At 36.4% G+C, this 144,179-nt stretch overlaps 4 protein-coding genes across 5 annotated transcripts; 2 read left to right on the forward strand and 2 right to left on the reverse strand.

Annotated features, from left to right (window-relative positions):
* Positions 1–13,492: 13,492 nt before the first annotated feature.
* Positions 13,493–85,978, reverse strand: LOC109072162 (zinc finger SWIM domain-containing protein 6-like). The gene is made up of 14 exons (XM_042765586.1): positions 85,443–85,978; positions 43,903–44,259; positions 42,369–42,517; positions 41,210–41,360; positions 34,153–34,332; positions 32,588–32,764; positions 32,176–32,322; positions 30,931–31,080; positions 26,903–27,169; positions 23,035–23,170; positions 19,262–19,419; positions 17,457–17,620; positions 17,280–17,361; positions 13,493–16,353 (listed from the first exon to the last, which is right to left on the reverse strand). Exons 1-14 carry the CDS (start codon positions 85,867–85,869, stop codon positions 15,491–15,493), a joined length of 3,408 nt encoding a protein of 1,135 aa, XP_042621520.1. The 5' UTR covers positions 85,870–85,978; the 3' UTR covers positions 13,493–15,490.
* Positions 85,979–109,008: 23,030 nt separating this feature from the next.
* On the reverse strand, positions 109,009–124,481 carry LOC109086667 (aryl hydrocarbon receptor-like). 2 transcript variants are annotated; one of them, XM_042765588.1, is made up of 11 exons: positions 124,392–124,481; positions 119,311–119,418; positions 117,411–117,604; positions 114,588–114,691; positions 114,383–114,472; positions 114,194–114,299; positions 113,049–113,152; positions 111,680–111,882; positions 111,499–111,608; positions 111,273–111,414; positions 109,009–110,545 (listed from the first exon to the last, which is right to left on the reverse strand). In XM_042765588.1, exons 2-11 carry the CDS (start codon positions 119,367–119,369, stop codon positions 109,360–109,362), a joined length of 2,298 nt encoding a protein of 765 aa, XP_042621522.1. In that variant the 5' UTR covers positions 119,370–119,418; positions 124,392–124,481; the 3' UTR covers positions 109,009–109,359. The 2 variants fall into 2 exon arrangements, with proteins under 2 accessions (XP_042621522.1, XP_018956522.2); XM_019100977.2 differs by lacking the exon at positions 124,392–124,481 and having other exon boundaries at positions 119,311–119,728.
* A 35-nt stretch (positions 124,482–124,516) lies between these two features.
* On the forward strand, positions 124,517–128,079 carry LOC109086663 (elongation of very long chain fatty acids protein 7-like). The gene is made up of 8 exons (XM_042765589.1): positions 124,517–124,657; positions 125,123–125,212; positions 125,292–125,482; positions 125,576–125,656; positions 125,752–125,808; positions 125,896–126,001; positions 126,877–127,013; positions 127,121–128,079. Exons 2-8 carry the CDS (start codon positions 125,149–125,151, stop codon positions 127,331–127,333), a joined length of 849 nt encoding a protein of 282 aa, XP_042621523.1. The 5' UTR covers positions 124,517–124,657; positions 125,123–125,148; the 3' UTR covers positions 127,334–128,079.
* Positions 128,080–133,454: 5,375 nt separating this feature from the next.
* Positions 133,455–134,623, forward strand: LOC109086641 (DEP domain-containing protein 1B-like). Its single transcript, XM_042765760.1, has 2 exons — positions 133,455–133,786; positions 134,074–134,623. The coding sequence occupies exons 1-2, from the start codon at positions 133,607–133,609 to the stop codon at positions 134,275–134,277; spliced, it is 384 nt and encodes a 127-aa protein (XP_042621694.1). The 5' UTR covers positions 133,455–133,606; the 3' UTR covers positions 134,278–134,623.
* The last annotated feature ends 9,556 nt before the right edge of the window (positions 134,624–144,179 follow it).

The following is a 144,179-nucleotide window of genomic DNA, read 5'->3' on the forward strand; positions in this document are numbered from 1 at the left end:
CACACACATATACACACATACAAAAACATATATATATATATATATATATATATATATATATATATACACATTTATTATAGGTAGCATTTATTTTATTTAATGTAATGAAAATGAAAGGCAATACAAATATTAATATTGTGTAATATTATTGACATTTAAAATATCTGTTTTTTAATTGAACTAAATAAAAAATTACATTTATTCCTTTGATGCAAAGCTGAATGTTTCAGAATCATTTCTCCAGTCTTATATATAATATATATATATAATATATATAAATATATATATATATATATATCTATATATATATATATAAATGTCTTTTGATAAATGTCTTTATTATAAATGTCACTTTTGATAAATTTAATGGGTCCTAGCTGAATAAAAGTATTGGTTTTTAATAACAACAACAACAAAAAAGATTCTAGCTGACCTCAAACAGTAGTGTACTGTATATAGAAAGATGTTGCATCTAAACCACGAAACAACAAGAACAGGCCCTCATTTCAACATGCTCCAGTTTGTGCATAAAGGAGGTTAAATTGAGATGTTAAAAGTGTGCCGGTGTGTGTATGTGTTTGTGCATGCATCTGTGTTTTGCTTGTGTATATGTGTCAGTGTGTTTTTCACCTGGGAACCCGCTCTGCATGTTTACTACAACACTCACACACACACACACACCTGCTTGACTGCCTGTCATCGAACAGGTGGAGCGGAACATAAGGTGTTCATTGTCTCGGTGGCTCACACCTCACTTCAGAAGCCCAAACAGGGAAACAAACTGCAAAATAATCAGCAGAGACGAAACACTCAAGCTGAAAACACAAAGACAAGTGGTGGCTTTTAGTTTGCCGGAGCTGCCCGTGCTGCCTGCGCTAATGCTGTCATTACACAGTTGATATAGTGTGTGCGTGTGTGTGTGTCTGTGTGATTTGGAGGATGGTTGAGAACAATAGAAGCAAAATGGCCCCCTGCCAATGAGACACAAAGTGTTTTGATGTGCGTTCAGCTCTTCGTGGTCACAGAAAGTGCTTGTCTGTCAGGTTAATGTGTGCGTTTCTGCGCTTGTGTTGCTCTGACGTCATAGGAGGATTCTGATTGGCTGAAAGGGTCTAATCGCATCTTTGCTTTATTTTTAACCAATCACCTGAGCCGTAAATATCATGTGACTCACTGGATTCGAACTAGATTAGCAGTCAGAGAAAATCATATTTCTTGCACATTTATCAACACAAAAATAAGGGTAAAATCATAAATGGTAAATAATTCTACTATAATAGAAAGCATTTGGGGTATTTTTATGTTGCTTGCAATATAACTTATTTCTTTAAAATATGTTGCTACTTTTACATAGCGGTTAAATGGCAAAATGTGCTTTATTTGAAGCTTTATACACACCCCCCCCCCCCCCCCCCCCCCCCCCCCCCCCCCCCCCCCCCCCCCCCCCCCCCCCCCCCCCCCCCCCCCCCCCCCCCCCCCCCCCCCTCCCCCCCCCCCCCCCCCCCCCCCCCCCCCCCCCCCCCCCCCCCCCCCCCCCCCCCCCCCCCCCCCCCCCCCCCCCCCCCCCCCCCCCCCCCCCCCCACCCCCAAAATAAAAAAATAAAAAAAAAAAAAAAAAAAAAGGGTGTAGAAAATTTATGTAAATTTTAAAACTGTTAAAGATGGTTTTTATTAATTAAAATAAAGCTGAAATAAAAAATAAAAAAATCAGAAATGAAAATCAGCAACTAACTGAAAACAATTTAAGCTGCAGTACTAATATATATTATACAATTTAAATTTTTTATTACATTTTATTTTTATTACTTTTTAAGGGTATTTATAAATATACATTATATAATGCAAAATTATAAAACAAATTGTCACTAGTGGCACTAGAGATCACACACACACACACACACACACACACACACACACACACACACATATATATATATTCTCAAATATATATTATATAATATATATACACACACTTATATAAAAGCACTAAATATCTGAATTTAAGCCTTACATTATTTACCATGATGTCATTCTGAGAAGCAATTAAAAGGAAACATTACAGAACAGAGCAGAAATTAATATTAGAATATCAGTCATATCCATAATTACCTGCTCTGTCAAGGTATTTTGGTATTTCACTGATCACTGACATTAATTATATCTCCTTTAAATACAATAAAAAGTAATGGGGGCCCTCTGGTAAAATGCTCCTGAATTCACAATGCCTAAATGAAGTTATCAGTTTTATTAATGGTCTCTATTCTTCTTCATCTATTATGAATCTTACAAGAGATCTATTTTACTGAGTGGTCAGGTTGCCGGAGAACGGTCCGACGCTATCGAGGGCAATTTCGAAATTAAATTGAGAGCTGATCTTTTTTCGTGTGAAAATGAGTGCGGAGGAACGATACTTTAATCAGGAACGTCGTGAGGAACCGGCCCTTGTTAGGTAGCGTAATAGATGGGCCCCATTCATCACCTGAATGCGTCTATGTAAAGAATGAAGCCAGGTCTGGAGACTGACAGCATTAATTACTATTCAATTATAAAAGCCTGGCCTATAAATAAAAATAAAAGGGGGTATTCATGAGGCATTTATAGAAATCCACTTGGGATGTGAAGGAAGGGCATTTTTGTGAGATAAATAAATCAGAGAGTGTGCGGCTAGTCTCTCTGGAGTTACACAATGTGGCTTTATAGAGGAGAAAATAGAGGAGATTTTACACAAGAGAGAGAGAGAAATTAGGGCCTAATTTTAATATGAACTTCAGTAAAGACTCCTGTCAGTAAAAGTTAAAAATCAAGACAGACTGATTTTATGCTCCAAACACTACCACCCATGTTGCCTTTTAAGATGTTTAAGAAGTTTGCATTGCATTTATTATTCTTGGAAAGTCAATTTAAGAAGGCATATCAATGAGCTCAGGGCTAATTTTCAGCCAAGATGGTGAATTGTAAATACACTTCTGTTTCATTTGATAATGAAATACTAAAAATAGTTCCAACTAATCAAAAATGAGTTGTATAATTCATATATTTTTATATGTATCCATCAACTACTGACTGATCACAGGGTTGTTATATTAACTAAAACCATAAAAAGCATTTTTGTGATTTGAAATATGTTAACTGAAATCAAATCAAATACAAAAATCTTAAACTTATTTTATTTCAGCTAGTTGCCAAGGCAACATTTTATATGTTCACAGTTTGAATTAATGTACTAAAATAACTAAAACTAAAAATTAAATAAATTAATAAAAATATATGGACATATAAAAAAACTAATAAAAATGACAAAAACACAAAACAAAAATACAAAAATATTAACTTAAATTAAAATGGAAAATAAATAGACTAAAACTAATTCAAAATATTAATAAAAACTATAATAGCATCTCAGTGATACTAAAATATGTTTAAGCATTATACAGTGTTTTAAATTGATGTTTTTAATTTCCAATAATATAATATAATATAATATAATATAATATAATATAATATAATATAATATAATATAATATAATATAATATAATGATAATTTAAAGTGTTGTAACAACATCTCCCAAATAAGTGAACAAAACATGAACTTTCTGTTTAATTTTTGAGCAAGGGCTTTGAAATAAGATGGAAACAATAATTTGTGACCAGTATGGAAATTCTTGCACATTTTCCTAACAAAGTGTTCACATGAATGTCAACCAACTGTTCTGTGAAGAACATCATCTCTACATCAAATGAAGATGGCACTTTACACTCTCAAATCTTTTTATAAAAGCGCTTTAATGAGTTTCCTTAAACAGATAATGGCTTGAATTAGTTTAAAGTATATACCTTATTTTTTAATACCTAAATATATACTTTATTATATATTTTTATATACATACAGTATATATACACATATTAGCAGTTGTTTTCTAAATATTGTGAAATATTTTTTTTATCAGTTTCCACAAAAATATGAAGCAGCACAACTGTTTTCAACTTTGGTAATGTGCTCAAATGTTTGTTGAGCAGCAAATCAGGATATTAGAATGATTTCTGAAGGATCATGTGACACTGAAGACTGGAGTAATGATGCTGAAAATTCAGCTTTGATCACAGGAATAAATTACATTTTACAATATACTAAAATAGAAAACAGTTATTTAAAATTATACTAATATTTCACAATATTACAGTTTTTATTGTATTTTTTTTTTTTAGATTTATTTTTGGTGTTTCTATGCCTTTATTTAGATAAGACAGTGGGAGGACAAGAAGCGAAGTTGGAGAAAGAGAGGGGGATGTGATTGGGAAAGGTCCACGAGCGGGGACTTGAACTTGTGAAGCCTGAAGTGCACAGTGCTACATGTATTTTTAAACAAAGGCTTTAAAAAAAAAAAAAAAACATTAAAAAACAAAAACAAAGCTGCATTTTAGTATTATGTCTGGCATTATGTCTTGCACAGGAAAACACTCACGTGTTTGGAGAAAATGTAAATATCTAGTGAATATAATGCATGTTTGCAAAAAGGATATTTATCCAAGTCAGTTAATTCTCCAGCATTATTATCCCCCTTACTCACCATTGACATTTATGAAAACTTTATCTACAGCAATTGTTCCTATGTGTGACATTTTCATTTGCTTTTAAAGTCGAGATGTTAGGACGTCACTCTCCTGTCCAGAGACGAAAAATACAACGCGACAGTGGCTTCAAATCTTGAGAGCGCAGCTACTTTAGATGAAAGAGTGTGATGGGCCTTTCATCTCCAGAGAAAAGGTCACAAATACCCTGGTGCAATGTATCACATGCTGATAGAGGTTTTAGATATAAGAAGAACTTGCAAAGACCTTGTTTAAATCTCCAGGTTAACGGTGCATTTGTGGCCAGATTGTCTTTGAAGCCAGGAGATGGGGACGAGGGCCCGATGGCTTCAAACGGCAATCGTTTCGGCCCCAAAGTTTCCTCAATGCCCAGGGGAGAACGGGAAGGCTAGTTCTGTATCGAAAGAGAGAGAGAGAGAGATAGAGACTTAAATTTGCCAACCATAGAGAAATCCCCCTCATGGGGAACTTGAGGAGGCTGACATTTTTAGATCATAGGGTCAATTGTTAAATTAATGAACTTAAAGGGCACTTTGGAATTTTTTTTAAACAGATCTGAGGCCTCATTTATCACAAACTACCCATACTTATACTACATCAAATCATCTTAAGATTTAAGACAGTTTATCACTGATAACCATGCCCATAATTTTTTACTCAGTGATTCTAGGTGAAAATCTGCATAATTCATTTGAACATGGTCTAATGTGTTAAACGAGACTGAGTAAATGTGAAATAGATTACACCAGTGCTATTTTAGTATCATCAATATTCTATTATAGTTTGGGGTAATTTTGAAATATATCTTATTTTTAATATTTCCTGTTTTCATTTTAATATTAGTAACATTTTAGTACTTTTGTTTGTTTTTGGTCATTTTTTAATATTATGTTTTAGATTTTAGTTTTTAAGTTAAGCAACTACATAGAAACATTTTATATTTTCTGTTTTCATGTATTTTTTTTTACATACAGTTTTTAATTTTTTTCATTTCAGTTAATGAGATTTGAGATGATTTTTAAGTTGCATGTGTGTGTGGTTTTAATTTTAGTTAACAATAATAACCCTTGATTTTACCACAATAAAAATGTCCAGCATTATTCTCCCCTTCCTCAGCAGTGACATTTATGAAAACTTTATAAACAGCAATTGTTCCTTTTAATACTAATAATCCCTTTGATCATTTTGTTAATCATTAAAGACATTTTAAGCTGTAAGCTTATCATTATCATTATCTTTATTTTCATTTTTTATTTAGTTGCATTTTATGCACCAGTTTTAAGGGAAAATGAGTGAGTAAATATGAAAGTGAATATACCACAATGAAAATGGTATAAAGAAACTACTGAGAAATTATTAGAATTTCTGTCAGTCCAAAATTATACAAAATGAACAACTATTGCCTCAAACAAAACTTTGAGTATCTTTCAAAGATTTGATGCTATTAACATGGAAAACTTGGTTTTACCTGTGTCCTAGAAGTTATGTAAAATCAGCCAATCAGATTAGGACTGGCATTTTTTTGTTGAACATGCAGACTAACCTCCACATTACTAACCATTTACTCACCTGTCTATCCCTTCACGTGTGCATGTAGGTGAACATACAACAAATCCAGCATGACTGGAGTGAACGAATGTGACCTTAAAGGGATACTCCACCCCAAAATGAAACTTTTGTCATTAATCACTTACCCCCATGTCATTCCAAACCCGTAAAAGCTTAGTTCTTCTTCGGAACACATTTTAAGATATTTTGGATGAAAACCAAGAGGCCTGTGACTGTCCCATAGTAAATAACAGTGTCAAGGTCCATAAAAGGTATGAAAGTCATCGTCAGAATACTCCATCTGCCATCAGACGTGCAATCTGGGTTCGATGAAGCGACGGTAACAATTTTTGTAAGCGAAGAAAACAAAAACAAATGACTTTATTCAACAATTCCTTTGTCAACAGTCTCCTCTGTGTCTCTCCATATCACCGTATGCTGTGAATGCTCTTCTGTATCATCTGCGCCACAAGGATGCACTGTTTCTACGTGTATTTAGCTTTGATTTGAAAGAAAACAGCACATCCTTGTGGTGCGGCTGATACAGAAGAGCATACGGTGATATGGAGAGACACAGAGGAGACTGTTGACAAAGGAATTTTTGAATAAAGACGTTATTTGGAACGACATGGGGGTAAGTGATTAATGACAAAATTTTCATTTTGGGGTGGAGTATCCCTTTAAGCCTGATGCATGAATTCACGGCACATTCCCAGCGTTCCCGGAGGAGGCACAGGGATTACAGACTCCTATCTCTCAAGGACACACTTGCTCAGGTGAACTGTGTGGTATCACTGTCTGTGCTGTCCTACGGTTCCCATAAGCCCCTGTGTGCCTAATTTAATCCCGTACAGCCCCCACACACCTTTCGCGACCCACGAAAATCCCGCGGTTTATGTTAGTGTGCTGTGACGGGACTTAAGAAGACCATACCCCATGAAATCCTGCTGCAACACACTCACATACAGATATACACACATTCAGCTGGAATTATTAATATGTGTGTTAATATGATTTGCTTGAAATGCTTTGGGGTGTTTATATGATATAGCGTAATATCAGGGGTTTCTATTAAAGAGACAAATCCACACAATACAGATAAATGTGTCTCTATGTAAATAAACAAACCTTAAAACACATTTTCTATCAATATCTGTATTCAAATCAATATGTATTTAACCTAGCAGCCTCATACAGTAGTAATATGATGCCTCTATGGAAGACGGATGGGACCAAAACTTCTTGAATGGAACATGAGAAATGTGGTAGTGTCAACATGAACTGTTCGTCCACATTAACACAGCAATTTTGAACACGTTTCTATTGTATGTGTAGACACGTACTTTCTAGACATGTTAAGGTGTCAGTTTATTTAGTATTTGACTTGAAAGAACATAGAACTAAACAACAAAAAAGGACATGACAAATCATGACATCACACACAACCTAAATGTATGATCCTTCCTGAACAAATGTAATGTCTGATGTTTGCACACGTGCATACCAGTACCACTAAAACATGCTTCATGAATAAACATAACGTCTGATGTGTTGTATGCATATATACCAACGTACCATTGTGTTACATATGCAAATATAGTCTTAAATACAGCTATTTCATTGGATGATGTGCATGTTGTCGCATTAACATGGACAAACAGTGCACGTTGAGATGGTCAAATTTCTGTTTAAAGACTTTTGGCCCCGTCAGCCTTCCATACACGTCTGGTGTGTTCAGCCTACAGAATTTCTGCATGTGAATGCCAACATGCTTTTACTGTAACAGTGTGGTTAAACACAACATTATCCTCCTCAATAGATTTCACACAAACACCAACGCATATTTTCTGTCTGTCAGAGGTTAAGGTTTCATCATATTAGGCTCTGTGTGTTCTGTAGGCCCACTTATGATTGATAACCGGGGCTAGACGTTGTCTGGTCCATGTTGTCTAGTTCGAGCTTTATTTAATCCAATGATTAGTTTAAAAGCCCTCAGATTGTGTAAGAAACAGATTAGAGAGAACTGACACTGATTTGCACAGGAGAGCATAAAAGGTTAAGGCATGCATAATTGAAAAGTGAGATCTGAAAATCTTGAGAATGTGAAAGTTCAAAAGGTGGCCTTCAAAGCCCTCATATGGAAATATTTTTTTCCAAAAGAGCAAACAGTGGCGACTGGGTAAAATGTGAAGCGTATTGTTTGGTCAGTGCGTTCTGTTGCTCCCACATTATGACCAGTGGCCTTTACCAGCTCATTTCTGCCGTTAAAGTAAAGTTTGGGCTCTCTCACTCATATCATACACTTTTTAAAATCATTGTACTTTTTCCCTGAGGTGCGCTTATAATGTTAATTGGTTGTTGTGCTAAAAAAGGTTCATAGTTTAGTTTCCCATTTTCCACCCTTTCCCGATATTAAATGGCATTCACAATCCATTTTTCTTCCAGAATCTGACATTTCCAAACAAAACAGAATTTACAAAAAACAGGATGGAACTTGATTTATTCCATCAGGAACTGATTGGATGGTGAATAGACATATATGGATAAAAAAACTCTCAAAACTTTAATACTGATTTCAAGGGGTAATTAAATAAAATAGTATAAAATAAAAAAAGAAACAAAATAAATAATTCTCCAGCGAACATCAATGGTCTGAAGGATCAACTATGCTATTTCACCTCTTCCTTCCTACTGGATATCTTCTTAAACCTCACTCAAGGAACATTTCCAAAAAAAAAAAAATGTTTCCTTCCATCTCCCTTCCATATTCTTGTCAAAGCACAACAGCCAGCTGGTGAAGCTCCAACAATATAAAACATTAAGTCTTTGCCTTATTTTGGAATACAACAGTTCTTAGACCAAACCTAATTCAAACCTAATTTAGAACCTACTGAATTCTGTGTATTTTAAAATATAAATATGTTGCTAATTTACAGAAGCAGTTCTATAAAAGGGTTCAGCATTTCATATGCTCTGGTCAGTCTCAGACACTTAACCTTATTTATTAGAACTTGATTATTTACACAAATGATGCAAGAAAAGGATGGAAATAAACAGCTAAATGTAACCATAAAGTTACTTTTGTGTAGTTTGATAGTACATGATAGAGTGAAGAGTGACATAAACCAAGTAACACCACAAAATATCACAGTAAATAGCCCTAATCCACTGCTTATACTCACTAGTACTGCTGTTTTCCCTTCAAAATCGTGTCACTTCCTGGGCAGTGATGTCACTGAGGGAGTGTCTGTTAAAGGGATTTGTTAAAGACTAACAGGATGCCAGGAAATCAGCTCAAAGTTTTATGTAAAACAACTAAATGAATAAACTACTGGAATGTTGTTTTTGTTTAAATAAAAACTGAAATCAAAGTGATTTACAATTTACTGATATGTTTACTTAATTGTGATACTGAAATAAAAAAAAGTGAGTGTAATATTTTATCCAGTATATTAAGACATTTAATGGGGGACGTGATATATTATGTGACCCTGGAATACTTTCTGAGGAGTTTTCTGTGGATGTGTGTCTGTGAGAGCAGGAGGTTGTGGTGTTCCTGGCTGCAGTCGTTCATTGTTTCAACGATTCTGCTTCCTGTTGAGGCTGTGAGTGGTTCTGTCCGGCCCGGCTGGCTCTGCAGTAATTGTGGGGTGTTTGGGTCTGGTTGTCTTGTGATAAAGGATCAAAGTTGACCACTGCCCAGCACTAAACTCCTGTGTTAGCAACACATGTCAACAGACGACATTTACAACCAGCGTTTCCTCCCCAGAAGGAAGTGTACAGCACTCTGCTGCCGTTACAATAGATACCGTATCTCTTTATCCGGCTGTTCAGCGCACTGGTCGATGAGTTGAAGAAAAGGAAATTTCATCAATGGCTCATAAGCAATGAAAGGTATAAAAGGAACCCATTTAATGCTTTATAGATGCATTCATTTTAAAATGCATGTTAAAATATCAGTGGGTATATGCTCAGAATGGATTTCTATGTCTGTGATTGGACGAACACCGCACACAGCCTGTTTACATAATGGTTCTATCCTTGTTTATAATGTACTATCAGGTTTTTGCTGAATAGACTTTTTGGACTATACAGCTAGGCATGAAATGGTTCAAAAGATGCAACGATTTTTCCGTGACAGTTTAAAAGCATGTGAATAAGAGGGACGGGATTGGTTGTTGGTTGCTAAGCATCTTGCTGGAATATTATTACACAGCATCGATACTAAAGACTATAGCATAACCAAGACGTGTCACTCGTATAGTTTTGAATAGGGAAAAATACAACTCTCGATACAATCCATTTATCTAAGGAAGCCCCGCCTCAAAATTATAGATGTGAAACGTTCCTCTCCCAGCTAGCACACATATGTCTGCAAGATGTCTATTAACAATCGCTTCATCTGGAAAGCATCTGCTGTTTACAAACATCTGATAGACATCTTAAAGACATTTTCTAAATATCTATTTGACATCTAATAGGAAACGTCCTACAGATATATTGCAGATGAGTAAACATATGTCGTGCAGATGTAAATATAGAAATCAAATAGACATCTCTGTGATGTAGGTGTGCTATCAGGGCTACCAGTGGATAAAAGCGGGGTTTAGAATGACTAAGTTTAGCACAGTGTGAAAAGTCACTGTTTTGCATATTATTTTAAACCATAAAGTATATGCAGTAAGTTAATATTCTACTCTTAACATAAGCAAACATTGATGTCAGTGCTAGTTTTTCAGTGCACGGGTCTTCTGAAGGGCCTCATCCTGTGTCTGCAGTCAGTGGTGTGATGTGCCAGGCCTGAAGTCACAGAAAAGCTTGAATTTGTCAATGTCTTCACTCGAGCACTTGGATATCTTCCCCCGAACCCCTCGGCCTCCTGTTCCACACCGCTTTGGCAGGAACAGATCTCCTCACAGGCCTGAAAATGCTTCTTGGGAATTATGGCTGAGGCTATTACAGTTTGTTCTTCCAAATGTACTGAGGGGCTGATGGTCTGGGCAAAGTGCTCCATCTTGCATTGACTGTGCATCTGTGCTCTCAGTAACAAAATGAGAGTGAAAAGCGTTGGTCAGCACGGGTCTTCGTCCCATCTGTCCGTTCTGCTGATGAAAAGAGGTGGGAAAACTGCAAAACTCTGTGGTTTTTGCAGCCTGAAGCAAACATGGTAAAGAATTTTTTATTCAAGTAGGGAGGTCATTTCTGTATCAGTAAAAAAGACACTTTCTGATTCAGTGCGTTGAATATAATATGGAATATTGGGAGAAAATGAAGTGATACCCTACTCTAAATGTGAAACTAAAACCGCCAGGTGGCAGCAAATCACTTTCTTAATGAGTGAGTCATTGATTCATTCATTAGACTGATTTGTTCAAAATGGCTGATTCATTCAGCAATGAAGCACAAGTCACTGCGTCTCATTGTTCATACTATCCATCCTAAATAGTATGTGCTATTAAAATAAGTGTGTCCCAAAGCATAGTATGTTGAAAAATGTATGCCAAAAGTCCCCGGATGGTCTACTATCTACTACTGGTAGATTTATGAAGTGTGGATCAATGCACACTCTAATGGCTAATATTACCCACAATCCATTGGGCAAAATCCTATGACCTTTATGTCGGTCATTTTTGACCTCAAAGGTACGGAGTGTTACTTTTTATTTTTCAACCCTTTAACATATCCGATCCCTGTCCATGATTTTTTTTTTTTTTTTTGTGTGTGTGTGTGCGTGTGTGTTGACATAGCTAATGCGACAAGGTCACCAAGTGTCATCTCATTCCAGTGAAGCAAAACAATTATAAAATAATTGCGGTCAAAAGTGACTGAAGAGGCCAAGTGTGTTAAGGGCATTTACTCAGGTTTCTGCATATCGTAAATTTAGCAAAATGTGACAAATGTAATTTACACCGTGTGAAGCTGCCCACCTTATCAGTGTGAGAATGAGTTTTTCCTGCAGTATTTAACGTCGTTCAGTCCTTCTTGTTCTTGACATCTCAATGGTTTTATGCTCTTGGCTGGTAATTCCTGGAAGTTCTCCATTAAAAGCAATTGAGAGTGTGAGAGGATCTGTTTTTGTGTAACTGTGGTCTACCTTATCGTTCTGTTTCAAGTGTGAAGGAGCAACTCAAGTGTCATAATCTTCCACTGCAGCCTGTTTGTCCACATCCTGTTTAGTTTAGACAAGGACACATTTGTAGAACTGGCATCTGGAAATAAGCAAACTGTAAATCCTAAAGCTAATCTAACCCAAAAGCACAGAAGCTCAAGACAAAGGAGGGATTGCTGGAAAAACTATAACGATAGTTTAAAGCAGCGGTTCTCAATTCCAGTCCTTGCGCCCCCCAGCTCTGCTCCCATCTTTCTTTGTTAACACACCTGATTCAGATAATCCGGCCGTTAGAAGTGAGCTCCGTGCATGAACTGTGTTCCCATCAACATGCTCCCTACTCCCTGAGCAGGGGAAATCTGTTCAAGTTTACTTCACTTCGGAACATTCATTCACGGATTTGAGCTGCACAACGTCTTCACACACGGACAAGTGTGACATCATATACCTCTGTAAATAAATAACATTACAATTTAAATTGACATTTCGCTGACATTTTGACACTTCAATGCACTTTGAATGGAACATATACGTTCGCTTCTAACTGGAATCATGGCGGAATATCCTGTGATGTCCACTTCGCAGGGCACTTATGGTCGAATAGAACAAACGTCTGAAGCCATAAGAGAAACATACAAAATGTGCAGAGCAGGGGGGGCGTACTGAGCCATACCATGCAGTGGAAAAGCGTCATATGTAAATTTTGGTGCTCGGTTAATAAACTGAACTGCACGCATCCCGCAGAAGAACATTCTAACTGGAGCTACTTCTCCAAGTTTATTTCTATGGCGATTCACGCAGGTATGTGTTACTCCGCAGTGGCGATCCAAAAATAATCATTTATGATAAATGTACCGCAGTGATTTGGGATAAGACAAAAATGCAGTTTGGGAGATGAATTTATGATGTACTCGCTCATTATCAAATTTTTAACATAAAAAGTTACATAGTGTTGCTTTAAAACTGAGAGCATTTTCTTATTTATACTAACCATTTGTTCCAAATTTTGGGAGTTGCTACCATTTTAAGCAGATTCCCAATGTGAAAGACCTTCCAAAATGCAGTCAGCACAATTATTCCTTATTCTTAATCCCTGAATGCATTACAAGTTTGGTGAAGAAATACATGCAAAATGGTGTATGAGTAAAAAATGTATCAGAAATTATACTGTAAATTGTAAAATGTATTTATAAAAAATCGGTCATGTAAAAAGTGTCATGCACACAAATGACTCAATGATTTGCTTCCTCTCAAAAAACTAATTTTAATTAAAACAAAAATGTTGAATCATTAACAAGTTTATAAAACAGTGATTTAGTTACATAAATAAATTGATATCGGTGTATCAAATCTTAAATTCAACTTCATGAGAATGTTGACACGGGTGAAGAAAGTACAATCGTTTACCTTTCATAATAAATAAAATGGAGAAAAATGATATTTCTGTTTCTAAATGAACAAAAAAAGAAAAAGAGCTACAGACATACCTCTAAGGAAGGGGACACTCAACAATGTTTTTGCACCAAAAAAACAAAGGAAAACTGCTTTTTAAAGCACAGAATACAGAACCATTCAGCTAAAATTAAAGACAGTAAAGTTGTAACCAAAGTCGGTTGGCTTTCATTTTTAACGAACAAGTTTGGTAGTTAGAACTCCAGTTTGGTTATTTTAAAGCATTAAGACAAGGCAAGAAAGAAGGCTGTTTTCGTTTCGTTGAGGAATCCTATAGGAACGACAAAAAGAAAAACAAAAAAACAAGAAACGTAAAAAAGCAAAGCATTTAAAAAACATTTGAACAGTCAGACCTACACAGCAACTTTCTGTCTTGCACGAAGTTAAGATCTCAGCAGATAGGCATGTAAATGTTATTGTGCATAAAAATGGAGCTTCGTCGTGACTTGATTATTGTGGAAAGAAACAAGAGCGTCAGGCCAATCGCTCGGCATATTTGCGTTAACATCGATACTGTTGGATCTACATTTCTAGGCGTTTTTTGAGGCACATGGGCCTGCGTTTCTTGCATTCCCAATTCTTAATGCTAAGGCTTGCTGCTCTGGTTCACTGGGTGTCCGTCCAAACCACTGGTGCCCTGTGCGGTCGGGTCTACGCCAATGCATCCCGGACCGCTCGGATCGTGCATCAGAGGTGGCTCTGCATAGATACCCAGCACACAGGTTCACTGCCCGAATCCAGCCCCGACAGCACGGCTGTGTTCGGAATAACACGCTAGCGTACTGTTACTGCGGCTGCAGTGTGTAGTATGGACACTGTGCAATGCGCTTTAAATCGGATTAAATGTAAAAAACACCCAGTCTCATTTCCAAGATGAACTGAATTAAACATGCAACGTCATGAAATCACGTGAAAGGTTAATTGTGGAATAATGCCTACGGTTTTGCACACGCTAGCCTTCCATTCCGAACACAGCCCGAGGCTCGCGTTTAGTCCCTCTGATATGTTTTGTTTCAAACCAAGGTACTGCAGCTTCAAGTATTTTGCATTACATAGAATATTCTTTTTATAAATTAGTTAACGTATACATTTTTTCAATATTCAGACATATACTATCATATATACAGTACAATAAAATGCTCTCATTCTTTCATGACCATTTTTTTCTTCTTTTTTTCCTTTTTTTTTTCAAAGAGAATCCCTGAGATGTATGTCGACAGTCGCTAAGTTTCCACAAGCGCAAGCACAATGGGGTTGAAGACTGTGTGTGTGTGTGTGCGTGAGACATGCTTTTGGACGAAACAGCACTGCAAAGCCACGCAATTAGCCTGGTGAACTGAAAAGGAAACTCAAAAAATGGAGACGTGTTTTTGTTTTTCTGGTTTCTAACACTTCTTTAGTACACTGGTAACGTGTGACTGGTTCAGGAAGGAGTAAAGCTGAAGCCGTACGAGGTACTTGTCACTTAGGATGGAGGTGTTGTTTGGTTTAAAGCCATATTTCTTCTTCACTTTGAGGCTGTGAATGTTTAACAGAGAGATCTGGAGTGCTGTGAGGACTTTCGCCACTGGACAACATATACTCAGTGTAAACCGAAACATCGTGACATACTCTCACACGCTTTCACACAAATAAAGGGGAAACACACAAACTTCCACAACATGACAACGTTCCACTTTTTTTTTCTCCATTTTTTTTTACGCAAACGTAAGTCTATACACATAATACCGGTGTGGTTTGTATTGTTTTTGTCGTTTCTTTTTTGACTTAAAAAAATGTACAAAGGCGGACTAGCCGAAGCGCTCGCGCACGAGCATCATGAGTTTCTTTTTGCCTTTGTATATCTGTTTTAGGTTGTCTATGAACTGTGTGAACTGAATGTGTCCGTCGTGCGCCATGAGGAAAGTCTCTCTGGCTTTGCTGAGGAACTCGATGAACTCGCTGTAGTGCCGCGGGCTGATGTGCGTGAGCCGTGAGTGCGTCGTGTTGATGTAGGCCCCGATCGTAGCGTCCAAGAGCTGTCTTAGTGGGGCTTTGTCCAATGACATCAACTTCCCAGAGTTTCTGCGGCTGTGCAGCGCCACCATGCCGGGCGTGGTCAGCGTGCAACGCCGCAATATGTCCGACAGCACGGTGGCACACTTGACGCTCTTCACCACCAGCGGGATGATGGCGGCCAGCTCGTTCTTTCCCAGCGAGTGGCTGAGCGCACAAGCCCAAAGCACGTCGTTGATGGCGGGATGCGTGTCCTGGTTGTAGCTCAAGTTCAAATGCACCATCGCGAGCGTGGCCAGTTTGTACGCGCGCATCGGGTAGCCGCGGTGCTCCATGTAGCGCGCGATGGTGAACAGCTGTGTGTAGCTCATGCCCGTGGTGGCTGCGTCCAGCACGATCTGGTAGGCCGTCTCGAAGGCGATGTGGTCCTTCTCACAGAGCGTGAGGGCCGACAGTGCACAGTTCTGAGGGTCCTTCATGGCGCACTGCAGAGCTAACGTCCGCGCACTGCTCGCCAGGTTCTCCTGCTGATGGCAGTCCAGGTGCAGACGGACGATGGTGCTGTTGGACATGACCGTGGTGGCCACGATGCTTGTGGCTTCGGTGGGTGTGAAGAGGGTGAACCAGCTCTGCATGATGCTGTCCAGTGCGTAGACCCCTGCAGACACGAGGAAGCAGAATGTCACTCAGCTTCCATAAAACAAACTCTCCCTGTTTACTTTTATACATGTTTGTACTGTGCTCAATTTGTCAGAGCACATAAATTTAATCAAAAAGTCATCAATTATATTTATACACAAAATGTTATATTAAGTAATTTGACATTTCTAAATTATATTATTGATTAATTTAAATAATGACAATTTAAATATATAATTTATTTATGAATTTAATTGATAGAATATAAATAATAGTAAAATAAATGTAATTATTTATATTTTTATAAATTATATTATTTTACAATATTTTATATTTTTAATATATGTATATATTTTACATTTAAATACATTTTATAATGTTTCTAATTAATATTAAATTAACAAAATTAATATTAATGCATCCATGATTTTAATTTTAATTTTTGCAATGGCTGTGGAACAATTATTATTTAATTGTTTAATTTAAGTAATTACATTATATTATTTTACTATTAATAAACCGAATAACTATTGAACGGTATTTTTAAATCAAAAGGCAATTGCTGCAATTTTGTAAAAGAAATAAATCACTCATGGCCAGGTATTATGATTATTTTACTCCATTTTTACTACCATACCGTGGTAAAATCAATAAGTTGCAGCCTTGACTAGCTGCTTTTTTATAAATATCCAAGACCTGATAATAGTGATAGCTGAATGCTCAAACTTACAAACTTACTATTAATAAACTGTATCATTTATTGTACAGTAATTTTTAATTAAAATTTCAATTACTGCAATTTTATTCATGGCTGTTTATTAGGTTATTCTACCAAGTTTTGCTACCACACCATGGTTAAATCATTGTAACAGCCTTGATTGCCTAATTGCTTTTTTGTAACTAGCCAAAATCTGGTAACAGTGAAAGCTGAAGGCTCAAACTTACCAACTTCTGTGGCACATGTGACTAGCCATCGTACCATCTCTCGCCGCCGCCAGTTCAGCGTTGAAAGCGTCATACGCATTACCTGTGATTTATTCGAAAAGAAAACGTAAGGAAATGGGCAAGAACAGGTAAAGTGGAGATCACAGTGTGCTGATGGATGAAGAGGTGGATGGATACCTGAAGACCCAGCTCCAGGGAGACCTTCAGCAGAGTGATGTCCGGCAGACTGTCCATGAGCGTCGCTATCTTAAAGGCATCCTGCGCCAGTTTGAAGATATGAGAGGAGGAGTGAATGTTCTTCTGTATGGACTCTAATACTGTCTCTAACTTTCGAGCATCACCTGCAAACAACACCAAATAATAACGCATGTTAAGACGTAAGAATGTTCTGTATGAATGTTTTCCACAGTAAAGCCATCAAAACTATGAAATATAACACACAGAAGTATGCAAATTATGCACTGACCAAAAAAAAAAAAAAAAACACAAAGACACAGACATATATGAAATACATAAATTATGTATATATTATATATGCATTACATATGTATGTGTTTTTGTATATAAGGATGCACATATAAGGTTTATGTATATAACGATTTCAGTTGGTTATCACAATTTAAGTCGGCTGAGATGTTAAACGAATCACAGTTGGGGGTGGGAGCATTTATATGAATGTATCTCTGAGGGGAACTGACTGTCTTTAGAATAGTTTAGATGGTATTTTCATTTTGCCTCTGTATAAGAGATTTTTGTGTTCATTAGTGCAGTGCTGCTTTGTTTACAGCAGTAACCAAGGAAACGCTGTTCCATAAGCGCCACCTGCTGTCAGAGAGTGAATCTGCGTTCTCATTCAGCCCGTCTGCTGTTTTTGTTTTGTGCAGAATCAGTTGTTTTATGTAGTACAGTTTCACAAAGCTAAGGTCAGACCATTCTGTTTTTGCTTCAAATTTTGAAATTATGCAATCTAATTCAGATTAAAAAAACTGCTCGTGCTGCATTTATTTAGCATCTTTGTTTGGATCGTGATTAAAATGCAGTGCTTGCCTCTAATTTTAAATGGAAAGAGCACAGGCAAAGCCTGTTTATATGAAGAGATTTATTTTATTTGCATTATTTATTTTATTATAGGGTTTGTTTTAAAATTTCAATCTAGTTTTGTTATTTGACATATTTCAGTTTCACAAAGAAATGTGCAGCATTTTGTCAAAGCAATATAAAAGGACTCCTTTTCATTTATAATTTGTCTTAAATCTCATTCTGTTATATATGTAAAATATACTATATTATATATATATATATATATATATATATATATATATATATATATATATATATATATATATATATTGTTATAACTAATAATATTTATGCATTCATGATTAAACATTGCTGTCAATATATGAATAATTTAATGTATATTAATTACGTTCATGAAATTAATATGATTGACGGATCACACAAGTGATGGACATTTTGACATGACTGGCCATTTTTGTAAACACTGCAAACAGTCATCAGTGACCTTGGAGAAACATCAAGCACTCAGAAACCCTTTCCCCCCGTCTACAGCACTGCATCACACAGACACACACACAGCTGCATAATGAGCCGTGAGTCAGCACTAGCGCCAGACGCTCAACGTGATGCAAAACGCTGAGAAAACCTTCAAACGCTCAGTTCTGGGGCAGAATTTCTATTTATCGCCAGCATGTTGATTTCCTCTGATTTCAGCCTCTCTGCACTGCGGTGCGATTTCATCTTAAAAATAGTGCTGCGAATTTGCAACTTCTCCAAGCGTGTTGTTTCTCCAAACTGAGAGGACGAATGCAGGGCTGATTTTACAGTTGGGGCTCGTGGTTTTGCAGTCTGCAAGCGGAAATGTGGTACACAGGCCTGCCATTAAGCAAACAGCACTGTTGTCACAGTAATAGCAGCCTGCACATGAGTGATGGGTGCTCTGGTGAATGCGACGCTCTAACCTTTGGCTGCAGTGAGCATGGTGGAGGCCAGCTCGCACTGCTGGGACTCAATGTGGCTGAGGGTGAACCATCGCGGGTAACGATTGGGGACGACTGATACTATATGGTGAGGCCGGGACATGTCACCCGAAGGAGCTGAGGATTCCAACACTGGTAACCTGCAGACAAAAAAGGACATACAGATCAACACCAGTATTATTTTCCAAACCACATCCTGTGGAGGAGTACAGTCAATCATCAATAAAACACAACAGTGGTATAAGTAAATATTGCATCTTTAGCCTAAAACTGTATTTTTCAGGCTTTTCCAACTAATGTGCATGAAAGGCGGGACTTCCATTGTGACAACCATGATTTCTCCCATTTATTAACTATGAGTGGTCTGCTGTAATCACAGACCGTACAAGAAAATAAATAAATAAATCTCAGGTATAGATTCATAAAAATATTTGTGAATCAGTTTAAGCTAATCCTTACATGTGGAATAAAGATGTGGAAAAAAATAAAAGAAATAATATAGAATTATAGAATGGAATATATATATATATATATATATATATATATTCAATGTATTCTGCAAGAATAAATCAATCATTTCTCTCACGCGCACACACACACAGAATTTGATAATATAAAGTATTATATTCAGTAGGCTAAATTCTATAATAAATTCTCTCTCTCTCTCTCTCTATATATATACACAATATTAATAGATATATATTAATAATAATAAATACATTTATTTCATTAGTAACATTAATAAAAATTATATTAATGCATTCATTATCTAATCCATATGTCATAGATAGAATTTCTCTTTATCACTATCATATATATCAGGTTATAAAAAAAACAAACAAAAAAAAACTTTAAATTTTATTAAAAGGACTGATTTATAGATGTAAATAATAAATTACGGTACCACAGGACAATACTGAATATTTCACCTGCTCTAGAACCACAGCAGTAGTTTCCTCTGGGAAAGGACAGTGTGTCGTTCTCAAACAGAGGTTTTGCTGTATTGTTTTAGTCAGCTAACATGAGCCTGGAGGCGGCCCGCGGCCTTTACACACACTCCATTACTGACCATCCTGTTTGTCTGGACACTCACTGTGCTTCTGAAATACTACAACGAGGCCAACAGGCCATCCGACTGGATTCAACCATGTTTTAATCATGACATGATCTTCAGAGATCTTCCATACTCTAAATAGGAGTGCATTTTTCTGTTCACTTACAAAATGGACATCCTCATTATGCACAGATGTAGAATATGACCTTGTAAATTGGCTGTTAGTTGCATGTTGGGCATCTTTGATGGCTTTCTGACGATACCCTGGCTTTCCGATCATATGCTACTAAAAGTCATCTATCTGACCATGCATATTTATGTCAGAGCGGAATTTTGTCCTTCGCCTCCAGTGCAGCGGAAATATGTCCAAGCATCATGTCCTGGCATGGAGCTAATTACCAAGCCATCTAACAAAGCGAATTGTATTATGAGGAGATCAGCCCTCGTCTGAGCCAATGCCATGGAGAGCAGTTATTTGGAGACCACGGTCTTTTTATAGAGAGAGTCAATACTGAGCCCGAAGCTCCTGAGCTGGCTAAATTTAGGAGGATTTTTGTTTGATACCATCGACTTTATATGTGTATCCTTGAGCTGCAAATCCCCCGGTAAACACAATCCAATCAAAATATAATACAATACCAGACAGATTTGGTAACAGGATTTTTTTTTGTGTGTATGTAGGTTGGTCAAAAAAGGAAAATTAATAAAACATATGAGAGGAAATCCGTTACAAGATGTCGATATAAATCTGTTGGACCAGCCTGAAGTTGGAAATCTTGCCAGAACCAGCCATAAAGCAACATACGATCAAAGATAACACTGATGTTCAGAGCGAAATCTCATGAGCCCACTGCGCTTAACTGCATTTACACATCAAATATGTTCAGACTGGCTGTGATCGCATTGCGCAGCATTTTCACTTTCAGTGTGGATGGACAAATCATTGCATCACACCTATTTAGGACACAGTTTAAGAATTTCTGTTGCACATCGGCACTCATTTAAGAAACACAAGCACAACAATATTCAGTGTAAATCATTCATAGAATCAATCTTGCATAAATGTACACAGATTTTTTTTTTTTTTTTTTTACATTTGCTCAGATGACTGGCTATTATTACCTCTCACTTGCATTTCTATTTTGCACCAATTTGCCTGAAAGTGACTATTTTGTTTGCTTGAACACATGGGATGGAAGATGTACTCAAGATTACAATTTTGTGCATATATTCAATTTGTAACCTGGATGAAAACATCTATATTTATGTCTATAAGTACAAGCAGAACTGATTTCTGTGTTGATTGATTCGTAAAACTAAACATTGTTGCTTTGAAACGGGTGTCTCCGATTTTGCGCATATATTAAACTTGCAACTTGAATGGAAACATACATATGGAAGTGAATGAGAACATTTATATAAGAACAAGCAGAACTGATTTCAGTGTTAATAATTCATAAAACTAATCGTAAATTGTTGTGTTGAAATCATAAATTGTTGTGTTAATGAAAACACCAATTTACACAAGATTCCAACTTTGCGTATATATTAAATTTGCAAGTTGGATGGGAACATCTCTACTTTGGTGAATGTAACAATTTATATAAGAACAAGCAGAACTGATATCTGTGTTAATTTGTAAAACTAAATACATTGTTGCTTTGAAACGAATATATAAATTAACGTAAGAATCCAATTTTGCACACATATTAAATTTGCGACTTGGAGACATACATACTTATGTGAATGTGACAATTTACATTAGAACAAGCAGAACTGCTTTATGTAAATGTACATATTTTTGTGTAATTTTTTTGGTAAATAAAAAAATTGCATAAAATGTACATATTAGTTGTTCCAAAGCTACAATTTATGCTTAATTTAATGAATTATCACAAGAATTTTTTTTGCTCCTTATTTCGTAAAACCAAACGCATGTTGTTGCTTTGAAATAAACATAAATTTTTGTAAATTTCCAATTTTGAAAAATTCAATTATTGAAATACATATTGAAGTGTTCGAGGAAATTTACATTAGAACAATCAAAACTGATTTTGGTGTTAATAATTTGTAAAACGAAGCATAAATTGTTGCTTTGAAACAAATGTCAATTTACGCAAGAATAGTAGAATGAACGATTTTCATTCTGTTTGTGTTTCATGAATTTCATATTGTGTATATGCTGACAAAGACTTAATTTAAATATTCAAAATATGTATTAAACAGGTTTTGTAAAAGCTCATGAATAACTGCTGCTGATAATGTAAAATTGATGCTAACACACACAGGGTTTGTACACAAACGGCCACAAACGCACACAGGGAGTCGAGGGGGTGTGTGGGGTGAAAGGATTGCTCTGCGTTACCTCTGCAGCCCAAATTAGACTCAACGACACATATTTATTATTCACACTTTTTCAAAAACTCATTTTCAGTGGCCATGAATTATTTAGCAGTTTTCCAAGCAAAAGGCGCCTTTTGATTAAACGGTGCCCTAGATAACCTCACGCCCTACACACACACACACACACACATCTGAGAAGCAGCGAAGACGTAACCGTGCCTTCTCAGAGTGAGTGAAGATGGTAAAAACAAGAGATGCGAGGGGAAACTAAGCCACAGCCGTGGGCGTGTTCATTACTGTAGGTGGACGTAACAGTTTTGGCAGCAGAGTGTCGCCCGTGTGGCCTGTGGAAACTCACCGCATTGCTCTCAGTGCAATTTTGTACGCCAGTTCGGCATCGTGAGGTAGGAGGCATGTGAAGAGATACTTGGCATATGTGTGCATCGGAACGCTCTCTCTATAGATGAGCTCTCCCAAACCACTGTAGGGCCCACCTGCAAGAGAAAAACACAGCCGTTCAAATACACAAAAACATCCAGGAACAATCGCAGTTACCATTTAAATCAGAGATTCCTAAACTTTTTTGTCAGCCAATTTTTATATTTACTTTATGTCCCCCCTGCTATTTTAACCCTATAAAGCCTACTATATTACATATTTAATATGCATATATAAATATTTATATATGTATATATTTATATATACATATTTAAAATGCAAGGCCTCTAAATGATCAACATGATCAAACTTAAAACCATGCCTTCTGTCATCTGATATATACTTTAACAACGGCAACAAATTGCATACTTTTGCTCAGCTTGGGCCTCTTTAATAAAACTGAGGTGTTTTTTTTCTATTTTTTTTTTCTTTTTGTATGAGCCATAAAAGTCTGATTATCAAATATGATAAATTACAGATGCTTTAGATGTTGTGTAAAGGTTCAATAAACCATTGCATTTCAAATTTCAGTATAAATTTTCATCGCATTATGTTTCTATTATTTAATATCAGGATTTGCAGATTTAAGTTAATGACAAATTTAACATTCACATTTTCGTGGTTGTTCAATGTAGGTTAATGGTCACATGACATGAAAGTAAAAATAAAATTCCATTATGATTTAAAATTACAGATAAATGTAATTAAATTTTAGCTTTGCATCGACTCATCAGTTTGCAAAACACCGATTTAAATGAACACAGTTAATAATTTTCATTCATATGCACTTCTCAATTTATTAAAGTGTAAAACTTCTGTGAAATGTTTAAAACGACACGTAACAAAACTTGCAAAACAGCAAGTCTGAAAATGCAAAAGTGTGAGCAATGACTTGAATAAAGCTGTCATACAACTTCAGAAGATACAGCACATGCCCTCCCGAAGGTGTGAGATGTGGTTAGAAATGCACAGATTTGTAGGTACAAACAGGGTGTAAGAGTGTGTTTGTGAGAAAGAAACACCTTCTCCATGACACATCAAAAAAAGTACTGTGGTGCTTCCATAACTTTATCGGTATTTGCATTCTACTTCAAATACCACTATGGTATTGTAAGTGTATTGCCATCGGTTTCTTTCCATCATTACAGTTTGCTCATACTGTAGGTCAAGAGTGAACATGGACAAGCCACAAGTAACATTATCCATTTCCAGGTGAAATGCACAAAAACCAGGCCGTGGTGTTTCCGGGGCGAGTGCTGCATTGTGGGTAATATGCTCACAGATCGGTTTACAGACCCTCCCCCTCCTCATCCTCAAACCAGATGAAAACCACACGCCCACTTTCAAGCATGCAGGCCTTTTCACACTTGCCTACAGTATAAACTGCAATGCTAGAAGCCATATGTGAGAGCTTAGCTTTCCATGTCATTCGATTATTTTCAACTGAGAGGGCAGCGACCACAAGCCACTTTACAAATACACACGGCACTGGACATACAAACAGACACCAGACTAACCAAAATAAACATTCATAAGAGGCATACGTGCTGCCTACATAGGCAGCATCTTAACCAAAATAAAACCTCAAATGTGATGCTCTACATAGAGACTCACAATTAACGCTCCTCATGTGAAGCTCATGAGACTTCACTAGTTAGCATATTGCTAAGCTAACTCTAAGAATAAAAATACATTACACACAAACATTTCATAAAATTATATATATATATATATATATATATATATTTTTTTACTACATAAAAATTAGATTTTAAATATTAATGTATTTATCTCGACTACTTAGCCATCAAGGATTCATGATCTCCACAGAGCTTGTTGCAAAGCATTCTGGGATTGCCTTTTTTGCAGAGCATGATCATGCTGCCTCATAACATCCCTTGTTTTAGTTAAATTATAAACATGGCACTGCATGTATACTTCACAGCAAATGCATTCCCAGAATGCCAAGCTTTGAGGAAAAAAATAAATAAAATGTTATGCCATTTTGCACATTGGACATCTTCCCACATAGGCTAGTATACAGTGTTTGGTCAAACTCTGTTCAATTGAACCTTAGTAAGTATCTGCTTATGTAGCCAGCTGACAGCAAGGCAGCTCACTAGGGCTTGGAACACAGCTACAGTCACGTCTGAAGACACTAACTGAAAACACACACACACACACACAACAGCTGAGCATGCTAACTCTATTACAGCTTATGCTGGAAGGGGGTGACGTGCTCTGGATGTCTCTCAGTGTGAGAACGCTATTGTTTTGATGGATTTTCACATTTGGCCAGAACCCCCCCAAACCCTGTAGCCAATAGAATGCATGCCTTCCTGTTTATTGTGCCCCCGTCATGCTTTTGGCATATGCTGGGTGGAGGAATCCACACAGCGGGGCCAGTTTATCAGTTTCTCTTCATTCTTTCAAAACAACCCAGTGGCGTTCAGAGGTGGCTCTGCAGGCAAAGACCATTTTGTTTTTTTCCCAACACCAGCCGCGAGTGAAACAAACAGCCTCGTCCACCACTGAGCGCCTTTACACATGCTGAACACCGCTCTGAGGGAAATGCAACTTAATGGAGTCTGAAACTTTGTTAAAAGAGGAAAACTAGGTTTTCTGAAGAGAACAAGAATGGTTGTTGCCCCTGCAAAACATGCCACCATGATGTTGAAGTTAACTTCACAACTTTCCCAGCTAATACATTGCTTAAGTTTCTGAATGGTTTCTACGACATTGCTAGGCAGTTCTAGGTGGTTAAGAGTCAGTTGCTAAGGTATTCTTATGGCACGGCACGGCTCGGTTTGAGTTTCCACTGTAGTTTAGTATTGCTTTAGAGTAGGTGGGATTATTCACGCCGCCTCTTCTGCCACGACTCCTAAAAACAACTTTTTCATTCCGCGTCACCCCATCAAGCTCTCGCTGGTTCCGCTCCTCTGCGAGAGGAATGTCTGTACTTCCGCAACAGACAACGAAACTTTTTGGTTGTTAAAAAAAAGTGCACTCGTTCAAAATAGTTGCGTTCGAGCTTTCGCTGGCTGTGCTGATTTAAACCGGTTCTTTTGTGTTTGTGTCACAAGTTCAGTGACGCAGGTAGTGACGATTCTCTCTGGCCAATCCGTGAACTGCAGAGTACCTGGTACTGTATGCAGTGGAAAACCCCCCAAGGTGAACCGTACCGTGCAATGGAAAAACGCCATTACTAGGGCCTCGCAAAGTAAGGAACCATCAAACAAGGCCCTACCTTTACATCTGACCAGCATCCACACAGAACACCCAACCAATGCCCTAGAAATTATTCAGAAACATTAGAAATGGATTAGCAAATACTGGGAATGTTGCTAAGCTAACTTCAACATCATGTATTTTTATTTAACTATGTATTTTTCATGCTTATAAATTAACAACGTCCAGAGCAACACCTTCTGCAACAACAACTGAACCAGCTAATCAAAGTCTTCAAAATTACTAGGAATTTTCAGTCAAGTGTGATGAAGCAGGTTGTAGCTAAACTATGCAAGAAGTCAGCCCTCCGAGAGCAGAAATTGGACACCCTTGGTATATAGTACGTGCTATTCTAGAGCAGATATTTAAAGACATGCTTCAGAAACTATTTGGCTAGATATTAAGCTGACGCATGAGGAAATCAGATGCACCTATTCCAGAATTGTTAGCTATGTCCAAATGCTTCCCCAGGCTCTTGCTTTCAGCCTCAGTTAATGAAAAACAAACAGCATTGGTGTCATTCTCTAGCACTGTAAATGTGCAAAATCGTCAAGACTTACCCTCTAACAGGAAGACAGCTTGCTTGCGGAAGATCTTGACCAGGGTATCGTCCAGGTCAACTTCCTGCAGCTTGGCGATCAGGTGCTCCTCATTGCGGCACACCTTCTCTTGGGCGTACAGTCCATCGGGCATGATTCTCTGCTGACCCAGTCCCATCAGGGCCGTTTCCACCGCCAGGGCAAGATATGACTCACCCTCCTCCAGGAAGCGGCGCGTGGACGGAAACAAGTGCAGCTCACTGTGCTTGCTCGAGCTCATTGTGCTGGCTGCAGGAGGCAAGAAACAGAAAGCGCGTAAGAAACTGGAAGGTGGTGACACCTCCAGAGTTAACCACTGTACTGAGACCTTCCTCCCAGGCACTGGTTCTTAGACAGGTCCTGTTGTATAATGAGGCACCAGAAAGGAACTGTGCTTGGACTCTGCCTGGTCTAATGAAGCAGCTCAGCCTGATAGGGCATAAGGCAAGGGATGCTCAATTAGGCTCCTCAGTGACTGAGGTAATACACTATACCCTGCATTGGATGGTTCATGCATCACATTCATATCTGTGAGAGATGGTATGAAATACTATGTGATATGATGAGGTCCAGGCTGTATTTAGAAACCAGGAGAGAGCAAGACAGACAGGCTGAGGCCCTGTTCTTCACTCTTCACTGATCTCCAGCTACATGGCCTCCAACTCCGACATGCAGCTCTGAGCCGCGCAGACCTTCCTACCAACTCGGCATCAAATCCAGCTTTTTAATTGGCTGCACTGGAGTCGATTGGAAAGGCTTGTTTTTGTGCTGAAGATTAGCTCCTTAACCAATCAAAAGGCTGCATTTAGTGCAGAGGGATCAATATCACAGTCAATTAAAAGGCCGAATATGGTACTAAGGATTGACGCCTCAACCAGTCTTTCGATTGGCTTTGAGAAACTTATCCTTAGCACCATATCAAGCCTTATAATTGGCTGAGAAGTCGATCCTTCGGCACCAAATCCAATCTTCTTACCAGGTGTGAGGAACAGAACCTTTGCATACAATTAAAAAGCTTGATTTGGTGCTGAGGACACAGCCCCTCAGGACCAAATTGAGCCTTTTGATTAGCACCAAATTCAACCTTTTAATTTGCTAAGAGGTCAATCCCTTAGGACCAAATACAGCTTTTAATTGGTAGCACAAGAGTCGATTGAAAAGGCTGGATTTTGTGCTGAGGATTGGCCATTCAGCCAATCAAAATGCTGTTTTTAGTGCCAAGGGAATGACCTCTCAGCCAATTAAAAGGCTGGATATGGTGCTAAGGATTGACTCTTCCATCAGTCTTTTGATTGGCTGTGATTTACTTACAGCAATTCCTTCCATTCCTTAGCACCAAGTCCAGTCTTTTGATTGGCTGTGAGGAACCAATCCTTTGCAACCATTCAAAAGGCTGGATTTGGTGTTAGGGAGTCAGTTCCTCAGATCCAAATCCAAATTTATCCCTCAACTTTTGATTGACTAAGGAATTGAACCTAAGATCCAAATCTACCCATCTGATTGGCTGGGCATCATCGATCCCTCAGCACTAATTCTAGGCTTTTAATTGGCCCTAATGAGCTATCCTGGAGGTTTCTAAAACTGAGTTTCCACCAAGCAAACACAGGACCAAAATTAGATGCAATTTGCATGAAGGCCTTAAGATATGCTAAGATTAAAACAAAAGGCATTTTGCACAAACCCCTCCCTTAAAATCCTAAAAACAGCAAATGGGCCATGTATTAAAAAAAATTAAAAAACACATCAAAATTACCTGGTTTTCTGATTGTTCATGTCATTATTATTTTAAAGGGATAGTTTACCCAAAAATGAAAATTCTGTCATTAATTACTCACTCTCATGTCATTCCAAACCCGCAAGACTCTCCTTCATCTTCAGAACACAAATTAAGTTATTTCTGATGGAATCTGAGAGCTTTCTGACCTTGCATAGACAGCAAGGGAACACGTTCAAGTCTCAGAAACATAGTAAGGACATTGTTAAAATAGTCCATGTGACATCCGTGGTTAAACTGTAATTTTATGAAGCTACGAGTATACTTTTTGTGCTCAAAGAAAACAAAAATTACGAATTTATACAACAATTCTTCTCTTTCCTGTCAGTGTCTGGCACTATTCAAGAGAGTACCACGACGCTTACATGTGCATTCCTCTGGTTGGAAACAAGGTGCAGTGCGTGTGTCGTGATACTCTCGTGAATGGCGGTGGACACTGACAGGGAAGAGAAGAATTGTTGAATAAAGTCGTTATTTTTGTTTTCTCAGATTTTATCAAAAATATCTTAATTTGTGTTCCGAAGATAAATGAAGGTCTTACAGGTTTACGTAAGGTGACGTAGGTGAGTAATTAATGACAGAATTAGCATTTTTGGGTGAACGCTCCCTTTAACAGCAAAGTGAATCCAGGGCTCTATGTCCTCGGTTACACATTAAAACCATTGGTGACTCATTTGGGGCTAATAATGAGAAGCATCATAATGTTTTAATGACGCCTCTTTGGACCCGTGTGGCTGGCTCCGGGAGGATTTAATGTCCTAATCAAAAAGGAGCGCAAAGAGGGAAGCTCGAGGCTTCACACCTTCTTTTATTCTGCACACCCTCCATCAAATCTTTTTCTTTCTCCTTCCCTAATAAACTCAAAGTTCAAAGCCATCTACAGCGAGAGAGATATAAAAGCCAGTGTTTTGGCTTAAGGAGAGCCTTGTCTACTCTTGGACTAACTGAATCTAAAGGTAGCCCTAGACAGCAAGCTGGGAGGTTAAGAGGGCTACATTAGGCAAAGTTCAGGCAAAGTTACAGCCCCTACATAGTCCACAGATATCCGGTATCATGCAAAATCCTATCCTCATCAAAATCCCTTTTGAACCATAAGACTCCTAATCAGGTATAAGTTTGTTAAAGGTGCTGTATGTAGGATTGACACCGAGTGGTTGAACTAGGTATTGCAGTTCAAATTCAAAATATTGGAGAGGGTTTTTTCACCCGGCCCCTCCTCCTCAGATTAATGCACACACAGGTTGCCAGGTTGACAACACTAATACTTTTATTTGCCAGCTTCCATGACTGAAATTAAATATGCGGTGTTTCCCGCCAACTGGCAACCCAGGGTGGCGAAATACAATTGGGTAAACTGGCAGTGGGCGGGTTTCACAAACCAATACAGAGACCGACATTCTGGCTCAGAAAGCACATTTTCAAATGAGAATAACTGACTGTAGCATTGCTTTTTAGATAAACAAATGTTAATTTAGCATATTTCTTAAATATCCGCAAACATATTATGGTATTTCTATGCTTTAGTAGAGTCAAAAACTTGCATAAAGCACGTGTAAGGGGTTCAAGTGTGGATAGAACTTTGCACATACAATAGACTAGTGGCTCAATGGTCTCCATCTTGAGTGGGCTTGCTCTAGACGGGTGAACGCACCTACCCTTTCTGGTGCCAATCAGAATGGGCATCAGCCCAAAAGCAACAATGATGTTTAATTGCAGCACCGTGTTCTCTGATTGTGATACAGTCATCTCTCCAATCAAAGCTCATGAATAAGAGATGGGAACTGAAAACATTAAAATTAAAAGTGCATTAAAAATGCAGCAGGGAAGAATAGACCTTTAGGCTCAGATAAAAGAGACTCATGCTTTACTCTTAATATATACCATATCTTTTTAATCAGAGTCTAAAGTAGTAGCATACGTGAGGTTAATTTGAGAGAGGGTTGATCGGTTCTACTACAGTGGTCTAAAACGCTGAAAGCTCTTGTTGCTTGTCATCGATAACAAAGCAAAAACGATGTAAGGTTTACAGACTGGTTTTTCCTAAGTGGAGCACATGGCACATGAAATATGCTGTATACATGTTTACATTAACAGTTTTAACTATAAATATTACAGAGGATGCTTAAGACGCCTGACACTTTAACAGGGTGTTAATAGGACTTGACAGTTTTAGCTAATTCATAAAAACACTCTGTAAATAACAAGAATTATGCTGTGGCATCTCGTTTCTATGTACCTGAGAAATCTAGGAACCCTCCCTGCGAACTGTCTTCATACCCGCGGCCCGTTTCCATCAGCGTGCTAAAGAGCGTTCCAATAGGGTCCAAAGGGTGGCCCACCCATCCCTCTAGATTAGTGATGGAAGTCACCCCTTTATGAAGCAGATCTAGAAGGAGACAAAGATAAAATTGTTTGTTTTGGATGGTAAAAAAGGGTGAATCATTGTTAATACGAGTCATACTCTGGTTTTCTAGTATTCTTGAGTCATTCGTTTCACATGTACCCCAGAATGCATTGCGAAGAACTTTCATTCAAGATGAATCGAGAGAAATTATAAATATTTAATTAAATAAAAAAACAAATACATAACAGTGATAAAAATAGCACACAACCTACCAAGAGACAAAAGCATATCTAGAGTCTGACTTTGTGAGGCGAACAATGGGAGACTATGATTTCCTATAGCATCTGTCTTTTGTGGAAATCACTGCACTGGTGTTTTACATAAAGCCCAGAACCGGGCCACAGAGCTGCCTCATTTGAATAATATGAATTATGCGTGGGCACTTTCACCACAACAAGATGTCATTTGCATTTAAATGCAATTGACCTGAGCCCTGTTGGGCATGAGTGGACATTCAGCTCTAGTGAAGAGCACTGCTGCATGAAACCGTTACCTGGCCATTAGATACTGAGCATACAAACACAGTACTGAAAAGATAATTGGGTAACAATCCCATCATTTTTTGGCCTTTCTGGCACGGTTAATGATACAGATAACAGAAAAAGGACAGGAAATTATAGATAGAACATGTCAGATTTAAATCATGTATACGGCACATGATCTGCAGCATCAAGGCACCTGTAAATCATTCTATTCAATAAAAATGGGTGATTTCTGGCAACATGAGTGGCTGTTAGCAATGCAATAAGGGTATATCCGATCTAAAAAATGGTTTAAAATCTTTGAAATATTATGCAAATAAAAAAGTATAGACATGGGTGAGTTTCCCAAAAGCATTGTGAGCTAAGTTGATTGCTGAATGTTGGCAAGTTCAAGTTAGTGTGTCTGATTTGTCTCCTCCCACATACAACTATAATAATAGAAGATGCATGGAAAAGCGTGCCACCATTGGTGCTAATATAAAGATCATGCACTACTGCAACTTATAATCAAATGCTTTTCCCTACCAAATGTTAATTTTTAGCAGCAAGAAACCAATTCGACCAGCAATACAGCCCACTTGAGTTTTGAACTCACCTTTCTTGTGGTTTCGGAAGAGCTCCAGCTGTTTCTGCTGCTGCCGGCGCAGGGTGTTGATGATGGCGATGGCCAATCGCAGTGCTTCCCGTGGGTAACCATGAGATCTCAGTGCATCTACCCTGGCGCAAGCCGTAGGGACATGTTCTGTGATAGAAACCCCCCAAAAAATCCTTTAATAAACCTCAGACTGGCACAATAGAAACATATTCACCCGCGCGCAAAAAAGCTAGCGGGACAGAAATTAATAATGCCTTTCATTTTGTTAGAAACTCTTGTTCTTGCTCCCTATAAAGCCGCTATTCATTGCTTTTTTTCTTAAACATTGCTGTGCTTTTTTTCTTAATGCTTTAGTCTGCAGAACACAAAGAGGCGAGTCAAGCAAACGTCTTTTTCCGGTCGAGCCGCTCACCGTGCCACAGGGGCCAGCCGCGAGAGTCAAAGAGCGAATTTTCAGTGTTGTCATGGTAACAGTAGTTGGTGTAGAGGTCGTCGTTGATAATGTGCTGTAAGTGGCTGTCTTGCCAGTGGAGATCGCATGCCTCGATGGCTCGTGTGAAAACCGTCCGGTGGGGCCGGGTGCCCAAATCTGAGGATGAAGAAGAAGAGGAGGAGGAGGAGGAGGAGGAGGAGAGACAGGGAAAACGGAAAGGAAATTGCTCTGTCATTCTCAATGCTAGCTCGGAGAGCGAGGCCCCCGGGGGCCTGTCAGTCAGGGGCAAACAGTAAAACCTTTGGAAATAAGTCCGTAGATTAGTGCAGCGAGCTGAACTGTCATTCACAGGTGCTGCAGATACCAACATGACCGCTGCAAGGTGGCTTTACTTGGGCTGGGTGATATAGCTGTAATAATTATTATATCAATCCTTTTCAATATGCACAAACAAAGTAAACAATGCCACGCAGAGATTCCCATAAACATTTTTGAGTGAACACAAATGAATCATTAAATCAGCCATTAAATCAGAAAAGTGTGGGGTCTTATATGCATAGGTCAGTCTCTTCTGCTCACCAAGGCTGCATTTATTTGATAAAAATACAGTTAAAACAGTAAAACTGAAATATTGCTACAATTTCAAATAACTGCTTCCTATTTGAATGTATTGTAAAATGCAATTTATTCATGTGATGCAAAGCTGAATTTTCAGCATCATTACTCCAGTCTTCAGTGTCACATGATCCTTCAGAAATCATTCTAATATCCTGATGTGCTGCTCAAGAAACATTTCTGATTATTATTAATGTTGGGAAAAGTTGTGCTGCTTCATATATTTTTTTTCAGTATTCTGTGATGAAGAGAAAGGTCAAAATAACAGCATTTATTTGAAGTAGAAACATCATAAATGCCTTCACTGCTGAATAAAGATATTAAATTCTTTGAACAATAAATACAAATATTACTGACCCCAAACAGTCTAATAACATTTAAACAGCACATGAAGCACACTGGATTGATTAATCCATCGATTCATTGTTTTATTGTCAACAGAAACATACAATATATTATAAAAATTTGCTATAGCACCCAGCCTTAGTGCATCCCAGACAAAAAACTCTAATTAAATCTATACAACCTCTGTGCCATCCAGTCTAGAGCCCATTCATGCCCAAAATACCCATGCCTTAGGAAAAGGGGAAGTCATTTCTTTGCAATTACCTGTCTGGAGCATGAATATTTATAACAAAACACATCATAAAATCTCTGCAGACATTGTCGCCTCGGTATAAAAGACCTGACTAATCGAAAAGTTTCAAAAGAGCTATTTCCCCCCACCCCAACCCTCGCTTTCACCCAGAGTTATGATTAGCACAGCAAGGACAAAAGCCAGGGAGGAAGTACTGAACCGCTGTTATTAGGGGCATTCCATTAGTCACACAAAGCCTAATAAAAGGGGAGCACGGAGGCACGGTTGATTAAAACACCCCGTTTCTGCCCCCACCGCCATGACACGCACACACACACACACACATGCTTACCTTGGTTGCCGTGTGCACCCTGAGGCAAGGCATTGGTTAAATTGGGCAGCTCGTTGCCGTGGTTACCATCCTCCAAGGGACACACGTCCACACTGTTCCACTTCTTGAGCTGCCTGAGCCAAGCGGCCTTCTGTTCCGGCTTACAGTGTGGGTTCAGCACGATACACATCCACAAGGCACCTGGGAAAGACAGGGAGCGTCAACACAGAAATATGGAGGGATGCTTGGCAGTTTCTTAAGAAATAGATGATGTAGGCACCAAAGAAGCTTCATTATGTCTGACAGACAAACAGATAAATAGGTCAGCTGACTGCTCCACTGAACGCCGTTACCTTTAACACAGACAACCTCCAAGAGCTCGTCCAACTATGTCTTTTCTGCCCCACTTTAAATTTGATGGTAATCATATAATCCTGAGTCACTAATGACACTAATGACAGCAATTTCTCAGAATCAGCATCATATATTTTTGCTCATGCTTACTGAAGTTGACAAGGAACTGAATGCAATTCTTTGATTGGATGAATAATCACAAGATATGATTTTTGGATTTTTTCACATCCTGTGTATACACTGTTGACATACGTATTGTTGGGATGTAACTTTCTGCTCCATGCACATTGAAAATGAAGAAACAGAATTTGGATATGCAAATTTTGGATTTGCAATTTTACAATGCAATTTAATGATGACTCTATCTATCTATCTATCTATCTATCTATCTATCTATCTATCTATCTATCTATCTATCTATCTATCTATGTGTGTGTATGATTACATGTAATCTGGATTATATAATCGTAATCTGGAAAATGTAACTAGATTACATTGTAAAATACTCGTAATCAGACTACTTTTTTTATTGATTACATATTTACATGCAGATGAATCAACATAATATTTAATGTTTTTTATTAAGTGTTCAATTTTGATTGTTGTAATTTTAAAATAATGATAAATAACAATCATTGAAATGTGTTTTCTTTCTCTTTGTATTTTTATAAATATAAAATATTATAATTTTTTTCTCATCCGTTGACCAGCTTTTCAGTGGATTTTGGAACTGACAGAAAACCACCTCTAATTGGGCAAGCTGGCACTATTATTGGCCGATAATCTTAAAAAAGTCAGTCTATAATAGCACGATATCTGTGCAAATGGCTGCTGCCAATCTTGATATAATGAAAACAGCACTTCTGTTAACTGCAATAATCTGATGATGAATAGTCGATATGTTGGTTGATTAAAAATGATGGCAGCCAGTGGAGTTTCTACTCTATAAATACACCAAATGTTCACAATCCCTGATTTAAAAAAAAATAATAAAAATAAGTTAGATGACATCCATCCAGAAATACAGGCCTCTTTCAAGCCAAAGGAATAAAGAAGTTGAGCATAAAGCTCCGGATCGATACGCATACGTCCCTCACAGGACAAAGCTGCAGAACGTCACCGCAGAGCTGCCGCAACCCATGAGGTTCATCTCGCCTCTAATTCATCCCATTGGCTGCATTAGGCAGTGATGTATGGAGCCTGACGCGAGCGCCGTGCCATACGGATCGTGTATGATGGTTTAATCACTCCCAGAGTGCTCCACAATGACATACTGAGAATACCTGCAAGAGCCAGCTGAGAGAACGAGAGCCAGAGATGGAGGAAGGGCGAAGGAGAAAACAACGAGACGGGGGGAGAAATGAAGCCAGCGGGAGAGACAAATGTATGATGGCAGAAGAGGAATTAGATAGCGGCGAGAGAAAAGAGGGGAAGACAAAGGAGGAGAGAGAGAAGGAAAGCAGGAGGGAGAGATGTGAGGAAATCTGGAGGAGCACGGGAGGCTCGTGGGGGGATGGGACCGAGTCTCGGCTCTTTGTTTGGGCATGAAGGACAACAGACGTGGAAGAGATGAGAAAACATGCACCACAGAACATGCAAACAGGACGCAGCGCCATATCTGAAAAATGCAAATCTCAGAGACGTTAATGCCTCTATGACAGGAGGAAACTGGAGACAGGAGTCAGGGTGCAAATATAATAATTATCAAAGTATAGCATAGCATAGCATAATATAATAGGTGCAAAGTTTTTTGTCTCAAAAAAAAAAAAAAAAAATAATAAAAATAATTTAAAAAAATTATTATTATGATAACAGCCAACAAAAAATAAAATAAAAAAAAAAAAAAAAAAAATATTTTTTTTATTATTAAAATAATGATAATAATAATAATATATAAAAATTATTATTATTATTATTATTATTATAACAACCAATAATATAATATAATATAATATAATATAATATAATATAATATAATATAATATAATATAATATATCTGACCTGAATGCCTCTATGATAGGAGTACATCAGCATTCTTCTGTGGAACACTAAAATAAAATGCTCAGTAAAATAATAAGACGTCACATTCAATGTCCTTACAAACAACAACCACACAACTAGTATAGTTTGATTTCTGAGTGAATGATTCTTATGAGTCTAATCTTTTGAATGATCCAGTTTAAGATGCACATATGGTTTTATATTCTAATAAATGCTACTAAAACAGTGCTAAGATTTGATAAATAAAACCGTGTCTATATCAGACAAAAAAGTTCATTCACCCATTATCCAATCGGTAAACTAGTTAGGGAACATTCTAAGGTGGCATCTTCCACACTTCCAGTGTGGGGAACTTAGGTGGACATGGTTACTTCCGGTATAAACTTGTATTAAGTGGAAATGAAAATTGGCCAATTCCTTATGGTTACCAATCTAGACAGGTGTGAATGCGTCTGCGATGAACAAGTCAGTAAATACCACAAACATCGGCAAACAAGGCATAATAAAACACTTCAAAGTGGTTGTTATGGCTAAACCAACTCATCTAAATAGCCATCGTCCAGTCCAGTATTTCTTGCAAACCGCTGATTGAAAGCAAAAAACGGTTACACAGTTATAATTCATTACGACAATAAGTGAAGTGACACATTAGGGAGGGGAGCACGCTACATGCTAATCAAGACGCCGCTGGCTATTTAGCCCGCCATTGTCTTAAACTTGCTGGCTATATGGCTTTGTGTTTGGACAATGTGAAGGATTAGCGCTCACTAGTGTAATTATGTCAGCTGAGAGAAGTTGTGGCCTAATTTCCAGCCTCCTCCGTCATACGTAACCTAGATGAAAAGGAGTCGCTTTCAGCACACAGGCCCCTGTGCCCAGATTAATTAAAACAATATTGAGCTTTGCTGAATAAATTCATCCACACACGCACACACACACACAATCACATGCACACATACCTCCCCCTTCGCTCTGACCGCGTCTTTCACAGGCCTAATTTTAGCTTTCACTCCAAATCTCATCCCTGCTGTCAGCACGCCTGTCTCGAGCCCAAAGCATCCCATGGTTCCACTCTTTCAGAAACACACATGCATAAACATAGCGAATGCTCAAGCAATACGGGCTTTTCTATGGGGTCAACATCGAGCAGAGCGACCAAAATATAACACATTACACACAACACAACACATAAACTAAATAAACAAACATAAACATAACATATTGGTCCTAAGGTTTTTGTTGGAAAATAATATTTTTAACATATAGAACATATAGTTAAAAGTAAAATAATATATCGGAAACAATCATCATCATTGTCAATACATAATATTTTATAATATATTGGAAATAAGAAAAAGAAGAAATAATCATCTTCAATATATAATGTAATGTAATAAATCCAATCCAATATAATATAATAGGTGCCAAGGTTTTTGCTAATAAATAAAATAGGATTTTCATGAACTAATGATGCTTGGTTCTTGAATGTCGACACACTCTTCTATAATGCTCAATAAAATAATAAGACATCAATGTCGATATCTTCACTGGTTGCACACAACAACAAACGACATCCACACAACTAGTAGAGTCTGACTGGTGAGTGAATGATGTTTATGAGAGCATAAACATAGCAAACGCTCCAGCAGTATGGGGCCAATGGAGAGCAGAGCGACTGCCACTAGCAGCACCAAACCGAATTGTGAAAATAATGAATAAAAGCGGTCTGAGACCTGCCTGATGCAAGCGTGCCTTTGTTCCCCCAACAAAGCGACCGGCTCGCAGCGGAGTGAAGGATGCTGGGAGGGGAGAGCGTATAAATCTGGGCTGTAATCTCCCTCTCGCACTCGCTGGCAGCCGTCTCCTCCGCTCCTCATCCTCAGTCTACCTGACCGCCGGTGTCAGATTAAGTGTCCTGGATTTAATGAAACGGTCTTCACATTATCGCGCCTGTCAGGGAGGAAGAGGAGGGGGCAGCCTTCATAACGAAGGCTTCTCCAATTACGCCGGGGCTTAGAGGGCCTGACAGGCGTAATGATTCATCTGAGAGAGGGAGAGAGAGAGAAGATGTGCCCCTCCGATCTCACTCTCCTCCTCTTTTTAATGAACCAGGGCCCCTCCACGGGTTCTTCAGGGGTGTAAGAACTCTGAAAATGGCGGCAGAGTTGAGGAGCTTGCCTGGAAAAAACACCTCCAGCTATCATCATCAACAATCATCATCCTCCAACAACACCACAAAATAATTTCCAAAAAAACAAAAAAAAACACAAAATTAAAAGGTTAAAGGTAAGGTAAGGTAAAATAAAATAAAATAAAATATCATATTAATTATATATTATTATATAATTATATAAAATTATATATTATAATAATTGTCATATATAATATAATATAATGTAAGCCCAAAGGGTTTTATAAGGTGTTAATAACAACAACAACAACAACAACAACAACAACAAAATCCTAAATATTGGTCAAAAGGTCTTTTGCTGAGAATAATATAATATAATATAATATAATATAATATAATATAATATAATATAATATAATATAATATAATATAATATAATATAATATAATATAATATAATATAATAAGTTCAAAGTGTTTTATAGGGTGTTAATAATAATAATATAAAATGAAAAATATGGGTGCAAAGGTCTTTTGCTGGGAAAAAAATTATAATTCAGTAAAAAAAAATGATCAAACCAAACATAATAGTAATGAACAAACAGACACATTTTCCTCTAATTTTCTTTAGTGTAACTGTTTGCTTCCCGTCCATTATTGTGGTATCAATGGTTTGAAATTGATCCTCAATATTACATAAAGCAACGGAGCAGAGCTTGCTTTGTTCTACTTGTTGGTCATATGCTCTCTTCCTGTCCTTGTGGGCTGTTTTTGGCCAAATTAATCTGTAAACCAGAACAGACCAGACAAGAAATTAATCTGGAAACTGGATTTCCCTAAAAGTCTGTGGGATGCAACATTATAAGCATTTAAGACTCGTGTTGGTGGGGAGCCCCCATCCAGGGGCCACTCATTAAACAGCACACTTCCCTTTGACACACAAAGGGCCTCTCTTCCCCTTCCTGCAGCCTCTCCTCATCCTCCTTCAAACAAAAATGTGACACAGAAGGCCTCACTGCACACAAACGCAGACTAATCTTGTTCAGCCCCGCAAATTCCTTGTAGTCACACCACCAACTCGGACACAAAAGCATCAGCCCTAAAAACTTTCAAACAGGGGACAGAAACATACTCTACACAAGTACTTAAACGCCTGGGGTTGTTAGGATTTTTTAATGCTTCTGAAGTCTCCTCTGCTCACCAAGACTTCATTTATTTGATAAAAAAATACAGTAAAAACAGAAATATTGTGAAATATTATTACATTTTAAAACAACCATTTTCTATTTTAATATATTGTAAAATGAAATGTATCCCTGTGATGCAAAGCTGAATTTTCAGCATCATTACTCCAGTCTTCAAAATGTACAAAAGAACAGCATTTATTTGAAACAGAAATCTTTTCTAACATCAGAAATGTATTTTCTCTCACTTTTGATCAACTGAATGCATCCTTGTTGAATAAAAGTCTTAAAAAAACAAAAATGGTACTGAACAACAGTGTAAATGTTAATGCTTGGCCAATGCATCGCTTGCTCTCTAACAGCAGATAAAGTACAAGTTTACGCTAATGCATGCAGCAACACCAGTGCAAAAACACTGAGAAAAATCTCGCCTGCATCACATTATGAACTGCATCTGGCCACATTTTAACACATAAGATCAGGCTTGAGTATCTAGAAACGTTTGCGTTCACATTCTTGCATAGTTATCTCATCAAATGCTTGAACGTCCGATTTTCAGGTCCATTGGTCTAGTGCTTATCTCCCGCTCTGCTTCTGCGCTTGGCACCCAGGGACCTGAATGCCAGCAATTGTGCCCACTGCCGCCGAGTGCCAAGGCAAAATTGATGAAACATCACAGGATTTAAGAATTGGCAGGCTGACACGATGCGACGAGCCAGTCACAATTAAAATGATTACACGTCCTTCCAATTTTCACTGCTTTCATTCCAATAGTGCTGATAGCAGGAGATTGAGATGGAAAGGCGGAAAAAGCATGATATATTCCTTACATATACTAGGCTAGATGGATTGAATGGCAGTAAAACAATATTTGTTGTTGGCTCCATGAGTTTTGATCCAGTTACAGTAATTGAAGCAACAGAAGCAGGACGCAGCACTTCGGAAACGGCCTAAAGTGCGTCGCCGGTTTCTAGTGCTTGGGTTCGCTTGTGTGCTTACCACAGTATATTTTAGACAGAAACACCCGAGAGGGTTTTAAGTGGGAAAAGAATATGCAATATTGATCAAGAGCAAAAGCTACGAATATGCAATCTGGCAACGGCTGCATCCTCTAAATGGCCGTCCTCAGAGACGCAGGTGGATTTTAAACGAAGATCCGCACGGACGCTGAGTGCAGTGAAGACGGACTCGAAAAACACGGATAACCGACAGAAACAACACAACCGACCAGCCCTGATCGCTGCTAAAACACAACTTACACATGTTCCCATACAGATGCCACTTAAGACCTACATACAATCTAGCAAAATAAGTCTTACATGCAAAAAAAAAAAAACTACAAAAAATAAACATACAGCTGAAATTCGGGTGCTGAATGCAAAATGTTTGCTGTTTATGTTGTTCTCACCTAACTCGTCCCACAGCTGCCTGTACTTGTCTGTCATTGTGGTTCCCTGCTGCCGCCACAATGCCAGCCGCGGGTCAGCCATGAACTGCTCTGTGATTAGCGTTAGCATGCGAGCGCCATTCGAGTCCCGCATCTTCAGCATCTCCCGCACCTGCAGAACACATGCAAACACACACAAGATTTAAGCACATGCACCAAAAATGTCTCCAAACCAGATATGATTAACAGTGATAAATCCTCCACGTTTAATGTTCATCTGCGCTTTTGATGACGGAACATTTTATTAGATGCTTCATTCAGATTTGAATCAGGCAAAACACATTAGGATTCAGTAGTGTTTCGTTAGTTTGGGGTTTTTAATTTTTTTTATATTTGTATAAGTCTCTTATCTTCACCAAGGCTGCATTTATATGATCAAATATTGTTGCAATTTAAAAAAACAGTTTTATTTATGTGAATATATTGTAAAATGTACTTGAAATGTACTTGATCAAAGCTGAATTTTCAGCATCATTACTCCAGTGTTACGTGATCCTTCAGAAATCATTCTAATATGCTGATGTGCTGCTCAAGGAACATTTCTGATTATTATCGATGTTGAAAACAGTTGTGCTGCCCAATATTTTTGTGGAAATCATAATACATTTTCTTTATCAGGATTCTTTTTTCAGAAGAACACCATTCATTTTTATAACAACGGATGTCACTTTTGCTCACTTTAATGCATTTTTTCTGAATAAAATATTTTTTTTTTCAACTGACCCCAAACTTTTAAACAGCAGTGTAGCTCCACCCACAGTGAAATCTCATCGGTCCAAATTTTCACTCAACTTATGCATTAAACACGAAATGCTGGTTTGAATTTGTAGCATCTTGAAGTATTTTATTTTCAAACAGAGTATTTTTTTTTCAAGGTTACATCATGCATGAAGTATTTTGTTCTTCTGTTGAACACAAGAAGATATTTAGAATGCTGTTAACCAAACAATTTGTCAATTTTTTCAGAAGTGAATGGCTACCATCAAATGTTTGGTTACCAACATTCTTCAAAACATCTTCTTTTGAGAAAAGAAGAAAGAAACTCGTAGAGGTTTGGAACAACATGAGGGTGAGTAAATGCTGACAGAAACAAGCCCTTTAAATCGGAGCTTCAGCCCACCTTTGAGAACAGAAGATTGAGCTGTTTGCCCGAGCCATGGTAGCCCCCCTGGGACAGGAAGAGTTTGACCTGCTCCTGGACCTGCTCCTCGTCCAAATGCCAGCAGTTCTCATCGTCCACGCTCGCCCCCGCTGTGGGGTCCGGGGCCCCTGATTTACAAACAAACAACCAAGCGATCAGTGAACATGGTGATGCTTATGTTGATCAAATGGGATTTTCACTCAATAAAGCCCATAAAACGAGGCATTACAGTTTATAATCATGGAGAAATCAAAACCAGAGATCATTTATCAACCAAAATTCTTCAACACAATTATTGCAATTAACACAGAGCCTTAATGCAATGCAGAAGCCCAACTGAGGAAACCCCCGAACCCCAAACAACGGCTGATGATTTAAGCACCGTCAATAACGCTGAGGGTCTATAGTAAAGATTTATTAGACGCCACATCAAACCAACTTCCTGCATTCCAGCCATGACCTCACACAGGCCCAGCCTGATGAAAGCACCCCCCCCCACCCCCCGTTCTGCAATGTGCTGTTTGCTGACGCTTTTTTCCCCCCTATAATTGGCACATCCGCTTTAGATTTCCCCTTCCCGACAAAAGTGAAATATAATATGACCATTGTGCCTAATGCCGAAACGATAAGAGAGATTAGAAGAGTCTTATGGTCCCAGACCATAAAAAAAAAAAAAAAAAAAAAAAAAAAAAAAAATTGAAGCTAAGCTAATTAAAAAAAAAATTTTAAACTCAACATAATTAAAAAAAAAAAAGATTAAAAAAAAAGATAAATTATAAATTGTTCTGTATTTTATTTATTTGTATATTTATTTAACAAAAATAAATATAAAACTACACTTTAAAAAAAAGATTTTTCAAACAAATTCTACTGGAGTGCATTTTACAAGAAAATACAATTTCTGTCCTACTTCAAAATTTCACTCTTAATTCTTACTTGTGTTACTCTCTGTTTCTTTGTAATTATTTGTGAAAATTGTTTTTTCAAAGTAATTTCTACACCATTTCTGGGTATGAAATAAATAAAATATATTATTATGAAAAATATTAAAAGAATAATATATATTTTTTAATTTTTATAAAAATTATAAATTAGGAATAGAATTATTTTAAGAATAAATTTTTTTTTATAAATTCTGAACATGGCCCCTCTGCCGTTATAACAAAACAAACAAAATACAGACAATCTATTTTAAACTCAACATAACAAAAATAAATCAATAAATAAAAAGTATACATTTATTTATTATTGATATTTTATAAAATACAATATATATATAGATAATGATATATAATATATATATATATATAGATATATATATATATATATATATATATATATAAATATATATTAGTTATATTATTATATTATATTATTATAGAAACTACAAAAGACGGTGAGATTAGCCTGGTTCTGGTAAGTTAGCTTTGTTAGACAGTAGGAATGTCAAGCAGTAACGCTCTTGATATTGAGGGTGCTTCAAGCGTAATCCTTGGATGTAGCCGGAGCTCACCGTGCACTTGATTGATCTCTGAGTTCTGGGAGAGAATCTCGTCGGCTAGTTTCTGGGCCGTGGGCAGCACTTCCGTGTGGTGGACGGTGATGAGATACTGCACAAACTTCTGCAACTGGTCCCTGTTCATCTGGAATAGAGTCTCTGAGATGGGGAGGTGAAGTTTGACCTGTTCAGGCCGCCGTACGCGGTACAGGGACAGCGCCACCACATGGGCGCAGTAGAAGATGTCCTTGTTTCCACAGCCGCATGTTACAGAGGTGATCTTGCAGCGGTCGAAGCTAATAGCTACGCTACACACCATCTCGGGTTCTGACGTCGTGGCCGGTTCTGTTACTGTGCCGCTCAAATGGAAACCTGAGAGACAGAGACAGAGAGAGAGAAAGAGTTAATATTTTGGATAAGGTGTATGCTATATTTTTTCAACTGATCGGACAGTCCAAAAAATTCCATAAATATTTTCTGACTATAAGTGCTTTGATGCTGCGCTTAGCAAATTAATGATCAGGCTTTATTTTTCCAAAGTGATCAGTTTTCCTCTAGTGGATTATCAAACAAACCAATAGGAAAAAGTTTTTTTTTTTATAAATTGAAATAAAATTAAAATAAATATTTAAATAAAAATACTTGAAAGGAAAAAACTGAAAGGAAAATCTACAAAACAACAACAACAACAACAAAAATACATAGCAAAAGGAAAAAATAAATTAACAGTTAAAAATAAAACTAAATAAATAAAATAAAACATGCGTATAAAAATAATAATAAAAAACAAAATAAAAACTTATAAAAAGTAATGAAAAGTAATAAAATAAATGAAATATTTGTAAAAATAAAAAAGAACAACTAATAAAATCTAAAATGAATTCCTTAAAAGAAAATTAACTAAATAAAAACTTAATAAATAAATCCCACTGACACAAATGAATTCATGAACATTTTAAAAATAAGAATCTTAAAAAAAAAAGAAAAGAAAAAAAACTCCAACTATCTGGCTGCATGATCAGACACCTAGCAACCCACTGGAACACCTTAGCAACCATCAAACTTCAAATCTCTCTTTAAATTGTTTTCAAAGTACATAATGGCTAATAAATTATTTCAACATTAAATGTTATAAGTTATGATAAAGTGAAATTGGATACAGGCTCACTGTAAAGAGAGAGAGAGGATGAGGAAGTTTCAGTCTGCTGTTGGTGAACAGATGTCTGTATGTGTGCGTGTGTGTGTGTGTGTGTGTTGGGGTGGGCAATGTGGGCAGAGCTGCTCGGTGACTGGCGTGTGCTACTACAAAGGCAGGACTAAATAATACAGATGCTCATTTGAATATTTTTTGAAGTGTCAATCCAAAAGAGGCGGAGAATTGTACATTTACTAGGAAGTAAAGCAGACATTAATGAGTGCGTCTCAGCTGCCCAACGCCCAGTGAGTTTAAATGTGCTCATCTACGACTGACTTCACTTCCTGCTCGGACTGCTTCCAATATTTAAGCACTTAAAGCACTGTGTACTTCATTTGTGTCTTAGTTCTATTGTTTTCACTTGTCCTACTGCTTCCATTTTCATTATAGTTTATTCAAAAATTAATTAATAAAAACAACAACAAAAAATACAATTCAGAAAAAAAAAGAAAAAAAAAAGAAAATAAAAAAAAAAAAAAAAAACAACAATAAAAAAAAAACTACTCTCAACAAATACCACACCTCATAAAATTTACAAAATACAAAATATAAAATAAATAAAAAACAAAAATATAAATAAATAAATATAAAATACATTAAAAAATGTATAAAGAATAAAATAAAGAAATGAAATAAAATAAAGGCACATAATAAATACATTTTAAAAGCTAAATAAACAATGAATATTATATATATATATATATATATATATATATATATATATATATATATATATATATATATATATATATATATATATATATATATAATATAAATATAATATAGATATATATATATATATAAAAAAATGTAAAACAATTCAAATCAATTAATACTTTAAAAAATAAAAATAATTGAAAAACTACCTATTTAAATAATATATAAAAATATTTATAACATAAGTAAAAACAAAATTAAGGAAACTAAAAAAAAATAAACAATTCAAACATTTCAAAAATCAGAATCTGAAAAAAAACATTTCATATAAATAATGCATATTTATTGCATATATTTAAAAATAATTATGTAATACATATATTTAGAAATACTTTATTTTTAAACTTTTTACATAAAGGAGTGTGTTCTATATTAGTGTTGTTGGTATTAAATACTTATCTATCCTACTATATTCTCGCTTCACTAGTACACATATATATCAAAACCACCAACCTGCAAGAAAATAAAATCATAAACTACTTCTATTTAATGGCGTCTGTGCCTCGCGTTCAAATGAGCTCTTGTCTAAAGGGCAAAAAGCCTCCTCACCCTTAAACAGCACATATCCTGTTAGCGGTGGGAACAGCCCACAATTGGTTCAAGAGAAAAAGAATGAATGTTCAAGTTTCACTTCTTTTCCCAAAGCGCTGACCCAGCAGTGTCCACCTATACGCCTTTCCACAGCGCTAAATATACTCAATCACTTGAGAAAAGCTTGTGCTTGTAGGATGTGAAGAAAGAAGACGCCAGAAACCATTTCGAAACAGAGTTCAAGAAAAGCCTTTACAGAAGGCCGAACACAGAGGAACTGGTTTAAGTTTTCGCCAACAACAATAGACAAAGACACCACCTGCACCGTTCATGTTCATGTTTAAACAAAAACAAAAAGATAAAGCTTATACGACGAGTGCCGCATCATCAAACCCTGGTTAGCGTTTAAGACGGTCTGATCCTAAATAAACACGTGACGCATGTCTAGACTTCAAACCACCCTCTGCCTCAAGAAACAGCACTTCTATTCATCTGCACGGGATGCAAACAAAAGCAGCGATGTTGCGTATATCACGCCGCAAATCAACTAATTACGCAGGCGGTCTCAAGGTGGCCACTTACAGCGCTGTTCAATCATCAGACACAAACACTTTAACTCTCAGACGACGGGCTCAGCAGCGAGCTTCATAATCAAAATTATTTTTCTCTAAAACACTCCCCGAGGATGGGGAAGGTAATAATGAAAGCAAGCGCAGATTTGGAAGCCAATATAAACGAATGCAGGAGAGATTCTGCTATTCATCATGACCCAAATGAATCTGGAGCAGCACGTGGGCGACTATGTTGTGAATCGCTGCATTAACAGAAGACGCACCGTTCTGAGTCTCCTTACATCATGAAATAAAAAAATAAAAAAATATATAAAAATAACATTAAAAGAAGAAAAAAAATATTTATAAAAGAATGAATATATTGTAAAAAAAATTATAACATCTATATATATATATATCTATATATATATATATATATATATATATATATGTGTGTGTGTAAGATATAAGAAAATTATATATATTTAAATAATTAAATATTAATAAATTATTATTTATGTCTAAATGGAAAATAAATATAAATAAATTACTAAAATGTATATAAAATATTGTAGAAATTATTGTAAAAAGAAATATAAAAATTAAATATATATAAAAAAAAAAAATTACTTTTTTTTTATATTCAGACAATGATGCCAATTAAGCACAAACAGTTTTTGTTCTTTGAGCAAAGTATATTTTCTCCATTTCATTCTTTTGATTTCAGGGTGAAATATGACCCGCATATTTTCTTGGCAAGTTTCATGAGACTCACCCATAGACAGACCCTGACGATACACACCAGCACACACACAAAAACACATGTATTTACACTCTGAATGGTTTTCTTGGCATAGATGCACTTTTGAAAATGGGAGAACTCTTTAACAAGCTACCGGCGTCAGGAGAGGATGTAATAAAGGGAGAGTCTCCAGAGTCCTTGTATCGCACGAGGAGCCGTGTCTCCAGGACAGTTCATCAGATCTGTTAGCCCGGGTTAAAGGCTGCCGTGAGCTTCCTTTTATTGCGTAAAAAAAAAAATGGTTTACAAAAAATCAAAAAAAATACCATAACATAACATAACAAAACAAAACAATTAAAAAAAAAAAAAATACATATATAAAACACATCAAATTTTAAATCATTTTAATATTTACATATTTCTTTAAATATGTAAACATGAGAAAAAATAAATAAATTTTTTAAATGACCTATTTTTAATGTAAATATTTTAATTACTTTTAAAAAAAGTACACTTTAGAAAAATATTTACATTTAAAAACATTACATGTAATTTTTAATTTTGAAATTTTTATTATAAAAATATATTTTGAGCTACATAAACAAAAATATTGCATTGCATGTAAATGTTTTGAAATTGAAACATTTTTAATATCTACATATCTTTAAAATTACGTAAATGAGAAAAATATTTATATATTTTAAAAACATTTACATATTTTTATTTTTCATATCTAAATTTTTTGCATATTCTTTTAAAAACATATGTAAAAACATTATTTAAATCTATATATGTAAATATGAAAAACATGTTTTTATGCATAAAAGTACAGCATGTCACAGTACACAGCATGTCAAATATTACAAGTGAAGACATTTTGTATTATAATTACACTACGTACATGATGCGACGGCGAAAGCAGCTTCAGTGTACCTCACACATGCTACAATGACATTTATTGGGGTTTTATGACAAATCACTGCACTTCACGTTGTATATCATGCTTTTATAAGCTGGAGCTGCTGGATGCATGTGTGAGTTATGTCAGAGCCTGTCCTGCAGGGGGATTTACTGCCCGGACAGATAATGTTTAAGGCCAACTTAATGGAATAGCTGGGGCAACAAGACAATTAGTATGACTTTAATTAAGACATTTTCTCTGTGGTCAGTTTTATTAAAGCACTTAGGTAAAACCCAGAGGAGTTCGCACACTTCAGACTGGCACAGCAGGACAATCTATAGCTAATACGCAGCTTGGGACGGCAGGAAATTACAACATGCTAGAAATGCTAACGCGATGCTGCTACAAGAAGCCGAAATTAGCTGATTTGAGAGTTTTGAACTTTGTATGACTGCTGATAAGGTCAAGATTTAGATTATGGATGGTGTGGTGGTTATCAATTGAAGGACAGCTGCATATGACATTTTGCATTGTTTTGTTTTTTCTTTTATAACCATAGATAGTTAAAAGGACAGTTAACTCCAAAATGTGAAATTATGACAATGTCAGCATGTAAAGATTGTGAGACATGCCCACGTCCTCAATAACCATGAATGAAACTATGCAAAATAAATCAAAGAAAATACTACCAGGTTTTGGTTTCTTTGTACAACTCTGTTCTTTGTACAACTTTGTACATTCATGCAACCAGCGAGGTTAAGATTCTATCAGACGAGCTGCTGGATCTGCCGCGAGGACCTGACGCTACCGAGTTGAGGAGATTGATAACTCCTCGTTTCCTGGCCGACAGCGAGGCTAGTCACTCTCACACACACACACAAACAAAATTAAATAAAAAAGAATGCCGGCTCTTGCTTTTCTCCCGCCCCTGAAAAGCACAGCAGAAATGTGCGCAGACAGCCTCGCGCTTCCAGAGATCGACAAGTCTGAGTGCTGTGAAATCTCCGCCGCAAATCCTCTCCTGTCCAACACCGGAGCGCTACATCCCATGCCGGCCTTCAAACAGACGTGCATCTAACCTTTCCAGCCCCCAAAACGACCTTTTCAAGTATTTCTGTCTGAAAATGTCCAATTAGCGCTGACCTACACATTTGAAAAGGCAGAGGAATGCAGTACAGCTACTAAACAAGACGACAAACATTTCACGCATGCTTACGTACGTGAACAGAACAATTCATATAGAAAACAACAACATCACAACAAGATACAAAAGGAAGGGCCAAAATCTGTGTCACGCTGCTTCTTTTCACAAGGAAACCCACAATGCATTGCTCAACGTCGCTCGTGCAAACAAACAAGTGCTTTCCATTATGCTGGAAGATATCAGAGCCAGGGAATGTTTGCTTTGGGGACAAAGACAGCGATTCGGAACACGCTGCTTAATGTTGCAAAACGTGTTTTTGGTGTTTATCTTTGTAGGCCTGTATCTGGCCATCGTCTTATTCCTGCCACCCTGGCAAGAACAAACTGAATGTATTGTGATGTGTGTTTTCAGCCCACTGGCTCCACACTCACACCCCTCCAGCTGCTTTATAAAGCGCTTCGGTCATAAAGAGGAAAACCATGAGTGCTGAGGATGGCAAACCATTTTTTGAAAAGGAATAGCTCACCCAGAAATGAAGATTTGCTGAAAATGTGCTCACCCTCAGGCCATCCTAGATGTAGAAGAGTTTGATTCTTATTGGTAAGAGATTTAGAAAAATGTAGCATTACGGAACTTGCTCACTAATGGATGCTCTGCAGTGAATGGGTGCCGTCAGAATGAGAGTCTGAAAAGCTGATAATAACCACAATAATCCACACCACTCCAGTCCATCAGTTAACATCTTGTGAGACCCAAAGCTTTGTGTTTATAAGAAACAAATCCATCAAGACATTTTAATTTCAAAACTTTGCTTTTTCATATTTTACCTAAAATATGAGTCCTCTATTCATAATATTGCTTCCTCCAGTGAAAAAGTAGTCTCGTCTGAATCAAGAGAGAAATATGCAAAGATCAAACACTGTTTACAAACCAAAACAGTCCTAAACATTTTGATGTGAAAAGACAAGAGGGGATGGACTTTTCCACTGGAGGAAGTGTTATTACGCATTATGACCTTTTAGCTAAAAGCAAAGGTTTGAAGTTTGAATGTCTTAATGATGGATTTGTTTCTTACAAACATGCAGCTTTTCACTTCACAAGACATTAACTGATGCACTGGAGTGGTGTGGATTATTGTGATGTTTTTATCAGCTGTTTGGACTCTCATTCTGACGGCACCCATTCACTGCAGAGGATCCAAAGGTGAACAAGTGATGCATTTCTACAAATCTGTTCCCATGAAGAAACAAACTCATCTATAGCTTGGATGGCCTAAGTTTGTACATTTTCTGCACATTTTTATTTTTGGCTGAACTTTTCCTCTAATCTAGAAAGAGGAGGAAAAAAAGGTTTTATTTTGTAAGCCATCAAATCAAAAACATAATTACTGACATATATTGGTCAAAAGGCTAAAAATATAAAGAAAATCCATTTCCATTAAAATTAAATTTCAATTCTAAAATGATATTTCAATGAAATGCAGCTTTGCACTTTCTATAAAGAAAAAATGGCTGCACTTTTTTTCCTCAACCCAGCATGATTAGAAAACACGTGTGTTTCAGTATCTCATGTGCAAGTTATTAAACACTGACATTTCAACCCCTCCGCGCCCTTAAGTTTCCAAAGAAGCCAGTGTGTTTCAAAAGTAGCCAATTTTAGCCCGAGCCCAACACTGCGACGTTGTCCCAGAAACCAAGTTAACCGTACTGAAAGCCTCACTCCATTTCTACACAAACCAGTTTGTTTTTTTCTTCGGACCACCCAAACACACGGGAGCGGATCAAAAGCATTTTTAACACAGCAGTTAACGTCTGCTAAACCGGTTGAGGGAGCGATTACTACCACGTCCCCTCAGAGCTCGCCACTTCAAGAAAAAATGAGATGTTAAAAATATCAATTCAAAGTCAAATAACAGCAGCCGAATATAGTATATAACACTCGCAAAATGAAAGAGGGGAGCTGGAGACCTTGAGCGGGGTCAAGGAGGAGCTGCTTCCCTGCTTACAAATCAAATAATTGATCTCATGAGACGTCTGGAAAACATTAATGACTGCAATCGCAGCCCTATATCTTATATTCGAGAATACTTCAGCAAATTCAATTCCATAGCCAAATGCTTGTCTAATTGAGTTTGGAAAATCCCAGTGAAGTAAAAATAGTGGTGAGTTATCTGGGAATAACCTTTATGAAAACATGCTAGATTGTTACTGACATACATTTGTGATATTTTCTTCATCCTGCAGTGGACTGCATTAAATTGATCAAAAGTGGAAGATTTCTATTTCACATAAAAGCTTAAATGTTTTCTTAAATGCTTTCTATTCATCAAAGCATCCTGGATGTTTTCAACATTGATGATATGAAATGTTTTTGAGCAGCAAATCAGCATATTAGAATGATTTCTGAAGATCATGACACTCAAAACACTAGAAAAAATACTCAAAAAACACATCTTCACAAAACAAAAAAAAAATAATATAAAAAAAAATATAATAAAACAACTTTTTTTTTTTAATTGTTATAATATTTCACATTATTACTGTTTTTGCAGTATTTTTCATCAAATAAATGGAGCCTTGGTGAGCAGAAGAGACTTCTTTCAAAAGCACATGCAAGCTCGTGAATCCATGGACACTGGCACAGCATGGTCAGTCAGATGTAATGAATGAATCCCCCTCTGACCCACAGAGAGATGCATTCTGGGTATTAGACTGGGTATATTGTCTCAGTGAAAGGCTGACTGAAAATAACCAGAAAATGGTCCTGGATCTGCAGGCTGGAATTACATCTGTCCTCCTGAAAACCACTGAAAACAGATACTACAGGGACTCGCCACAGCAACATTCAGCCATTTACCTAATGTTTACATCTAAAGTCCACATCAAATGCTGTTCATAACCTTTTTTTACTCCTATAATGCAATGCAAAATGCTTGTTGCATTTGATTTCATGTTGACTTGCAAAACCGCAGCATATACCTGCTAAACGATGAACAAAAGCACTACTCGGTGTGTTTCCACATTCTGTGCTGATAGTCTGCAGTGTGTAAAAGTCTTAGTGTGTGGTCCGTCAGTAAACAGCGTGCCACAGGTCTTCTCCTCTCGGCTCCAAAGGCCTGGAAAAGCACAGCTGCAGCCCAGCGGTGTTTTCACAACAATCAGCCTTTACCGTGCCGCACGGGGCCCTTGTCCACCAACCGGGTCTCCACCGCTCTGTTTGCTCAGCGGATCGCTTTCCCAAAACACTCCAGAGAGGAGGAGCGGAGAGTCGGTTCCACTCCAGAGGAACACACCCCTCCTACACACACACAAATGCAAAAGAAAAGAAGAAACAGAGGACCACCTGTTTCCTGCGGTGGGCTCTGAGAGGCTATATGCTGCCCGTGTGGTGGGGTGGGGGGGGGGGTCATGCTCTGGACCTAACCTGTGATGATGATGACGATTTAATCATCAATCATCTTATGGAAAAGTGGAAAAAATTCTCAGGAAAGCAGCCAGGGAGAAGACATGATAAGCTAAGCTAAAGTTTGAGTCTGAACACTGGTAGTAACAGCTCCTAAATATAACGCTCCTGGCCTTTACCATGAGTGCTGGTCCACTTCATTACTGCAGGGAACAACAGCGCTGACATTCAGCTCGGCCTTCCGGAGGAGTGGAAAACAACTATTCGGGACACACTTTGTGTTTCAGCAGGGTCAGGTTTCAGGATCGGAGCTCCATCCAATGCTAACCATTAGCGTTAGCCATCAGCCACTTAAAGAAATAGGGTGATAGTTTAAGATATGGTCCAGAACCTGGTGAACCTTGAGCTCTTACCATGCTGCAAAAAACAGCTTTAAGCAGTTAAGTTCTCCCAGCCCAATCAGGCTGATATGATAGCTGGTTATTAAAATAGCTTAAGCTGTAAAATACACTAAAATGTTACATTTTTCACTAAATAGAGTTCATATCGCTAACTAAAACTTGAACTGTATAAAACATTTTTTGTTGCTCAAAATAAAATAAATAGCAACTTAAATAAAATATCTAATTAAAAAAAAAAAAAAAGTATATATATATATATAATATATAGATATATATATATAATATATATATATATATATATATATATATATATATATATATATACACCACACACATATATATATAATATATATATAATATATATATATATATATATATATATATATATATATATATATATTATCAATATATATATATATATAATATATATAATATATATATATATATATAATAAAATTTAGCTAGTTGCCAAGGTAATATTTCTCATTTGCATTTAGTTTAAGGTGAAGGACTAAAATAACTAAAACTAAATAAACACAAATGAATAAATAAAAATGAATACTTTGTAAGAAAAATACAAACACAATGAAATTAAAGTAAAAACAGAATATAAAGTCTAATTCAAAATATTAACATAACACTGTTAGAAACATTTATAAATGTTAACTAAAATAAAACAAGTATTTTTTTTTATTTAGCTAGTTGCCAAGGCAACGATTCTTATTTTCATTTAGTTTAAGGTGAAGTATTAAAATAACAAACTAAATCAACTAAAACAAATAAAGAAAAATAAACACTAGATAGATATATTAAAAAGAAACACACACAGTTGAATCAAAACACAACAAAATGTAAGTAAAAACTGAAAATATATAAATAAAGTCTAATTCAAAATATTAGCAAAACCTATAATAGTATACTAATGATACTAAAATAATTGTTAGACAGATCCATTTATAATTCTATTGTTACTTTTTTCCAAATATATTTAAAGATGTTTGTATTCTATCGTTACTTTTCAGTCCAGAATAAACTATTTATCATTCACCAGTTTGTCACAATGCATTCTGGGTTGTGAACCATATGCAATGCTAATTTTGAACAAAGTTCTAGGGTTCAGCCTAGACTTCACATAGGGAGCCTGTCTAGAATGCCTAAAAATGGCGCCCAGGTGGGCCGTTCACTAGCTTTTGGTTAAACAGACTCCTGCTGCTGGAGCCAGAGACTTTCTAGGAATAAACAGGGTGGAAATGTGGCCGCCTAACCAACGTGCACACAGTCTGACGTGACTGAGGCCTGCTGGGCCGTATGAGTAATGTCAGTGCTGAGTCTGCCAGGCCACGACCATCCGCCTGTCTGGCTCTCCTCAGATTTGGACCCCTCCCTGCACATTAGGGTCCCAGCGGTGAGGGCCAAATGCCATTTAAAAATAGGAAGGAGCCACGTAAGATGGGATGAACAGAGTTTACGCCCCTACACCACATAACATCAGTGATAGCTAGATGTGCATGAAGCTTCAGGAGAGCATTTCTGCTCAACATACCACGCGCAGTTTAATGCAGTTTCTTTCATGATACAGAAGGATAAAGATCTGTAAAGCTAAAAAATTATTTAGTATTCATTTAATAAAGAGGCTGTGCAAAAGAAAAGCGCATCATCTGAGGAAGGCATAGCGGTGATGCACAACTTTTAGTGGCTAATTACTTTTAGATACTTGCTTATATACTATATTCCTTTTATAAATCATACATGAAGGATTTATGTATCTGAATTGCTTATAAAATGTCCTTCTGTTTGGTTTGGATTGCATAGTTTTAACAAACTAATCAATTTAATACGATGCATATTTTTCAGTCATATGTAAATGAAAAATATTTCTGCACTCAAAAAAAAAAAGTCATGGCATAGTTTAACCTTTTGCATCTATTTGATTTTATTTAAATAATCACATTTTCAAAATACTTTTTTCAAATGCTTCGAATGAGCAGACAAATGATTATAGTGAAGGAAATTAATTTATTCAGTTAAAAATTATGAACATGGTTAAAGTTCAATCTGTTATTATTATATGAATTGCATATATTGATGATAAATATAAATCTGGTTATGCATTTTTAAAAAAATCTTGTTTTATTTATGCATGTCTGACATATGATGCATCACATTAAGTTTTTTTAGTTTGTGTGTAATTGTGTAAAACTGTGTAATCAAAATAGATGGAAATTTTATATGCAATTCAAATACATAAATCTTACATTAAGGCCTAAAACGCTATAAAACTGCAACAAGAGCAACATTATAAAAAACTATTGTTAATAAATTCTGCTATTTATTTGAGCAAGAATCAGAATGAACTATTCATCCACCAAGCAATGCAGATCCGTCAGACATTTAGAGGCAGAATAATCTTTTACAAAACATGGCAACACAAGCTTTGTTAGTAAGTTTATACAAAAACATACAAAGCCTATAAGGGCTGTAATGATAGTATGTAACTACAAATTAAAGTCTTAAGTTTCCTAGTCTCAAAACTAATTTTAGGCTTCAAGAACCAAGCAGTTATTAGTAAAAAACAGTAGTGAAGATGTGCACACTTCAGCAAGCTTTTCACTTCCCCTTAGAGACGCCTGCTTGGTTAGTATGCCTGGAATTTACACCCAGACTAACTGACTGGAAAACCTGACTAATAATGTGCAAAAGAGGAAAGCAGACACGCACAGAGGCCCGAGGACGAGAGGGGTTGAGAAATATGTAGTGGATGTGGAGAGACCAGTGGGTGTTGCCAGTAAGCTCCTCCCACCTCCCCAGACAAACCCCGCCCCATTTTGCTGCACAATCAAGTGACACAGAGGCCACACGGGATGTGCTGCACATGCTGTCAGTCATCAGCAGCCACTCACAGACTAAGAACCGCCCACTACTCGTCTGCCAAACACACACACACACTCTTATGCCTCATTCGCAATAATTTAATTATTAAAAAACATTGCAGAGTTTATATCCACCATTCAAAATAAAATAAAATACAATAAATTTAAACAAAACTTACTTGGCTATCTAAACATTTACATTTAATCATTTAGCAGACGCTTTTATCCAAAGCGACTTACAAATGAGAACAATAGAAGCAATCAGATCAACAAGAGAACAACAACGGGTATACAAGTGCTATGACAAGTCTCAGTTAGTCTAGTACAGAACACGTAGCCAGGTTTTTTTTTTTTTTTTTAAGAATATGATAGACAAGAAAATAAGACAGACTAGGTATTTGTACTAGTGGTGTTAGTAAACCTAGATTAGATAGACTAGATTGTTTTTGCCTTTGCGGCCTTTGTTTTCATGTGTGTGTGAGATAGATAGATAGATAGATAGATCTGGGAAAAATGACATCATAATTCAATTGTCAGAATGTGTCACAGCATTTTGCCTTTGCGGCCTTTGTTTTCATAACACTTCAAAATAAAACTGCATTTTAAGAATAAAGAACAGATTCCTGAAACATTTCAAAATGAAGATGTCCTCAAAAGGAGTCAAATCTCTCTAACGTCTAGGGGAAAAATTCATACTGAAAGTACAGCCAGGTAAACCCACACACAAACGTGCCACAGACACTCCCCTGTGTGGCCCAACCCCGAACCGTGCCTGGCCCCGAGCTGAACTGCTCAGCTCCTGCTGACGTCACGGGCACACGAGGGAGGAGAGAGAGAGAGAATTCCTAAACAGTAGACAAACCCACTGGTGGGAAGCTTAGAAAGCCCTCAGCTGTGGCGAAGAAAAAAAAAACAAGGCTTGGCCGCACGCCAGACCTCTGAGCTCAGCATTTTGTAATGCACTTCCTTTTTGCTTAACAGCTTGCATAATAGCATCGGCCGCCTCAGCCGCCAACCTTTAACTCTTTGCATCCTGGTCAGTATTTTGTGCACACGCTGTGTGGAGGGTTAAAGTGAACGTATGATGTGTGCTACACCAAAAACACAAAACAAACAAGCAAATCTCCTTCCCAGAACTCAAATACCCACGTCATGCAGCTCTTGGAAACACAAAGTTCTTGCCCTATGCCTACTGCACTGCCATTTCAGATGTGAAAATATCCTGCTGAAACTCAAAGCATCAGCAGACGGAGAGGAAGTGTACGTAATGGTGTTTGACACGGGTCCAGGCGTTCAGAGTTTAGAAATGTGACATTGGCGAGGGGAAACTTGAGCGCTTCGGCTTTGTGCGGGCGGACACCTTTAAAAAGTCTAATCTAGTTCCCTTTGTGCATGAGCAAGAATTTCAATTCAGCCATAAAACTATGGCATCTCATAAATGTTTATCCGCTTTTCATTGGTGCGGTAATACACCGGCAGCCGCCTGGGTCTATAATACCCTCCAGTCCTGGGAGAGAGACGTGCACACGGCTAAAAAAAGGAGAGCAAATAACATGTTTGAAAAGGTGAAACTTCACTGCATCGCCCACAAATAAGATTTAAATGTCACCCCTGAGGAGGAAGGTCCTCTTGCCTACAAATTGCACCTGGCAGCCTTGTGTCCCTGAACGTGGACGGGTTATGAGAGTCTGCCTGTGTCCTCCAATCCACAGCAGAGGCCTGAGAGACATGCTTCTGGAAATCATACATCTACCAGATCTGCCCAGTCTAAACTAGCAAACTAGACTGTAGCATCAGATTATTTGGCTACTTTTGAGATTTAAATCAGTAAAAAACATTCTGAGGCTAGTTCATGATTTCTGGGTACAGGGTTCCCACAATTTCTGAATTCACATGATTTTTGTGTAATATACATATATATATATATACATATATATATATATATATATATATATATATATATATATATATATATATATATATATATATATATATATATATATATATATATATATACACATATACAAGAATGTACAAAAAGAAAAAAGGACATGTATTTAAAAATTTACATTAAAAAAATTGGCAACAAATGGCACTTTTAAAATTCCCCAATATTTCAAGGATCATAGGAATCCTTTTTGTAAATGATTCATGAAACTATTTTCATAAACAGCTGAATAAGAATGATTTTATATGCCATTAACACAAATTTGTTTTGCTGATGTTTTCAAAAAAAAAAAATTGCAATTATTTTGTACAGTATGTGCTGGTTTATTTTAACAATTTTGTGTATGTATATTTGCTATCTAATTCTTAAATAGCATTATAGTAAATATATATACACACACTATTATATTTACTATATAATTATTGCATATATATATGATCATATATATATATACTATATATATATATATATATATATATATATATATATATATATATATATATATATAATATATATATTAGATTATGTATTAGGTTCACCATATATATATATTTCCACATACACACACACACATATACATACACCAGTGGTCACATACACACTAAACTCAAAAATATTATATAGAGTGATAAAATGTAAAAATTCTGCTTATTTTCACCACCGAAACTCAAAGGTTCACCTATTTCTGCCACTGTTTGTTTGCCTGTTGAAATGGATTGTAAACAGCTTCATCTTTCAATGGCTTTAGCAAACAAAATGGCACCACCACTTCACTGAGCCACCAAGCTAAAACCGGCCATGAGAGGAAGCTGTAAAAGAGCGAAGGCACTATAAGGCGCTTCCTCCCCCATTCAGAGCAGCGGTGGTGGCCGCAGCGCTCAAGAGACGGTTGACATGACTGTCTGGAGGGGGTCATTCTCAACTTGCTGTGACCAGACCTGTCTTTAACTGCAGGCCCGGGACACAATAGCATTCCCAACCTCTTTCAACAGCATCCCACCCCTCCTACAAGACCTCCGGCTTCCCTCCCAGCCCTGCATTGTGTGCGACTGAATGTGCGGGGTTAGGTGTGCAGTGTAAGGTAGCTGTAAGCCCCGCTTACAATAGAGAACCCAATCTCTCCTTTAGACACACCAGCTCGCCCCTGGAGGGGTCGAACCGAGGAGGGGGTGGGGTTTGGATCGGTACGTAATTGTCAAGAAGAGTGAGGGGCTCTCCAACTAAAGATTCGACAACAATAGGCCTCCAATCCCTCTCCACGGCCCTTGGAGAACCACAAAAGGAGCCGCCATGGTCTTCCAGCCCAAAACGCCAAGGACCTCCGAGCAGACGACAACAATGAGAGATGGAGGAGCATGTGACGGGAGCTGGGGGAGCAACCGGAATATATGCAAGCAAGCAGTCCACAAATTAGGTCAATGAGGATTTCCCCCTAAAGTAGGTCAATTGAAACCCTGGTGAATTGGAGCCTGATGAAACAAATCAAGACGAGGTTGGATGGGTGCACCACACATATTCGCCAGCTTGAATCTGGGGAGTTAAGGCCCTGATATACTTCAAACGAATTCGAAGAAATGAAATGATGTGACAATTTCGAACAAAAACAAAGTTTGTTTCAGGAGTTCGAAACAGCTTGCCAAATAAAACTATCAAAAAATTATAATAAAATCTAAAAAATAAACAAAGAAAAAAAAAAAAAAAAAGAAAAAAAAGAAAAAAATGCTCAAAGAAAACTTATGCACTCAATTGAGTTGATAAGCCATGCAAAAAACTACAACAGAAGCACACTTACCGAATAAATTTCTCTTTGCGCAAGAAAAAAAAACAAACGTGACATTGCCTCAACGGATGATGTGACTGAAATTTCTGACTGTGCTAAAGCATTTGGATGCAGATATTAACTTAACATATTAGTTAGCTTGAAAAACAGTGCTACTGCCAGTTCTACTTTGAAATGTGAGGTCTGTGTCCGGAATGCTCTCTCTCATTCCGGAAGGTCTGTTTTTGTTTTGGTCTGTGTGACTCCACCCACTGCCAATTTAACCAATAATATTTCAACGCCCCGGGTTGCCAGTTGGTGGAAAACACACACTATGGAAGCCAGCAAATGAACTGGGTCAGAGATCGCAGATTCTACCAGACCTAAAAAAGCTCCGGCATCCATCTACAAATATGATATCTGGCAGCAGTTTATTAGGAAGTTACAAATTTGTTCTCTTCAACTCACCGAATGGAAACGGTGCTTTATTTGCAAATGTTTTATGCAATATTCCAATTTTGTGCATAAGTTAAATTAGCAACCTTGGATGAAAACATAGCTAGGGTCACTTTCCATAAGAATAACAACTTATTATACTTATACTTAAGAATAACAGCTCTCCGGTTCATTCATGATTTGACTGAACTGAAGAAATGAACCACAGAAGATTTCCACATCAAAGAAGGCGGAGCCTAACTATTACGTAATTGCCATGAACCAATGGTAGCTCAAAAGGTGTTTACCAACTTCTACAAAAGTTTGCTTTGGTAAGCCGTTTCAAACTCCCGAACGAACTTCATTTTGGCCAGATTTAGTAAAAAATGACATCGCACCACTTCCTTCTTCAGTTTCATTTGAAGTCTATGATGGACTTTACCGGCAGCAAACTGATCAAACCACTCAAAACTCTTCTCTGAGGGCGGTCCAGTGACATTTTGGGTCTAATTGCGACCATCATGCCTTCACCGAACCCTGCCAAGACTCATTTGAGGAAACTGGTGGGCTCCTCTTCAAACATTAGCTTTAAAATAAAAGAGCTCCATCTGGCCATGGGAATGATTGTTTTTTTGGCTTTCAGCAACAGAAGACCCATGGTTGAGGCACAGAGGAGGATGCACTCTTTAAGATTGAGTTGACAGAATGACCAATCCAAATGGGGATTTCCACGCTTATTGCAATTCACTAATTGCATTATGGGTGGAGAGACAGGGTGGAGAAAGTGAGGTCAACATACAATAATAAGGTCACAGTTTGAGTCTTCTCTTTCAAAACAAAGCTGACAGGTTATTTAAACAACGGCATACAGAAATTTAGGGAACTACAACATTTGTGTTCAAGTGTGTAAGCTTGTAAAAAAGGCCAGTGGCATCTCTACCAGCTGTACAGCATTACTGACTAATGACTCTGCTTTAACCAGCGTTAATTCCAGCCGTGACATGCATCGCTGAACTATTAAAGGCCTACAGAGAGCCACCAACATAAGAAATAAATGATGTTCAGATTCTTCAGCGATTAGTTAGCTAGCGATCAGGGATCACAGCGGTTATTATGGGATACAGAATCTCATCAGAAAACCAGAAGAATTTGCTGATGTTTACATTCCCGTAAGACTGGTTATAAAGTCTGGGCTTGATTCAACAAGCATGCTGGTGACCACAAATGTGATGTTAACACATGCCAAATTGGAATGACTCTCATTTCGATCACCAAAACATTCATAACCAAAACAACTTTCTTACCAAAACTATAACTGCTGCTGGCTATTTTTATTGTTTTTATTACTGGAAATCAAGTAGCATGACCGAACACAACCGCTTAGCACGTACATGAGAGAGAATTTCAGTTTTAGTACTGAAATTTGACAGTCTTTGCTCTAATCTCTACTTTAGTGCAACCAACACTTAGGCCTAAATGGAGGGAAAGTTCAAGCACTCAGCTCTCTGAATAATAGATTATAATATGTGGTTGTTACCCTACTGGCTTTCATGAGCAAAATGGATGGTAGCAAGTTATTAGTGGTTTTCTCTAAAGCAAGTATCGTGATTACTCTTGCTTATACTTAAGGTAGTAAACTTTTCAATCTAACTCGTCCCTCACGGTTTGAATTATGGACATAATTCCACAACAAATGACATGTTGAATCATGCATCTTGTTGAAGAGAGGTGTGCAATTACTTTTCTACTCATAAAACAAAGAATAAAACAACAAAAAGATCAAATAAAATAAAACAAAAAAATGAAAATTGTAAACAATAAAACAAAAGGAAAACAAAATAAATGAAAATTAAAATGACTGATAAAATGGCAAAAAAAAAGATAAACACCAAAAAAAACATAAGATAAAATAAAAACAAAATAAAACAGTAAAGAAAAGAATGAAAAACAGAAAAGAAACAAAATAAAACAAAAATGTCTAAAAAAATGTCTATTTATCAAATCAAATAAAAACAAAAAAACTATAAACAATAATAATAAAAGAAATCTAGACTTAAACTGGTGGAGGGACTCAAGCCAGAAAACAATCACCTAGTAACTATCCAGAACACCCTAGCAACTGCATAGCAACGTCCTGGCAAGCACCCACAACCTCCTGGCATCCTGGCAGTGAGTTTTGCATTGGCATGCACATTTTCTTCTGTAAATGTAAAAAGCTAGTTCTCTTCAAATACCGCTGGAACCTTTTCCTGACACGAAATGTTCACATCGCTCATCCTAAACAATCCCCCCCAGCTAAAAAACAGGCTGCTCTCAAAACAAAGTTCCACTAATTAGTTGCACACTGAAAGCATTCTGTCCGAGAGTGAATGCCCGGTCAGATATTGGTTTTAGCCTCTATGAAAATTCCCCTTTGTCCTGCGCATTTCCAACAGCAACAGCTAAAAGCAGCGGGCATTCATCAGAGAGGACAGCTGGCTAGTTCACAGTCATGGTGCTTTGACACACAGATCAGGCGCAATCCAAACACACACAGCGCAGTCAGCCTTTTCAGTTCCCTCACCTTTAACTCCCAGAATTCCTGCTCAGAGAGGGGAGCCCCGCCACAATGGGGCCGCGGCGCAAAACGTCCTCCTCCACGGCGACATGCATTAGGTCTGTGTTTTCAATTAAGAAAGGACACCGGTGTGTCACGACTGGAACATGGTGAAAGCGCACACGCTCGGAGTCGGGGACGAAGGGTTGCAGATGGGAGAGATGGGAAGAGAGATGAGAGAAGATCTATGAGCAGATCCAGTCCTGTACGGTAAACCACGCACTGTCCAGCACTGGTTTTGCATCACGATTAAATTTCGAATTTTTAATGGGTCTTGAATTTTAATGATTTCATGCTCTCAGCAGACAATAATTCTAAATAAATACAAAAATTCTAAACTATTTAGTAAATTAAAGATTATTAAAAGTAAATTAAAAATAAAACCCAACAAACTATCATTTTAAATGCAACAATGGAATTTAAGCATCACAACATAAAATATACATTTTAATGTATGAAAAAAATTATATTCTTTAAGATATATCTATTCTTCTAACATTTTAAGATTTAATATAGATTACATTTAATAGTCTATTAATGTGCACAAAAATGAGCATTCACAAAATAATGGAAATGTATTTAAATGTTTAAAATAAATACTATACAGAAAAAAATTCTCATATATTTAAATATAATATCAAAAATACTCCATTACAACAATAAAAAAAAAAAAAAAATAAAAATAAATAATATATAATAAAACATAAAAAAAATAAAAACAAATATAAAAAAAAAAACATAAATTAATTTAAATAAAAACAATACATATAAAATATACCATAATTTAAAATAAATATAAATAATCAAATTCATATTTTAATACATTAATACAAAAGAATAATATATAGAAATAACATATTGAAATTTAAATATGATAAATAATCAAACTGACATAATAACTAATACATACATATATTTAAATATAATAGTGATATAAAACAAATAATTTAATATTTGTTATATAAAAACTAAAAATAAAACAGATAAAAAATCGTCCAAAAATCGACATAAAAAACATCCAAAATTTCCAAATTTCATACCCTGCTGACCGTGAAAACAGGCTCTTCACACTACCATGAATTCAAAAAGTCACTGCAGAAGCACTACCACAGATCACGCAGGGTCAGGCCTATTTTCCTGACGCGCTCATATTTAGACTCTCTCTTGATAAGGGAGGAAAAACAGGGTTAAAACGGTTCCTCCGAGAGCCTGAATCTCCTTCCAGCCCGATAGGAACGGGGGAAGAGGTAGAAACAGGCTAGAAACAGACACAAACAAGCTATCATCAGAACAACAGCCACATTTGCCGCCGCATTAACAAGACCCTCATATACACCACACTCTACCATCACCCACCACCACCGGTCATCTTACAGTTAAAAAGCCACATCTGACTGGCCGCAGCCATACCAAACCCGCACACACTCAGGCATGTCAACAAACAGCGCGTTTGGCTCCAAGTTCTCACCGAGAGCGGGACAAAGCCTCCAAAGAGCCGGGAGAAACGGAACACTCAACTGAATTTCAAAAGGCTTTTTTCCCCCTCTTCGTTTGATTCTCAAGGACACAAGCTTGGAGAGGAACTTGACAAGTAGTGCTTGAGTTTTTGGATCAGTGGAGACTAAGAGAGACAACTGAAAAGCAGAGAGAGAGAGATAGAGAGCATAATAGAGCGAAGGGGGAGGACAGAGGCGCGCGGGATACATTAGAGCCATTTCATTGAATATGAAAGCAAACCTCCAACAGGCTTTAAAGAACACGGTTCTCTCAAGAGCACTACAATCTGTAACCCAAATATGTCTGGTTGCATTCTGCACGCAAGTACACAAATTAATAAGAGCACAGGCAAACGACAGCTTAGTTTGCCACCCAGACTTTACTGTCGTCACAGACGTAACGGCGTTTTAGACAACTAAACACAAACAACAAACATGTAATGAACAATCAGGTGTGGATGGATAATTAAATAAATACACCCTCCGGCTATAAAGACACATCGACGTGCCACGAGGCCACATTGATCAGACTCGGGCATATGGCTTTCAGCTTTGTTCCGCTATAAACCAAAGCCCCAGTGTCTGTCTGTCTGCTACTTAAAATGAAAACATATTAAACAGGGCTGGCCTAGTCAGCCATCTTTTCTTTTTTGTGAGACACTTCCAGAGGCACTTGAGTCTTTAAACCCCTCCTTGCGTTCTATCTCCTTTCCTGACCTCCACTCTTCCCAACTTCCTGATCTGCACTTGAGTCGTTTTGCAAACACGGAAGCTTCCAGCTCCAGGTGTTCATTAACAAAACCAAACAATTAACGGGTTAATCAATGAAGGGTGGAGCATGAGTACGAGTGAACAGCTAAACAAAACAGCGTTCAATACTGAAAGAGAGAAACCACCCTCTGAAATGATTCTTTTGAAGGGAAATGTCAGAAGGACGCCTTCTGCCCTCAGACCTTTGCCAACAGATCAGAGGTGAAAACCTCTGTGCCCATGAACCTCATGAATATACATCAGTCTGCCTCGTGTGGGATGATAGAGGAAGTGAAACATTATAAAAATCTCGGATTACAACAGAAAAAAAGGCCATGCGTACCAGGACAGAAGTTACAACCGTCTTACTGAAATCATCTAGAGCTGCATTTCACAACCTGGTTCCTGGAGGCCCCTCAAACAACACACATTTGACTGGTTTTCCTATTTGGACCCTCTATTAGTGAGCTAATGATCTGAAATACTGTGTTGGAGTAAAGAAGATATCAAAAAACTTGCAGGGACCTACAGCAAAAAGCAGTAATTTCAAGAAATAATAAAAATGATCAAATTAATAAAAAAAAAAGCATCTTATGCGGTCATAAATGTGTCATAAAAGCTAAAAAAAAAAAAAAAAAATACTCAATTTCTATTTCAGTTTGAAAAATAAAATAAATGACAAATCTTATTTTGTAGCCAACATTTTCACTTGACTTAAAAATATAACATTGCTGACAGTTTTTATCAATCATTTAGAATGTTATGGTTACAATATATAGAAATGCACTGAAATATAACTATTTTTTAAATATTTTTAATACAATGAAATTATAAATGGAAACAGCAACTAGGCCTATATCAGATAATAGAAACGGAGGGAAAAGAAAAATACATTTCAAACGCAAACACTGGCTGATAACAATATTAGCTGGAAAGAGCTTGTGTTTACAGTTGTGCCTACAGATAAAAGTTGTTTAAAGGTGAGGTAGAAACAGGCACAGAGAGAACAGGGCAGGGCCCGGCCATTGGTGCCGCGGTATCACGAGCCGCTGATGTACCGCATGCTCTATCAGCACCGCGACCGGTCATCTTACAGTTAAAAAGCCACATCTGACTGGCCGCAGCCATACCAAACCCGCACACACTCAGGCATGTCAACAAACAGCGCGTTTGGCTCCAAGTTCTCACCGAGAGCGGGACAAAGCCTCCAAAGAGCCGGGAGAAACGGACACTCAACTGAATTTCAAAAGGCTTTTTTCCCCCTCTTCGTTTGATTCTCAAGGACACAAGCTTGGAGAGGAACTTGACAAGTAGTGCTTGAGTTTTTGGATCAGTGGAGACTAAGAGAGACAACTGAAAAGCAGAGAGAGAGAGATAGGAGAGATAAATAGAGCGAAGGGGGAGGACAGAGGCGCGCGGGATACATTAGAGCCATTTCATTGAATATGAAAAGCAAAACCTCCAACAGGCTTTAAAGAACACGGTTCTCTCAAGAGCACTACAATCTGTAACCCAAATATGTCTGGTTGCATTCTGCACGCAAGTACACAAATTAATAAGAGCACAGGCAAACGACAGCTTAGTTTGCCACCCAGACTTTACTGTCGTCACAGACGTAACGGCGTTTTAGACAACTAAACACAAACAACAAACATGTGGTAATGATCAGGTGGGGGTGGATGGGTAATTAAATATAGGCTCCGGCTATAAAGACACATCGACGTGCCACGAGGCCACATTGATCAGACTCGGGCATATGGCTTTCAGCTTTGTTCCGCTATAAACCAAAGCCCCAGTGTCTGTCTGTCTGCTACTTAAAATGAAAACATATTAAACAGGGCTGGCCTAGTCAGCCATCTTTTCTTTTTTGTGAGACATTCCAGAGACACTTTTAAACCCCTCCTTGCGTTCTATCTCCTTTCCTGACCTCCACTCTTCCCAACTTCCTGATCTGCACTTGAGTCGTTTTGCAAACACGGAAGCTTCCAGCTCCAGGTGTTCATTAACCAAAACCAAAACAATTAAGGGGTTAATCAATGAAGGGTGGAGCATGACGATCACGAGTGAACAGCTAAACAAAACACAGCGTTCAATATACTGAAAGAGGAGAAACCACACCTCTGAAATGATTCTTTGAAGGGAAAATGTCAGAAGGACGCCTTCTGCCCTCAGACCTTTGCCAACAGATCAGAGGTGGAAACCATCTGTGCCCGATGAACCTCATGAAATATACATCAGTCTGCCTCGCGTGGGGATGATAGAGGAAGTGAAACATTATAAAAATCTCGGATTACAACAGAAAAAAAGGCCATGCGTACCAGGACAGAAGTTACAACCGTCTTACTGAAATCATCTAGAGCTGCATTTCACAACCTGGTTCCTGGAGGCCCCTCAAACAACACACATTTGATGGTTTTCACATTTTGGACCCTTATTAGTGAGCTAATGATCTGAAATACTGTGTTGGAGTAAAGAAGATATCAAAAAACTTGCAGGGACCTACAGCAAAAAGCAGTAATTTCAAGAAATAATAAAAATGATCAAATTAATAAAAAAAAAAGAGCATCTATAGCGTGCGCATGTGTCATAAAATTGTGTCATAAAGCTAAAAAAAAAAAAAAAAAAATAAAAAAAAATCAATTTCTATTTCAGTTTGAAAAATAAAATAAATGACAAATCTTATTTTGTAGCCAACATTTTCACTTGACCTTAAAAAATATAACATTGCTGACAGTTTTTATCAATCATTGTAGAATACATATGGTTACAATATATAGAAATGCACTGAAATATAACTATTTTTTAAATATTTTTAATACAATGAAATTATAAATGGAAACAGCAACTAGGCCTATATCAGATAATAGAAACGGAGGGAAAAGAAAAATACATTTCAAACGCAAACACTGGCTGATAGTGATATTAGCTGGAAAGAGCTTGTGTTTACAGTTGTGCCTACAGATCTCTGTTTGGAATTGAGTTGTTTAAAGTCAATATTACACCAATCAACACTGACATATACATATTTACATTTTGTCTATAGAACGGCCAATGTATTTAAACAACATTTTTAAAAATTGTTTGAGCCAATATGTTAGTGTAAAGTCACACCAATTGATGAAATAAATATGTAGCCTAATTCTATAAATTAAATTTCTAAATCAAATAAATGTATTTTATAAATTAAATTTATAATTTATACATTTTGTTCACATTTTTAAAATCAATGTTTTATTTTTAAAAATATTAAATATTTCATTTATATTATATTAAAATTAAAAAGAGTGAACCACCTCAAAAGGACTTAAAACATTGCATACACACATTGGAATATAGTGGAATTCACAAAAGGCCAATGCTATTTAACAAGCCCGAGAGCAGGCATGTTAATTAAAGCTATCTGTTAGCAATGCACAGTTGGGGTAAAACCTGTCAACAGTCTGTCACTATAAAGTCAACTGCCCCAGAACATTTGAGAGCCGCCGGTGTTGCTCCACCTGCACAAGTGAACACTTGCTGCTCAGAGACTGGGGGCAGGGCACAAACAGAGCAGTACAACCCTTGACCTCTTTAATTCCAACAGGTGCGCAGGCTCCATAAATAGGCAGGAAAAAAACCAATAAAATTTGCACAAGAGTCTGTCACCTTCGCGGTCAAGACAGTCATATTCAACAGGCCGTTTAGCAGCCTCCAGCTACTCAGCTGCACTTCCTGTTAACAGAAACTTTTCAAAGAAGTTTGGTCAAAGCTGACTGGAAAGAGTTATTACGACAGAAAAAGATTCTCAATTGGCACCACATGCGGCATCGGCTCATAGACAAAGGAAGGAGGTTATAAACAATGTCCGGTCCTTCTGGTTCGGTAGAAGAAGAAAGAGCAGCCCGCCACATATGCTCCCACTTGGGCTGATCAAAAAGAGCCAGTTGTCATTTGTTTGTAGAGGTTAATGGCCAAAACCTGAGCTCGGATCCAGCGGGGAGATGGCGCATTCCTGTCTGAGGGGAAAGTGGAAGGTGGACTCATTCCATCTGGAAAAGCCCTCTCACATAGCGGGAACGGGACCAATGTGCAGCTGGAGCCATTGGGTAGAGTGGCATGGCGACAGGCTGTCACGCCAAGCCCTCATTGTGCCCGCTGGAACATGGTTAAGGAGATGGGTTTTGTGGCAAAGGCTCCGCCACTGCTCATTTTAGCCAAACGACTCATTTTTAAAGCTAACGAGCACACATGTTCTCGGCCTGCAACATCAACAGACATGAAATTCGAGACAAAGCCGGGCCTACAACTGCAGCACAAAGAAGGAATTCTGCTGCCAAGCTCCACCCCTCCTCCCCCGGATCGAGCGAGCGAGAGAGAAAGAGAGGGAGACAGAGCGAACAAGCCAGCCAACCAGCCATGTGCGTGTCAGACCTAATTCCCAGTGTGTGATCAGTCCTGAAGGCACATACAGCCACTTCCCAGAACGACGCCGCAGAAACCGGCAGCAAACAAGACGTGCTGCGCCCAGATCGTATCAGTATTGGTAATCTGCAAAGGTGCATTAACACAGACTGTGTTTTAGTGCGAGCACACTGTTAGAACCTGTAAATTGGGACCAATGTGTTATTCAGAGCACAACACAAACAGATCCATTATTCTCTGTGTGTGTCACGGAGACAGCTGAAGCCTGCTGAGATCCCCCAGGGTTTTGTCAGCAGCCCGCTTATGTTTTCTCTCCACAGCTGCAGTTCTGACTGGTGACCGTCATCTATTCGGTACTGAATTATTTCAATGTGAACAGCAGTCAACCCAATGTTGGAATTACAATTTTGTGACTAGTAAAAAATGTTCTGTGTTGAATACGAATACAAGTTTCCAATTTGTAAATAACCAGAAAGGTAGCAGCTTACTGATATGTCATGTTATCATAGCCAGTGTTAAGCTGCAATTACATTTATAGTTGTTTGGCAAAATTTTCCAAAATCCAGTCATTTTAATAGAAATCCATATAATCAAGAAAAAAAAATCGCCGAGAAAAAAAAAAGCCAAAGAAAATTCAAATGTACCTGGTAAAAGACAGCTGCTTGTTTTGAAAGTGACTTCTGTGTGAATTGTACATCGCTACACTACTGAAACTTTTTGCAGGTAAATTTTCACCAAAATTCTGCAGATGTACCTGGTGTAAATATTAAATATTTAGTAAGAGAATACATTAAAGACCCCGTAAAATCTTCCTTGTGTTGACATACTTCCTAATTAAACAGGAAGTAGCATATCAAAGGGCTTGTGACAAGTTATTTTACATCATAAAAAAGTTCTTAATGAATATTTAGTATTGTCTTATTTTCAGCTATAACATCTAAAATTATTGATGAATCTTATTTTCTTTAAAAAAATACATATCCAAAAAAACCTTTAAAACAATAGTCTCTTTAACACAACTAATATCAATAACACTATAAATAAGATTTTAAGACATGTTTTCATAGCTTGTCTCTTTAATACGAGTAATATCAATGTCTTTTTAATACATTTATGTATAAACATGCTAAAAACAAGTGTAAAAATTTGCCAGTGCAACAAGACAAAATACACTCTTTATATCTACAAGTCTTAATATCTTTAAATACATTGTTGCTTTAAATACATGTATTTTGTTTTAAGGTTTATTTTTAATGAAAAACAAGTCAAAAAAGAAAGAATGCTTAAAACTCACAAAGTAGTCATATTTAGTAGTCATAATGTAGCCGACATGTGAATGCAGCATAAAAACAAAACCAATGATCCAATGCTTGAGAGAAAAATAGTCCTTTGCCTTTCATAACCGCTTGCTACAAATCTCCAAAAGTTTGATTATGCAAGTATTTCAGCTGTTTCTTCTCCAAAGATGCAGGGCGCTGTGACACAATGCCCATTTAAAACTTTAACCTTGTCAGAGACAAACACGCCAAAACCTTAGTAATGCAAACGCCACCCATGCCTGCTGGCAGCCAAGTGTGTGTGTGTGTGTGTGTGTGTGTACAATCAGCACAGCTGTGCTCCACTCAAGAACCTTTTAAAAGCGTGTCAAAGTCACAGCAGACTTACTGCAAAGGCCTGCCATGCCAGTGTAGCCGCCCGTCACAAAACCGCAGACCGATTTTCCTTAACGTTAAACACATTACTCGTGTTTCTGAGAGAAAACGCTTACTGGGGAGTTCTTAAAGACTTCTGGCCTGGTGTTAAATGATTCCTTACCCAGAAAAACTCGTTTAGAGGATATGAGCCACTCCAAACCACGTTTGAACAGTTACTGACTCACTAGCTGCTTTTATGGGGGTGCTGTGAACTCTTACGAGGCACAAAAGCAGGCTTGTAGCTGAGTCAAACACAAAGAATGACTTGTTCGCTTATCTTACAGCATGTCTCAAACAATTCATTCACTTAACGTCAACTTAAAGCGCCGATGGCTTCACCTTTCATCCCAAACACAAAGACTAATCGTTCAGGTTAGGCAAGAGGCTACAAACTAAACAAAGGCTCACGGTGTCTTTTACAAGCAATTTTGCACAATTCCATCTTGTAGGAGTAAGTCAGATTACATGCTGGTGAACTGACGTTAAAAATAAATGCATTTCCAAACACTCCCAAGCTTTTGTTTTCTTTCTCCGGGTGTAATTTATAGACTGCTAACCCTTTTGGTTTGGCACGGGCGATTTGTCATGCCGCACACTATTTCTGAATCCTATTCCATTTTGTAGCTTTTCTCGCAGCTCACGGATGGAATTACAATCATTTTTACAGTTCACAACTAGCCTCTTTCCCCCTGTTTTCAAGGCATTGTCAATACCCAGCTAAATTAATGGATGCCACCCAATTCTCACAGTGCTAAATATGTCATTTATGGCATATTCTGCCGTAGGAAGGTGCTCAGCAGAGGAAGTCAGGCCCATCCATTCGTCTTGCTTATCCACCCATAAATCTCGGACGGTTTTGGGCTCTGCCTGCGAAATGACACACTCCTGCCTCCCGCGCTCCAGTAAGTAAAAATGATAAAGGCCTGTCAATAGTTTGCATACTCCGGCTCGGCAAGCAAATCGAGCCGCCGCAGTGCCGCAGCGTTTCCATTTCCCCCGTCTGGCAGCCTCATTTCAAAACCTGATGGGAAAACATTCCACCAACCACACACAGACGAAAACAAAACAATCACCTGCCGTAGAGAATCATCATCGTGTCACGTCTATGACTCTATTTCATCAGAGATTTTGATATTATAACCATAAAAACAGCCTTTAAGTAGATACTGAGCCCTAAACACTAAAAAGTCAACAAAAGCTACAAAAAATATATAAAAACACTAATAAAAACTAATTAAAATTAAAATGAAAAAATTATGGAAACTGCAAAAGTGCATACATAACACTAAAATAACACTGGCAACAGGGGAGGGAATGAAAAAGAATGAGGGATTGTTGACGCAGCTAATAAGGAAAGTAAGGAAAGGTTATAATAACAAGCACATTTTTGTGAATAACTGATGAATCATTCACAAAACTATAAAAGTGCATTAAAGAAGTAAATGGGCCCAAATGTGATTCACGTTCAATCCGCTGCGACTCCCAACATACACTTCTTGCCAGGCGCTCACACCAAATAGCCTACATTCATCTCGTGCGGCACGTCACTGGTCCTGTGCTTTTTGATACATTTCAACCTGTTTGACTTCAGGATCTTCTGGTTCTCGCACCCACTGGCGCTCATTTCTCCACGGGGCGGCTGCAGGGTGAGACCAAGATGGGCGAGGCATTGGATCAACAACAGCGATTCACACGGGGCATGAAGGGCCTGTGCGAGCATGTGAGGCCCCTGAAGGAGCCTGCATTTGTTTTGTTTACCTAAAGAAAGGCCACTTGGACAGGGGAGGTTAAACTCTCGGTGTCCTGTTCTTCATAGCTCATTAGAGCCGACGAGCAGACAGAAGGCAGGGGCGGAGGAGGAGGTGAGTGTGTGTAAGTGTATCCAGCACATGGGTCCCAGAAGGGGGAGCTGCAGCAGGAAATTGTGGATAAGTGGTGACCCGGGTTTGCTTTTGAAACTGATCATCAGGAGCGCAGCTGTTAGCTCTGCTCCGTGGTCAGGTTAACCACGCTTAGACAAAGAGAAGAAAAACAAGAGAAAAGGGAAATAACAGCCCCTCCGTCACAGCCTGCTATATGATCACCAAACGTACTGCGCCAAGCTCCTCCTCTACACGCTCACATATGGGCTCTTCAAAGGGAGAATTCGCCCCCAAATTAAAATCACGTGATTTCTTACTCACTCTCAGACCTGTGTTCTTTTCTTTTTACTAAAGGAGATATTAAGCAGAATGTCAAAGCTGCTCTTTTCCATAAAACAACAGTAGTACTGCCAGGCTCCAAAAATCAGGCATAAAAAAAATCAAGAAAGAATAGTTTTTGTTTTTGACTCTCTCCCAAAGCAGTTATTGTAAATTAAATGATCACAGATAATAGTTTTTCGATGTACTCTGCTTGACTGAAACCTGGCTCAAACCAAATTATTATACTGGTCTAAATGAGTCTACTCCACCAAGCTACTGTTATAAGCATGAGCCCCGTCAGACTGGTCCTGGCAGCAGTGTTGCAACAATATATAGAGATATTCTCAATGTTACTCAGAAAACAGGATACAGGTTTAACTCATTTGAAATACTTCTGATTAATGTTACACTGTCAGATATGCACAAGAGATCTCTCCTATCTCTTGCTCTGGCTACTGTGTATAGACCAACAGGGCCATTTACAGATTTCCTAAAAGAATTTGCAGATTTCCTCTCAGACCTACTGGTAAAAGTTGATAAAGCACTAAATGTCGGGGATTTAAACATTCACGTCGATAATACAAATGATGCATTAGGATTTGTGTTTACTGAACTAATAAACTCTTTCGGAGTCGAGCAAAACGTCACCGGGCCCACTCATTGTTTTAATTATATTCTAGATTTAATTATATTGCATGGAATCAATCTTATGGATATAGATATCGTACCTCAAAGTGATGTTACTGACCATTTCCTTGTATCGTGCATGCTGCGTATTACTGATATTAACTATACGGCTCCGTGTTATCATCCGGGCAGAACTATTGTTCCAGCCACCAAAGACAGATTCACAAATAACCTGCCTGATTTATCTCAACTGTACCCATAAATACACATGAACTAGACAGTACATGGGTACTATCTTCTCTAATACATTAGAAGCTGTTGCCTCCATCAAATACTGTGCCATGGTACAACAGTAATACCCATTCTTTCAAGAAAAAAACTCGTAGTCTTGAGCGCAAATGGAGGAAAACTAACTTGGAAGTATTTAGAATTGCGTGGAAAAACAGTATATCCAGCTATAGACAGGCTCTAAAATCTACCAGGGCTGAGCATATCCACAAACTCATTGAAAATAACCAAAACAATCCAAGGTTTTTAGTTAGCACAGTGGCTAGATTAACAAATAACCAGACGCCCCGCGATCTAAATATTCCCACAGTTTAATAGTAATGACTTTATGAATTTCTTCACTGATAAAATAGATAACATCAGAAATACAATAATAAATGTAGATTCCGCAGCGTCTAATACTTCAGCTTCATTTATCGCACCCAAAGATAAACTGCAGTGCTTTACAACTATAGGACAGGAAGAGCTAAATAAACTTATCACTGCATCTAAACCAACAACATGTTTATTAGATCCTGTACCCACTAAATTACTGAAAGAGTTGTTACCTGTAGCAGAAGAACCGCTTCTCAATATTATTAACTCATCATTATCTTTAGGTCACATCCCAAAACCATTCAAGCTGGCGGTTATTAAGTCTCTTATTAAGAAACCACAACTAGATCCTAGTGAACTGGCAAATTACAGATCCATTTCAAATCTTCCGTTTATGTCTAAAATTTTAGAAAAACTTGTGTCTGCACAATCGTGCTCCTTTTCAGGTCTTCAGTGTCACATGATCCTTCAGAAATCATTCTAATATGCTGATTTGCTGCTCAAGAAACATTTCTGATTATTATCAATGCTGAATATATTTAACATTTCTGTGGAAACAATTATTTCTATTTTTGATGCACAGAAAGTTAAAAAAGAACAACATTTATTTGAAATAGAAATCTTAAGATTATAAATTTCTTTACGGTCACTTAAGGTTTAATATATAATGCATCCTTGAAGACCTTAAAAAAATTAATAAATAAATAAATAACCCTTTCTGACCCCAAACGTCTGCCCAAGCGTCAAGTATAAATATGAGCCCGTGTAAAATAGATGCAGCAGAATTTGAGCCTGTTCTTCACAAAAAGTGATTATATATCATCAGAAAATAAGGAATATAGTGCATGGGTTCTATGACCTATTTTTATTGTGCTTTATTTCATTATTGGACCCCGAGGATGAGTAAATCACCACAAAACTTTTTTGGGGGTGAAATATTCATTACATCATGAAGCAGAACAGGTTTAGGGTCGATCTTTACAATGCTGAACATTTTGGTCCCTCTATGGACTCCATGTCAAAGCCTGCAGCACTTAACCAAACTAGAGGCCTCCAAACAGTCTTTGAGCAACCCAAAACATGCAAAATAGTGGCTTTATCATTCCAAAAGCAGCACAAGCACTCAAAACGCTCTTCATCGCCTTCAAAGACACATAAAGAGCGGCGCACCAATCAAGCAGCGCCAATCTAAAGCTCCTTATGAGCAATAGTTAGCTATTAATGTGAGCTTAAAGGTCTCATTCATCACTGCGCCTTTTCCAGGTCTCAGCTCCGGCCTAGATAATGAAGACCGATCGGGTCCTCGTTGAAAAAGAAGAGGGTTCGGGACAAATTACCCACTAGCCGTCCCTCGTAAATTAACATATGGAGCGCGAGAGGTCGCGAGATCCGACGGCCCGATTCCCTGCGAGACTCACCCTGTTTGTGTGTCAGCACGCTTCAGGGTTTCCATCCAAATTCAGATCCACTGCCAGTGTCTCGCTGTAGCCTGGATTAGGGACAGGAGAGGCAATCTGGCTTTTGAGGTAATTCCTGCATTTGGGTCCAATGCGGGCCCCGATGTTTGAGCCTTTTTATAGGGCCCGGTGCCGTATGGACCTGTGGTGAGCCCTGATGTTAGCTGCAAACGCAGGCCAGGAGAACAGGCCGGGCGTAGAGGCGTGTAATGGAAAACAAACAGAGCAGAGAAAGAGTCCTCGTATCCCTGCCCCCACAAACTCGCCTCCTCGCCCCCCTCTTCCTCACCCTCAGTGAAGGTTAATGGTGCTGGAGGAATACAGATCAGCCCAAGATGGATGAAGAGGTGCTGGAAAACTCTCCCGCAGGTCTGGAGTCTAGAGATTAACTAAATATTAACTAACAAAAAAAACCATACAGCTGCGGCCCTAAAAGCAATTAAAGACGCTCGCTCCTCCATCAAACGCCTCCCTAAGAAACAAACCAGAGAATGAGCTAATGATATTTAGACTTCCCATGCTCCTTGCCCAAGTACATGTTGAAGGTTAGTACAGAAAAGCTCTTAAAGGGGAAGTGCATCTGTGCTGTGTTCAGAATAGTAGGGGTGCACGATAAATATCGGCCGGTGATTAATGCGCATCTCGTCAGTAAAGCCGGTTCTCTAATCAGTGGTAAATTCCATCAGGTGCGTGATTTCACAGAGCAGCTGTAACTACACAGAGCCGTTGTTAACTGACAAGCTGCGCAAATCCACGTTCATTATCAGCGTGGATTTGCGCAGCTTGTCAGTTAACAACGGCTCTATATCGCCCAATATATATCGTGCACCCCTACAGAATAGCATACTACTCTTACGGTTTCTGCAGGATATGCCTTTTGTGTACATCAAGGCTCTATTTATTTGATTAAAAATACAGTAAAAATTATAACAGTCTTAAATATTTGTACTATTTAAAAGAACTGTTTTCTATGTGAATATATTTTAAAAAGTAATTTATTTCTGTGATCAAAGCTGAATTTTCAGCATCATTACTCCATTCTAATATGCTGATTTGAAACATTTCTCATTATTATCAATAATGAAAACAGTTTTTGCGGTTAAATATTTTTGTTAAAACCATGATAAAGCACCATTAAAAAAAATTTGGGTTAAGATTTCAAAAAAAATTTAATTAACACTTTTATTCAGCAAGGACGCATTAAATTGGTCAAAAGTGACAGTAAAGACTACAAAAGACTTCTATTTCAAATAAATGCTGTTTTGAACTTTTTCATCAAAGAATCTTGAAAAAAGAGCTTCTGTACAATAAATGACAATGATTTGATCAGACTGCAAATAGACATTTTTACACAAACATGAAAGAAAAATGCTAAATAATTTTTTTCAATAGAAGAATCAGATGCTGAATTAAGTTGTAACACTTTACAATATGGTTAATGTTAGCTAATGCAACAGCTAACATGAAATAAAATGAGCAGCATTTATTAATCTAGGGTAATGTTAATATTTACAGTTTTTATATCATTTCAAGCTGTGTAAATTAACAGTAACGTATTACAAAACAAACATGAATCAACCATTCAAAAATACCATCAATAATTAAAAAATAATAATAATAATTTAAACAATTACAAAAAAAAAATATTCATTGTTAGTTCATGATATCCAATGCATTAACATATTGAATCATATTGTAAAGTATTGACAACTAAACACACAATATAATGAGGTTGTCACATGTTTATTATTGCATTACTTACTTGCTTACTTAAAGATTCAAAGCCTCTCAAAGACAACTAAAGCTAACCTTTTGAAATTACTGCGCACCGCCTCGGGTTCATGTGCTTGAACGCTCTACTTCAGCTCAGTACAACTGCCACATGAAGAAAAATTGATTCTGTACAAATAACATTGAATTCCATTTGCATTTAAAGTAATGCTGATAAACACCCAATGAATGCACAGAAAATCATGTCAACAGCTTCTTTCAAAACACTAAACGCATCGCTTATTGGCATGCATTTGAATGATCACCCATTATCTTCAGCTGAACGTATTGATTCAGACAATGAAGGGAAACAATGACAGTGTCTTCATTCAGACCTGAATGCAATCCAAAAACCTCCCATGCCATCTACAAACACCTACAGCTTCAGTATGATCACAGATGAGGGGTTAAGTGCTGCACGTCAGCACAGGAAATTCTGGAGAATTCCATAAGGAGCAGAACACATTATAACCCTTAAGATTGGGCAGTCAAACTTAATATGACAACACCATATGCACAGATGGAGCACATATGCATATGCACTGAAACAGAAGATTGAATGCTATGACACTAGGTTAACCCCCCCCCCCCCCCATTTACAATTTTCATATTATTTCAAGCTGTATTTATATTAATGTTTTATAAAACAAACAAGTAACAATGCAAACTACCATAAATAAACAAATTAAAACAATTAAAATTCTTCATTGTTCATGATTGTTCATACCAATGCATTAACAAATGTTAACAAATAAATAAATAAACAACCAATAAATAAATAACGAAAATATTGTTAATTGATGACCGCATATGCATCTTAAACTCAAGAACAATATGTTTAATATTAGTTAAATGTAATATTTACATGAAATTAAGCTTAAAAGCATTTTTTTTAATCCAGGTTTGTTATTTTTTCATTCACAATTTATTACATTTCTAGCTATAAGTTAACATGAATGTTTTATTAACCAAAAATGAATTAACAATACCAAATACCACAAATTTCTAAACTTTAAAAAAATAAAATAAAAACAATGTTAGTAATGCAACCCAATGCATTAAATATTGATTTAAAAAAAAAATGGTAAAATATCGAACTAACTACATAATGCATGAAAACAAAATTTCTTATTATTTACCATATATGCATCTTAAACCGAAGAATGAAGACAGTGACTTTGCAATATGGTTAATGTTAGTTAATGCAATGGCTAACATGAAACAAATTAAACAGCATTTATTAATCTAGGTTAATGTGATTTTTTTCCCTCAATTTTTCCAATTATTTCAAGCTGCAAGAATTAACATTAATATACTATAAACAAATATGAATTAATGCAAAATACCATAACTAAACACTTCAAATTAAAACAATTAAAATGTATTTATTTATAAATAGTTCTTCATTATTGACTGCATATGCATTTTAAACTGAAGAACAAACACAACGGCATGCAGCACGTAAATGATAAGGATGTATGCATGCTAAACTTAACTACTGATTTCAAATAGGACTTGATTTCAAACTGCATTAAAAAAAATAGAGAGAGAAAAAATGCAAACATTTTTGCAATGTTGCAATGCAAATCTTTCTCCAAACCCCATTTCAAAAACAACAGTTTGGACCATGTTTGGCTGTTGGTGAGATCTAAGATAGCCATGTTATTCATTTAAAGAGGGCCCATGCAGGGCCTTGTGACCAAACTCCACCCGTCCAGGGCACTGGATGCTGCTCAAGTATGTAGATGCTGGGAAGCGGAGAACATTCCAGTCAATCATGGTCTGAAATGCATACGCAAGTGGCTACTGAGTAACATCTTACTTTACTCTACAAAATAATACAGGGAGAAACGAGAAGGGTGCCTATTAAATAATGATATTAGGGCAGCTTGTCATTGCTCTGTGATCCTGTCGAGAGGAAGCTCTCCAAAGTCAAACTCCTTGATCCTCTCCAGATACTTGACCGTGATGCAGCTCTCAGACTGAAGTACGCACAGAAATTACCATACCGAGAGAAACACAACAATCCTCCAGAACAGGGTCAAACGCTACAGAAAATGACTGCCGACTGCTTACTGGATGCACTTCATTTATCTCACAAAGGAGTTTGAGACACGTGAGCTGCAAACCCCCTTTACCAGGGAAAATAATCTCTACAACCTCAAGTAGCAATAAAAGCAATGTGATCAAATATACCAAAGTTCAATAAATAGTTAAACCTGCTCACATTAATAATCAAACAATTTGGATATAGATTGTGTAGTCACTGGTCTACATTTGTCTGTATTTCACAACAATCTGAACACAGATTATCACAACAAAACTTAGAGACTGAACTATTCACTTTATAAAACAAAATTAAACAGGAAATTAATGGTTTGGCAGTTTTAGGGCATTTTGACGAAAGTACTGCAAATGAATTCAAATTTATTCTTATAATGACTAATCATAGAAATCCAATCAGAACCTCACTGATAATGATCATAGTTATACTTTCATTTTGAATTATAATTTTAACATTTTGATGCCATTTAAAACAAAACAAAATCATACAAATCAAATCAGAATAATATTGTGTTTTCATTCTGGATGTGAACTTTTACAAGCAAAGGAAAGATCACTCATTTCGCCAGTTTATAATGCAAAACTATACTTCCCATCATTCTCTGTGCACTTAAGCATTGATTACACACCTAATGCATCTTTTTTTGTACTATAAATGCTTTCCATCTTCATTGGGAAGTGAAAAGACAGAAAGAAATATGGAGATGCCCAGCAAGCCCACTTTATTCTGACCAACATCACTTAAAGGCACATCACATCATATGCATTACTACAACATCTGAACTTCCCTACAGAATGGAACTTGTTCAGTGCCAGAATCCTCCATCTTTGCTTTGATGGACACAACAAATCAAGTCTGTCATGCACATAAACATTTGAGTTCAACCGAGCACACAAACTAGGATGACCAGCGTTCATTTGACATCTGCAGGTTTCTAGTTTTGCTGAAATCAGGTGCTTTGGGTGGCAGCAGTAGTTTGGAATGTAACATTCAAGCTAAACTTCATGATAAAGTCAAAATGCGGTTCGTTATGATGTGATATTTCGCAGTGTAGCTCTCCAAATCTCTGGAACAGAATTCCACAAGAATGAATCGCTGTGTTGTGTTTTTTTTTGACTGGTGATAAAGCTCTGGTAGACTTGCTTAAACAACCCTTTTAACTGAAGCACGTGATGTGTGAAGAACACTACAGTCTAATTTTATAGCAGACCCTGCAGCAGAGAGCAGAGCTTATGCCCTCCACCACAAACTACATCAAAGGGCATTGTGGGTGGAGCGCTAACTTTCAATAGATGGTGCAAATCTGTAGGCTTACTGTCAATCTGACTTCTCAAAGCTGCTGTGGAAAATGAAGCATTTACAGACAGACCATACGATCTGATTTAATGCTGATCTAAAATAATATAACAAAACCACACATAACAACATGCAGCATTTCTGACTCATCTGCATTGGTAAAATAACATTAGCTTATGAAATACTGCATTCTATATTTTTAAAATATGATGTGAAACTGAACTTGGTTTAGAAAATACTTTAAATTGTAGTATAAATGTCAAATAATTAAACATTTTTAATCTAATTTTGAGCAAAAAAGGACTTATTTTTTTTGGCAGTCTCATTAGTAATCAAAGACATGTTAAATTATGACTGAAATTACTTCAGGTTCAGCTGAATATCAAGTCAACCACATTGCATTGTGGGATACAGTAGAGTATTTTATGCAAGTTAACTTACTATCATTCTATTTTTGTTTTTGTTCATAATAGTATATGAAACAGAACATATATTTAACAAAATTTTTTAATTGAAATATGCATTTCAAATAGTAAACAGTCTTAGAAATAAACTGTTATTTTGCATTTCAATCTAATTTTGAGAAAATTGACTAAATTTGAACTCATTAAAAAAAAAGTTAGGAAAGAGGTTAAATCACGACTAATATCAAGTTGACCACATTGCATCATGACTATTGTATCCATACAAAAAAAATGTGTACGCATAAATTATATACTGTAGGAACTGAAGTATAGCATACCAAGTACATTACCCATTAATTAATTTACATATTTCAACACTAAACAATTTTTTCTTCACTGTAAAAAAATGATTTTTATAAGTTGTAAATAAAGATTATTCAAGTAGCCTATGTTTAACAAGAAAATACTACTTCAGTCTTTAAATTTCATGTGTAATTCAATGCTACTTGCTGTTTCTTTGTAATTATTTGTGAAATGTACTAGCAGTTTCAGTGAAATTTGTTTCCACAGCAAATAGGTTTTAAAACAAGAAAAATGAAGGGTGAAAATCTAGGTCTCTTCCTTCAAAACATCTCAAATGTGTGTATCAGCACTTCTCCAGACACGTCACACATATTTTAAGCATCATAAAGTAAGGCCCACTGACCTCAAATCTACCAAACTAGAAGCTTGGATGCCTTTAAACACTCAGCAGCGCTCTCTTGCACATGGCATTTCTGACGGCCCCAAAAGCAACAGCCTCATGTAAGATTTAAGTTGTACATCTTAAATTTTGCACTTCTGTGCATGAATGGCAGAAATGTTAAAGCAGGCAGAAGGCTTTTCTTTCCACTGGCTCCAGTAAGCTGGAACACACATTAGAGCATGTGCAGAACTCTTTTTTCATTCTTTACACACACACACACACACACCCTTTCTGGTTTAATAAGGCTGATGGAACTATGCCTCCCCTCTGATGTGAGATCAATAAACAAATCAGTTTATTTTGTCCCGTTATATCATTACACCACTATGACACTGTCTTCTTCATCTGATCAATACACCTCGGGGACTCACATATGGTTCTGCCATTAACATCTACAATGCTAGAATTTCAAAAAACCTCCAGCATTTCCGAGAACACGCCGCAAAACGTCCTGACTTGAGCTATAATAATGGAAAATTACATCACTGGCTCGCTTTGAGATTTAACTGTCAAGTTATTACACCAACTGAAAGTACTGACATATACCATGTAGACCTGTGATCTTTGCAGCAGCGTGCCTCAGTATTGTTATTACACATCAAACGGCATGCATAACATGGTATTTGTGGTTAATTCCGATTGATCTTTAACAGCTGAGCATATTGGCAAACATATCACCAGCAAAAGGCAGATTATAAAGCTAATAGGATCACCGATCGGCAGCCTAATAAAGTCATAACAGATGGAAACACAACACACGGCTGGAAAGAAGGGGGTTGAACTTGAACCCCGTGACCTTTTGTGCTTGACGTGATCAATACGATGCAAGCCACAGCAACAGAAGCATCAACACTGGTAATAAATATAGAACATCTACTGGGTTTGCAATTGCAATCTAGAGCTATAACGCCTGCGTTTCCACAGAAAACCATACAATAGTCCCACAGAGTGCTTCAACCGAACTGGTCAGGAAAACACACACACTTTCCCCCAAGATCAGTGCTGCATGTACCATCTACACATCCTGTAATACAATAAACATTCCCTGCATGCGCTAAAAGAGGAGGGCTGCTCGGATGCCCTTGGTATGTAAATATAGAGTATCATGGCCAACTGTCAGCCGAGGGACGCCACGGCCATATTTATGAGAAATATATCGCTTTATTGCATCCCCTCCCCCTGCGTATGACAGAAAGGAAAACAAATTCCTGTCCTGAATTCAGTCTCGGCTCGTTCGTCACGGTGTGCTCTACCTATCGGGGCTAATCCGGGTCTGCTGGAAGCAACCCCCCGGCCCTGCCTGCGTCGCAAGATTGCATCTTTTATTTATCGCCGCTTGGCTTTATTTTTGCAGAGCATTCCATACTGGGATGCAATCAGCCAAGAAACCCTCCCCGTGCGCGCAGGCTTGTCATTTCCCATCGCCGGAGCTCGGAATGAGGCACACACAAAGGGAAAAAGCAGAATCAAAAGCAGAGAACTCCACGTAGCCTGTTGGAAAAAGGGCAAGAGCCCTTGATCTTCCAAGACAGCCAGTCCGCTCGAGAGGCTCCGGGCAGGGAAGACACACATGGGCCAGTGTGTGCATTTTCCTAAGAGCACAAACCCATTTTGGCTGAAGGGTGAGGGCACAGAGCCCAGCTGAGGCACCTCTTCTCTTGCGGGCTACGGACGTGGAGGAGGGGGGAATGGTCATGCAGAAAATTATGCTCGCTGATTGCATTACAATTCGAATTTAGCAAAGGCACAAATGTGATTAAAATCTTGAACTGTTTCCAAAGGGCAGAGAGCCACGGAATGAATTGCGGGGCCTTTAAAAACAAAGGTAGATAAAGTTGCAATATGACAAAGTGGGTGAATCACTACATGTCAGAGCTGAATATCGCGCTCGCAGCTACTTTGACAATTTCCACCGCGCACGCTGACGTCACGAGGCTCAGCCGGAACGTATGCATATTATTAGGGGACATTTAAAAAGAAATCGAGGCACTGCGTCTTTAAATCGCCATTCCTCCCACCCCTTTCCCAAATCTTTTCCATTTGACAAGCAGTGAAAGAAAATAAAAAGCCGCTTTTGTTTCCCTTCCTTTTGGAGGGTGACAGAAAGCTGAAAAGACACAAACGAACATGAAAATGGGAACAAAGTGTCAATTTCAATAGGGATGCCTGACGGCTATTTCGCACCCACTAAATACAAAACCAACAGTGTTTTCGCTGCTAAAAACAAGAGTCAGAGTATTGTTTGCAATTACAACAAATATTCGCGTATATTCCTGCTATTTTAGTTGACATGACAGCTCTACATCCAGCAGTTGGTCGACTTACTACGCCAATAACCCCCCCTCACGCTTTCACTTCAGAAAAATAAACAGACCAGACAAGCTTCCGAAGGCTTGACATTTCAACCGTTTTACGACAAAACACACGATTAATATGTCGTCACACCGACTAAAGTGGAACTGCAAAACAAGTCCGAGGTGAAAGAACAACGAAAAAGTCAAGTTAATGTGCTTTAAACGCTGAATGGATCGAGCGACATCGAGCTCCACTTCCGCGCTGTTCATCTCGCGCAGATACAAAAGCGCTACAATGTATTCAGAACGTTTCCCAGAACGCTCGGAATGTATCGATAAGCCGGAGCGCTGGGTGTCTGAGTACGAAACTAAACGACATCACCGGCACCCTGTCGGGAGATTTAAACCCGATGTATCCCTCCCTTTGTTCGCCGTAAATTCAATAGTGCCTTTCATTCGACTCGTGTTCCTCTTTTAAACGACATTCGAATGTTTTCGCTCGACTGTGTCTGCGTGAGGGTGACTGGAATCAATCGATTTAAACGTTTTCCAAGCCGCGGGTTCACATCCACACTCACCGACTTGTAATACGTTGTCCACACAGCCGCTCTCCAGCAATGCGATGCCGCGTCGGAACGGTAACCGCGTCTCGTCTACGTTCTCCCCGCTAGACGCGCTCTCCTCTCCGCCCGTGTTGAACGAGGAATACATGCAGATCTCCCGTTCGCTCCTCGGGAAAGACCAGTACACGATCCGCCGCTGTACGGGCTCCGGGATGCGCTCGAAACGCTCCTCCACCCGTTGGAACGGCCACTTCTCCGCTACTTTCCGCGCTGCAATGTCCAGGAGCGACTCGGGGCTCTGGGTTTTGCTGGATCCCCCTTGGCCAGAACCCGAACCGCCGCATACTGTTCCACCGGCTCGCTGCCCCTGTCTACATGTCGTACTATACCCGGGTCGGCAGCAGAGCCGTTTAGCTGGGGGCTGCTGAACGCGCTCCGCCATGATCGCACTGCTTTAACGGCAAGGGCGGAAGTCGCCGTACTATATAAACGGGATAAGGAAAGGGAAAGGTTGCGACGCGCATCGATTGTTCGCCGTGTAAGGACAGCCTGAACTTATTTGGTCAAAAGGGCGGGGCTTCGGAGCCTTTGCGTAGACAAAATAAGAAAGGGGCGTGGCTAGCGTGTCTGCAGCCGTGCTGAAAAGGAATGGAAGGCGGAATTCTCGCACGTCGGCGAATCCTTGCTGGAGTCATAATGAGTGTCATAAGTTCATAAGCACGAGAGCTTGGAAACGCTCATGGTTTTGTAGCCGTCCACAAACTAATCAAGGACATATAGAAATTAGGTATTAATGGTAATTCAAAAAGCAGACATGTAACGTAAATAAGGACAGAGGATGGGTGGAGTCTCGAGCCTGCGTCCCACACATCTGCCAAAATACCCAAACGTATATTATTATCCTCTATACATATACACCTCTATATATAGACCCAGTTATACTAAGTGTAAAAAAAATAGTGCACAGTACGCGTTGTATTATAAACATAACGTTAATTATTAGTAGCTTTTATTTGTCAAATTATATATATATATATATATATATATATATATATATATATATATATATATATATATATATATATATAATATATATATATATATACACACACACACACACACACACACACACATTTATATTTTGTGATTTTATGATTTTTAAAAACATTTTTAATACATATACATATTTAATACATATTAATATTTTTAATTTATTGCAATTATATTATAAATATATAATCTATTTCTCTATCTATTCTTTTATAAATAAATACATAAAATTAATTTTTGACTGTAGAGAGAGAGAGATTGATAAAAAAAACATTTAAAAATATTATTATATACATAAGTATTTTTAATTTTGTTTTGTTTTTCCTAAACATATATTTGGATTTATTTAATTTGAATGATTACAGTTTTTTCTCTAAAGTGTTGTTGTACATCAAAAATAAATTAAATAAAATAGTATGCAAGGTATTATAAAGACTAATATAGACTAATATATATATATATATATATATATATATATATATATATATATAAATATATATATATATATATATATTAAAAACTCTTTTTTCTCCGGAAGTTTGTTGTACACCAATTGGAAATCCTCTAAAATACAGTCACAACACACAAAACTGGATTTTTGCAAAAGATTCTTGTTTTGTTTTATTAATGCCATGCACCCATCCAAAACAATGATCCAAAGCTATAGTTACCTTTTATACCCAGATCGAAATGAAAATAATTGATATTGCTCATCCCTATTATAAATATTTCTTCTCGTGTTCAAACGTAGCTGCAAAATTTACCACAGTAATTTCATTTATCTTTTATGCTGCTATGGTTTAAAGGCTTCTGCTAAACATAAAAACAGTTCAATACATGAGATCTATTAATCTTAAATGTGCAGTGTAAAGGGAAAAGATTTGCCCCCAACTTAAATGGATCAAACACACAGAGAGAGTTATTCTTCAAACATCCTGAAGGTGAATCCATGCAACGTTTATGCCACATTTAAGGAGTCAATCCAGTGTCATTTTGTGTGGATCGTGGCTGTATTTTATATTTCACCCGTTTTAACTCTTTTTCTTTTGCTAGTCACACATTCCTATTAACTCCAGTCCATGAAGAGTAGTCTTTTCTCTTTTTCATTCCAGGTGATTCCTTGTACTACATCTGATCGAGAGACAGATCTGAAGACCACAGTCGGTGTCTGTGATAAAACTACAAAAGGAGAAGTTACCACCTAACGAGAGAGAGCGCTAATTCAATTTCATGCAAGAGTCTCACCGGTGATATTAAAAAGTGTGTCCTCAGGGTAAGTTTAATTGATTGAGAAATGTGATGTAACTAATTGCAACTCATTGCTGGGATGCTGTAATCTCCAGCCGATCAATGCAATGTATTTCAGATTAGTGTCCGCACAATTTAAGCTTCTCTCATCTGTCATCTCAGAGCTTTTAATGGACACGTGCAGCGTGGCAGAGCGTTTAGCAGTCAGTGTTTTTGATAAAAGCATGTGGCTGAGTTTCATATTTCTACAAATGAAGCACATCTCTCTCTTTTTTAATAAAGCAGTTTTATCACTTAGTTTGTATGAAAATGTGTGCACTTCAGACCAAAACTTTTTTGTTTACACTATATTGTTAAAATCTTCATTAAAATGTTCACATCTCATTTGACTTATTTTTATAATAAGAGAATAAAATGATGTGCGCTGACAAATCTTTCAAATAATAAGACCAGGAGCATGAACATAAACAGGGTCAGTTTTGATTCTATTGTTGACGTACAATTCATTGTTCAATTGATTATTTTAATATTATTCTAATATTGCTTTGGTAACACTTTACAATAAGGTTCATTAGTTAACTACTTTAGTTAACATGAACTAAGCATTAACCATACTACTACAGCATTTATTAATCTTAGTTAATGTTAATTTCAGCATTTACTAATGTAAATTTAAAAAAAATGTTTTATTAAAATCAAAAATTGTGCTTGTTAGCATTATTTAATGCACTGAGAATTAACATGAATGACTGTATTTTCCTAAACTAACATTAACAAAGATTTATAAATACTGTAATACATGTACTGTTCATTGTTTGTTATTATTATTACTATTTAGGTTGAATTTATTTTTATTTCAGTTTTTAGTTATTTTATTTCCAGTTATTAATTTTAGTGCTAATGTTGCCTTGTCAACTAACTGAAATAAAATCTAATAATTATATTTTATTTATATTAATTTCTTGATTGATGTACTATTTAAGATTTTAATTTTGATTAGACTTTATAATTTTTACATTTAAATTACATTATAATATTAAACAAAATAAGAATACATTTCCATTTACATCTTGATGTCAGCAAAACAGAAGGAGACAACACAGGAACTTCCACAGAGAAGGTATTGAAAAGGTGAGTAGAAATGGGTCAAACAGGTGAGCAATGCAGACTTAGCTAATAAACAGGTGTATTAACAAGGTGAGGTGAGTCCACAGCGGTGAAGGCACAACATGAAGACTGACGGATCGCAGCAGGTGAGTAGAGCATGTAGGTAGCCATTTCAGTTGCAACAACAAGTCCAGACAATGGTGGAGTGAGTGCACTGTGATGGCTTTTGAAGGGTGACTTGATGAGTGCAGGCAGGTGCAGTGAATCAGAATTCCGGGGATTGGGAATGAGTGGATGGAGCAGCAGGATCTGGCGTGGCTGGTGACTCTGTGACACTTGATTTATATATTTTGAGATGACAGCATGTGACGTTGTAGTCTGAGCTGTTTACGTCCTCGGAATCGGAATTATGCTTTTCTATTAAATGGCAACACTATCAACACCTAAACAGAGCCTGCAGTGGTCAGGTGGAACAGCGGTCACGTGGTACAAGTCGTAGCTCTCAGAAAACTCCCAGTTCACACGTTGTAATTACGAGTTCTACGAGGACATGAACACTTTTCACAAGTTGGAATCTCGTAATTATGGGAATTCCAATAGGGCGTGAACGCACCTTAAATTCAGATCACAGTTTAAAATTTTATATATTAATAATACATTTTACATTTAAAAACTTAAAATATATTATTTTTTTAATTGACTATTTATTATTTCTATTACATTATAATATTACATAAATACATCTTTTGATGGATGTGTTTAATGATTAATAAAAATGTATACATTTAAATATTTATTTATTTTATTTTATTATTTATTATTGTTATTACATTATAATATTAAAAATACATTTCAGTTTACATTTTGATTTGTGTATTTTAGCATTTTAATGATTAGCATTTTTTATTTTATTATTATAGTTTAATTATTTTAATATATTAATAATTTATACATTTAGATACTTAAATTATTTGATTACTTTTGTTTTATTTATAATTTTTATTACATTGTAATATTATATACGAAACACATTTCAGTTCATATCTTGATTTATGTATTTTTAGAATTTTTAATTTAGATTAGAGTTCAATTGTTTTAATATAGTGATGCATTTGTTTTAATATTTATTTGTTTGTTTTATCTTGTCTGCATATTCCATAACATCTCAAATCAAATTAGTTTGTCCATACATAATTTTTATCAATAAGCTATCCTTGCAAGCCATGTGACATTCAGGTGTTGCTTTTCTCTTGAAAAGTTGAGGTTGCTCTGTCACAGAGGACAAACTTTTATTCATGCATATGGAATTCTGTCCTGGATAACTGCCCTCCTAATTAGGATAATTGATCAAAGGATCCATGCAGGCTTGGCCAAAACAAATCTGTTTGATCTGACAAGATTTTGGCATCATGTAAATGACAGCTGGCAAAACAGAGAGTCGGGGGATTTGGACCGCCCGAGTTGCCTGTACTCTGATCTTTCCCATGTTTTTAATTATACAGACACACATATATTTATCATAGCAAGACTATTTTGCTGGTATTAAACTCTAACACTTTTGTTTCCCTTTACAATGTGTTGATGCGTTTACGATGGAATGGCCTCTTCTGCTTTATGTCAGTTTCAGCAGGAAAAGCAAAATGTCACATGTGCAAGAATTATTATTTGAGGGATAAAACAGAACTGAGAACATCTGAGAACATTTATTAATTTGGCAAACGCTTCTATCCAAAGAGAAGTGTAAATGATTAAAAGAATAGCTCAACTAACTAGTTCATTATTTTCTCATAAGCCTGTACTTGTTTTTTTTTTCTGTGTTTATGTTTCTCTTTTCCATATATTGTTTATATGACTCATGTGCTGTATTCTTCTGAAGTCATGATAGACTTATGACAGACTTACTGACATCAAACCTGGGACAACATGTATGAAAATGATGCAAAAAAAGTTTACAAATTGACCAGAAAGATAAACAAGGTTAATAGATGCATTAGGATATAGTATGCAGTTTTTTAACTTTTTTTAATTGAAAGAAACTGTGAGCATTGATATATTAAATTAATAAAACTCAGAATTAATAAAATATAAAAATGTATACAAATTCAGAAGTGTCTACATGTTCTTCAGGTAAAAACAACAAAATAAATATTTACATTATTTTTATTTTATATTTTTACATTTATATTACATAAGAAATTAATTTCTTGATTTGTCATTTTTTACATATTTTAGCATTTAATTTGCATTAGAGTGTAATTTTAATATATATTGGTAATAATTTATATATTCAAATACTTGTATTATTTTATTTGTATTATTTATTGTTTTATTACATTACAATATTGCATATATACATTTCTTGACTCATGTATTTTTAGCACTTTAATTTAAATTAGAGTTTTATTATTTTAATATATTAATAATAATTTATATATTTATTTATACAATTTAAATTGTTATTATTTGTATAATTATTTTGTTACATTAAAATATGAGAAAAATTCCTTGATTTAGGTGTGTTTTGGTATTTTAATTTTAGCTTAATTATTTTAATACACTGATAATTATACATTTAAATACTTAATTACTAAATAATTAATACCTATGCTATTATTTATTAGCTTTATTACATGAAATTAAATTATTTAAATCTTGATTTATGTATTTTTAGCATCAATTTAGTTTAATTATTTTAATATATCAATAATTGCATATTTAAATACTTATTATTTGATTTTACTTAATTATATCATTTTTTACATTATTACATAAGCAATACATTTCAGTTAACATCTCGATCTTTTTTTTTTTAGCATTTTAATTTAGATTAGAGTTCAGTTATTTTAGAGTAAAGCTAGTTATTCAGTCTTACTTATGCTCACAGCTGCTCTCAAAAAAGAAAAGGGGACTAGAAAACAAACTAATTTCCTGCAATACAATGCAAGCCGAAGCTTCTGAGAATTGTGGGTAGCCAGAAAGGTTTCGCATTGTTCCCAAATACCTATGTGAATCTCATTAGCATCCATGAACCCCTGCTGGTGCAGAGCAATCGGACCAGCGCTGTCATATCACTGTGCGCTCATCACGCTGGGGAGAAAATGTATGGGCCTCATTTTGAATATCTTTATTATTGTTTCATCTTGCCCTGCAGACAGGAGTATGGAGCAGCTATAATGACAGAAGCTCTTCTCCCCGCGTGTGTGCCACTGTGAAGAGCAAGAGAGGGCACTCATTTATGGTCTTAGTCACACACACGTGCACACTTCATACATTCATCTTTGATTATGCAGGAAATCGTTTTTTTACCAAATAACTTAGCATACTGTGCTGAGAGTTAACAGATTTCTGTGACGTGAGGCGGCTAGCAGACGGTCGGTTTAGCCAGTCTGTCTGCTTCCTGACCTGGGCCCCAGTTAGTCAAGTACAAACTCTATGTGCCATATTTCTAAGAGCAGCTTGAGGGATGAAGATGAAGAACATCTCTTTTCAACAGGTCAGGTCTGCCCCAAAAACTCGTTCAATTGTCTACGGAACTTTTATTATTCTGCGGGCACCACTTAGACATCCAGCAAATTGAGTGACGACAGTCTGCTATGAATCTCATCACCATGGTAAGCAGGGAGGTGACCAGAGCATATTACAATGTCATCAATCCACCCATATATTTGTTTAGAACTGTTTTTGCTTGTAAATGGTGTTTGATCTGTGCAGATTTCTCTCCTGATTCAGACAAGACAACACTGGATGATGGATGGATTTTTATCTTACAAACACAAAGCTTTTCACTTCACCAGATGTTAACTGATGTACTGGAGTGGTGTGGATTGCTTGTGGGTTATCGTGATGTTTTTATCAGCTGTTTGGACTCTCATTCTGACGGCACCCATTCACTGCAGAGCATCCATTTGGGGAGCAAGTGATGGAATCCTAAATCTCTCCAAATCTGTCCCCATGAAGAAACAAACTCACCTACATCTTGGATAGCCTGGGGGTGAGTACATTTTCATTATTGGGTGAACTATTCCTTTAAGAACATTCTCTGTAAAAAAAAAAAAAAAAAAAGGCACAAAACCTGTCACTGGGTTTGTTACATGCACCCTTTAGGGACAAATAAGATACAAAGGTGTAGCTTATGAAAAGGTACCGCCCCATTGATAGCTTTTGTACCTTTTTGTACACTGAGAGTGAACTCTTCACGTAAAGGTTTTTTGTTTTTTTTGGGGGGGGGATCTTAAATAGTTCTTCTATGGCATTGCTGCGAAAATGCACATCATCTGAACATTTGCACTAGTTGTAATTTTTTTGCGAATAACAAGTCATGTGGACTACTTTTATTATGCATTTTTGTCCTTTTGGACCTAGCTGCTCTAGTCCCCAACCACTTTCACTATACAAAAGAGCAACTTTCTGCTTTTGTGCTCCACAGAAGAAAGAAACTTATACAGGTTTGGACATGATTGTGATTAAATATAATTTTCATATTTTACTGAACTATTCCTTTAAGTTTAATATTTTGGCTGTTTTTATTTAAATAATGTGTTTTGGTTCTTTTCACTATGATCAAATAAGTATGTAAATTATGATAATATATAAAACTATTTTCTTTGTGCATGCATGCTCACAAAAGCAGCAATAATTTTGGCTGTTTTTACACAAGATTCCAGTGCAAACAACAACGCACAATGTATGTTTCCATTCACAATGGCTGCCGCAGCTTTTTCCCTTTCTGTACAGAAAGCTATTTCTATCTAACGCCATTGTCCTAATTGTTACACGGTAATGAATAGTTCTTTTTATCACGCTCCTTTCCATTCTTAAGCTGGCTTTTTACATGGCCTGCTCCATCCCTCCACATGTACCAAAAAATCTATTTAGCCCGAGTCATTTCTTTAACTTGCTGGAGACAGCCACGGAGAGAGATAACTAACGACACTTCTGCCAGCACCTAGGGATTCTTTTATGCCAGGCTCATTTGCATTCTGATTAGTATGCATGAAATTTCTCACTGAACTTTAATACCCTAACTGCTGCATAATACACTTTAATGAGCATAAAAGTGAGCTTGACAATTAAAACTCACATTAATCACTAAATGCTACACTTATGGAAGGGAGGGAGGGTGTCGTTGGGGGTGTTGGGGAAGGGCTGAGTGGGTTTTGACGGGCGGCCGATGGTGGGAAGGGGGGTGTAGAGAGAGAGAGATGGAGAAGCACCAATGCAATGAAGAACCTGCAATCACTGCATCTCCACAGGACGAGGAGGAACAGAGCTGAGTGGTGACGCCCACTTTATCTAAAAGATTTTTCCCATTCATTTTATCCATTTCATCCAAATTTTTGAATAAAGACTGCAAATGATGTCATGAAAAACAGCAGTACAATATAAAACTACTGACCAATTTTCATTGATTATGAGTATAAAATCGATATATTTTAATGTCGAAATTTATGAAATAATTAATTTTACTGCAAAATATTCAGATAAATTTAAATCAGTGTTACTTTAGTTTCATTGACATATGATTATCACTTTAAAATTTTTATATTTTCTGTTTTTACTGTAATTTTAAAGTTTTAGTATTTTTTGTCTAGTTGTTACTCATTTTAATTATCAGTTTTAGTTTAAATAAATTTTTGTTTTCAAATTAAATTAAGCAAAAATGAGAAATGATGCTTTGGCAACTAGCTGAAATAGAATAAGTTCAAGGATTTGTTTTAATGTGTATATATATATATATATATATATATCAGTTATATATATATTATATATATTCATATATATTTCAGTTAACATATATTTTATTTCAAATAGCCTAACAATTTTAATGTTTAGATTTAAATATAATAGCAGATTCAAGGTCCAAAGAGACTCATTTCAGATTTAAATGTAAATTACAATTTTTTAATTCCATTTCCATGGTAACGATGACTCTGTGATTGGTTGATTCTCTCTTCAGGATTATAGGTAATAATTCACTGTTTTTAATAGTAATTTATCCTTGTGAAAAGTGAACTTGTATTTAATGTAATATGTGTCATATTTTCTTCTACCTTTTGTTGCTCATGTTTTTTGAGGATGAAGGCATTTGAATTAACGGATTTATAGCATTTGTCAAAAAAAAAAAAAACTCTTTTCTTTCTTAAAGTTGCAAAGTCTATTTATTTTGCTATCCTAACTATATATAATTATATGATTATTTGCATGTTAATATTTGGATTTTATTGTCATTGTAGGATTATATAGGACACATCCCAGCTAACATTTTTTGGTTCTCAGAATGTTCTAGGAACATTAGTTCTTGGTTATAAAATACAACCCAAAAATAACCAACAGAGAACGTTCTGTATAGGTTCTTTTTAATATCCTCAGCACATTTCTAAAAATGTAGCTATCTTTGCTCAGGACCTGGGATTGATTCTGAATTACACCGAAGGAATCGTTTGCCCATTCAGACAAAGACATATCTATGGGAATTTGCATCCTCACACCTCTCATTTGCTGTAGGTTATTTTGTTTGATTTGAAACACTCAAATTTAACAATCCACTTCAGCCGCCCTTTTGCATACACAGATTGTGTGCTGCCAAAATGCACAGTGCATCCAGGCATGTTTTAGCACACGTGTGCACACATGCATACAGACGTGTGCTCTCACACATCAGAAGAAACCCCAGCCCCCCTTTCTGGAAATTAAGACTCAAACCACTGGGCAATATGGGCGCCTACATGAGCACTCAGCTTGATACAGATGGGCTGCATCACACACTCTCATTCAGTCACTCGTCCGGCTGGTGTAACCAAAACTACCCACTCAGGCAAGAACAGATCCTGTACATATATTGTAATTACAGCTCAACGTGATTTTTGTGTGTGCATGCACTGTTTATTTGTGCGTGTGTATGTGCTAGCAGTGCGATGTTTAAAACATAACCTCCATGCACAATTTATGATGGTGCAGCACGACTCTGACAGCGCATGGCTTATTAGACCACCGGACCCCGAGGCCCTGCTCTTAGGATACTCAGCTATAATGGACAAATGTGCTCCACAAATTTATGTATGTTAATGCAGGATGGGGGAGTCGCCTCCCGCCACAACGGCTCATGCAAATCTTCACCAAGGATGAAAAAAAGGACAAAGGAGGGGCAAATATTCCTCGAAATGCCTGGACTATCCTGCATGGGCTGCTTTAATTAAAATATGAGCTTTGCTGTGAAATTATGGTACGACAAACATGCGTGGCCTATTTTTTTCAAGTGTTGCGTTTAATTTGATTAGCGAGGGCAATGCAATTTGTAGTAATACTATATCTGGCAAAACCTCCTCAAATCTCTTTAATTGCACCATATCTCAACATACTGAACCATTACGCTTGATTTCTGAACCTTATCACTACTCCGGAATTTGTATAATTACTGACCTGAATTAAAAGTGAAACGGAACAGGCTGCAATCATTCACTATAGTGCACTTGACTAAAGCAATGTAAAACAATTTTATATATTAGTTTTTTACATTTTTGAAAGAAAATTTGGTGATATTTGCACTGTAAGTTCACCGCCCAATGTTTGGGTTTTGCTATGCAGTTGCTAGGGTAATTTTAGATCAGATATCTATGATTATCTTGTCCTTAAATAAGTGTTGTTTTTGTTAACTAAAACTAAAGTGATTAAAAATACAGTTTTTTAGTGATTGAAATAAAACTGAAATAAAATTAAACATAAATAATAGATTAAAAAATAACCTTAAAGTTAAAAAGAAAATTAGAAAATAAGTAAAGTCTAAAGTATTCAAATTACTAAAACTAAATTTATAAAAAACGACAAATGCACACAACAAAATTACAAAAAAAAATCAACTAAAGTTAAAATGAAAACTGAAAATATAAAAATGAAAGCTAATTGATTAATATAAAATCATTTTAGAAATTTAAAATAAAATATTAGATGAAAAAATAAATAAAAACTTAAATATTAGAAAATAAGTTTGAATTGTTAAAATTACTAAAACAGAAATGAAAAACAGCTAAATAAAAAACAACAACTAATAAATATGACAAACATACATAACAAAAGTACTAAAAAATAATAACAAGCCTATAAATGAATACATACAAATAAATACATAAATTAACTAAAATAAAATGAAAACTGAAAATATAAAAATAAAAGCTAATTTAAAATAAATTTTGTAATACTATACAAAATATTAACTAACAATGCCTTAAATATGACTCATGTTTATTGGATTTTCTTCACCCCTTTTATTGTGAGTTAAGCGAAATAATAATTATATACAATTAAAGTAAGAACACTATATATGTCAATCACATACTTTGTAAGTTTGATACTTACAGTTTGTGGTTTGTTTCGAATGACTAACCAAAAGTATAAGCAATAGCAATAGTGATGCTTGACTTCAACATTAATGAATAAAACAGTTGTCATGATATCATAAAAAAATAACTGTTACTTATAACTGATATTGAATCAGTTATGAGCGCTCATTTATGCATTGTTTTGAACAAAATTAGGATGACAAAGCATTGAGAGCTGTATTACATCTTACTTGTTTGCTGATGTATTATACACTAGAACAGGACCTCAATGAAAGCACAGAGCAGCTCCAGGCTCCGCCCCCTCTTGGCGGCACCCTTCATGCTGTAAGTCACTGTCAGAGGAAATTTGCATGATCAGTTCAGCTGTAACGCTGCATCACTCAGGGTGTGTCGATGACATGTGCTTCATTTTTGTCTGTTTATTTATTCAAAACGCACTATAGCGCTTAAAGAAGCCATTGTTTTCTACCCGGTCTGGCGTTCTCCAGCTCTGTGGCTTCTCTTCTCTTGTGTCTGTGGATTGGTTCAGGAGCTGGGGGTGACAGGGTGTGGAGAGTGTGAATCTGCCAGGTTTGTGGGAGGCTGGGTGTGAACAAGCTGTCAGAATAACCATATTCATTATATTTTCCATAAAAGGAGCCTCCCCCACCCGCGTTTATGATTAGCTATTCTTTCATATCCTCCAAAGGGCTCAGGAAACCTCTATGAATTCAGCTAAAGATACAATAGGACTTTTAGCATTGTAAGAGCTTAGTTTTTTCAACAGTGTGTGCTGAAGCAAGCATTATACTGCTATTGATTTTATATTTGAATATTAAACGAATTAGATTATTAAACTTTAGCACAGAATTGCAGAGTTTGTGCTACAGACATGATTGAATACTGGCAAGGGCAAAGTAGCCCAACGTAAGATATTAACTATGCACATTATAAACCATATTTTTTATGTGATCACAATAAAAAATAAAAAGTTGTTAATTATAATGGCTTCATTTCCACAGTTATTCATACAGGGAATAAGAAAGAGAGCAAAGAACATTTACATTATCAAAGAATATTATCACTTCCTTTAGTCTAGTGCGAATTTGAACGTGTTGTATGTAATTCTTTGACTGCGCTAAAGCATAAAAATACTGTATGCTTGGAGATATTTGGGTAGCATGCACACATACTTGTTTGTCTGATAAACATGCTTCAGCCAGTTATTCTTCTTTGAAATGTGCGTTCTGTGTCAGAATGTCATGTGACTCCACCCACCACCAATTTACCCAATAATATTTTGACACCCTGGGTTGCCAGTTGGCAGAAAACTCCCTTTACAATCAGTGAAGCTGCTTCAGCGATGACCTCTGATTGACCACTGCGTTCATAAGCTCAACAGAATCACGGGTGATTGGTTATAATGCGCAACACTGTAAAAATTCATAAAAAGAAATATGATGCAGATCTAAATTTAATGCTGCAATCCACACTTTTCATTCATTTTTATTTTTACTTTATTCAGAACAGATGTACTGGATTCAGTTTAGCAGGGGCAACTTTGTCCAATTATGGCATTTTTGCCCTAAGCCCTATGGATACTATCATATCTAGAGACTATAATATATCACAGAGACTTGAGGGTGAACTAATGTCTCATATTAGTAAGAAACCACATAGCAACCACCCAAAACACTGTAATAACCACACTGTGACCCTGGAGCACAAAAGCAGTCTTAAGTCTCTGGGGTATATTTGTAGCAATAGCCAAAAAACCATTGTATGGGTCAAAATTATTGATTTTTCTTTTATGCCAAAAATCATTAGGACATTAAGTAAAGATCATGTCCCATGAAGATATTTTGTAAATTTCCTACAGTAAATATATTAAAACTTAATTTTTGATTAGTAATATGCATTGCTAAGAACTTCATTTGGACAACTTTAAAGGGGAATTTCTCGATATTTTAATTTTGTTGCACCCTCAGATTCCAGATTTTCAAATAGTTGTATCTCGGAAATATATTTTCCTATCCTAAGAAACCATACATTAATGGAAAGATTATTTATTCATATAATTTATTATTTATTCATCTTTCAGATGATGTATAAATCTCAATTTTGAAAAACTGACACTTAAGACTGGTTTTGTGGTCCAGGGTCACATATTAACATGCAAAATCGCTTGAAAAATAAAAATCTACTTTCTGTGGATTCTTTTTTTCAGTTTTACTTGAGATATCTGCTATTTGCATGCTAATAATAGACAGCTTCCTAAAGATTTGAGTGAGAGGGTGCATGTGTTGCTCGGGCACCTGCACTCTGCCACCAATTTCCTTTGTGATAAGTGATGAAGCAATGGTCGTCATGGTTACGACCAGCCTATCTTTAGCCAGATAACATTTGAGAATGATGACTTCCTCTATATGCTGGATGACTTCGGAGCAACTTTTACAAAAGTCTGCTGCATCTCTGCAGAATGTGATGCTTAGTGCTTGTAATAAATGTTTAAGTCTGATAAGCAAAACTTATTACAAAATAGTTTATTTTTATAAAAAGAAGTACTGCATTCAATACAAAATTATCAGTATATACTGAACTTGTACATGTATCAGAATATTAGAGATTAAGAAGTGGGCTCTTTTGTCCTAGGCGAATAAGCAACCACCAAGTAACACCCTACCAACTGTATGACAACAAGCTAACCACTCAGTACGCCATTGCAACTGCATAGCAACCACACAGAACTATGCAGCATGTTGGGGAGCTTTGCACAGGTAAGTGCCAGTACTATTTTCTTTAGAAAATTAACAACATAAACACCATATTTAGTAATTTAATAAACCATGTAGGGCTATAAAGTCTTTTTGACTGTCCTACTAGAGGACGGTTTTAAAAACATACAATTTATCAACTGAAAAAAACTGTGATAATAAAATAACCTTACTCCTATAGCAGTGTAACTATGAAAATGATACTCCATTGTAGAGTTTTATTTTACAGTTTTCATTCAGCAGCAGCAACTGGCTCCAATGAGTATGAACAACTACATACTACATACAACAACTTATAAAGACTCAAGAGCTGTTGTTCCATCTGAGGAAGCATAAGACTGAAAGCTGCCTCTTATTGTTCCCTATTTAAATAGGTAAAAATCGTTTTTTTATGCCATGCTTTTTATTGTCAAACAATGATCAAGTCTCAGAAATCATAGTTCAGCAAACAATAGAATTCTGCTCGAGCGTCTTTGGAAATATAAATGTATAATGCGCCTAGACCTCCATCTAGTTTTAATAATTGAAGTGTGTATATTGTGTTAGGAGGTAATTCAGCTGTGCATTATCATTTAGGATTTTACTTTATTATCAAAGTGTCAGATAATAATTGAAAGGATTGTGAATGCATAAATATTTAATGTGCTTCTTCCCAATTTTGCAGTGCAAACGAAGGCATTTGCACCCAAAAAGTGCTGTATTAATTTTTCAGTTAGTTGAATAATTAAGGCAGGGCTGTTTGGGGCGGTGCAGCCCTGATGATCTCATTTCAAATGAACTAAAGGCTCAGTTCTTTGAAGACAGCAGATATTTAGTACAGCACAAAGCCGTTCTTTTGATTCACAAAAAAGAAGTTATCATTCCAAAATGCTTGCATTTGCTTTAAAAACAGCCAAAAATAAGAAACCTCTATGTAGTTTTTAAATTTCTGCCATCAATAGATACTTCTTGCTGAGACTGGGGTTGATCAAGACTCGCTTTTGATTTTTTTGCTAGCAACCAACTAGAACACCTTAAATACAGCAGAATAACAAGCTATACCACTCAGAACACCATTGTAACCACATAGCAACTGCACAACTGTATGACAACTGGCTTTATCACACCATAGTAACCACATAGCGATGATCAAGAACACCATAGCAACTGAACGACAACAAGCTAAACCACTCAGAACACCAAAACAACTGCATAGCAAGCACCCAGAAAACCCTAGCAACTGCATAATAACAGGCTAATTCACTCAGAACACCATAGTAACAGCAAATCAACCACCCAGTACACCCTAGAGTCTACACAACAACAAGCTAAACCACACTGAGAACACTGTAGTAACCACATAGCAACCCCTCAGAACACCATAGCAACTGCACAACAACAAACTAAACCATTGTGAACATCAAAACAACTGCCTAGCAACCACTCAGAACACCCGAGCAACTACACGACAACAGGCCAGATCACTCAGATCACCATAGTAACCACATAGCAACCACCCAGAACACCCTAGCAACTGCATAATAACAGGTTAATTCACTCAGAATGCCATAGTAACAGCAAATCAACCACCCAGTACACCCTAGAGTCTACACAACAACAAGCTAAACCACACTGAGAACACCGTAGTAACCACATAGCAACCCCTCAGAACACCATAGCAACTGCACAACAACAAGCTAAACCACACTGAGAACACCGTAGTAACCACATAGCAACCCCTCAGAACACCATAGCAACTGCACAACAACAAGCTAAACCACACTGAGAACACTGTAGTAACCACATAGCAACCCCTCAGAACACCATAGCAACTGCACAACAACAAACTAAACCATTGTGAACATCAAAACAACTGCCTAGCAACCAATCAGAACACCCGAGCAACTACACGACAACAGGCCAGATCACTCAGATCACCATAGTAACCACATAGCAACCACCCAGAACACCCTAGCAACTGCACAACAAGCTAAACCACTCTGAGTCTAAACACCGTAACAACTGCATAGCAACCAACCAGAACACCCTAGCAACTGCACAACAACAGGCCAGGTCACTAAGAACTTATTATTACTATTTAGCAACACCTTCCAGCATGTTGCCATGGAAACACAACTCGTATTTTATTCATAAATTGAAACTAATTGATCATTTTTTCCTGCCCACACAGCCTTGATTACATAAGTACAAAAGAGGCAGAAAATGATCCAATTTTTTTTTTTTTCATTTTAAGAAGACTGTGGTGATCCATGTATTTAAAATGATCTTTAAATGTCTTTGTTTAAATTTTAAATTCCCACATTTCTTTGTATTTTCCAGTAGCGCTGAAGAACCATCATACGACACCAAGCTGCTGAGCTTCTTAAGCAAACCTAGATGTGAGTTTTGTGTTGAAGAGCACAGAGATCAGCGGAGGAGCTGGAGCTCCTGTGGTCAGTCACATGTGCTGTGTGATCGTCTAGGAAAGCATCCTGAGCCCACGTCGGGTTTTTTTTTCTCTGCGTCTGTCTGTCAAGTTCTCCTCCCCGCAGGCGTCCACACTTGATGGCCTTTATGAAAATATCATAAATTCAATCAGGGCCTGCAAATTTCATGAGCCGTCCATATTCCTCCTGAATTTCTTAACGGGGTGTCAAAACAATCTGCTGCGTGACGTCTGACAGTCCACACGGCCAGGAGAGAAATGTCTGGAAACCTCTCTCTCTCCATCTCCACCTGCCCACCCTCCCTCACACCCACCCACCCCAAAATCTGAATTTCATATCATGAAAATATTGAGATACATGCAGACAATACAGTGAAGCTTATAACCACATCCTGTCTGTCTGTGGAACTGGTTACTATGCTGCTCATGCCTTTCAACAGCAAATGTGCCACATTATTATTTTTGCATATATTTTTGAAATAAAATCTTATGTTAAATACTTATTTAATGCATATTCCATTCATGTCTAGTTAGTGTCAGAAATTTGCTTAAAAGTAAAAAAAAAAAAAATAAATAAAAAAGTACCAGATGGAAATACCATAGTAATTTTTATCTATACCATAGTATTTAATCACATAATTCATATATACTGTCGTTCAAAAGTGTGGGGTTGAATTTAAAAAAAAAAAAAATTTTTAAAGAAGTGTCTTATGTTCACACAGGCTGCATTTATTTATCAAAAATGCACAAAAAAGAATAATATTGTGAAATATTATTACAATTTAGAATAACTGTTTTCTATTTGAATAATATTTTAAAATGTGATTTATTCCTGTGATCAAAACGGAATTTTCAGCATCATTACTCCAGTCTTCAGTGTCACATGATCCTTCAGAAATCATTCTAATATGCTGATTTACTGCTCAAGAAACATTTCTTATTATTATCAATATTGAACACATTTAATATTTTGTGGAAACTGTGATTTTTTTTAAATTCTTTAATGAATAGGAAGTTCAAAAGAATAGCATCTGTTTGAAATAGAAAACTCTGTAACATTATACATGTCTTTACTGTCACTCTTGATAAATTTTAATGAATCTTTGATCAAAATTGATCCTTAAAATTTAAAGTGACCAATCAATGTAGCATTTAAAGGAGTAAAAGTTAGGCACATTTAAACAGTATATTATATGCAATACAAATGTATCTTATCTAGATTCTAGATTTTAACCCACAAACTTTGATAAATCTGGTGAACAATGGTCAAAAGTAATAGTACTATGGAGTTTTTATAAGATCTGCAAGCATGATCCTTCTCTGTTCCAGTGCTTCCTTTAACATACTTCATATAATTTGTGCTCTCTTTCTCTCGTCTTAAAAGACCCATAAGATTAGTGGAGAAAGGCCTTGAGGGGCGTCAGCGTTAGGAAGGGTCCTCTGCGGCGGCCAAACACTCGCTTCAGCTCAGCCAAATGAACCCATTAATATTTTAGATTAATGCAAATACCCACAAAAATGAGGAATAATTGCCTAAAATCTAAATTCAATTAATGTTTAACACATACGAATCGTCTCTGTACAATACAGGAGGGAAATAGCGAAACCTCAGAGGATCTTTTCAATAAACCTGCGCTGATAGAACAACATCTCATGTGGGACGAGAAACTTCGCAAAAGTAATACATGGTGCCATTAATGATCTTAACTCTCTAATGAAGGACTATCATTTCAATCAGACATCAGAGAGGAGAAAAAAGTGTCCTGTTCCCAAAATACTGCTGTTGAAGATGATGGAAATGAGTTTTAGAGTGCCAGGGATTTCAATTCTATTTACAAAAAGCACTTACTAAGATTAATGACCAATGGTTTTCATCTAAAAGCCTAACAAATGTTGTAATGGTGATTCAGTTATAATTGTTCGAGGAAAATTCATTTGTGTAGGAACAATTTCCACTGCTCGCACAAAGCCAAATGAAGACGACTGCAACTAAACAAACTACTGACTTAATGTTCATTGTCTGTCTGGGTTATTTACAATTGGCGCTCTCTTGGCTCTGAAAGAAATGCAGAATTTCCCCAATTTTACCCAGGGGACGACTGGCGACCGACAATCTGAAGAGCATTTCTCTGTGATATTTGCTTTCAGTTTCGGGTTGGGGGAGAACGTGCTGACACTGAGACATCTGTTGTTGTGTTAAAAACAAACCAGTGGTCCTTTTCCCTGATGCCTGACATGGTTAAGGTGTCCAAAGATTCTAAAGTGTGCAATGGAACATAACACCAACATATTAAAAATATTAGCATGAGCCACTTGATTTAAATTCAGACATTTTCTGAAAATGTCAGTGTTTGCTTGTGCAAAACTTGTTAACACAATGCTACTGATAGTGGAAGTTGAAATAAATGTGATTTATAATAATATATAAAGACCAAGATGATGAGCAACTCTTTGTACTATTGTATATTTTATATGTGTGTGTGTGTGTGTGTGTGTGTGTGGGGATAAATAGCGCCCCTAGTGGTCATGAGGCAGTTCAGCTCACAAAATAGCAGGGGAGTTTTGGACACTCCTCTTTTTTTCTTACTTTTTTTAAAAAACATTTTTTTACACATTTTGTAATAATTTTAATCAAATTAAATCTTTATTATATTTGAGTTGCTTCTTTGTCTGGATTCCTGCTCTTCTCACTTTAGACATTCATAAACTAACTTCATGAGATTCTGTGATGCTTTTTAACACTGCTGAAGGAGGAACATGGAAGCAAAATAGTCCAACATCTCAAAATTGAACAGTGGATGAAGAAAACAATGGGTTTTCCTGTTTTGTCTTCCCTTAAGGGGACAAATATCAGATTTCGCAACATAGGCATGCACAGTTAATCTGTCTTCAAAAACTTTCAAGCATTTAGATCTGGGAAACATAAAACTTTTGAGTTGTGGATGCTGCATCACTTTTGTGAGTTGTCCATTTCTGTATCAGCCTCTTTAAATCCAAGCATCCTCAGGGAGAATTCTCTTTGGTTGCGCACTGTGAATTCAGTCAAGCTCTTATTTCCAATAACCTTTTCAATATGGACATGCAGGTGGACAGAATGTCATGCAGAATGTGAAAGCTGTTCTAAATTCTAGATGAGTGGATGTGAGCTCACAAACAGACGGAGGCTGTCAGGCACACACACACACACACACACACACACACACACACAATGTACAATATAGCTATTAAAAAAGGGGGAAAAACTAAATAGTGTAATGGTATGCCAGTATATTGTATATATATATATATATATATATATATATATATATATATATATATATATATATATATATATATATATATATTATTTTTAATGAAATGAAATGTAACATTTATTAATATAACTTTGTAATGCATATTGTACTAAACAGTGTTAATTAAGAATTTTTTTATATATATATTACATTATTTATTAATGGTATAGATTACCTTTCATTTTATATTTTCAGTTTTCATTTTAATTTTAGCAATTTTGTTCATTGTTGTCATTTTATTTTTTATTTTTAAATATTTCTATATAGCTTTAATTTATCTTTATTTCATTTTTTTTGCAATTTTGCTGTGCAAAGAAATGTAAATAAACTAATAAAAATAAATATTTTTTGCAACTAGTATTTTGTTTTGCTTTTGTCATTTTTATTATTATTATTAAATCTTCTATACAGTTTTCATTTATTTTTATTTCTGTTTTAGTCATTTCTGTTGTGCATATATTTATATTTTTAAAAAACGAATACACATGACACATATTTGTATTTTGTAAAGAATATTACTATATACAGTATCTTTAATTTCATTTAACAACAATCATAATTCATATTAAAACTTCTAAGTTAAAATTTCACATATCATACTAATCAAAATACCAAAAATTAATTTAAATATTTAAGATTAAACATCAAAAACAATATTAATTTAAAAAACTGCAGTAAACAACTAGTGACACCCTAGCAATAGTGACTAATCACTAATGCAACAACACCTTACAGCAACCGCCCAGAACACTGCAGTAAACAACTAGTGACACCCTAGCAATAAACCTTAGCAATCTATCTATCTATCTATCTATCTATCTATCTATCTATCTATCTATCTATATGCAGTCCCATCACTCTCTCTTTCTCTGCAGTACAGTGTGATTGATCCGAATGGAAGTGGGTGGGTTTTGTGATGCGAACCTGTGGATGAGGTCATTCCTGTATGGCTGTGACCTCCTGATCTCCATCACAGACAAAGCATATTCAGTCCTTTATCACACAGAGCAAATCCATTCAGCCCAAGACAATGTCCTTGACCGTCCTACAGAGAGGAGCACAACATGCCTTGATTAAAAGCCACTGCATCAAACCGACCTGTGGATCACTACAGGATCATACCACATGCGCTGTTTATGGAGTATATAGTATAGTATGTATACTGTACATAGTATGCAAATGTCACGAGTACATGCATATTTTTGTGCAAGACCTTTATTTATTTATTTATTTATTTATTTATTTATTTATTTATTTATTTATATTGAATTGGCAAAATGTATAACTGGAAGTCACTCACTGAATTAAACGTGCAACATAGTGTGGTCATGTGACAGCAACATATTAAACTTCTATATGAAAGTTTTTATCAAATTTTTAAACAGCATGCTAGGATTGAATTGCGCACTTATCTTGATTCATTTCCAGTGTGCGTGATAGTGTGCAACGCGCATGTTCATCACTAGGTGGTGCCACTGACCGCTGTATTGAATAACAAGAACCTGTTGAGCAGGATTTCTCGCTCCCAGCACTGACTGAAATAACAAACACACATGAAAAGATCCATAAAAGTGAAATTGTGATGAATTATTCAAGTTTCAGGTCTTATCTGAATCCGATAGAAGCTACTAAACATGCAATGAGCTCCAGACACGTGTTGCCAAATCCGCGGTTTTCCAGCGGAATGGCGTCACTTTAACACTGATGACGCGAGTTGAAGCGACCCCATTAACTTGAAAAGTAGCCCTCGGGATGCAAAAAAACCTTTAAGGTGTATTTTTCCCCCGGAACGCGATTGAGCCAGTTTTGGCTTAATTTTGAGTACCACTTTGGCGGGTTTTCTTGTGAAAACCTGGCAACCCTGCATCAGACTTTAGCGAACATACAGTTTAAGCACATATAAGTACCTCAGCAGTGGTGGGAGTTTTATGTTTCTTGCGTGAGAGCGCTGAATGAAGGACTGGGCTCGTCTGATATTACATTTCTTCAAAATAATCCCTTATTCAAGCCTGAGCAAAGCAACCTGACATGAATGAACAGCAGCCAGTAAGAGTTTGAGCAGAAGGAGTCACTGCTCTCTTAGTCTTAAATAAACCACTATGCAAGAGTTTAATATAGTAATCATATAAATAATATGAGCGTCAACTCATAGAAAACTCTCCATTTGTTTGTTGTCATGGAGGTTATTTTAAGACCACAAACACGTGACCTACAGCAACCCAACCTATACTGTTTAAAGCACGTTATTGAAATGTGTTCTGCATTTCCTGCATATGAAGTCAAGTTTGTTTACGTGATGAATGTGTTGATTACATCCATTAACGTGATATGAAGATAAATTCTGAATATTTTCTCAGCTTACCGATGGATATTTAGACTATCAAAATGTTTGCTCTTGCTATCAGGTCGTCTCGTCTGAATCAGGAGAGAAATCTGCACAGATCAAGCGCCGTTTGCAAACCAAAACAGTTCTAAACAAATATGTGGATTGATTTTGATGCCAGAGAAAAACAGGACTTTTTCTTTTGTGGATTATTGTGATGTTTTTATCAGCTGTTTGGACTCTCATTCTGACGGCACCCATTCACTGCAGAGGATCCAATGGTGAGCAAGTGATGCAATGCTACATTCCTCCAAATCTGTTCTGATGTGCAAACAAACTAATATGCATCTTGGATCGACTGAGGTTGAGTAAACTTTCAGCAAATTTTCATTTTTGGGCAAACTATTCCTTTAAGAGACCACTGCATCAATAGGACGGGCATAATTAACCAAATTATTACACCAACTATTAATATCAATCATTTTAGTGCAGCATCGATCTCAAAGTCCAACTGCAAACTAGTAAAGGAAACTGTGGTCAGTGTTGGAAGGAAGAAAATGTGATGTACTCAATGACATTTTTTATATATATAAACAAACACAACTTGTCACTAAAGTGAAGAACAATAAAACAATGCAAGATTGATGAAACAGATGTAGGAGCTAAAAAAAAAGAGATGTCTAGAAGCATCTGCTCTGATCCTCAGGGACTGACGCTGGACTCCAGAGACACGGATGCATCAGAACATGGAATTGTTTTTGTGTGTGTGTGTTATTTCATTACAAAAGTCACAGGACACGCTATTTATATTATATATATTATATTATATTTATATTTTAATTTTAATTAACTAATTTTGTTTTGTTTTAATATTTTTATTATGTACTTTTTTCATTTTATTAGTTTTTTTTATTTCTATGTAGCTTTATTTTTTGTCAGTTTTAGTTTCAGTAGTTTTAGTACTTCACTTTTTTTAAAGTTCTTAAAGTTTTTCATTGAATATTTATATTTTATTTCATTTAAACTTTAAATTTTAATAAAAAAAATGATGTCTATTAATTTTAGTTAACAACAACAGTACTGGTCTGTGTATGACTTTCTTTACAGAACAAAACGTGCTAATTTGATGATTACATGTACAAACATTTCTAAATAATTTTGGAGCAGATAGTGAACAAGCATCATCAATTGTCCAGTATGCGTGTGAAGTTCTTCAGTAGTATTTAAAAAGCATCTCAGGATTCACCATGATGTGATTTTGTTCCTTAAATGTTTGTTCAAGTCAATTTTAGGTTCCTTAAATTAGGATTTTATTCATGCTATGTTAATTTGGACCCTTGGTGTCACACTCAAGATGATTAAATCAGATCAGAGTGTTTATACTATTCAATAATGGCTCAGTCCAGATGACAGGAGGCACAGCTGCAGTCCGTACTCATAGATGCAGGGATGTATAACCCAGAAAAGGGCTCATTAGAGGACAAAGTGCATCTCTGATATGAGAAACTACTACTGGACGATGATGGATTCTGGGATATGTGGCTTCTGTGACTGTGATTCATTGTATATGGGCTGCACAGTTCTGTTTGTGACTGAAAGTCCTGTTGGTGCTGCGTTACAGGTGGATTGTGGGTAATACAGTCATTCTGAACACAGTGGGATCTCTGCAGGGTTAATGGGATGGCGTGCTGCTGCGGTTGCCATGGCGGCAGGGTGCCTCGGTGAACTGCATGCTGGATGTTTACGGAAAACGGCCGACCAGGGACACTTGGAGAAAGATGATTGTTTTGGGATGGATCTGACAACACCATGCCAGTCTGTTCTATAGAGGAAGAGTGAGTATTATGAAAAGGGATGGAAACATGGCCTGGAATAGAATTACAGGAGTTTGGAGGATGTGGGAAAGATTTCAGAGTGCCAAAAAGGTCCAGTGAGTCATTCGCACACTCTCTTTCTGGTGCTTTTTGTCCGTAAAAGTCAGATTCTGTGAGCTTCTGTGAATGAGATGATGAATATTCGCATCTCATTATCGGGTTGCCAGGCGACACAGAGTTTTGATGCCGCCCAGTGGTGTCACTTTGAGATGTAGGACCGTTTAACATGATGTCTCTGGCTGAAGCCTCTCTCAACAGAGCGTCTTCGACGTATGAAAAAACATCATTGGCCAGAATGTCATTGAGTTGGATGGGTTCCTCTTCCCGTAGCTGCAGTAGAGCTGCTTCCTCTTCCTTCAGCTGCTCTTTAAGGACTCCATCCATGTCTGGAGAGCTTGGGAGCATGGCTTGGGAGGTGAAGTCCCATTGGATGCTGTTGGGAACACTGAGCAGGGCATGGCTGTCCATGAAGATGTTCTTCAGAGAGAAGTGAGACGCTGGCTCCGGGGGCCGGTTGTAGACGGAGTGGTCTTGACTCTGTAAGGAGCCCAGGAGGGAGTCGGGATGTACGGCGGTGCTGGATGGGTGAACCTGCAGCCCCGGGATCATCAGAGAGGGGAAGGTTTCGTACAGAAGAGCCTCTCCAGTCGCAAAGTTGAAGGGAAGCTGCAGTTGCCTTTGAAGGAGATGCTCCTCGCCTTCTTCATTTCTACAGGTTCAATAAAAGAATAAACTGATTATTTTTACAAAAGCAAACTGATGCTCAAAAGGCTTTACAAAAAATACCATCTAAAGCTCCATGTTTTTACATGTTTAAGGTAAAATCAGGAATTAAAACATTCAAATGTTAGAAATGATAAAAAATTGTTTAAAATGTTTTAAACTGGCAGAGAGAATAAAATAGTGTACAAAAGTAAAAAGCTGGGATACCATCTTCCTCTAATAATGACGTTATCAAGTGTAACTGTTAACTAAAACTAAAACTGTTCAAATCTTTTTCATTAATTGAAATAAAGCCGAAATAACATAATATAATACAGGAAACCTAACTGAAATAAAATATATTTAAATACTAAAATTACTACAACTAAATCTGAAATGTAATCATTTAAACCTATATATATAAACATATATATATATATATATAATATATATATATATATATATATAATAATATATATATATATAATAAAAGCTTATAAAATATCAATAAACACTATAACAGTACATTAGTAATACTAAAATAACACTGAATCAGATCAATAATGATAAAAAGCTTATAAAAGTAGAAAAAAATAAAAAAGAGAGAGAAACATTTAACTGTTAAATTGACCAAAAAACAGACCTATGTAAAATATGGTGAATTTACAGAAATCCAGCAGGAGGAGAGCAGCTGCTAGTCACTGTGAGTGTCAGAGGAAGTGAAGAGCACTCACGTCAAGGGTTTCTGACGGCAGATGATGAAGTCGGGTTTGCCTGCCTTGAGCACCATTCTAGCGTTGGCCTGGACCCAGATCCACACGCCGGTCTTACTCAAGAGCCTGAAGATGGAGAAACCGCTCTCTCCTGTTTTCATCACTGTAACACAGAGACACGATCCTCAGATCATCAAAGTACAAGTGTTCAGAACAGCGGTGCGCTAGTATGCGAGTGAAATCTTACTGCGTAAGTGTTTGTCAGCGCAGTACATCATGTCAGCAGCGTGGATGAACTGATATCCAGATCCTCTCATGCACAGCTCCTGCTCAGTGTAACCCAGAACCACCTTCCCCCTGGAAGACACAAGAATAAGCAGTTAACAGTGACAAATACCCTCCGTAATGAAGTCAGTGCGGATCCTCACCTGGTGTCCATGCCCACTGGCGTAAAATCCAGTTTGTGTTTGCTCTGGAAAAAGAGGGTCCTGGTCCTGATTTCTAGGATAGCGGGGGGCTGAACGGGGGTGGCGATGGCAAACAGGGCGAGCTCCGAGAGACCCGATGCTTCACCCTCTGTGGTCCGGTCTTGTCTGTGAAGATATTTCAGCCGTCCCTGAAAATTGAGCGCCTGTGCGCACAAAAAAAGCTCTGTTCATTAAAGGTGAACCATTTTGTAATGACTTTATTTTGCATGTGTGTAGGGCCCTATGAAATTGAATGTTTTATTTTTTTCTCTGAATTTTTTTTTCAGTTTTTGTTTTTCTGCATTAGGTTTTTTTTTTTTTTTGACATTGTAATGGTGAAACTAAATTATATAGTAATCAAAAAGCATGTCTAATTAGCTGTCTAAATCATGAAACTCATACAATTTAACAATCATTTATTAAAAGTTTAACAAAAAGAAAAATTTTAGGGCCCTATGAAATCCATTTTATTTTTTCCCAAATTCTGTTTTAAGTTTTTTTTTTACGATAATCATCAGAAGAGATGATGCCAACCCCTCAAGAGCACCTCAGATGATACTAACCCTGAAACAACATACAGAACTACCACATTTTGCTATAAGTTTGAATGCATCATATAATAATTGCTGTTTGATTACGTCTTTAATTGATTTTTTCTGTACATTTCTGCCATATCCACATTAACTGACAGTCATCACTGATAAACTACTACTAAATATTGTAGAAATTTAATTTTCTGTAATGTTGCTTTGCAACGATTTGTACCGTAAAAAGCGCTATACAAATAAACTTGAATTGAATTTATTTTTTCACAAATTCTTTGTTGTCTTTTTTTATGGCTATTTTCATGGCAAAATCAATGTATTTTAAAAGAAACAAATAGTAGTAACATACAGTAATAATGAAAAACAACCAATTCACATCAATATAACAAAATTTTGATTTGATTATGAACAAAAAAAAGTTAAGATCATTTAAATTTAAGATAATTTAAGATTATTTCTAGTGAAACATTTTTAAGAACACAGATTATTCCTGTTGAAAACATTTTTTTTTTATATCCATTAGAGAACCCATTGCCTACTGACATGTTATTTGTTTAATTTAAGAAATGTATAATAAAAATGGAGGTAATCAAATGAAGAAAAAATATTAACAATTTAAATAATCTTCAACATGTAAAAATTGAACTATTCAAATTAAAATTTGATACACATTTGATTGTCATCCAAAATTTTCCAAATTCCATGACATTCAACGTTATACAGTAAATTCCATTTTTATTATATTACTGAATTACTGTTCCTGCGTGTGGTTCTGTGCATCTCACCAGGAAGCCGGAGGAGTTGTCCAGAAGGCAGCGGAGACGACAGCAGAAGCTCCTCTCCAGGAAGGACGAGTTCTCTGGAGGAACCCTCTCACTGTCCGCTGGCCCTGCAATTAAACGAGACATTTACATAAATCACATCTATATCATCCACCAGGGACACAGCTCAGGTTCATTCAGCTGCCACAGTGCACATTAAGGAAATATACAAGTAAATCTCTATTTTGAATTCTTCTGAATGCACCTACAATTTTTTTTTTTTTGGCGGGGGATTACCAACATCATTTTGATTTAAAAAAATGCATACTATACTTTCCTTAATTCCTGTTTAGGATTATATTTTAGGATGACATACTTTAGTATACTGTTTAAAAATTTGGGCACAGTAAGATTTTTGAATGATTTTGACACCCCAAAGCTGCATTTATATGATTTAAATTCGATTTTAATTAAAACATTAAAACTGTAATAAGTTGAAGTTCTAAAATTAATAACTGGAAATAATAAAAAAATCGTACTGAACTAAAACTAAAAGTTAAATAAAAATCTATTTAAATACCAATAAAATTGACAAAAGCACATAACTAAAATTTAAAACTGTAAATATAAAAATAAAAGCTAATTATTTTTTTTCTTTTAACCAAAGCTATAGTGGTATATAAATAATAATGTTATCATTGTTGAAAACAGCATTTTCAGGATTCTTTGATTAATTGAACGTTCAAAAGAACAACATTAATTTGAAATAGAAATCTTCTGAAACATTATTAATGTCTATCTTGTCATTTTTATCAGTTCATTTAAACCTTGATTAGTAACAGTATTAATTTCTTTAAAAAAAAAATCTAACTGATTCCAAACTTTTGAACGGTAGTGTATGTATAAGTATAAAAACAGTTAACACATACTACATCTGTTATACTGAAATTGTCATACTTCAGCATACAGTATATAATATTGCATATTCATACTCATTTAATTTAACATACTGCTGTTTGCATACTATGTAGTGGGAAAGAAAACATATTCGGAAAAAGGGAGTGTGCACTGTAATGTTAACTTCTAGTTTAACCCAGAACATTTCTTTAAACTGATATGCACTGTGTGTAATTCCAATGAAGGTACATTCAGTACATACTGACACCAACCATCAATGCTGGACTCGGGGTCAAGGGCAAAGTGCAACTGGCATTTGAACGTGACCCGGTCATCAATGTGGAGCAGATCAAACACGCTCTGATGAACCACGTCAGACTGTGAACAGAACCTTTGCATTGTTAGTTGGGTCTCAGTTACATCTATACATTAAAAACAATTATTTTTAACAGCTTGGTCACCTGATTGAAACCCAGGTAGTCCTGAATGGTGGGCGAGGCATAGAAGATGGAGCCATCTGTGGACACGACAAGGACAAAACCATTCAGGGCCTGTGGAGAAAGTGACACAGACCTGTCACTAGACAGCGAGAGTAGGCCACGTATCATTCAAAAGTCATTCTGTCATTTGCCTTCCATTTGCATTTGTATTTTGAACATCACTCACCTGAAGCAGCAGATCCCCTTCAGAGACGCCGATGCCGGCTAGTGAAGCTGTCGTCTCACCATCATTACAGAAAAACTCAGGTCCCGAATTCTTCCTTAATGTAGCTGAAATAAAGACAAAAAAGAATAATGCATGATAAATTCAAGAACTTTTGTTATGCTCCTACAAAATAAAGCAGCCCTAGAAGAACCGTTTTTGTTTCCTAAAAGAACCATATTTTAGCATGAAGGAAAATTTTACAAATGGAAAGGAACCAAAGATGCAAATTTTAAAAAATAAAAAAAAAACATTAGTTTTCAAAATAACCACACAGAGTAAAATATTATTGTTCTGAGGTTGGTAAACTGAAACCATAAAAAAATGTTAACATAAAAATAAATGATAATACAAATATAAATAAAAATGAATAAATATAAATAAAATTAAAATAACTGTATATAAAATTAACTTTAAATGAAATAAAAGATTTTTAAAAAATGTTTGATTTCAGCTAGTTGCCAAGGCATTAAATTAAAATGTCAGTTTAACTGAATTAAACTTGATATACTAAAATTACTAAAACTACAACTAAAATAAAAATTAATAAAACTATATAGACATACATTTAAAAAAAATACTAAAAAATTCGTTTTTACAAAAACTTTGAATGAAATTAAAATGAAAAATATTTTTTAAAAATGGTTCAAAACTATAACTGTAACTGTATCTCAACTATAACTATAACTGTATCTCGATAATACTAAAATAATACTGGTTGCTAATTGCTGTAAACAAGTAAAATTGACAAAATACACACTCGTGGTTGTTCATGAGATTAAGAGAATTACAAAGAATACATTTGTGTTTTTTTCATTCATTTTTAGCAAAAAAAAAAAAAAAACTAGATTTATGGAGTCTGTGATATCTTGTGAAATCGTGTCACATGTTCACCTTCACATCAAAGTGCTGCTGCTGGCGCGTCTCCTAAACATCTCTAAGTTAACACACCCAAACACTCCTTCATAGTCTATCACAGTCCTGTCTGACTCCACAACAAGCCTCTCTCACCTTTATTCTTTTGTATTTATTCACAACTACTAGGGTGAAACGTTTAGGGATGACAATTCAGACTCCAACGACTAAATAATGCCATTCTCTTTACAACAAAAGCTTATATTTTTAACATAAATAATCCAATATACAGTTTCATTGCCCATAAGAAATATTTATGGCCTAATTCACTTGAAATTTTGAACTTAGATCAGTCAACTCAACCACAAAACAGGATGAAGCTGCTAAGTTGTAAGTCATTTTGGGGTGCCAATGTGAAAGATCTTACTAAACACATGTTCTGTCCCAGTGGGTGTGATGAGAACACAATGTCCAGTTGAGTCATTAGAAATATTTAAGTAAAGCCACTTGGGCACTGATTCACTTCTAGCTCTGCTAAAATGAAGAAAATCATGATGAGCACAAGAAAATAACCAAGTGGTCTTTTGTTTATCATTTTACAACTGTTATTATATTATATGGTTAATAGTGTTTCTTCATTTGTTCATTGTTTATAGTTGCTGTTCTTGCGCATACTATATGTACTCTTGTTATTATTTAATTTTCTCCCTTCTTTATTTCTGTTTCCTGTGAATGCATGATGGATCTCTTATTGTATACCTTCCCGCACTCTATTTGCAAGTAACCTTATTCTGTTTCTCTTGCTAGATGGCCTTTTTTACTAACAAAAGAGACAGAATACACATATTAATGGATATACTGTATGTGTATATGTAGCTAATGATATCAGTGAATAGTATCTGTAATTGTATGATACAGTCTGTTCATGTGGAGAAAATCCAAATAAAAAGTGAGGGGGGGGGGGGGGGGGGAATAGCCAAGAGCCCAAGGAATGCAACTGAAATTCTTGCTTTGCAACTGACATTTTTGTTTTTTTGTTTGTTGGTTTGTTTTACATGATGATGTTTACATAAGGTCTCAGGTAAATCCATTAATAACAGCATGCATAATGGACTTATCTGCAAAAAAGCAAAAAAATTTGGTCATTTTTGTACAATGAAATAAAATACAACTTTTGCATCAATTTTGAGAGAAACAGAAGGTGCATATCTCTTGCTCTGGGTGTCAGATGTCCTGCTAAAACATAAGGCCAAACCATAACAGAGGGCAAAGACAGCATATTTATGAGTGACCTTTTTGGCTAAAACTTTGCTTTTCAGTTGAATGCAAAACTGACTTGAGTAAAGCATTATTCTACTCTCTTACCCTGAGTATTACGATACATTTCAGAAAACGGTTGACATCCGATATGTACTGTTGCATATATGCACAGCAAAATATAATATATGCAGTTACGAATGTGTATACATGTGAACATGTGATGGCACAGACATACAGGAACAATTGCTTTACACAGAGAAACAAACGACTTTTCAACTTTTTGGCAGTGAGATGAGCAAACTTCCTTGAAAACTGGAGCAGAACATTATAACCTGCTCCAATGGTTCCCCATCAATACAGAACTTTCAGAGAATTTAGAATTTAGGGTGTAAATGTGCTCAATTGTCATGAAAATAATGTTTCATCAAAAAATAAAACCGTAATGGTCCTAATAACAGCCTTTACCTTCTTTATGAAAAATCAAACTCATTTATGATTCATTCGTTTCTTGAAAATGTTTCATTTTGCAAATGATGAACAAAATCAGCACCTGCCAGCTGCTTCAAAGACTCATTAATACACAGTTTCATTTAAAATGCACTGACCTCCATGACTCACATATTCCCCTGAATACACAGAAGGCAGATATCTCTGAATCTCTCTGAGACTCACCAGTGAAGTAGTTTTTGATCTTGAGGTATCCCACACTGAGTCTGAGCACACTGAGTTTGTCCAGTCGGGTTCGGACCTCCTCTGGCAGCGGCAGAAGAGCCGTCAGATTGCACAGCTCCCCGTTCAGCCGGTCTCTGTGACGCTTTGAAGGGTTTGATTTGGTGGCATCGTTATGTTTAGTCTCAAGGCCACAACTACAAGAATAAAAACGGTCAGTGGACAGACCTGAGAATTCATATCCATGTAACTTGCACAGTTCACACAGAAGGCCATTTGAAACCAAATAAAACACTGTGTACATCTACAGAGACAAACCCAGATAGCACACATACGTCTGCAAGATGTCTGTTAAAGATCACTTCATCTGGAAAGCATCTGCTGTGTACAAACATCTGACAGACGTCTTTAAGATACATTCTAAATCATCTTGAAGACATCTTCAAATCGTCTATTTAACATCTGATAGGAAACGTCCTATAGACGTATTGCAGATGAACAAACACTCTTAAAAATACGTCTTGCAGATGTAAATGCAGACGTCAAACAGACATCTCTGTGATGTACGTGTGCTTTCAGAGATAGCAGTTAAAAGCTTTTTGGCCAAGCTCTCCATCAAACAAACAAAACAATGCAAATTATATAAAAGAAATACATATTAGACAGACCCTTCATATTTAATGTTTTCTGCAGGTGTGGCATGCGGTTTGGTTGCATTTAAACAGTTTTGACCAGCAGTTTCGAAAAGGTGCGTTTCTACCATTACAACATTTGCAATAGGATGATTCTTAGATAATTAAATATTAATTCTCTGTAATCACAGAAACTTTCATGCACAGTGTTTGGTTAAACGCCTATCGAGCTGCGACAGGTGCATTAAAAGGTGATATATTTGCTTTTGAAGCAGTGTTGCTTTCAATTGAAAGTAGCTAAAACTGATCGCTTAATGTCACTAGATGACATCATAATGGCAAATTCACTGATCTATATAAAGATGAATATACATAAGTGGGCAAGATGAGAACTTAGAGAAGGTTTGTCCAAGAAGTTGCTATATTTGTCCCTAAACTTTCGAAAAAATGTTTCAAAAGGGGCGGGGAAGGCACTAAATCTAGCTACAAAGTAGCTGAATTGGCAACACTGGTTTAAAGGTTTAAAAAAACGGAGCAGATGTAATTGCCAAAATTTCCTCAAATGGCGCAGAATCGTCCAGTCAACGTTATTGAGTTTATAAATGTGCAAATAAACACATTCTGGGGTCTGGACCTGAAACCTGAATACATTGGGCTCAAGTCAGTTTTTTAATGTTATGTTTCATGCACATACTTGTTTCCTGTAGTTTTCATTAGAACAAATAAGATTTACATTTTTTGACTAGACCGTTTACAGGCTGAAAGGCAACCACGTGTGTGTGTTTGTTATATATGTAGCCCCTCCTACTCTCCCAGGGTTGCCAGGTTTTCGCACTAAAACCCGCCCAATTGCTACTCAAAACTAGCCAAAAACTCACCCAATCGCGTTTCGTTTTTATTTTTTTTAAATAAAAAAATAGCGTTCCGGGGGGTAAAATACACGCTTTTCCTTTTTGGAAAGTTCCCCTGGTAACATTCGCATTCCAGTGGCTCAATATCACCTTATTTGGGTTTTTTCAACCTGCAACAGTGTTAAAGTAGCCCAAATTCGCGGGAAAACCGGGGACTTGGCAACACTGCACTCGCCCCCCTTCTCTGAATCTCGCGTGTGAAGTGATAGTTTAAGACGAGGGATGTTGACAAGCAATAAAAAAACATACGCAAAAACAATCTTTCTCATATGTTTTAACGTTTAGATTTTAAATCCACTAATGAAAAAATCGTATCCTTGACAAATTAATAAAATAAACTCCTTTAAACGAACTTTTTACCTCTTGTGAGCAGGTCTTTTCCTCTTCTTCACCGTATATAACTCTCCATTCCCCAGCATGATGTCTCATTCAGTTTTAATTTGGTTATAATCCTGTTAATCGTCAATTCTGTTGTAGACACATTAATGCATGATCAGATTCTTCTTTCACAATGACCCCTGATCCTCATGAACTCAAATGTCCCCAGCCTATGAGTGTCGCGATGCCAGTTACATATCAGCATCACTCCAAACCAACAAAATACCGTGGTGCAAATAAATGTATCCCAGATGTCACACACGAGTTCATCCAGACACCGCAGAGCGCACAATGAACGTAATCCTGACTCAGAAGAGAGCTGTCATGAATACTGGTCAGGAATAAAGTACAGCTTCATATTTCCAGACTGTGAGTGAGTGTCTGTAGGACAGTAGGAGGAGTGATGATTATGGAATAGCAAATAAAGAGAGCTTCCTGTATCATATAGAGATCAAGAAAACCTAGTGTTTGGAGCGCTCTAGTGGACATAATGAGACAGGCCAGGAATAAACTACATCAGTTTACTAGAAAACTCAATCAGCAACCGCAAGCAATGCCTTGGCAACCACTTAGAACTCCCTAATAAGATTATGGGAAGCAAATTCTGCTCAAACTATAATCAGAAAAATCTAGTCAGACTTAAAAGGAATAATTAATCCTCAAGTTGTTCCAAAGCTATATGAGTTTCTTTTTTTCTCTTGAGCACAACAGAAGATATTCTGAAGAATGTTGGCAACTAAACAGTTGACGGTAGCCATTGACTTTCATATTATTGGGGGAAAAAAATATTATGGGAGTCAATGGCTACCGTCAACTGTTTGGCTATAAACATTCTTCTAAATAACTTATTTAATGCTCAAAACTCATACAGGTAATGAACAACTTCAGAGTGAATCAATAATGACAGATTTTCATTTTTGGGTGAAGTATCCCTTTAATATGCAATACAAAACTTTATGAAATGTTACATAACACAATATATGGGGTAATATACGGTATGTATATAGCAGAATGAATCTGTTAGATGCTTGAGTCTAAGAAACTGATTATTTCTATGAGACTAAGTAGTTTATCGCTGCCTAAACCAATATAAACTGATCGTGATATCAATCTGAGGCATTAGACGTTGATGAGACCAAATCATTTTTAACATCACAGAAAATCTATGGTATGTAACAACACTGCATTTGTCTGATGCTCCTCTGATGATTCATTTCCTAAATTACTCAGAGTTCTCATTGCTTCTATATACAATAGCTTTACTGTAGTTTATCCTTTGTTTGGTGATTTTTATACACTTCTCAAATGTAATGTGCCAAAGAAATTTACTCTTTGCTGATTGGTTAAGACCAAAACTACAGCATTTGATGCATTTGATAAGTATTTAAGTGAAAATGCTCAGTTATCCAAATATTTAATATAATATAATATTCATAATAACCAAGAGCAAGTTTATAAAAAACGGTGAATGGCTACAAATGACTTACAGTTATGTATCGTCTCATTATTTAGCATTCCATTACTGTGTTTAACAAGATGTAACAACACAGGCCAAAGTTCTTTAACTTTACCTGCCGAACCTGATTTATTAGTAACATTTTTCACGTTTTGTGTTGTCACAACGCCTTTGTTTATTTTAAGTGTTTGCACTAACTATAATGCATTTTTGTACACAGTTTTCTGTGAAGTACTTTACCACACTGAATGTGTACCCCTGAGAGATGTAAAGTACACAGAAATACATATGTGCTTATTTTATTTTTATTATCATTTTACCGTATACGAGTAGGATGATAAAATTGGAGCATAGAAAAAACAGTCAGAAAACTGAACACTTCATTAATAGCATTCATAAACTCTGCACTGAAACCAAGTCCAAAAATTATATTATACTTTGATTTAATCCAAAAATTATATTACACACTAAAAAAAATGTTGTAGTAACAATTTTCATTTAGAAAGTGCTAGTAGATTTCATAAATAATTACAAAGAAGTGACAAGTAACACACTGAATTAAACTTAAAATAATTTTTACATCGTACTGTTTGATCTATTCCCTTTTTGACTTTTTTGGTTTTCAACCTTTGAAGACCCAGGTACTGATAAAGAAATGTCATGTAAAAATTGTTATATATGTTCTATATTATTATTTGTATAATTGCCTATATCTATGTATACATAATCTCCACGAAGCCCTGATTGAAAACGCTGATTCTAGATGATAAGACAATAGTTTGAGGATATACGAGCACGTAGTGATGATTCTGGCTCTGTCCTGCCAGAGCTCGACTAGCCGGTTTCACTGAGTAACACAGAACAGCACACCCAAGTTTCTGTAATCACTTCATTCAGATGAGCCCTTCACCATGGAATTTATCTACTCTATCAGAACATTTTTTGTGTTGCTGTCATTTCAGAAGTGAACAAACTTGACTTGAACAAACTTGAGGAAAGAACTGTTCCATCAACAACTGTTTTTGGCTGTATTGGGTTCTTAGGTTGAGCTATATAGTTTTTTTAGAGATAAAATGTTCTTGATGTCATATTGTAGAGTATTTAGATCTGTTCTAGGTATCATCTATGAAACATGAAGCCCTCCTGGGTTCTTTAACCTTTGTGCTGGACTGATAATCCTTTACTTTATTTGTATAAATACAAATCTAAATTGTAGATTTTAAGGAATTTCTTCACCTTCAGAATCTGATTTTACTGTGTTAAATGTCAATGAATTACTGTTTGGAAAAATGAAGCTTCTTAGTCAAACATTTAAAAAATGTTATTACATAACAGTGAAATCTTCAACACTCATTCACATAATTTTTTACTTTTAGCATTGCATAGAAATTTGAGGAAGAATGTACAAGAGTTACTAGTGAAAACTGCTTGCCTTAATAAAAACATAACATTCCAGAATAGAACATTCATCCAAGAAATTTAACATCCATGTGCCATTTAAAAAAGCAACTCATATTTCAGATGAACTTGCATTAACTGAATAAACAGTCTCTCCCATTTGGACAAATTTGAAAAATACATTAGAATGCAAGGTCAACTTTAGAAATTCCTTATAGATTTCAATACATTTTACAACAGTTCTCCTGATATTTGGTGCTTTTTAAAATCATCAATTCACTGGAAAACTATCCTCTGTATCTTCATTTTTCAGTGAAATCATCATCATAATCATCATTAACTCACTCTCTTGTAGTTAAAAACCATCAAACACAAAAAAAGAATGAAATGAAACCTGAAAGCTTTCTTTGCTTCCAGATACAGTCCATGTAACCAAAACTTAGAAGATCCAAAAAAAGCCATAAAGGCGTCATAAAGGCCTAAACCAAATCTGTTCATCATATAAAGTGATTGTATCTCTTCACAAAAAATTCAAATGGAATACTTATAAAACGCCTTTACGACCTTAAAGGATATTCAAAATTGTGGTTACCTGAACTCTCAATGGATGGACAGAAATATCTCAGGTGTCATTGAAAATATCTTAATTTGTGTTTCAAAGATAAACCAAAGTATTATCGGTTTGGAATAACATGAGGGTGAGTAAATGATAGAATTTTCATTTCTGAGTGAACTAACTCTTAAAGTTTCTGTGTCCATCAAAAAAAAAAAAATATTCTTCTGGTACTTGAAGGGCTGATCACCTTCTCCAAAGTGTCTGTTTTGATTTTGTGAGAGATTTTGAGAAAAAGAATTTAAATTAGTTGTAGTATATACATAAATGTCTACAATACCTTAAATAACAACAGCATATTTTTTATTAAATCAATCATCAATGACTTATCACAATGGCATCATTTTTGTATGAAAAACCAGATTTGTCTGGACTGAAATGCTTATCACAGCTAAGGTATGTTCAGGGTTTCACATGCTGTTGTGTTACTCAACGCTTTCATAAAAAAATGCTTATGTGTGTATTCTTGAAATCTTGACATCCAAAACAAAATATATAAATCTCTCAAAAGCTTATTAAAAGGATCTTGCATTCATTCTGCACTTGCATTTTGTTTTTAAATGAGCTAATATGCATTCGATCTTGATCACATTTAATTTTTGTTTTTATATTTAATAATTATGAAACCAAATGTAAAGGGCAAGCAGATTAATAGAAGCATTCCTTCACAAGGATCATTTTATAAAACATGTATTTGCATAACGCACATACTAATTATGATGACAAACATTACAAAGCCATATAGAAACACTGGGATCACTGGGCCTGTATTTTCTTTTCTCTGGTTAACATACACCCTCCTTTTTCCACTCGTAGCTTAGTTTTATTATTCACACCCAACGGTGTACGACTCTTCTATTGTCCAATAATGACTCTGAAGGCAACAGAACCCCTCAGCTCATTCAGGCATCTAATAGTCTTCACTGATGGGGTGACCCAGCCCTGAAACTGAAACCAGGGTGACGGAAGTCAACAACAATATAAGGGTGAATCACACACAAACAGAAACACAACAGAAAATAAATAAATGATGCTTAATGGGGGGAAAAAAGCCTAGTTTTATTGATACATTCCCCCTTATTACTGCAATGTTTAATTCTGCATTTCTCATTGTACTTGATTAATCATTATGTTGAATTTTAAAAAACTATTTTTAGAAAATTTTATATTATATAATATTTAATATTATAAATTATAAGTATTAAATACTACAATTCTAGTATTATTACTTTAATAATAATAATAATTATTATTATTCAAAATTCTGTCTTTTAAGCTAAATTCTAGTATCAGACATATTTGTATTATCAGTTGGGTAAAATCTGGGCATGTTGTCACAAAAGGTCAACGTGTTTCTTTTCACCTGGGCAATAGCAGTGTATAATCTTGACCTTATAAAAAATAATTTAAGTTTTTGCGTCTTGACCTTCAAGGATGACCCCACTCTGAGAAATATTCATAGAAATATCACAAGTACGACAACTATCCCCGTTTTCCCGTTGATTCCAGGGTAAAAACACATCTTTTTTTCCCCGTTAAGTTCCTTGAAAACATATTTTGCACATCGTCCACCATTTCCAAAATTAAGCCACACACCTGCTGTTGACCTTCGTACAGCGTTCCGCTCATATTTTCATTCAGGTCACCGTGGAAACGCCAATGTGCTCGCGACTCAAAGTTTCGACCTAAATTCCGGAAGTTTCATGGGACGGAACCTCCATATATGAATAATTGTGGGAGGAGCCACGGTTACAGGTGTATAAGTTCTGCAGGTTAAACTGAGTCATGCAATTGATACCAGTAAGCTGCCCGAGCGAACGAGGGAGAGAGAGCGTGGAAGGAGCACATCCTTGGGTTTTAAGGTTTGAGTTTTTGCTTTTTAGTGGGAGTCGCACCAGGATTCGTATTAATTCGATTTCAGGATTTCCCGTTGAAGTACACCTGGCTGTTTGGGAATACGTTTTGCGCTGTTCAAAAGTTTAGATGTGTTATTTGGAGTTCAAATGCTAAAAATCAGTGGATCATCTGGAATCTACTGGGGTTTCACGTCTTTCCAGTTGTGTTTGGGAGTGGTTTGGATGGTTTGTCTCTTTGGGAGTGGCATCAGTAGCATGTTTGCTCCATGTGAAAATTTGGGAAATTCTTTCTAATTCCCCTTGATGAATTTGACGGTTTATGGCACAAGCTTGATTTGAAACCTTGTTTGCATGGAAAAGAGGAAAGCTATTCTACATTTAAAGCTAGAAAGCATTAACAGGTTTATTTTGGTTTACAAATAAGTTTATTTAAATATCTCCTTAATAATTTGCTCTCTTTTTTTCCACCAGAAGAGAAACATAAAGACTCCTTAGATATGGCTTTCAACACACTGACCTCAAGAGCTGTTTTGCTCTATGATGAGTGGATTAAGGAAGCAGGTGAGTTTGCACTGACAGCACGTTTGTGTAAGTTTCTGTTATTGCCTGGGAAATAAGACGTCTTTTGCCTCACTTGTAGATCCACGAACTGAGAACTGGCTACTTATGGCCTCCCCTTTCCCTCAAACATTCATAATCGCTGCCTACATCTACTTTGTGACGACGCTGGGGCCTCGGCTGATGGAAAACCGGAAGCCCTTTGACCTCAAGCGTCCAATGATCATCTATAACTTCAGCATTGTGGCGTTTTCCCTCTACCTGATTTACGAGGTTTGTTAACATGTTGCATCATGAGTTTCTAGTTTTTGTTTTATTCTCTCTATTGTTGCATGTTTATTAGAATGCGTTGTCTTCCTCTTACAGTTTCTCATGTCTGGTTGGGCGAACGGCTACACCTATGGGTGTGACCTCGTGGATTATTCCAGTTCTCCTCAGGCTCTCAGGGTATGTGAATGGAGCACATTCTTGTAACAGTGCATTTGTTGCCGCTGACGCGTGCAACAATTTGACACTTCCTTAACCATCTTGTTTCCTTGTAGATGGCATGGACCTGCTGGCTGTACTATTTCTCCAAGTTCATTGAGATGCTTGACACTGTAAGTGGGCTGCTTTTATATTCAGAACAAGAAAATTAAGAATTTATAATGGACCATCAATGCTAAACATGTTCCTTGACTTCATAGGTTTTCTTTGTCCTGAGGAAAAAGAACAGCCAGGTTACTTTCCTTCATGTCTACCATCACTCCATCATGCCCTTCACCTGGTGGTTTGGGGTCCGATTCGCTGCAGGTAAAGTGTTATGAGACCGACACTTCAAGGGAACATTCACCCAAAACTTAAAGTTGTCCTCCGCTTCATTCCAAACCCATGTAACTCTGGTTAATCTTAAAAACTGAGCAGGTTCTCCCTCCACTGAAAGTCCAGACAACCAAAACTTTGATCCAAAAAGGTCAAAGGCATTAATTTAGACTTTTAAACCACAACACCTTTATGATCTTTTCAGATCTCGCAAGTTTTTATCTTGACTTTCAATGGAGGGACCAAAAACTCAATCATTTTTTTGACTATTAACCAAAGTCATACGTGATCCTGGAGCACAAAAGCAGTCTTAAGTCACTGGGGTATATTTGTAGCAATAGCCAAAAATACATTGTATGGGTCAAAATTATAGATTTTGTTTCTATGCCAAAAATCATTAGAATATTAAGTAAAAATTATGTTCCATGAAGATATTTTGTACTGTAAATGTATTAAAACTTAACTTTTGATTAGTAATATGCATTGCCAAGAACTTCATTTTGACGACTTTAAAGGCGATTTTCTCAATATTTAGAATAATATTATTATTATTATTATTATTATTATTATTATTATTATTATTATTTTTTTTTATTTTTTATTTTTGGCACCCTCAGATTCCAGATTTTCAAATAGTTGCATCTCAGCCAAATATTGTCCTATCCTAACAAACCATACATCAATGGAAAGATTATTTATTCAGCTTATTTATTCGCACTAGTTTAGTCTTCTGAAGCTGAACAGCATGAATTGAAGGTGCTTGACCGCTGTGGTCTTCCACTTTGCTTGTATGCACATATATAGTCATTTTTTTGGGGTTAATTATATCTGATGTTAGGTGTTAATGGTGTATTTTGCTTTCTTAGGTGGTCTGGGAACCTTCCATGCCCTGCTGAACTGCGTCGTCCATGTCATAATGTACACCTACTACGCTCTCTCCGCCCTGGGACCTGCCTACCAGAAGTACCTGTGGTGGAAAAAGTATATGACCACTATCCAGCTGGTAAGTTACAAGCTTATCTACCCATCTCCAATGTCCTTTGTTGAAATCCAGGCTCTTGACGTCTGGACACTAAATTGGTTCTAACTCGGTCCTTCTGTTTATGTCAGATTCAGTTTGTGCTGATCACCGCTCACATAGGCCAGTTCTTCTTTATGAAGGACTGTCCTTACCAGTTTCCCGTGTTTCTCTACGTCATCGGTTCATATGGGCTGATCTTCCTGGTCCTGTTCCTCAACTTCTACTATCACGCCTACACCAAGGGCAAGAGGCTACCTAAGGTTCTTCAGAATGGAAACTACCTTCTCAAGAAATATGAGTGATCTTTCCATTGGCCATCTAAAAGTGAATCTCTAACCTATTAAGTGGGAATATTCCTTTTTATTTCATCCGTTCAAGTTCCACTTCCCTGTTTTATGTTAAAACTAATGTGGAATACACCCACCTTATATCACTGGATTTAAGACGTCCGAACTTGCACACTGGTGTTTCACTAGAGATGCTGTCCTCATTTTTGTTGTCTTCACTTAAGGCTTTGAAATGAGTGTGGGGTGGGGAAGTACAGTATTTTCATCCTATATCCTCTAACTTGTAAATATTGAATTTCTCAGCTTTGGAGTATGATTGAACTGCTGGCCAAATCTGAAAAGGTTATGAGAGCAAAGGTGATTTGAAGTTTGTTGCTAAAAGGGTTTTTGAAGGTTATGTTTTAGTTGTGACTAAACGAGCCTGAAGCCCTTTGACCCTTGAGTAACGCTTGACTGATCTACCTGGTTGTGCTCGAACCTGAAAGTTTACCGTGTACCGCAGAAGTGACATCATCTGAAGTTATTTTGTCAGTGATTTATGTTGTGTGACTTATTTATTCTTTAATGTTGCTGTTTTCTTAATGTGATCTTTTTAAATGACGTTGATCTGTAGGAATTACCCGTCATGCTTTTATGTTCTAAGGAAATGGAAGACCAGAAAAATGTTAAAGGATTTCTCCTTTTTTGTCTTTTTAAATAACTTCCAATTCTGTGAAAAAGAAATTGTTTTATAGTGAAACAAAATAAATTATTTGTCACTATCTCTTGGTATTCTTGTGCTTTCATTACGAGTTCTCAACAGCGCACTTAAACTACACTTCCCATACTGCACTTGGTCAGCCCCGGGTAAAGGTGATGCCCATATTTGCTAAGACAGGAACGTCACGTGACTGATTTCGTGTGCCAAACACATTATTGGCAGGAGTGTGTCAGTTTTCAAAACTGAAGTGACTGGTGTGGAGATGTTTACGGAGATGAACTCAGTGAATGGATAAAGAAGAAGAATAAAAAATTAATCGGGCTTAAATGGATGGTAAAATGATTGGACCAGGACCTCTGGCCGCTACCACCGCTACTTTATTACAAGAGTAGGCTATCCTACTGATCCAGGGACAATAATTTTAAATAATAATCATTTAAAGATAATGTTGTTGATTTTATTCGTCATAAAATTATTACTTCATAATTGTATTAGAGTTTTACACACATGCTATACAGATTAAATTGAGTGGTGACAGCTATTATGGGAGTGGCTTGATCCTTAAGTTTAACTTTAATTAATGCTGTCACGTAACAAATCTGTTAAAATATAAAATTAAATGATTTGCTTATTTGCAACTACGTTAAAAAAAAAAAGTAAAGCCTGTACAAATATTAGAAATCGCGAATATAAATAAGTGGGAATCATGTAAAACATTAAAATAAAAATAAAAACAGTGCACATATTATTTATCTATAATAACATTTATTTAGTTTTGTTCGCTTGGCTGTTTCCTTCAATGTTGTTTCTTTGGTCTGTGATTGATTTTTAAACTAGTCAAGGTAACCACTAAAAATATCATTATTTTGCCCATGGCTTTAGTTTGGCTGAACCAAACCTGGACAGAACAGAAAATAGCTAACCTGAGTTCACCCTACATTCAGCAAACATCTAGAAAAACTCCCCTGAGGGAAAATTCCTGGGTAACAAAAGTTCAACATAGTAACTGCAGTTCCCATCAAAATACCAGTTACTCCATCATAGTTATTAATAAAATAATACGTTTTTGGCATCGGGATCAAAGATCAAGAGGTTTTCAAGCACCAAAAAATATATAAGTTTAATAGTAAAAAAAAAAAAAAAAAATCTGTACATTAAAATGTATCATTCTTAATTTAATCTTTTCTGAGCAAAAAAAAAAAAAAAAAAAAAAAAAAAAAACCTTTTTCATACAATGCCCCCCAGATCTAATTGTCATTTTAAATCCTTTAAACCACTAGGTTTTACCCATTTGTCAGCAAGTTTTTTTAATCACTTAAAATATAATAAAATTTAATATGATCACTTAATCTTTTATGTATTTTAACAAGTAGGCTACAGGTCTGAATAAGTATGTTGTTTCATGTTTACATCAATATAAGCCTAACTGTTACGCTGAATGACGATTGAACAGTATTTCACTCATATTTTGACATTTTATTTTCATGAAAGTTACTTGAAACATTAAAGTAGACACTTGCATTTAATGTGCTTTATATGTATCTAAAATCGCTTTTGTAAATTTAATTTGTGGCAGACACCAAAATGGGCCATCTTGGACGTATTTGACACATAGACACACCAAAATATTAATTAAAAGAACTAACACAACAGTGTTACACTGTAAACCTCTCAACAGTTTGCAGTTAAAACAACATTAATGGTAAATTTTGAATTTTATATAGCTATATATATAAACGCTACCAAACGCTCCAGTTACTCCAAAAATTCCTCAAAAATCACGTCATCGAGGACGTCAAAGGACGATTTGGTAAAGAAGACTTTGTGGATAGTGGACATTTATACAGGTGCTTTCATAGCCATCTTTCAAAAATTACATTTACAACATTATCACTGTTATTTTCCTCCTGATGCGACGCTGCTTTGAAATAATCTGTATTGTTTTAAGCACAATAGAAAAAATTATATGTGTGTGTTTGTGTGCGTGTGTTGCATTATAATAAAAAAATTTCTAATAATAAATGATTTAAATGTTTCAGATTTCCACCACAATCACCTTTGAAGCCTGTTCCAGTGTGTCCACCTGTAAGAGATCACTGCTTAGTACCCAGAATCCCACGCTGGGACGATTATGAGGAGATGGCAGTGCCGGAGAAGATCCCAATGAAGCCTCTTATGGTACATTTGGCTGTGGAACGAGTTTACACTATCTAATGGTTTCAAAGAAGTATCTTATGCTCACCAAGGCCACATTTCTGTACCTATATAACAGTAAAAACAAGTAGTGCAACTGTTAGGGGCAGTCGTGGCCTAATGGTTAGATAATTGGATTTATAACCTGAAGGTCACGGGTTCAAGTCTCAGGTCTGGCAGGAATTGTTGGTGGGGGGAGTGAATAACCTGTGCTCTCTTCCACCCTCAATACCACGACCCTTGAGCAAGGCACCGAACCCCCAACTGCTCCCCGGGTGCTGCAGCCTCGGCTGCCCACTGCTTCAGGTGTGTGTTCACTACTGTGTGTGTGCACTTGGATGGGATAAATGCAGAGCATAAATTCCAAGTATGGGACACAATGCTTGGCCACATGTCACTCCAGTTTATTTATTTTTCACTTTATATATTTTCAGCATTGTTACATGTGTGTAGTTTAATTGGTTATTTTTTGCCTTTTGTAATGATCTGTCTGCCCTCCAGGGGTCAGAAGTGTTTTGTTTTCTGTATTTGTGTCGTCTTATGTGCAGATCCCCTACACCTGTTGCCACATTTTGGCGGTGGGATTTTAAGTGGCAGTCCAATTGCTCTCCCCTTTGTTTTATTTTCTGTTTTCCCGTCTATTTTTTCCTGCACCTTATTTTAGATTATTGTCTTTGAATAAATTCCCCTATTGAACCCAGCCTTTTGTGTTATGGCTGGGAGCCTAACATAATTGAGGGTCAACACAAAAGGCTCAGTTCAATAAAAGAATTTATGATAATAATAAGTAATATTTTTGAGCAGCAAATCAGCATATTAGAATGATTTCTGAACGATTATGTCACACTGAAGACTAGAGTAAATGATGCTGAAAATTCAGCTTTGATCACAGGAATAAATTAAATTTTACAGTATATTCAAATAGAAATTTGTTATTTCAAATTGTAATAATGTTTGACAATATTACCATATTTTTGATAAAATATATGCCGCCTTGGTGAGTATAAGAGACTTTTTGAACTATTGACAAGAGCTGTGTTTTACTGTCATTTTTTTCGTACATATTTTTATTTTAATGTAGAATTCCGAGTCGTGGAATAAGAGACACAGTATCGCCATCGGTGAAGTTCCTGAATGCCGTTTAATCCGGAAGAGATAATTAACCCCAAAACACGTGGACCAGATATGGAAGTCAATGACACTAACACAGTAAGCATCAAAAGAGAAGCTCTATTCCTGCTCAGAAAAGGGGTTTTGGTTTTAAGATGAACTCTCTTATTAGTTTACAGACTACAGTTTTGGGTCTCCAGTTTCTGGACGGGCTTTTGGATGCCGAACTTCTGAGCCCGAAGCACATCGTTCACAATGTGTTTGGTGTTAATACGCAGGGGATTGTTGTGCTATTTAACATAGAACATCTTAATATTTCACAGGATAAGAGACTTCTTTCAGAAACATTAAAATGATCTTACTGACCCCAGTTTGTATATCATATAATACCTAGTATTACAGATTATATATATATATATTTTTTTTTTTTATATAACATATATATATATATATATATATATATATAATATATTTATATAGAGAGACTTATATATATATCAGCTATTGAAAAACACACTTAAACACCAATAGCTATTTTAAAGGATTATTCGTTATTATAGTTAATTATTCAAAAACATTAATGAAAAAAAAACATTTTACAATAATAATTTCATTTCATTGTTAAAGTAAAGATTCACAGCACCTAGGCTCTGAATGAGCAGAAATTGTAATGCTGTGTTAATTTGGTTTTCCTCCCGCAGGGCTTCTGCAGCAGCAGTCGGTTGCGGTTGAAGCGCTGCAGGTCTGCTGTCTCCTGCTGCCTCCAGCCAACCGTCGTAAACTGCAGCTGTTAATGCATCTGATGGCTAAAGTCTGTGCCAACCCCTCTCTCCCGCCTCTGAACAACACCATAGGAGCACGTACCCTGGTAAATCACTCACCTCCTCAGATAGATGTTCTCTATACAAGTTAATTATTTGGCAAATAACTGCTAATCCTTAAACGTTATGGTTAATTTATAATTCAGCTCAGCTTTAAGTAGATTTGATGAACAGCTTTCACACGTTCTGTCTCTTGTGGGTGCCTTCGCTCCTGTGCAGATGGTGCAGACCTTCTCGCGGTGCATTCTGGGATTTGCGGATGAGGTGGACTTGGACGAGCTGTTGGCCACCAAGCTGGTCACGTTTATGATTGATAACCATGACAGTGTGCTGAAGGGGCCATCCAACCTACGAAAATCTGTCGAGGAGCATCTGTCTCACATCAGAAGAGCTCAGGTCAGCATCCCACGTCGTTTATTAATGCTTGATAATTGATTGAAAATATCATGAAAAAGTACCCACAGCAACTTCTTTGGTGTATTCCTGAGAGAAAATATTAAGTGGGAATTAATGTAATTATTATTGCAGATATTTGCATTAATTGAGATCATATTATATTATTGGTTTTAATATTTTTCTTGGCCATCCACACACTCTTGGTTATATCAGAGAAGAGTTGGTAAAAATAAAAATGTTGGTAAAATGTTATCACTGTGCAGAGTAAGACCAGGAAAATTTGGTAACACTTTACAATAAGGTTTCATCTGACAACATGAAATAATTACATTAGTTAAAATGAAGTAACAATGAGCACTAGTACTTACACAGCATTTAGGAATTTAATGTTAATTTCTACATTTACTAATACATTTTTTATAATTAAAAGATCTGTTAACATTAGTTGTGAACACATGAACACGCAATGAAACATTTAAATGAATAATTCACCCAAAAATGAAAATTTGCTAAAAATGTACTCCTCTTCAGGCCATCCAAGATGTAGATGAGTTTGTTTCTTCGTAAGAACAGATTTAGCATTGCATCACTTGCTCCCCAATGCATCCACTGCAGTGAATGGGTGCCGTCAGAATGAGAGTCCAAACAGCTGATAAAAACATCACAATATCTGTGCGTTTGTAAGAAACAAATTCATCATAAAGACCATAAGTCCATAATCCATAATAAAGCCTCCTCCAAGGAAAAAGTCCATCTCCTGTTGTCATCTCGCATCAAAATCCACCATGTTTTGGACCATTTTCACTTGTAAACGGTGCTTGATCTGTGCATATTTCTCTCCTGATTCAGACAGGATGACTTTTTCAGAAAGCAATATTATGGATTATGGACTCTAAATATATTCTGATGAACAAACAAACTCATCTACTGTACATCTAAGATGGCCTGAGGGTGAGGACGTTTTCAGCAACTTTTCTCTTTTGGTTATTTTCAGAGATGCAAATGTAAAATTTAACGCCCCTTTCTCACCCCACTTCTGATCTCTTCGCATGCTTTGGTTTCTTCAAGATGACAGACACGGACACCTCCATGGCGTCACCACCTCACTCGTTCTGCAGACAGATCAGCAGAGAGGAGTTTGAGCTGCAGAGGGTTTCTGGTTCTCAAGAAACCATCGTGGAACTATTGGAGAACATCATACAAGACAAGAACATGTCCATCAAAGACAAGAAGAAGAAACTAAAGCAGGTTAGAACAGATCCCTTTTACATTACTTAGGGACTAAAGGGATATTTGTCACATGGCGTGCATTACTACAGGAAAATTCTGAAATGTAATTATCACAGTAGACTTATAATGGTGTGATTGAATTGAGTTCCGTTGTCTTTATAGAGCTTGATTTGTTTTACCCTGAACATTTCTTTAAATGTCAAACGACATGTTCAGTAACTCAACCGCAAATTTCAGAAACTTTGAAATCTGAGATACAATCTGTTTCTTTTCCCCTGTGTGATATATATTTTTCTATTTTTTAGAGATCTCACCCTGACATCTACAGTAGGCGCTTTCCCGCTGCTGAAAGCGAGGAGCCGGTTTTCCCAGAGAGACCCCAGAGACTCAAAGCTCAGCTGATGTTCCTCACGCTGAAGAAACCCTTCCAGCCCTTCCAGAGGAGCTGGAGCTTTCGGCTTGAGGCAGTGCTCAGAGTGGTCAGTTTGATGCCAAGGCGACCGTGTTAAGTATTGTTACCAAGGAGAGATGTTACGGAGTATTAAAGGTTGCATTCTGCTAGGACATCCTGAATCTAAATAACACTAAATTCACCTCATCAGTGATCAGATGGATTAAATCAAGTATAATGCTGTGCATTGGAGTCCTTTAGGACAAGACACTACAGGCAAAACCATTGTTTTTTCATGCACTAGTCAATTTTGTAAAAAGGTTTTTGGCTATTTTGCTTTCTTAACATGCTTACTTCCAGACTAGTGGAAAGAAAAAATCCAAAATACACATTTAAGTGTTTATTTTATTACACTTGATCTATTTGCATCTGTAGATTTCATTTACAGTACAGATCTGTATTAATGTGAGTTTTTTTTCTCCTTTCTCCTCTAGCTGTTTGACAGTATTTTCTGATTTATGGAGTGATAAAATAAAGCAATAAGCCCCAAGAAGCTGTGGTTTACAGTGAATTTATAACAGCTAAGGGTGCCTAAAACCCCCTTAGCTGTTATAAATTCACTGTAAACCATGGCTTCTTGGGACTTATTGCTTTTATAAAATGGTTATTCCGTATACATATACATAGTAAAGTTTCACAGAATAAAATGGAGCAAATAAAGTGTAATGATATGAATAAAAACAGTATTCTTCCACCAAATAATGTAGTTCCTCCGAAACAGTTGTGGTTCCAACAAAGTAGTTGCCGAGCAACACACAAAAGTAAATAAAAGTGTATGTTTGTAGTGTAATTTACAGCCGCTTCGAACGCATCTCAACCAATCAGAAGCAAGGACCGCAACTATCCATTTTATAATGAAAAATCCAAAATCCCTTCTATAAAAACCTTTAACTCTAATATGTCAGCATAACGAAGTCAGAATTTTAAACCTGGCTTTATCCAATGTCTAGTTCCTATTTTGGAAATGAATGCAAATTAGTAAATATGTAATTAGATAATACTTAATTTGCACATTTAAACATAACATTTCAGAAATGTATAAAAACATTTGTTTTAATGTATTGTGATTAGTGAGGTGATATCTATTAGTTAAATATTTTCCCTGTTCCTGTGTAAGAATGGGCCTGAAAAATAATAGAAAAAAATTATCTTATCTTAAAAATTTATTTCATTATAACTAGAAACGCACCCAGAGGGCCTCCGTAGTGCTTGTCGATTTTATTTGTTTGATGTAAATAATCTGCAACATTTACAATCAGTCGTGTTCTATTTTTAGGGAGCTGTAATTGGTTTAGTTTTACCTCCAGCTGCAGGTGTCGTCTAACAGCTGGTCTCAGTTCTGCTAGATCATGCTGTCACTGATAATCAGCCAGAAGAAATATGTGCCATTCACCAGAAAATAGCTTTTGAAAACTCAGATTTTATACTTTGAATAGATTTATAAGTTCTATCAGGTAGATGTCTCGCTGTGTTTTTATACTTCAGTGTTCTCTGTTTTCACTGGTTTGTTGGTTTGATTGTTATACTATTGTCCATGTTTCTTTGGTTCTTCTGTTTTGTTCTTTATTTGTGTTGTATTTGGTTTTAAAGTAGTTCTAGTTTGTCATGTTTGAACCCGTCACGTAGCATTAAAGAAAACCTTCACATTTTATCACTTGACTATTTATAACTAACTGTGATCTACTCTGTCATGGTACTGTAAATATATTAAAAAGACTCTGTTTTAATCTTCAATAGTATTTTCTCTAAACTGAATTCTTCTGGCAGCTTTTACATGTTTTCATGAGTTTCCAAAATAATGGATTTTCGAATTCAGTGTCATTCTGTATGACTTTTTCAAAGTTTTGTGTCCCCAGTGTTTTGATTTTGTACAAATTCTGGAGTTATTGTTACTGATTTGGATGTCTGCACTATGATCACAAATATGGAATTGGAAAAAAAATAAATCTGTATACTTAGATGTTATCTTGCTATCTTTTTTTCTTCAGCCTGTTTACATAATATATTAATATTTCAAGCTGACAGACATGCTAAACATAAACCAATAACTCTACCACTAGCACTGAAAGGCAAATGCAGGGTTTCTGCAGGTCTTAAGGTATTAATTCACCCTTCTACAAATTACTCTTAAAAGGTTTAAATTCATAAGGTCATGGCATTAAATGTTGCATGCACTGCAAAAATATTACAGTATGTTTGTCTTGTTTTCCAATTCAAATATCTAGACATTCTTAAAACAAGATATATTAGTTGTTTTTTTGCACTTACTGTTATAACCCGTATTTTTGTCCTGAGGTGTATTTCAGCTTTCTTACACAAGAGGTCAGCAGAGAACTAATTATCAATCTCTTTTAGGAAAACATTGGAAACCTGCTGTATTTTCAGTACAACCCTTGCATGATGGAAATTATATAAAGAAAATTAATAATAATCATTTTAAAAGATTCATCAGTTTTCCTTTTCACCTTTCTTTTTACATATAAAAATAATGTTACAATTCTTTGGTAATGCTATTCTCCAATTGTCATGCCAACAAAGCTGAACTGAACTGATAGAGACATTTCAGAAGGTCATTGCAATGACGTGTCCAACATTGTTCAGTCTTGTGTGCACAATGGCATATGATCTCATATGAACCTGCAGCTTTAAACAGGTTAATATTAGTAGACACATCTTTCAAGTCTCCTATAATACACCTCAAACACTCTCATGTCCTTCTGTAGTGTGGCATTTATAAAGTGACTTGCTGCCAAAGACATGGAAATTAAACCCTAATAGCTTACTTCTTTATGTCGCATGCACATCCTCATGTAAATGTGTCCTGAAATGCAGCAGTCAGAAGCATAATGCCTGCTAAATCCACACGCTTCTAATTATGTCTAAAAGGAGATGCAATTGTACTCTAGCTACAAATAAATCAAATGAAACCGGTGGTAATTATACTCAGAAATGAACATAATTATCCATGTGATTTCACACAATATATTTCTTACTTCATGAGCCAGTCACCTGACATAAACAAAACACATGCACGCGGTGAATTCTCTATGTGATGTGTGTCAGAGTTGAAACAGACCTTGATCGCGCAGAAATTTCCTGCCAGGTCTTGGCCTCCCCTGGTCTATTCCAGGTAATCAAATGCTGCAGGCACGCAGGTTTCTGCATTAATTACATCTCTTTAAGGGGCCTGTTCAAAGGCAGTGAATCATCCACCAAGTTGAAGATAGAGTTTTTGAAGGTCACTTTCCTTTCTAGCTGGTGATCAATATCTGAAGCCTCTGGGCTCCATCCAGGTTCAGCTCAGCCAGAGACAAGAGAGAGACGCTGGAGTTTAAATATAGCAGAGCATGAGAATACAGTGCAGAAGATGTGATAAAAAGTTCCATATAGAACCAGTGTAATCAAAAGAACCCTAAGGTTCTGTGCAGTCAGGTCAAAAAGTTCCTTTACAGTCATTATGACATTTCATGAATTTTAACAGTATACAGTATGTTGAATGATTTATTTAAAAGGTTCATCTAAATGGCTTATCAGCATTACAATAAAACATCATGATATAGTATATAAATTACATTTTTCTATGACACTTACTAGAGATACAGATCAATGTTATTTTAGTAATGGATTGTTTAAGGGGAAATTTACAGTAGTATCACTATAGTTAAAGTTTTGGAAATTATGATGTGTGGTTTTTTCAGTTTCATTTTTAGTTATTTTTGTCAAGTTAAACTAAATGAAAATGAGAAATGTTGCCTTGGCAACAAGCTAAAAAAATGTAATTTTATTACATTTTATATATTTATATATTTTATTTTATTTCAGTTATTTCAGTTTTTTTTCATTTAAAGACAAAATTCCTATATATATATATATATATATATATATATATATATATATATATATATATATATATATATATATATATATAAACAAAAAAATCACAAAACAAAATTACTAATAATTTAACTGAAATAAAAATAGAAACTGAAATTATAAAAAAATTATATTCAGAATATTACTAAGTATAAAAGCAATTCAAATTTTTAATAATAATAGTATATAAATAACTAAAATAACACTGAGTTAATGTTATTTTAGATAATAAATTTTCAATATGAGAGCAAAAGTTAGACAGTGTTCAAAATTACCTTCATAAATGACACTCAGTATAGAATTAATAAATGTAAATTAATTTTCTGGAAGAGTTCTTTATTTTTTATATATGTATAACTGGATTTAGGAGATGAATAAAAACCATTGTTTTGTTTTTTTATAGAATCCCAATAATAAAAAATATTCTTATAATCAAGCATATGATTTGTTCATTGAGGATGCTCAAATTCTACATCCAGTGTATTTTTCCAGTACTGTACATTTTAATAAGTTTTAATATTGAATAATTGAGTCTGAAAATAAACATAATATTCAAATACTTTGTAAATATATATATATATACAGTATATATATATATATATATATACCATACCATACCATACCATAGCAATACTTTTAACTGTGCTTTTGCAGACAGTTTATTAGTATTTCATGCATGAGTAACTCATCCTGAAATCGCAAATAATTAAAAAAAGATATTTTTGTATATCATCATCATGAACTGCTCCAGTATCTGTGAGCTCAGACTGAACTTGTTGCGTGACCTGCACAATAACACTGCATGTATCATACCATGTTCAGTTCTAGTAGGCCTATCAGTGAGTATATTGATCAATATTTGCACCAAACTGGAGTTTTGCCAGCCTTCATCACACTAAGTTCAATGATTCGGCCTGACAAACAAAAGCTCTTCTGTGCTGTACAACAATCAACGCTGTCTGCAGGCAAACTGAATCTATTAATAAAGAATCATTTTGAGTCTACTTAACAAAGACGGCTGCTATTGTAGCATTCAGGTGGGCTGTGATTATATGCTCCAAAAAATACAGGCACAGTTACGCAATCAGCTATTGTAGTGAGGATATTGTAGTGCCATTTCTCATACACCTTATTTACTATTAGATTAGTCCACCTGGAGGACATCTTGGCATGGATGAAAGATCATCACCTACAACTCAACCTGGCAAAGACTGAGCTTCTTGTCTTCCCTGCCACTCCAACTCTACAGTATGATTTCTCCATCCAGCTAGGTTCTTCTACAGTTACCCCATCAACTTCAGTCAGAAATCTTGGTGTAACCTTTGATGACCAGCTGACCTTCAAAGACCACATTCCAAAGACTGCTTGATCTTGCAGGTTTGCATTGCACAACATCAGAAAGATCAGGCCCTTTCTAAAGGAGCATGCTGCACAACTTCAACTTCTTGATGCTTGCATATAGAACAGCCACAGGCTCAGCACCCGCCTACTTCCACTCACTATTACGAATCAACATCCCCTCCGTAAGTCTGAGATCTGCTAGTGAGCGATGCTTCATGGTACCATCGGCTCAAAATCACTTTCCAGAACATTCTTGTTCACTATTCCTGGCTGGTGGAATGATCTTCCCACCCCTATCCGGAATGCTGAATCCCTGACAATCTTCAAGCGGCAGCTGAAAACTCATCTCTTCCAATGCTACTTGACTTCATTCTAAATTAAAGAAAAAAATAAATCTTTATTCCTTCCCTTTCTAGCTTGCCTTGTACTTATTTGAACAATGCCTGAAACTTGGTATTATGAGCACTTTCTGTGTCTGTTTGCTTCTTTAAGAAGAATTGCTTTATGTATTCCCCAATTGTAAGTCTGCAAAATGACTCAATGTAAATGTAAATGTAGATTAGTGCTAATGAAAGAGACGTACTGATCCACCATTCAGATCTGATCTGGGTGAATGCATAGCTATGGCTGTGTATATTAAATTAGAAAATTAGGTTATGCAAATACATAATTAAAAAATACAAGGATAAGGAAACATTTAGGTGGAACTGTCTTGAAATGTGTTTTGAAAATTTCATTCAAACGTCACTGACGTCTGATGGCATTGACGTCAAACCTGACGTGACGCATCCACAGGCGCGAGTGAGATTTGAGAGCTAAAGTAGAGGGGTAGTTTACAGCAGGATATTTATTACTAAGCACTAAACTGCACAACTGGTCCTTCAGAAATTTTCTTTGCTGCGTTGCTTTCCTAGGAAAAAGAAAGTTGTAGTTTTTCCTCAAGGTGGCGCTCAGCCGTTCAGAAAGCCAAATACACCATTGGAACGCATTCAAAGCTAATTTTTTTTTTTTTACACATTTGACACATTTTTAACCTAGAAAGTATATTATTTATATCTATTTCCTATAAAGAATTGATAACTGAAATAAAAATGAAACATTTCTCTTAAACTGTTAGGATTGATTCATCCTGACCAGCGCTGAGAAAAGTACTAGGTACCACGTGACCACGCCATCCAAGTAAAGTACCATTTTAAAAAATAATTTACACCAGAATAATGATATTTACAGTTTTAAATATACATTTACATTGAAAATATATCGTGAAGTGTTAAAATATAATCATTATTTAGACCCATTGTTCTCGACCTAGGTCCAGGCAGGTAAGCACCGCCCATTTTCAGTTTGCGCGGTACATTTATCCAAACATTTAGCACGAATTGTCTTTTGCTAACTGCCACAAATGAAATGCAGCAGCATCATGAGGAGCCCGTATTTGAAGGATGTCAAATTAATAATATATTGGGCCCCACAGCTCGTAAGTACGCTATTTTAATCCATTCACTTGCTAAGCAGTTGGTCGGTGATTTCAGGTGTCGTGTATATAAATGTTAAAGAATCAGCGGTTAATCAGCATTTAAACTGAAGGGTGTGGTTTCTGCAGTATTAGCTAGCCAAACGGAACTGCAAAAATATGAATGCCTTCAAATACTTCTCACGTTACGTGCATAATCGTCCCGCCCCAAACTCAACCCATTTATTGAACAATTTTTACTGGGCGTGGCTTATTAAGCTCTCTCTAGTTCAGTAGTAAGTAGGGCTCGCTGCAGCCTGTGGTGGACATCCAACCCCGCCCACATCCAAATGTGACGTCATAAGTCACGCCCATCCCCGACACAACCCCGCCCACGTCCAAGTGTGACGTAAACGAAAGCCACGCCCATATTAAATACGTCTCCTCATGTGATTTCCCCATCCCCGTACCGGGAAACCCGGAAGTATGTTGAAGCAATTTATGGAACGTTAATGGGATCTAAATAAAATAATATTGTCCTTCGTTTTACTAATACACGTTTTCTTATTTTTGTAAAGGATGTCTAGGCTAAAATGGCACAACTTAAATCTAATATATATTTAATATGTCTAATATACGGAGCAGATTTCATAACAGCTCCTAAAACGCTTATGTTGATTAAAGTAGTCTAATTGTCAATTAAAACTTTTAAACCTTACCTTGTTCATTTATGTAATGAGATAAATTCACATTTATTAAAAAACGATTTTGACCTACCCAAGGCAAAATTGAAAATGCATCAAATTTAAAGGGGACAATTAGATTTTGGTATTGTAAAAGTATGCAAAATTATTGTAAAAGTTGGTATTGTATAATTGTCATTTAATTTTCTAAAGATTTATTCCACTTATCATAAAGTGTTAACATTTGAATGATAGAATCAACAGTTCCCCATATGCAGTAGGCTACACATACTTAGGCTGAATAAAGATTGCATTGATAGATTATATAAGTAACATGACATTGACCTTCAGGCCTTGTTCATCACAACTTGATATGAAACATGTCCAGGTCCTCCACATACTTAAAGATGAATGAATGAGGCATCCATTGTTTCATTGGCCATTTTTATATTTATTATTTTATAAAAATAATTACATGTACAATTTTACAAAAAAAAAATAAACAATAATAATAATTACACCACCAGTTTTTGAACAGTAAGATTTTTATTATTTTTTTTAAAGTCTCTTCTGCTTACCAAGCCAGCATTTATTTGATTCAAAACACAGCAAAAACAGTAATGTGAAATATTTTTACAATTTAAAAGAACTGCTTTCTATTTGAATGTATTTTAAAAATGCAGTTATTCCTGTGATCAAAGCTGAAGTTTCTTCATCATTACTCCAGTCTTCAGTGTATTAACATAATAATAATAAAATGTTTTTTTGAGCATCAAATCAGCATATTGGAATGAAGGATCATGTGACTAGAGTAAGTCACCTTTGAAATCACAGGAATAAATTTCATTTTAATAGAAATATAGAAAATTGTTATTTTAAATAGCTAAATATATTACAAAAGCAAAATATTATACAAATATTTTAAAATTGGACTGTTTTTGCTGTACTTCGGATTAATAAATGCAGGCTTTATGAGCAGAAGATATTTCTTTAAAAACATAAATAAATCTCACTGTTCAAAAACTTTTGACTGGTTGTGTTTAACAGAAGGTATGCTCCAAATATTATAAAGTCTGAGCAGCTGAATAATCACAGATAAACAGTTCTTGACATGCAGTACACACACAAACATACATAGACTACACAGAGAGATTCCTTGCTTTAATATATCCTCCGATTCTCCCTCCAGGTAGTCTTTGATGGCATTCTGTTGATTTTTACTGTCCATCTGGAGAACAGCAGGCCCTGTCACCTCCCCACAGAATAACGACTCCCCACGATGACTCTGTACCACGCTGGACCAATGTCCCTTACAAACTTCCACTTTATGTCCTCTTGGCACTCCTGTTAAAAATAGAGAATACATACGTGTTGGGGGTATATGTGTCCACTAAAAATTATTTACCTCATCATTCTACATAAACATATTTATGATTTTAAACCACAAAAAGCAATCAATATCTAAAGAAATGCTCTCACCATACCTCCATGCACCACTGCATGGCTAATGTGGTCCTTCAAGTGAACTGTAACAAGTAATTTTCTTTACTGGTGAAACTGCAGCAGGGACCCCTAAACCCAGGAGAACTGCCCTCACATCAGGCTTGAAGGCGATGAAGGTGTGTGTGTCTGAGTGGGTGAGATGAGTGTTATGTGTGGGGGGGAAGGGTATAAAAATATTGCAAATTGATTCATAATTGATTTTGTTGTAAGACTTGTGCCTTCTATCTATCTATCTATCTGTCTCTCTATCTATATATCTATCTATCTACACATGTATGTATGTATATATGTATGTATTTGTGTGTGTGTACGCATGCATGCCACAAATACATACATACATGTGTGGATAGATAGACCCCCCCAACATAAAAACACTCATCTCACCCCCCACCCCCAAACACACACACCACACACACACACACACACCACAAACACACAAAAAACACACACAACCATAAATTTTTCAACCAATAACAAACATTTGTGAAGTTGAAATTAAAAATACTTACTGTTGTTTATGCACATGCACACAAATGACGCACACGTTCTTAAAGTTGTCAACGTTTGGTAAAGAGCAAAAGATATTTTTTTTTTACTTACCGACACGGCAAACAACAGCTTATTTTTTAGTGGTTGGCAAACAATACAAATGATCTTCTTATCGATGCTTCTTCCTGTTTTCAAAATGAATGAGAATGTGACGTATTTTGACATGGGCGTAGTCCATTACTAAGCCCATTGAAAAAGAACTGGTTGGATGTCCACCGCATGCTGCATCGAGACCCTCCTAAGTTCAGTAGTAAGTCCACTGACCAAAATGTAGGCCATTGAAAGTGCACTGGAAAGTTTGCTCCCTTTTAATTCCTCAAACGCTCAATTAAACAAGTGAACATGGACACTGAGAGAGTTTTGGGCCTGTTGAAAAACTGTCATAAGGCCAAAGGCATTTCAGACCACTGACCGTGTGCATACATTTGTATATCTTAAACTTGAATTTTTATATATTGCATGGTTGATTTTCTGTAATGTGTTCTACATTGTTGCTAATTCTGCTGATAAGGTTTTCTACATTTTTTTTAAAAGTTATAATTTCTGATGTTTTGCCAT

The sequence above is a fragment of the Cyprinus carpio genome, chromosome A10 (assembly GCF_018340385.1).
Source record: "Cyprinus carpio isolate SPL01 chromosome A10, ASM1834038v1, whole genome shotgun sequence".
NCBI classification, from domain to species: Eukaryota; Metazoa; Chordata; class Actinopteri; order Cypriniformes; family Cyprinidae; genus Cyprinus; species Cyprinus carpio.

Bases quoted from the DNA above. Each gene is read 5' to 3' on its own strand.
- LOC109086641 (XM_042765760.1), top strand. From the start codon at position 133,607: ATGACAGACACGGACACCTCCATGGCGTCACCACCTCACTCGTTCTGC. The intron at 133,787-134,073 runs GTTAGAACAGAT...TCTATTTTTTAG, and splicing joins AGAAGAAGAAACTAAAGCAG to AGATCTCACCCTGACATCTA.
- LOC109072162 (XM_042765586.1), bottom strand. From the start codon at position 85,869: ATGGCGGAGCGCGTTCAGCAGCCCCCAGCTAAACGGCTCTGCTGCCGA. The intron at 32,323-32,587 runs GTGAGCGGCTCG...TTTCTATCACAG, and splicing joins CGGCTGGCCCCTGTGGCACG to AACATGTCCCTACGGCTTGC. The intron at 19,420-23,034 runs GTGAGTTTCCAC...TTTTGTCTGCAG, and splicing joins ATTGCACTGAGAGCAATGCG to GTTACCAGTGTTGGAATCCT.
- LOC109086667 (XM_042765588.1), bottom strand. From the start codon at position 119,369: ATGCTGGGGAATGGAGAGTTATATACGGTGAAGAAGAGGAAAAGACCT. The intron at 111,883-113,048 runs GTGAGATGCACA...TTGTGCGCACAG, and splicing joins ACAACTCCTCCGGCTTCCTG to GCGCTCAATTTTCAGGGACG. The intron at 110,546-111,272 runs GTGAGTGCTCTT...TTGAACCTGTAG, and splicing joins TGCCGTCAGAAACCCTTGAC to AAATGAAGAAGGCGAGGAGC.
- LOC109086663 (XM_042765589.1), top strand. From the start codon at position 125,149: ATGGCTTTCAACACACTGACCTCAAGAGCTGTTTTGCTCTATGATGAG. The intron at 125,809-125,895 runs GTAAGTGGGCTG...TTGACTTCATAG, and splicing joins TCATTGAGATGCTTGACACT to GTTTTCTTTGTCCTGAGGAA. The intron at 127,014-127,120 runs GTAAGTTACAAG...TGTTTATGTCAG, and splicing joins ATATGACCACTATCCAGCTG to ATTCAGTTTGTGCTGATCAC.